The 144,179-nt window shown below is 46.3% G+C and overlaps 5 protein-coding genes across 9 annotated transcripts in view; 3 read left to right on the top strand and 2 right to left on the bottom strand.

The window, feature by feature from the left end:
- The window catches only part of PSMD8 (proteasome 26S subunit, non-ATPase 8), a 9,409-nt gene extending 9,189 nt beyond the window's left edge, over positions 1-220 (bottom strand). Inside the window, exons 1-2 of the mRNA XM_083159877.1 lie at positions 167-220; positions 1-62 (exon numbers count right to left, since the gene is read on the bottom strand). The exon at positions 1-62 is cut by the window's left edge and continues 88 nt beyond it. Of these exons, the coding sequence (XP_083016003.1) occupies positions 1-62; positions 167-205 (101 nt within the window). The 5' untranslated portion in view covers positions 206-220. The remainder of the gene's footprint in view (positions 63-166) is intronic.
- Positions 221-40,215: 39,995 nt separating this feature from the next.
- Positions 40,216-74,881, top strand: LOC146036088 (sprouty-related, EVH1 domain-containing protein 2-like). Of its 4 annotated transcripts, none has more exons than XM_083159874.1 (6): positions 40,216-40,624; positions 57,413-57,584; positions 60,264-60,432; positions 62,042-62,121; positions 62,265-62,429; positions 64,523-74,881. In XM_083159874.1, the coding sequence occupies exons 1-6, from the start codon at positions 40,614-40,616 to the stop codon at positions 65,195-65,197; spliced, it is 1,272 nt and encodes a 423-aa protein (XP_083016000.1). In that variant the 5' UTR covers positions 40,216-40,613; the 3' UTR covers positions 65,198-74,881. The 4 variants fall into 4 exon arrangements, with proteins under 4 accessions (XP_083016000.1, XP_083015999.1, XP_083016001.1 ...); XM_083159873.1 differs by having other exon boundaries at positions 64,517-74,881; XM_083159875.1 differs by lacking the exon at positions 40,216-40,624 and adding an exon at positions 53,249-53,394 and having other exon boundaries at positions 64,517-74,881.
- A 16,109-nt stretch (positions 74,882-90,990) lies between these two features.
- LOC146036086 (E3 SUMO-protein ligase ZBED1-like) lies at positions 90,991-95,718 on the bottom strand. 2 transcript variants are annotated; one of them, XM_083159871.1, is made up of 2 exons: positions 95,593-95,718; positions 90,991-92,983 (listed from the first exon to the last, which is right to left on the bottom strand). In XM_083159871.1, the coding sequence occupies exon 2, from the start codon at positions 92,976-92,978 to the stop codon at positions 91,014-91,016; it is 1,965 nt and encodes a 654-aa protein (XP_083015997.1). In that variant the 5' UTR covers positions 92,979-92,983; positions 95,593-95,718; the 3' UTR covers positions 90,991-91,013. The 2 variants fall into 2 exon arrangements, with proteins under 2 accessions (XP_083015997.1, XP_083015996.1); XM_083159870.1 differs by having other exon boundaries at positions 90,991-92,979; positions 95,593-95,717.
- A 48-nt stretch (positions 95,719-95,766) lies between these two features.
- NAPA (NSF attachment protein alpha) lies at positions 95,767-107,023 on the top strand. The gene is made up of 11 exons (XM_083159872.1): positions 95,767-96,077; positions 98,886-98,965; positions 100,174-100,290; positions 100,680-100,726; positions 102,149-102,226; positions 102,798-102,853; positions 103,661-103,745; positions 103,875-103,979; positions 104,056-104,124; positions 105,560-105,610; positions 105,694-107,023. Exons 1-11 carry the CDS (start codon positions 95,980-95,982, stop codon positions 105,793-105,795), a joined length of 888 nt encoding a protein of 295 aa, XP_083015998.1. The 5' UTR covers positions 95,767-95,979; the 3' UTR covers positions 105,796-107,023.
- A 3,412-nt stretch (positions 107,024-110,435) lies between these two features.
- On the top strand, positions 110,436-140,409 carry KPTN (kaptin, actin binding protein). The gene is made up of 12 exons (XM_083159869.1): positions 110,436-110,701; positions 113,078-113,160; positions 113,304-113,388; positions 118,360-118,414; positions 118,986-119,061; positions 120,457-120,530; positions 120,679-120,788; positions 130,144-130,251; positions 130,331-130,409; positions 131,389-131,524; positions 134,649-134,819; positions 140,126-140,409. Exons 1-12 carry the CDS (start codon positions 110,485-110,487, stop codon positions 140,288-140,290), a joined length of 1,359 nt encoding a protein of 452 aa, XP_083015995.1. The 5' UTR covers positions 110,436-110,484; the 3' UTR covers positions 140,291-140,409.
- Positions 140,410-144,179: the final 3,770 nt, after the last annotated feature.

The raw sequence follows: 144,179 nt of genomic DNA, 5'->3' as shown, positions 1-144,179 counted from the left end.
ACTTGTCTCAGCCCAGCAGCGTCCGCCCCGTTCACCGCCATCTCTTCACAATGAATCGGCAACTGCAAGACACAACACATGCCGCACGTTACGTCACCACGCACAGCGCACACGTCTAACGTAGCGTCCTGGAGGGGCTCAGTGCCGCCATCTTGGAAAATGTCACCTGAGGAAAGTGAGCTGCTGGTTGGGTTAACCTGTTCATAGGGCAATAACAGCGAATGTAGAGTTGGGCACAGCAGCTGCCTTTTGTCGAAGAGCTTTCCTGTCGTTGTTAGTTCTTCAATACGTTACTACCGATTCTTCTTGCCCTCAGTAAACATGGCGGACATAGAAAATGGACAAAAAGTAAACATTTCCCAATAAATGGCAGCTGGCATTGTCTCATACTTGCCTACCTGACCCCCTCCAGGGAGAAAATGCTCTGCTCCTGGACTTCCCTGGTAATGTATGATTACCATCACCTGTGGTGAGCTAGGTAATTGATAAGAAAGGTGTTTCACCACAGGTGCTGGCAATCATACATCACCAGGGACAAGTCCAGGAACAGAGCATTTTCTCCCTGAAGTAGACAACCATGCTTTTATGGTTCTTAAGAGCCTAACTCAACAAATCCTACATGTAATAGACTTACATGCAATGCCATGTTATGTATTTAGTACTTTTACCAATTAACAGTAATCATGTCAGCGTTGGCGGCTGATATTACTGGTTACCAACCTGACCCTCTGACCCCTCACAATATGATCACATTTGAATTAAACTTTAACGAAGATAATTATATTAGAGCAACTACGTCCTTAAATTTCAGAAAAGAAAACTTTGGTAAGTTTGAGCAGTCCTTAACCCCTTCCCGCCGCAGCCTGTTTTTGCCTTCCTGACAGAGCCCTTTTTTTCAAATCTGACAGGTATCACTTAAGTGGGGATAACTTTTTTTTGCTTTTACTTATCCCAGTGATTTTGAGATTGTTTTCTCGTGACACATTGTACTTCAAGTTAGTGGTAAATTTGGGTTGATACAGTCTGTGTTTTTTTGTGAAAAATACCAAAATGTCGCAAAAAAATGGAAAATTTAGCAATTTTCAAAATGTTAAATTTTCTGCTTGTGAGACAAATAATCATACCACTCAAAATAGTTAATAACTAACATAGACCATATGTCTACTTTATGTTTCCATCATTATTTCAACATCCTTTTAATTTTTTTGGACACTAGGAGGCTTAAAATATGAATAGCAAATTCTCAAATTTTCAAGAAAATTTCAAACACTGATTTTTTTAGGGACCAGTTCAGTTCTGATGTGACTTTGAGGGACTTGTATGTGAGACACCCCCATAAATGATGCCATTTCAAAAACTGCACCCCTCACAGTATTCAAAACAGCATTTTGGAAGTTTGTTAACCCTTTAGGTGTTTCACAGGAATTAAAACAAAGTGTAGGTGTAATTTCAAAATTTCATTTTTTTTGCAGATTTGCAATTTTAATACATTTTTCTAAGGAACACAGTAGATTTTACTAGAGAAATGTGACTAAAAATTGATTCCCCCAATTCTTTTGTTTTCGTAAATATCCTATATGTGGCCCTAGTGTGCACGTTGACCAAACCACAGGCTTCATAATAGAAGGAGCACCTACTTGATTTTGGAGCCTCCTTTTTATGAGATTATTTTTTAGGCACCATGTAGGTTTCTAGGCACCATAAGATGCTAAAAGTTAGGAACCCCCCCACAAGTGACCCCATTTTGCAAACTACACCCCTCAGGGAATTCATCTAGGGGTATACTGTACATTTCAAACCCCCAGGGGTTTCACCAATTGTGGTACAACTGGGCAGTGAAAATGAAAAATTAATTTTTTTACACAAAAATGCAGTTCTGGCTCCAAATTTTTCATTTTCACAAGGAATGAAGGAGACAAAGCACCCCAAAATCTGTGCCCCAATTTCTCCCGAGTACGGCAATGCCTCACATGTGACCAAAAAATACCATTTGGGTGCATGGCAGGACTCAGAAGGGAAGGAGTGATTTTTGGATTTTGCAGCTCAGATTCTGGTGGAATGTTGGTGGGTGCTATGTCGCATTAGCAAGACCACCGAAGCACCAATACAGTGGAACCCCCCCACAAGTGACCCCATTTTGCAGACTACACCCCTCAGGGAATTCATCTAGGGGTATAGTGTACATTTCAAACCCCCAGGGGTTTCACCAATTTTGATACAACTGGGCTGTGCAAATGAAAAATTAAATTTTTTACACAAAAATGCAGTTCTGGCTCCAAATTTGTCATTTTTACAAGGAATGAAGGAGACAAAGCACCCCAAAATCTGTGCCCCAATTTCTCCCGAGTACGGCAATGCCTCACATGTGACCAAAAAATACCATTTGGGTGCATGGCAGGACTCAGAAGGGAAGGAGTGATTTTTGGATTTTGCAGCTCAGATTCTGGTGGAATGTTGGTGGGTGCTATGTCGCATTAGCAAGACCCCCGAAGCACCAATACAGTGGAACCCCCCCACAAGTGACCCCATTTTGCAAACTACACCCCTCAGGGAATTCATCTAGGGGTATAGTGTACATTTCAAACCCCCAGGGGTTTCACCAATTTTGATACAACTGGGCTGTGCAAATGAAAAATTAAATTTTTTACACAAAAATGCAGTTCTGGCTCCAAATTTGTCATTTTCACAAGGAATGAAGGAGACAAAGCACCCCAAAATCTGTGCCCTAATTTCTCCCGAGTACGGCAATGCCTCACATGTGACCAAAAAATACCATTTGGGTGCATGGCAGGACTCAGAAGGGAAGGAGTGATTTTTGGATTTTGCAGCTCAGATTCTGGTGGAATGTTGGTGGGTGCTATGTCGCATTAGCAAGACCCCCGAAGCACCAATACAGTGGAACCCCCCCACAAGTGACCCCATTTTGCAAACTACACCCCTCAGGGAATTCATCTAGGGGTATAGTGTACATTTCAAACCCCCAGGGGTTTCACCAATTTTGATACAACTGAGCTGTGCAAATGAAAAATTACATTTTTTACACAAAAATGCAGTTCTGGCTCAAAATTTTTCATTTTCACAAGGAATGAAGGAGACAAAGCACCCCAAAATCTGTGCCCCAATTTCTTCCGAGTACGACAATGCCTCATGTGTGACCAAAAAATGGCAGGACTCAGAAGGGAAGGAGTGATATTTGGATTTTGCAGCACAGATTCTGGTGGAATGTTGGTGGGTGCTATGTCGCATTAGCAAGACCCCCGAAGCACCAATACAGTGGAACCCCCCACAAGTGACCCCATTTTGCAAACTACACCCCTCAGGGAATTCATCTAGGGGTATAGTGTACATTTCAAACCCCCAGGGGTTTCACCAATTTTGATACAACTGGGCTGTGCAAATGAAAAATTACATTTTTTACACAAAAATGCAGTTCTGGCTCCAAATTTGTCATTTTCACAAGGAATGAAGGAGACAAAGCACCCCAAAATCTGTGCCCCAATTTCTCCCGAGTACGGCAATGCCTCACATGTGACCAAAAAATACCATTTGGGTGCATGGCAGGACTCAGAAGGGAAGGAGTGATTTTTGGATTTTGCAGCTCAGATTCTGGTGGAATGTTGGTGGGTGCTATGTCGCATTAGCAAGACCCCCGAAGCACCAATACAGTGGAACCCCCCCACAAGTGACCCCATTTTGCAAACTACACCCCTCAGGGAATTTATCTAGGGGTATAGTGTACATTTCAAACCGCCAGGGGTTTCACCAATTTTGATACAACTGGGCTGTGCAAATGAAAAATTAAATTTTTTACACAAAAATGCAGTTCTGGCTCCAAATTTGTCATTTTCACAAGAAATGAAGGAGACAAAGCACCCCAAAATCTGTGCCCCAATTTCTCCCGAGTACGGCAATGCCTCACATGTGACCAAAAAATACCATTTGGGTGCATGGCAGGACTCAGAAGGGAAGGAGTGATTTTGGGATTTTGCAGCTCAGATTCTGGTGGAATGTTGGTGGGTGCTATGTCGCATTAGCAAGACCCCCGAAGCACCAATACAGTGGAACCCCCCCACAAGTGAACCCATTTTGCAAACTACACCCCTCAGGGAATTCATCTAGGGGTATAGTGTACATTTCAAACCCCCAGGGGTTTCACCAATTTTGATACAACTGAGCTGTGCAAATGAAAAATTACATTTTTTACACAAAAATGCAGTTCTGGCTCAAAATTTTTAATTTTCACAAGGAATGAAGGAGACAAAGCACCACAAAATCTGTGCCCCAATTTCTCCCGAGTACGACAATGCCTCATGTGTGACCAAAAAATGGCAGGACTCAGAAGGGAAGGAGTGATATTTGGATTTTGCAGCACAGATTCTGGTGGAATGTTGGTGGGTGCTATGTCGCATTAGCAAGACCCCCGAAGCACCAATACAGTGGAACCCCCCACAAGTGACCCCATTTTGCAAACTACACCCCTCAGGGAATTCATCTAGGGGTATAGTGTACATTTCAAACCCCCAGGGGTTTCACCAATTTTGATACAACTGGGCTGTGCAAATGAAAAATTAAATTTTTTACACAAAAATGCAGTTCTGGCTCCAAATTTGTCATTTTCACAAGGAATGAAGGAGACAAAGCACCCCAAAATCTGTGCCCCAATTTCTCCCGAGTACGGCAATGCCTCACATTTGACCAAAAAATACCATTTGGGTGCATGGCAGGACTCAGAAGGGAAGGAGTGATTTTTGGATTTTGCAGCTCAGATTCTGGTGGAATGTTGGTGGGTGCTATGTCGCATTAGCAAGACCCCCGAAGCACCAATACAGTGGAACCCCCCCACAAGTGACCCCATTTTGCAAACTACACCCCTCAGGGAATTCATCTAGGGGTATAGTGTACATTTCAAACCCCCAGGGGTTTCACCAATTTTGATACAACTGGGCTGTGCAAATGAAAAATTACATTTTTTACACAAAAATGCAGTTCTGGCTCCAAATTTGTCATTTTCACAAGGAATGAAGGAGACAAAGCACCCCAAAATCTGTGCCCCAATTTCTCCCGAGTACGGCAATGCCTCACATGTGACCAAAAAATACCATTTGGGTGCATGGCAGGACTCAGAAGGGAAGGAGTGATTTTTGGATTTTGCAGCTCAGATTCTGGTGGAATGTTGGTGGGTGCTATGTCGCATTAGCAAGACCCCCGAAGCACCAATACAGTGGAACCCCCCCACAAGTGACCCCATTTTGCAAACTACACCCCTCAGGGAATTTATCTAGGGGTATAGTGTACATTTCAAACCGCCAGGGGTTTCACCAATTTTGATACAACTGGGCTGTGCAAATGAAAAATTAAATTTTTTACACAAAAATGCAGTTCTGGCTCCAAATTTTCACAAGGAATGAAGGAGACAAAGCACCCCAAAATCTGTGCCCCAATTTCTCCCGAGTACGGCAATGCCTCACATGTGACCAAAAAATACCATTTGGGTGCATGGCAGGACTCAGAAGGGAAGGAGTGATTTTGGGATTTTGCAGCTCAGATTCTGGTGGAATGTTGGTGGGTGCTATGTCGCATTAGCAAGACCCCCGAAGCACCAATACAGTGGAACCCCCCCACAAGTGAACCCATTTTGCAAACTACACCCCTCAGGGAATTCATCTAGGGGTATAGTGTACATTTCAAACCCCCAGGGGTTTCACCAATTTTGATACAACTGAGCTGTGCAAATGAAAAATTACATTTTTTACACAAAAATGCAGTTCTGGCTCAAAATTTTTAATTTTCACAAGGAATGAAGGAGACAAAGCACCACAAAATCTGTGCCCCAATTTCTCCCGAGTACGACAATGCCTCATGTGTGACCAAAAAATGGCAGGACTCAGAAGGGAAGGAGTGATATTTGGATTTTGCAGCACAGATTCTGGTGGAATGTTGGTGGGTGCTATGTCGCATTAGCAAGACCCCCGAAGCACCAATACAGTGGAACCCCCCACAAGTGACCCCATTTTGCAAACTACACCCCTCAGGGAATTCATCTAGGGGTATAGTGTACATTTCAAACCCCCAGGGGTTTCACCAATTTTGATACAACTGGGCTGTGCAAATGAAAAATTACATTTTTTACACAAAAATGCAGTTCTGGCTCCAAATTTGTCATTTTCACAAGGAATGAAGGAGACAAAGCACCCCAAAATCTGTGCCCCAATTTCTCCCGAGTATGGCAATGCCTCATATGTGACCAAAAAATACCAGTTGGGTGCATGGCAGGACTCAGAAGGGAAGGAGTGATTTTTGGATTTTGCAGCTCAGATTCTGGTGGAATGAATGGTGGGTGCTATGTGGCATTAGCAAGACCCCCGAAGCACGGTGAAATGATGAACCTAATAATCCATAGATGTGTGGTATATTTTAAAACACTCCTTTATACATAGGCCGGGTTTGTCGGGGCAAGTTTCACAGTGGAAAATAGTATCCTTTCTTATTCCCTTTTTATAGCAAACTTTGCACCTTTTTTGTGTCCTGCCCTTTCTTGCAGTGGAGGGGATTTCGTTAGGAAAATGCTGCCCTGGTACAATACGGGGGCCAGTACTAGAAGTACTGGGGCCCTCTGCCTGCTGGTTCCCAAATATTAGGCTCTTTATGACTTCCTCTTGAAAGTGCATAAATGTCCCCCTCTGGCTGGTAGAATGGAATAGCACGTAAGCGTTATACAGTGCCATCTGGATGATATACACGGCCAGCTTCTTGTACCAGATTTTTGTTTTCCGCAGGGGACTGTACGGCTTCAGTACCTGATCTGAAAGATCCACTCCGCCCATGTACTTATTGTAATCTAGGATACAATTAGGTTTTGAGGTGTGGGTACTAGTACCTCGTACAGGGATGGAGGTGGTACTGTCTCCATGAATTGTTGTCAGTATAAGGACATCCCTCTTGTCCTTATATTTGACCAACAACATATTTTCGGTGGATTGTGCCCTGCTTTCACCCCTTCTCAGTACTTGGGCAATGTGCGTTTTTGGGAGGCCTCTTTGGTTCTTGCGCACAGTACCGCAAGCTGCTGTACCTCTTGAACCAAGGGCCTTAAACAGGGGGATGCTAGTGTAAAAGTTATCCACATAGAGGTGATAACCTTTATCCAGGAAGGGGTGCACTAAATCCCAGACAATTTTTCCACTAACACCTACGAGGGAGGGGGGGCATTCTGGCGGTTCAATTCTTGAATCCTTCCCTTCATATACCCTAAACCTGTGGGTGTACCCTGAGGTGCTTTCACACAGTTTATACATTTTTATGCCATACCTTGCCCTCTTACTGGGAAGGTACTGGCAGAATTTAACCCTTCCTTTAAAATGTATAAGGGATTCGTCGATACAAATAAATTTTTCAGGGATGTACATCTCTGCAAATTTGGCACTGAAATGATCAATGACCGGCCTGACTTTGAATAGCCGGTCAAAGGTGGGATCATCTCTGGGTGGGCACTGTGCATTATCGGTGTAATGTAAAAATTTAAGGATTATCTCAAAACGAGTCAGAGTCATGGCCATACGGTAAAGTGGGGTGCTGTACAGAACATCTGTACTCCAATATTGCCTAATTTCTGGCTTTTTTACTATGCCCATATGTAACACCAGACCCCAAAACGTCATCATCTCTACTGCATCTACAGGGGTCCACCTAGCAAATGATGACGTGGGGTTTTGAGCAATAAACTGCTGGGCATATAAATTACTTTGGTCCACCATTAAATTTATAAAATCATCAGAGAAAAATAATTTGAAAAAGTCAATTTCTCTGAGACCTGTTGAATCAAATTGGATTCCTGGGATGGCCAAAAACTCAGGAACCTGGGGCTCAAAATTGTCTGGTGGTGGGGTCCATACGGGATCAATCATTTGGGGGGGGGTCTTAGCTGCTCTACGGGGGCGTCTTTGAGGGGGTCCCTCATCACTAGAGGAGGAAGAGGAGCTTAAGACGAATCCTTCAAATTCCCCGCTTGCATCACTGGCTGTGTCAGAGTCAGAGGCAAGCATGGCATATGCCTCCTCCGCTGAATACATTCTTCTGGATGACTGGGATGACATTTGGGATGACATTTGGGATGCCATTTTTATTTTTGTGTTTCTGTAAGTGTAATGTTTCAACACGTGTATAGTGTTGGGGGGGGTACAAACTTTATTTCAACACGGGGGGTATGTAGTGTGTATGTAGTGCAGAAAAAAAAATACTTTATACAGGAATTTGATCCCAATAAAAAAAAAAAAAATTGAAGGGGTTAAAAAAAAAAAAAAAAGTCCTGCGCCAAAAATTGAGCACAGATGTTGGTCAGTAACGTCCGTCACTGAACAGCGCTCAAAGGCAACAGGTGTAAAAACAATTAAAGAAAAAAAAATACCACAGCACTCTCCAAAAAAAAACAATTTAAAAAAACTGCAGAAAAAAAATGATATCAACCCTGTGCCAAAAATGCTGTTCAGTGATGTACGTCACTGATCAGCGGCCACAGGACACCCACAAAAGCAACGTGGGTGTAATAAACCACAGCACTCTCCAAAAAAAAAAAACAATTTAAAAAAACTGCAGAAAAAAAATGATATCAGCCCTGTGCCAAAAATGCTGTTCAGTGATGTACGTCACTGATCAGCGGCCACAGGACACCCACAAAAGCAACGTGGGTGTAATAAACCACAGCACTCTCCAAAAAAAAAACAATTTAAAACAACTGCAGAAAAAAAATGATATCAGCCCTGTGCCAAAAATGCTGTTCAGTGATGTACGTCACTGATCAGCGGCCACAGGACACCCACAAAAGCACCCACAAAAGCAACGTGGGTGTAAAAACAAAACCCCACTGCAATCCCCCCCCCCAAAAAAAAAAAAAAACTGCAGATCAGTGATGCAGTGATGCGACACTAATTAGCAGTGAGGGGCAGCAGGCAGACAACTGTGGGTGCAACCTGATAGGGTATATATAAAAAAAAAAAAACCTGGACCCCCAAAAAGTTGCTGATCAGTTAATTAATTTAAACTGATCAGCACAAAAGGGGGGGCAGCAGTCAGTTGCAAAGGCAGCACAACCTTTGGTGCAACTGACAGGTATATATATATAAAAAAAAAAAAGTTGCTGATCAGCACAGATATACTGATCAGCACAAAAGGGGTGCAGCAGACACAAAATATAGCACTCTCTATCACTCTCTATCACTCTCTATCACTCTCTGTCACTCTCTGTCACTATCTCTCACTATCTCTCACGATCTGTGACTCTATGACACTGCAGCAGCAGGACACAGGAAGTCACAAGATCCAGGAAGCATCCAACTGCTGGCAGTGATCAGCGGTGATCAGGTAAGTATCAGGCAAGGTTCAGGTATGTATATCACGACAGAGTGGCCAGTGACCGCTCTGCACGCAATTCCAGACCGGAATGGCGTCTGCAGCGCAGTCACCGTTAGTTTAAATGGCGCGCCTTGGCTGTGATTGGTCCGTCGGTCCGACGGACCAATCACAGCCTTGGGGGCAGGTGGGGTGAGGCGTCGTCGTCACCGATGACCCCCTCATGCCCCCTCACACCCGGCGGTGATTGACACCTGTGTTACCGAGCGTCTGAATCGCCGGTAACACAGGAAAACGCTGCGAATGGCTGTTCACATTGAACAGCCAATCACAGCGATCGCCGACGGGGGGCGGCATCGCCGCCCCCCCTGGGCATGCAGGGACATGTCTGCTGTCAGGGACAGCAGACATCGTCCCTCTGTCACTGCGTCTCTAGACGCAGTGGCACTTTGAAGTCATGACGTATATATACGTCATGTGTCGGGAAGTACATCCCGGCCATGACGTATATATACGTCAAATGTCGGGAAGGGGTTAAAGGATCTAGGGCCAGATGCACTAAGCTTCAAAAGTGATAAAATGAAAAAGGGATAAAAAGCCAGCCAATCAGCTCCTACCTGCTATGTCACAGACTCTGTTTGAAAAATACATACAGATAGTGGTAGATGCTCAAATTAGTTCAGTAAAACTTTTCAGGTGCATGCAAGGGAGGGGTTAATACTTAGTAAGTAACAAGACATTGGTTCCCCCGGCACACTGAATAGTTTTAGCAACCAATCTTGAACACTACATGATAATAGAATTCAGAGATATTGGTTACATATACCTGCGCAGGTGTATGATATGCCCCCAAGCCACGTCAAGGTTTCTCTGTATATTGGGGGTCCCTAGCGCTATATCTAGGTGCAGGGTGTGGCACCCCAAAAACTATCATAAGCTAGGAGGCCCAGTGCGGCATGCCAGTGAGATACTAAGTGTTAATAATTAGTGATACCTTTGATAAAGCTGCAGTTGGCAGTGAAACGCGTCAGGCAGATCTCCGGTTCTTCACTCCAAGTGTGGGATACTGTACCCACATTGAATCTCCCACTGGCACACTTTAATCCACGGATTCACCTGTTCAAAATACCCTGCTCATCACCCCAGTCTTTCCATTGTGTTTGGTGGCTACGGTCTCTCCTGGAACACCCAGCGGCATAATTCCAGCTTGCCATCTCCAAAAAGGAGGACATTGCTTCATCCACCTATACCATCCTTCCGAGTTTTTCCTGTCGATTCTCTGGCGGACACCGCTCATTGAAAAAGTGTTGGGGTATTCTATCCCCCTCCCCCCCCAAAATACCATCAAAAATCTACAGGGGGTTACATCGTTAGCGGAAGCCAAACGACAGCACTCTCCAAAAATCATCACCTACCCGGGTGAGGATTCTAACTACCACCCGTGGTCACAATACAGATCGTCCATCAAATGGTAATGTGCACTTACCTGTAATCAATTTTCACTCCCTTTCCCATTTCTATATTATCATCTGATATACTCCCCTGTCCTACACTGGACTCAATATAGTCATATTCACCCCAGCTTGTGATGTGAAGAATCGTTTTTTATGGTACCTATATTGTTTTTACTGTGTATTTTTGTATTTTTGTATTGTACTTTATTATATGTTTTTTAATATTATCAAGTAAAGCATTACTACATTGCAGCTTGGTGTGTGTCACCTTATTTAGCGCTGCTCACACGCTTTGGCGTGATTGGTTTTCTGCTGTCAGGGACAGCAGACATCGTCCCTCTGTCACTGCGTCTCTAGACGCAGTGGCACTTTGAAGTCATGACGTATATATACGTCATGTGTCGGGAAGTACATCCCGGCCATGACGTATATATACGTCAAATGTCGGGAAGGGGTTAAAGGATCTAGGGCCAGATGCACTAAGCTTCAAAAGTGATAAAATGAAAAAGGGATAAAAAGCCAGCCAATCAGCTCCTACCTGCTATGTCACAGACTCTGTTTGAAAAATACATACAGATAGTGGTAGATGCTCAAATTAGTTCAGTAAAACTTTTCAGGTGCATGCAAGGGAGGGGTTAATACTTAGTAAGTAACAAGACATTGGTTCCCCCCGCACACTGAATAGTTTTAGCAACCAATCTTGAACACTACATGATAATAGAATTCAGAGATATTGGTTACATATACCTGCGCAGGTGTATGATATGCCCCCAAGCCACGTCAAGGTTTCTCTGTATATTGGGGGTCCCTAGCGCTATATCTAGGTGCAGGGTGTGGCACCCCAAAAACTATCATAAGCTAGGAGGCCCAGTGCGGCATGCCAGTGAGATACTAAGTGTTAATAATTAGTGATACCTTTGATAAAGCTGCAGTTGGCAGTGAAACGCGTCAGGCAGATCTCCGGTTCTTCACTCCAAGTGTGGGATACTGTACCCACATTGAATCTCCCACTGGCACACTTTAATCCACGGATTCACCTGTTCAAAATACCCTGCTCATCACCCCAGTCTTTCCATTGTGTTTGGTGGCTACGGTCTCTCCTGGAACACCCAGCGGCATAATTCCAGCTTGCCATCTCCAAAAAGGAGGACATTGCTTCATCCACCTATACCATCCTTCCGAGTTTTTCCTGTCGATTCTCTGGCGGACACCGCTCATTGAAAAAGTGTTGGGGTATTCTATCCCCCTCCCCCCCCAAAATACCATCAAAAATCTACAGGGGGTTACATCGTTAGCGGAAGCCAAACGACAGCACTCTCCAAAAATCATCACCTACCCGGGTGAGGATTCTAACTACCACCCGTGGTCACAATACAGATCGTCCATCAAATGGTAATGTGCACTTACCTGTAATCAATTTTCACTCCCTTTCCCATTTCTATATTATCATCTGATATACTCCCCTGTCCTACACTGGACTCAATATAGTCATATTCACCCCAGCTTGTGATGTGAAGAATCGTTTTTTATGGTACCTATATTGTTTTTACTGTGTATTTTTGTATTTTTGTATTGTACTTTATTATATGTTTTTTAATATTATCAAGTAAAGCATTACTACATTGCAGCTTGGTGTGTGTCACCTTATTTAGCGCTGCTCACACGCTTTGGCGTGATTGGTTTTCTGCTGTCAGGGACAGCAGACATCGTCCCTCTGTCACTGCGTCTCTAGACGCAGTGGCACTTTGAAGTCATGACGTATATATACGTCATGTGTCGGGAAGTACATCCCGGCCATGACGTATATATACGTCAAATGTCGGGAAGGGGTTAAAGGATCTAGGGCCAGATGCACTAAGCTTCAAAAGTGATAAAATGAAAAAGGGATAAAAAGCCAGCCAATCAGCTCCTACCTGCTATGTCACAGACTCTGTTTGAAAAATACATACAGATAGTGGTAGATGCTCAAATTAGTTCAGTAAAACTTTTCAGGTGCATGCAAGGGAGGGGTTAATACTTAGTAAGTAACAAGACATTGGTTCCCCCCGCACACTGAATAGTTTTAGCAACCAATCTTGAACACTACATGATAATAGAATTCAGAGATATTGGTTACATATACCTGCGCAGGTGTATGATATACCCCCAAGCCGCGTCAAGGCTTCTCTGTATATTGGGGGTCCCTAGCGCTATATCTAGGTGCAGGGTGTGGCACCCCAAAAACTATCATAAGCTAGGAGGCCCAGTGCGGCATGCCAGTGAGATACTAAGTGTTAATAATTAGTGATAGGAAGCCGAAGCTATACATAAAGGGAGAGATAAATGAAATGTAATTAAAACAAGAGAGAGAGAGTGTTAGTGAGGGAAAAGTGTTAATAGAATGTAAGGGCATGCCGCACTAAAGCCACCCAGCCCAACCAGTCCAGGGGCACCACACCCCACACCACTGTTACCCTAAATTGGGTTTACAATTAGTCAGCAAGGAGCCACATGATAATGGCTCCTTACTTGGTATATCTGAACTAAGAGCTACCTACCTTGGAGCAACCCCAGACTACTCCATGTGGCATATCAGGACCTGCATCTCCGCCTAATGCAAGCTCCTCTCTGCCTCTCACAACATACATACAGATAGTGGTAGATGCTCAAATTAGTTCAGTAAAACTTTTCAGGTGCATGCAAGGGAGGGGTTAATACTGAGTAAGTAACAAGACATTGGTTCACCCGGCACACTGAATAGTTTTAGCAACCAATCTTGAACACTACATGATAATAGAATTCAGAGATATTGGTTACATATACCTGCGCAGGTGTATGATATGCCCCCAAGCCACGTCAAGGCTTCTCTGTATAAAATGTCAGACAGGAGCCGATTGGTTGGTTGTTTATCACTCTCCATTTTATCACTTTTAAAGCTTAGTGCATCTGGCCTATAAACTGGAAGGAATTATTGTAGCCGCAGATAGCAAATCTAATCCCCAAAAATTATACAGTTATATAAACGGGAAATGGTTAAGGAAGGAAAATATTGGCACACTAAAAAATAAGCAGGGTGTCACGACCACCATGGCTGCTACCCAGTTCCCCTGTGCTGTGCCTAGCCCTAACACTTATATCAGCGTGTCTCCTGCCACAACGCTCACCTCCGCTCCTGTTTCTTATGCTGGTGGGGTGCATACTCTCGCACTGTCACCACCAGGTGACAGTGGTGGCGTGTACTCTGGTGCCATGCAGGGTCTGGGTGGCGTGAGATATGAGCCGCCATGACAGGTCTGTGTTTGGTTTGGTCTCTGGCTGGAATCGCCGGCAGCAGCTCATGTGCGCACAATCCCCTCCGGCTAGTTCCTGATGCCTCCGCTGGCGGAGGCCATGTTTTGGGATCCATCAGCCTATACTGCGTGGCTCCACCTAGTGTTGTCAAACAGCCATCCAATCGCCGCACAGCTCACACTTCAAGTACTGACTTGCCGGGCAAGACCGGCAGTCAGTACAATGATGCCCATCCCTATACATCATTGTTCACTCCTGGCTGTCTGTAGCATTCACTACAGTTCCTGCGCCTCCGGGGAAGTCATCCTCTACTCCAGCTGATCGTCTCACTGCTATACCTGTGTACCACGGAACCTGCTGCCGCCTAAACGGACTGGATAAGGTTAGCCCCCCAAAGGGGTATTATCTTTCTCCTCACTCCTGACGGTTATTCTCCATGGTTACTCCTGGTTCTGCAGCCACGATCCGATTCAGCAAGGTCATTCGGACTTCATCATCATATCCTCATTCAATTCTCCAATTCTTTACTCTTTACCATCCAATCTTCATCCAACCATCCAATTATTCTTCCAATCATCCAATCTTCATCCAACCATCCAATCTTCATTCAACCATCCAATTATTATTACAATCATCCAATCCTCATCCAATCATTCAAGTCTTCATCTAATCATCCAATTCTTCATCCAATCATCCAACTTTAAACCCGATCATCCAATTCTTCAACAATCCTTCAATACTTCTTTCAATTGCCAAGCATCTTCAACTTCTTCAATAAAGTATTGTATATTATTGACTTTTATCATACCAGAAACTACAGTATTATTATTGTGCCATTATTTACAACATGTACCGCAGTATCTTCATTAAATAAGGTTTTACTTCATCTCATTGCTTCACTCCCTTTTGTCGTTAAAGCAACAACCTTATATTAAAGCACCCAGCCTCCGTTACACTCCAGCTGGTGCTTCACGAAACGTGACACAGGGTACCCTGTTAATAGAAGGAAAGGAGAAAACTGATTTTTTCAATTAATTTTTTGCTTCAGTATTTACAAGGGAAGAATCTTCAGAAGATCTCCCACAGATTAAATGCTCAGCTCTTGATTGCTCCCAAACTGTATGTTTGAGTGAGGAAATAGTCAAAAATAGATTACAGAACCTAAATAGTAACAAATCTCCTGGCCCAGATGAAATACACCCTAAGATACTAAAAGAATTGAGTTCTGTCATAGCACTACCATTATTTCTGATATTCGAGGAATCAATAAACTCGGGGATGGTACCAAGGGACTAGTGCATAGCTTATGTAGTACCAATATGGAAGAAATGTAGCAAAACTAACCCTGAAAAGTATAGATTGGTCAGCCTTACATCCATTGTAGGGGAAATAATAAGAGACAGTATCCAAAATTTCTTAAATCAGGAGGTGATAAGTAAGGCTCAGCATGGGTTCATCAAAAAAAGATCATGTCAGACTAATTTAATTAGCTTCTATGAGGAAGTCAGTAGGGGGATGACTTAGGGAAATCTGTTGATGTAATACTGCTTGATTTCCCTTAAGCTTTTGACACAGTGCCTCATAAAAGGTTATTAATGAAACTAGGTAATTTAGGGTTAGGAGATAAAATTTGCAATTGGATTAAAAACTGGTTGCACAATCGGGGACAGAGAGTGGTGGTAAATGGCATGCATTCCAGCTGGGGTAAGGTCCAAAGTGGAGTCCCGCAAGGTTCAATATTGGGACCCACCTTGTTTAATATATTCATTAATGATATAGGAAGTGACATAGTGAGTAAAATTGCAGGAGAGGATGTGGATACACTACAAAGTTACTTAATTAAACTGGAAAGGTGGGCGGAAAGGTGGAAAATGCAGTTTAACTTTGATAAATGTAAAGTAATTCATTAGGGGGCATCACGGTCCGTGTAATGGTTAGAATTACTGCCTCACAGCGCTGAGATCATGGGTTTGATACCCACCATGGCTCTAACTGTGCGGAGTTTGTATATTCTCCCCGTGTTTGCGTATGTTTACTTCGGTTTACTTCCACAATCTAAAATTATACTGGTAGGTCAATTGGCTTCCAACAAAATTAACCCTAGAATGTCTGTGTGTGCATGTACATGTGGTAGGGAATATACTGTAGATTGTAAGCTCCACTGAGACAGGGACTGATAAGAATGTTCAACTATACTCTGTAAAGTGCTGCGGAATATGTGTGCGATATATAAGAAACTGTTAAGAAATAAATAAATAAAAATAAATAAACTATGGGAACAAAAATAAACAAGCTACTTATAGGCTAAGTTGAGTTATTATAGGAAATTCTGCTGTAGAGAAGCACTTGGGGGTCATCATAGATAAAAAATTGGGTAACAGTGCACACTGCTCAAGTGCAGCAGCAAAAGCAAACCAGACACTGGCATGCATTAAACCAGGTATGGATTCAAGGGATGCCAATGTGATAGTGCCTCTACAAGGCATTGGTGAGACCACACTTGGAATACTCTGTTCAGTTCCGTGCCTTAAAAATGACATAAATGAATTGGAACAGGTACAGAGAAGGGCGACTAAGCTAGTAAAAGGTCTCGAATCACTAGAATACAAAGATAGGTTAACCAGGCTGAATATATTTTCACTGGAGAAATGGAGGTTGGGAGGTGATATGATTAGTACTTTATGTTTAAATACAGGATTAGGAATCAAATGGAACTGGGAGATGATTGGTCACTAACAGGCCTATACGTAGGGCATGTACTGAGGCTCGAGGAAAATAAATTGTACTGGAGTAAGAAGAGGATTCTTCACCATTACAGCAGTAACATTCTGGAACTCATTGCCGGTGGGGGTGATTACAGCAACTACTGTTAATGAATTTACATCAACACTGGATACATTTTTGGCCACTAACGGAATCCTATAGATATGACTTTCTCACGTCAGTAGTTACACATCAGATAGGTCAAACTCTATGGACTAACAAAGTCTTTTATCAGCCTTAATAACCATGGCCCTTATTCTGGTTGGTGCATATATTTCCGATTTATTTCGGAGAGGTCCGCACGCCACGCTGTGCGGACATCGTACGAAAAAACGCCCACCGGTCCTCCACATTCGGACGGTCTCACTCTTTAAGAAGAGGGTGTGTTTACGGACGACATCCAAACCTTTGCGTGTGCGGTGGACACACACATATTCTGCACGGTCCTACAGCGTATGCACGGTCTTACAGCGTATGCACGGTCTTACCGCGCCAGAACAGACGGGAACCTGCCCGTACGCACCGATGCGGTGTATTTACGCACAATTCACCACTATTATCTGAACACCGAAATCTGTAACATGACCCACTTATGCAATTAGGCAACCTCATTAAAAAGGGATTGTTTTTAATGGTCATCTATTATTTCTCAAATTGATAATTAAACACTTTACTACCACTTTAGATTAACCCTTACATCATGCAAAGTTCACCACATTCTTTCTTGCCCCTTTACGCCCATGTGTTATGTATGCATATTACATCATCAATTATTCTTCACATGCAAACACACACATACACATCAACACACTATGTACATCTTTACATTACCCTTCACTTTCAACCACTTGTATGCACTAAACCCATCTATATACTGTATATACCTTTTGCACCTTACATAAATAAACACCACTATTTATACTTATATACTTATATTTATACTTATACTGTAAAATAATACAATAACACACAGACCACTTCTAACTTTTATCACAAAAATTTATTAACATACAAAATAACCAAAAAATGAAATGCTTCAGAGCAGGAGGTCGCAGAGGTCCTGCACATCTGCAGCCATGACGACCAGGTGCTGGCGCAGCCTTAGGAGGGCCCCTCTCACACCCTCGCCTTGTTCCCTCTGGTCATCTGTGGGCATGTTAAAGGGGGTTCAACATTAATTATGCTATTCAGGTAGACCTTGTACAGTCAATCCTAAGTACCTACAGCATGATAAATCATACATACAAACAATTACATAGGCAATAGTGTTTCTAATGAAAAAAAAAAAAAGATGGTGAGACACACACACACACACACACACACACAGTGGGTTACACTACAGAATATGTGACTGATAAAATTGCCAATGTATGTATCAAAATCACAACAACACTTGAGCCTCACTCACACTGCCAAAACACTCACCAATTTACTAGAAAGCTACATCCACTACAACATGCCACATGTTGCCATACATATATACCTGCATGTCACTGCTTAATAGCTAAACTGCATAATAGATAGATACATAGATAGATAGATAGATAGATAGATAGATAGATAGATACCACATTAAAAGGCTAGCCTAGTCCCTCTACCCCTTACTTCCTGAATCATTGTCACATTGCCAGATAGGTGAAAGTGCAGCACTAATCCGCTTCCATACACCAAACAATTTCTAAGGTAAATCCATCCTACATAATACCTTTCAAAAATACATGGCAACAACACGGGCCCACTGGCTATAGGGGGGCCCAGGGGAACTGCCCACTTGTGACTCCATTATAAATCACGCCTGACCATAATCCATTGATGTTTTATTTGTGCTTGTATAGAAAGACCCTCCATAAATAAACACTCATCACCTACGTGAGCCTCCAGATTCCACGTTTGCAGCTTGGCCCTATAACCCCAAAGTGTGTCTGTTGTAACCCACTTTTGTTTATTAATTAGTAATATAGTAAAACACACTAGATTCAGCAGTGGTACATAACAAATAGTAGTACCAACAATTATTAATGATGCCTTATGTTTACCTACCACTTTCTTCCAGCTCCACCACCTCGCAGGCCTCCTCCTCGGCCACCACCTCCTCGGCCAGCTCCTCCTGGCCCAGCTCCTCCTCGGCCAGCTCCTCCTGGCCCAGCTCCTCCTCGGCCAGCTCCTCCTGGCCCAGCTCCTCCTCGGCCAGCTCCTCCTGGCCCAGCTCCTCCTCAGCCAGCTCCTCCTGGGCCTGCTCCTCTTGGGCCTGCTCCTCCTGGCCCTGCTCCTCCTGGCCCTGCTCACGGGCCTGTCTTGCACGTTCACGTGCTGTAAAAAAAATTCAAAATGCAGAGTGTTAAATAAGGCACATGATTTGTTCATTCATCATTCACCAAAAACAATGACATATTATACCCACATTACAGCATGTCAAACAGGAAGTTACACATATATAGTGATTGATTTTTCAATTCATTAACAGCCATTTACCCACATTTACATAAAGAATCTATTTTAAACATTCACTGGTAAATATGTAATATTAGCATATAAACTCACATCTTGCGATCTGCTGCCTTAGGCGTTGCAAAAGCTCTGGCTGGCGGCGGCGTAGATCCGACCAGCGATGCTCCAATTGGGCGACGGATCTCCGCACCTGTGTGCGTGCGAAGATCCGTCTGCGTGCTGCCCGATAGGCATGACGCTTTTGGGCATTAGTTATAAAGGGCCCTGCACGCCCTAGCCTGGTCTCCATTACAGAGACCAGGGCCCTTAGTTCGGCATCACTGAACGCCGCAGCACGTTGGGAGGTCGCCATTTTCCCAATGGGCCAACACAAACAATCATGCAATGTAATTGGTTGTTAAGATTGTTATTTGGTATTAACTTTATTGTTCATTTTTTCATGCACAGTGTGTATGCGCTACAATAATTGGCTAAAGCAACGCACCGCCAAGCAACGCGTGCTATAGCTTGGCATCGCATAGCTGGACTTCGCATTACTTAATATATGCATTAATGTGTATGCGTACATTTATTTTAAAAAAACACATACACATACGTGCAGTTCTCCTGACTACACCATTATATTGGACACATTATACACCTACGCTGGCTGGCTGCCTGCCTGCCTGCCTGCCTGCCTGGCTCCTACTTCAAAAATATTTAAACCATAAAAAAAACACAAAAAATTATATTTATATATATATATATATATATATATATATATATATAAAATAAATAATATACAAATGACATAATCACCAACACATACCAAACATACATGGTGAAAAAAGTATGAAAATCAATCTACTCACCAGACATGGATGATATCCTCAGCTACAATATTGGAAACATAAAAAACATTTTAAAATCTATGAACAAGGTATAACTGTGACCTGCAATATTGGTCTAAAACCAATACACCTCAAACATAATACGTAGTGCAATTGATATTGGCATTAAGAGGCCATGGTGCATAATTATTAATTGCGAGTACACAAAACTAACATAATTTTCCACCTTGATGGGAGAAATTGGTCACAAATTTGGTTGGTCTGTGCAACATTCAAAAATGTACCTGAAGAATCTTTGGGCCACAGAGTCCCGCAGCTGGTATCCCCTTCGGCTTTCCGGGGAGCGGGATGGGCGCAGGGGAGGATCTTGCGGCTCAGATGGAACCTCCCACTCATCAAAGGGTATCTCACGCCGCACAGCTATATTGTGAAAGAATGCACACAAGCCCACAATCCTCGACACCATTTCAGGCGCATACTGTAAGTCACCACCAGTCCGGTGGAGCACTCTAAATCGACCCTTTAACAGGCCAATTGAGTGCTCCACCACTTGCCTGGTGGCAACATGCGCCCTATTGAATGCTCCTGTGGGCCTGGTGCTGGGGAGCTGTACGGCGTAAGTCACCCAGAACCCACGCATCACGGCCTTCAAGCTCTTGGAGTCTCTGCCAAATCCTGGTTTGTCGGATAACATGAGAGTCATGGGCACTTCCGGGAAACTTCGAGTTGAAGGCGAGAATTTCCATGGATGGTCCACATACCACCATCACGTTGAGTGAGTGGAACAATTTTCGGTTCCTATAGATCTTCTCACTTCGTGATGGAGGCACAAATGGTACATGGGTGCCATCCACAGCCCCTATCACATTCGGGAAGCCAGCAATTTGATGGAATGCCTGCTGGCTTCTGTGAAGGGTCTCTTGGGCAAAAGACATGGCCATGAAGTGCCCCTTGCGCCTAAACATGGCTGACGTCACACGCCTCAGGATTCTGCTGAAAGCCGGCTAAGATATTCCAGCAAGTACTGCCACTACTTGTTGGAATGATCCTGAGGCGCAGAAATGCAAGACCGCCAGCAGCTGAGTGTGAGGCGGAATTGCCGTCAGGAGCCCGTGAAGAGGTTCTAGATCACTCTCAATTAAAGAGAGTATATCTAGAATGACATGTGTGGGTAACCGGTACCTAGTAAGTACCTCATCATCGGGCATCCCAAAGAGTGTCACCCGCGTGCGAAAGATTCTTGCACGTCCTGGCCTCCTTGGGCGACGAGTGTGTTGAGCCGCAAGTGCCCTTAGCCCATTAGCCACAAAGTCCATCATTGCTTTAGCAACCTACAATGAAATGATCAAATAAAATGGAACACCTACGCAAAGAATGCTCATCCCAAAACAATAGTCGAACTATATGAATCCATACGTACAATAGACGGACGCCCAGTGAAGTCCCGAATATCCATAATGATCTACAATGATGTAACAATAATATTACCTCACCACACAACTTTGTAAACACAAATATTTCCAATACATTTAACACCTAAACACTAATTAAGTATTATATGTAAGAACAATTGATCATGAAATCATGTAGTCTGACACATGTATGACAAATTGAAAGAATATGTTGGGTGAAAATGCATGGCACAGCAAAGTGTGCGCCTTCTGATGGTGTGAAAGTTAATGTTGTAACATGAATAACCTCCATTGTGAACTGTAACAGTTTTTCACATTGAAGTATGACACATTTCAACTATTGATGGGACATGTAGTTCACCAATATATGGTGGCACACAGGTTTAACACCTGTGTGTTAAATGGTGGCCAGGTAACATGATTCATTAATGCTAACAAGCCTTTACTGAACAAAAAATCTGTAATATGTGAACCAATGGTACATTATTACCCTTACATTGTTGATGTATATCATCTCTACAATGACCATGGGAGAGCTTACCTTAGACCCGGCCACAATACAGATCTGGAGACAAATGAATCTAGCAGCAAACCACTATTTATAGGCCTATCACATGTGTTGTGCATGACATCAGTGATGACTATTGCATGACTTGTGGGGTGGATTTACAAATGGATTGGGTTACTTAAATTTTTTGGACATTCACAACAATAGCACAGTACTAATGAACATTCACAGATAGCATTTATGATTTCATAACGTTGGAGGTGGCCATGATAGTAAATCTTACAACATTTCACCTAAATTAGACTTTGAAGGTACACCAGGTTTTGTAAATTGGAATTGCCGCTACTATGGGCGTGGCCTATGCGCCGCACAAACAGCACGGCGTACGCTGCCGTACGGAACGCTGCCGTACGGAACGCTGCCATACAGAACGCTGCCGCAAAAAACCAGGGTGGGGCTGAAGTACGCCACTGACACAAATAAAGGTGAGCTAGAACCACAAAATGGTGTTGCAAACATGGCTGGCTCTCATTCTGAGGGAGAGCAAGAGATCCATAGCCTCATGGAACGCCTGGACTCCAGCACCTCCTATGTGCCCCTCCACCAACAGGCATTTGGAGGAGAGCAGGCAGCTGGCCCATCTTCTGCCTCAGCAGAATCATTGGGAACACAGCAGGTGGCTTCCCAAGATAATAGCATGGCCAGCACTTCAGGTACAGCGACAGGTGGCCGTGGCCGTGGCCGTGGTCGTGGTCAAAAGAGCCCAACAGAGGATCCAGACACCAGGAACATGGCATTAAAACCGCAGGAGCTTGCCATTCTGGTACCCCGTGCAAGGGATTGGATAGAGTGTCCACAGGAGAAGCTGACACACACCAGGAAATGGAAGATTTGGGAGGACATAACCGCGGAGATTAATGTGGTAGCTCCACAAGTTCGGGAGAGGGAGCATGTGAAGAAGAGGCAAGTTAAAGTGTGCTACATTTGTGCAGAAGTAGACCAGTAATGTTTGTATTATATGTTAGATGGAGTTGGTGAATGGTCGGTGATGTTGCTAGGAGCAACAGACATGATTGACATGTCTCTTCTTTATTTATTGGAGGCTGAGTGGGAATGTTTGTTCTAAGTGTTGTGTTCATAGTTTTACATAATGTAAGTTATGTAGAATGAAGCACACGTTGACATCGGTAGCAGATTACAATGCATGCATCAAACGTCAGGGGTGACATGTATTAATATGAGAACTTTGCATGCAGGTGGCACGACTTCAAAACCAACCTGAAGAAGAAGCTGACCAAACGGCGGGAACACAGCCAAACCTCTGGTGCTGGCCCCATGCCAGCAAAATTGAAGCTCACCCCCCCTGGAAGAGATGGCAGTTGGCTGCATAGCCATAGAGGAGATCCGGGGGGTGAGCAACATGGATAGCGAGGCCCCAGCGGAAGTCTTTGCTGCTTTTGTTGAAGGTAATTATTTGGCATGGCATAAGTAGTTGGTACTAATTTTCTTGGAATGTGTTGTAATTGTAATTTTCTCTTTCACCAGCATCCCCGCCGTTTGGTCAGGCAAGTCTTCAGGAGGTGGAGGAGTCTGTGCCACCTGCCACCACTGCCAGACATGTGCAGCAGCAGCCACCGGCCACACAGGATGTGGACAGGTGGGAGGAGATGCTTGGGCAGATTCACCAGCAGGGAGAGATAGCATCAGAGCGGATGCGTAGGACGGAGGAGGTCATGATGGGTCTTGTCAGCACCCAGCAGTCCATAGCTGCCAGCCTGCGGGTGCTGGCAGATCAATCCTGCCGGATGAATGACCTCCTCCAAGACCGAGCTACCACCAATCGGGCCTTATTAGCAGCCGTCTCTGGTGCTTTCCCACCACCAACACTCCCTGCTGGCAGAAGGGGAAGAGCATCATCCCCTTCGCCATCATCTGCCCCACCTGCCCCACCATCCCAACGTGGGCGAGGAGCTGCTGCTGCACGTGGCAAGGGCCCTTCCAAGGCGAAAAAGCCCTGCACATGAACTTGTGTCCACATTAATCTCCACCCTTATGTCTTCCCAAATCTTTCATTTTGCTGTGTGTGTGTCAGCCTCCTGTGTTCAAACCAATCCTGTGCACAGGGTACCCACTTTTGCCCTCGGTTCGAATGCTGTGTTTGGTTCCTCTGTTGGCCTCTTTTGGCTGCCATTACTGTCTGCTGTACTTGAAGTGTTGGTCCTATACTTTTGTTGTGAAGCCACCTGATGTGTTCCTAATGATTCTGCTGTGGCTATGTATGTAAATAATACCTTGTTATATATATATATATATATTTTTTCTACATTCCTGGTATGGTACCTTTAATTTGTTGCATGTGTCCTAAAACATGCTTTTTCCATTTTGTGTTTGACGTTGGTGTAATAAATTTATATTTTGATCCCCAAATGTGTTGTTTTATTGGTAAATGTGTCTATTTATATTAGTGATAGGAAGTTCTGTCCATTGCTTGCAGTGTAAATGTGTGTCACAAATGCAGCCGTGCTTTGAGCATATATTTGTGTGTTTAGTAATGGTCCATTTAAGCTACAAGGTTTCCAATTGAAGCAATGAGAAGAGTGTAATTAATAAATAATGAGTAAAGGAGTGGATTGTATTGTGTTCAGCTGAAATGGTTGAGGTGCGCCCGTACTGATTGGGTGTTCCGAATGCCTAGCGCGTGACCGAGTGGTGTCCGCAAAGCAATACTTGCTTATGAAGACCGCATGTTTCCTGCCTTTTTGTTCGCATGCATTCGGTGTGCTGTCCGAATGTACTGCGTACCATAATTAGTGCACTCCCTCGTGTACGCCCATGTTTACGCCCAGTTTAGCCCACTTTGAAACTACGCCTCTGTGTAGTTCCGAATGACGCCCATAATACGCCCATATTTCCCGAGTGAATGCGGTGCTATTTCTGTACGGTATTAGTGAGAACAAGTACGGAGACCTTGCGTGGCACATGCGCATAGCATTGCCCACGCATGCGCAGACGGCTAAAAAACGCCATCCGAAAGAGTGCGGGAAAGTACGCACAGACCAGAATAAGGCCCAATGTTACTATGGGGGTTATTCTAATTCACTAGAAAAGGCACAATCACTTTCTAATGGACAAAACCATATCCACTGCAGGTGGGGCAGATGTAACATGTTCAGATAGAGTTAGATTTGGGTGTTTTATTGTTTCTGTGCAGGGTAAATACTGGCTGATTTATTTTTACAATATTGATATCAGTTTGAAGTACAAACCTCACTCAAATCTAAATCTCTCTGCACAAGTTACATCAGCCCCACCTGCAGTGCACATGATTTTGTCCATCTGAGAGTGATTGTGCCTTTCCGGGTGAATCAGAATAACCCCATATTTAAGAGCCTGGTGCTGGTTTTTTAAATGGGGGGGGGGGGGGGGGTACCCAGTTAATCTTTATCCTGTATGTCTGAAACCAGGACTGACTCAAGGAGCCTGGGTCTGGTTAACCGGAAAAAAAAAGTACTGTACACTCTTGCACCTTTACTAAATATATTGCACATTCCCGTTACAAAAAAAAATTGCTGTGATTTCTGCGAAAAAATCACACCCTATTCTATGTGCTATTTGGTGCTATTTTTTAGTACACTAAAAAATCGCACCCTATTACAGTACATTTCAATCCTTGTGTATATTGACCATTGTCAACTATTTGTACCTGTTGACCTTAATCACTTTCAATCTTTTGTACCTGTTGACTTAATGCATGAAGATCATTTGGTGTGTCGACCTAATGACTGTAGACTATAATATTGTCGATCTATTGATCCACACCCATCTGTCTATTCCCAGTAAAGGACCACTGGTTCACCTGTAAGTGGACGTGGAATCGATGGCTGTGTGCAGCAGGCTCCAGTGTAGAACGTGGAAGATCTTCATTCTATCACCATTGAATACCACCATTGAATACTGTTTCCCTCAAGCTTCTTGCTCTTTTTACCACGGTATCCAACCCTTGGTTTCTGCCACTTTGTTGGTTATTTGAGTGCTATGAGCATGGATGTACAATGTTTATATACCATGTGCTTGTCTTGCATTATTTTTGACTGTAACGCAGCTCTTTTCCTGTTCTGCTCATTTGTTTATGTGTTTTGTTAGGTGCTACGGAACCCTTGTGGATAAATAAAGAAATAAAGAATAATAATAGTCATGTAATTTACAGATGGTAATGTGAGATCTCTCATACCCCTTTTGCACCACCACAAAAACCTGGCTTTTTGACCAAGGTCGGTGGTGGTGTAGATGGGGTACCTGAAAAAATCCCAGGAATCCTATTGAGGTCCTGACCAGGGTGGAACCCAGGGAGAACCCAAATGGTGGGACAGTGTAAACGGGTATCCCCGGTCAGGAGACCCGGGGCCCGTTTACACCAATGGGGGAGCCTAACATCCCAACTGCAGCATCCGGCGGTCAGTATGGAGGTTGGGTGGGGGTGCACACAGCCTCCACTGCTGTTGCCAGACACCCCACCTGCCACACATCACCTCCCTGCTGCCAGACACCCCACCTGCCACACATCACCTCCCTGCTGCCAGACACTCCTCCTGCCACACCCCACCTCCCTGCTGCCAGACACCCCTCCTGCCACACACCACCTCCCTGCTGCCAGACACCCCATCTACCACACACCACCTCCTTGCTGCCAGACACCCCACCTGCCACACACACTGTCTCCCTGTTGCCAGACACCCCACCTGCCACACACCACCTCCCTGCTGCCAGACACCCCTCCTGCCACACACTACACCTCCCTGCTGCCAGACACCCTGCCTGCACACACCACCTCTCTGCTGCCAGGCACCCGCCTGCCACACACCCCTTCCCTGCTGCCAGACACCGCCTGCCATTCACCACCTCCCTACTGCCAGACACCTTGCCTGCCACACACCACACCTCCCTGCTGCCGGACACCCCCTCCTGAGCATAACCAGCCCCGGTCTCAAAGAACCAGTCCTGATTTTAGAAATTAAGGGGTCAAAAAACATAGGGGATCCCCAGGATTTCTAAAACCAGCACCAGGCTCAAGGGCTGGTCCTGGTTCCCAAAATACAGGGAACAAAATGAGCAGGGGGTCCCCCGTATTGTGGAATCCAGCACCGGGCCCAAACCGCCAACAGGGTAATGCCATAGCCGGGGGGAACATTTATGCAAAAGCATTCATCCCCATGGCCGGCCAAAGCATTCATCCCCATGGCTGGTCAGCCCCGGGCAGAGACCCTGGAGGAGTGGAGACCCCCCAATAAAGGAGGGTGCTGGTTTTAGAAATCCTGGGGATCCCCTATGTTTTTTGACCCCTTCATTTCTAAAACAAGGATTGGTTCTTTGAGCCCGGAGCCGGTTTTGCTCATGAGGGCGGACCCCACGCAGGTTTCTGAAAAAAAAATAATTCATGACTAAAAATCGCACTTTATCTCATCACATTGCATTTTTCATGCCTCAATTCGCATACCATTAAGAAGTCGATTTCTTTAAAAAAAATTGATTTGAAAACATGGGATATGGGTCCTTATTCTGATCTGTTCGCTTGGACCCGTATTTGTATGCATAGCGTTTCTTAGCTTATTGTGTATGCTTAACACCCGCAAAGCACATGTGCATGTTATGGCTGCCGTAGAGCCCGGAGTGCAAATACAGGGAAACGGGGAATGGGGGTTAGGCGTGAGCCCACAGCCGGGACCGCCGGTCAGGACGGCCACGGCGAAACCTACGCTGACTCTGTTGAGAACCCCGGGCAGATGACAAATCCCTGCGGGAACTAGGCTTCACCTGTGGCCGCCGCGTTCGAAGGAGCGAGTTATGCCCGCTCCAACCCCGATGCAGCTAGGTCTATGTGAGGACAAGGGAAAAGCGATCGTCAGGGGTAACTCAAAAGGAAAGACTAACTACTGGGCCTAACTGAAAACAAACCCCTGTCTGCCGACACCAGGCCAATAACGGGAATGCGACCCAGTCGCAGACACAAGGAGGACTGACGGGGAAAAAACCACAGATAACAATACCAAGCGAATCCCCAAAACCCCCAAGCAGGGATAGAGAAAAAGGGAAGTACAAGGAAGGGAGTATATGACCTAAAGAAAGGTGGTAGCATAAGCCCACGGCGGGGCAGGTCCAATACTCCAGCAGGGGGGCTGGAGGGAGAGCAGCCCAGCCTGATAACAAAAAGGAACTCGGCGGCTCCACAGACAAGTACCAGGCTCCAGAGGAGCACTTACGTGACCCTGGGGACACAGAGACAGCTGATCGGGTCCCTGGAGACAGCAGGGGAATCAGCATACACCTGGACAGATAGGCAAGGAGACCAGGAACCAGCAGGAGAAGATCCAAGAGGCAAAAGGCACTGGGATGTGCTAGGGACCGGGAACGCGCTGGGAGACGCTATAACCGGCGTCTGTGCCCAGCAGACGCCGGCTATTTATTCAAATAACGCGCCGCCTGGATGACGTGCGCGTGTAGTGTGGCCGGGCGGAAGTCGGGAGCGTTGCCTAGCAACGCCCCGACTCTCTGCCTCAGAAGGAGGCTTGTAACGCGGCTGACGTGTGTCAGCTGCGCTGCTGTCCTTCGCCGCGTTGTGGCCGGGCGGAAGTCGGGGACGTTGCCTAGCAACGCCCCGACGCCTGGCCTCGGAAGGAGGCTTGGGACGCGGCTGACTCGCGTCAGCCGCGCTGTTACCGCCCACACTACTCGCCGTCCGTCCGGGCACTGGAAGCACCGGACGGCGGCGCGCAACAGTACCCCCCCTTGAGGAAGGGTTAACAACCCTTTACCACCGGGTTTACTAGGAAATCCTCTAAAGAACATCCTTTTGAGGTTGGGCGCGTGAAGATCTTTGTCAGGAACCCATGACCTCTCTTCGGGACCAAACCCTTTCCAGTGAACCAAAAACTGCAAAGAACCTCTCATGAACTTGGAGTCCAGAATCTTTTCTACCGGGAACTCCTGTTGTCCCTGTACCATTACTGAGGAAGATCCCGTGTCCCTTCTGCGAGGGAACTTTTGAGAAAAGAAGACTGGTTTAAGCAGGGAGGCATGAAAGGTATTGGCAATCCTGAGGGATTTGGGTAAGGACAAGCGAAACGCGACTGAATTTATCTTCTTAATGATCCGAAAGGGACCAATGAATCGCGGACCCAACCTTGCTGACGGTTGGTGAAGCTTGATATTGCGGGTCGATAACCAGACCCAATCCCCGACTTCGAAAAGACAGGGACGTCTGCCCTTGTCTGCTGACACCTTTTCCCTAAGTGCCGCCTCTTTAAGAGCAACGTGAACACTCCTCCAAATGACTCTGAGTCGAGAAGCCGAAGGGGAGGTGGAGCTGGAAGCTTCAGGACCCAAGGAGTTTGCTCGGGGATGAAATCCGTATACAGCGAAGAACGGGGAAGTCCTGGAAGCAGAATGGTGTGCGTTGTTATATGCGAATTCGGCAAGCGGTAAGAAACTTGCCCAATCATTCTGCCATTTGGACACAAAGCATCTCAAATATTGTTTGAGTGACTGGTTCAATCGCTCCGTTTGTCCATTGGACTGAGGGTGAAAGGCCGAGGTCAGGCTGGTCTTAACCTTTAAAGCAGCACAGAAGAGTCTCCAAAACTGTGCTACAAATTGTGGACCGCGATCAGACACAATATCTGACGGTAGCCCATGCAGTCTGAAAATATGCTGCAAAAACAGAGTTACCAACTCCTTGGCTGATGGTAATTGCCTCAAGGCTACAAAGTGTGCCATTTTAGAAAACCTGTCAATCACGACCCACACTACTTGGCAGTGGGCGGACATTGGTAACCCGACAATAAAATCCATTGCCAGATGCGACCAGGGTCTGACAGGAATGGACAACGGAATAAGTTCCCCCATGGGCCGAGACCTCGGAACTTTATGCCGGGCACAGTCCGGACAAGACAAAACAAATTCTCTGGTATCTCGTGCCATACCAGGCCACCAAACAGTACGAGAAAGAAGTTTCCCCGTTTTGATGACTCCCGGATGACCGGCCAGTTTAGAATCGTGGAACTCCATAAGCACCCTACGTCTAAGAGATGGGGGAACAAATAACTTGTTGATGGGGGTCTGGGCTGGTGCTTGACTCTGAGCCTGACGTATGAGGGCCTCCAGAGTCTGCTGAGCTCCGACCAGAATACAAGATGTTGGCACTATCGAACTCTTAGTGGTCTTGTCGTCATGCCGAGGCAAAAAACACCGAGACAGGGCATCAGCTCGAATGTTTTTTGAGCCTGGTCTATAAGAGATGACAAAATTAAAGCGCATAAAAAATAATGCCCAACGAGCCTGTCGAGCATTAAGCCTTTTAGCAGACTCAATATATTGCAGGTTTTTGTGATCCGTGAGGACAAGGATCTGATGCACTGCTCCTTCCAACCAGTGGCGCCACTCATCAAAGGCCCACTTGATGGCCAGCAATTCTCTATTACCAACGTCATAATTGGCTTCTGCTTGTGAGAATTTCCGAGACATATAAGCACAGGGATGTAACTCAAGTGACTCAGGATCTCTTTGGGATAACACTGCTCCCGCCCCTACTTCGGAAGCATCTACCTCCACAACAAAGGGAAGGTCTGGATCCGGATGTCTCAGAACAGGAGCCGAGACAAATGCCTGTTTTAACAATTCAAAGGACCGCTCCACCTGTGGAGACCACTGAGATGGATCAGCACCCTTCTTGGTTAACGCCACCAACGGTGCGACAATGGAGGAAAACGAATGGATAAAGCGTCTATAATAATTGGCAAAGCCAAGAAAACGCTGGACAGCCTTCAAGCTGGTAGGACGGGCCCAGTCCACCACCGCTTGAAGCTTCTTGGGATCCATTTGAAACCCATGAGAGGAAATAATGTACCCTAAAAAAGAAACCTGTGTGACCTCGAACTCACACTTTTCTAATTTAGCAAATAATTGATTTTCTCTCAATCTTTGCAAGACCTGTCGAACCTGAGTTCTATGTATATTCACGTCTTGTGAAAAAATCAAAATGTCGTCCAGGTACACGACTACAAAATGGCCTAAAAAATCACGAAGGACATCATTGATAAAGTCCTGGAACACGGCAGGAGCATTAGAGAGACCAAAGGGCATGACCAAGTACTCATAATGCCCCGTCTGAGTACTAAAAGCCGTCTTCCACTCATCGCCTTCCTTGATCCTGATGAGATTATAAGCGCCTCTCAAATCAATTTTGGAAAATATTGTTGCAGACCGCAACTGATCAAAAAGCACCGTGATCAAAGGAAGGGGATAGGTATTTTTTACCGTGATTTTATTTAAGGCCCGGAAATCAATACACGGCCTCAAGGAACCATCCTTCTTGGCCACAAAGAAAAACCCCGCACTGAGAGGGGACTTAGACGGGCGGATGAACCCTTTCTTGAGACTCTCCTGTACATATTCATCCATTGCCTTAGTCTCTGGGATGGATAAGGCATACAATCTGCCCTTGGGCAAGGGAGCACTGGGGATAATCTGAATGGCACAATCGTATGGGCGATGGGGCGGAAGGCTGTCTGCTTTCCCTTTGGAAAACACATCCGCAAAGTCTTTGTAAGGGGGAGGTATCCCACAGAGGGAGACAGACGCCACTAAGACCGAGGAATTGAGACAGTGCTGTGTACAGTAAGAGCTCCAACGGGCAATCTGCGCCGCGCTCCAGTCGATACTGGGATTATGTTTAACTAACCAAGGATACCCCAAAACTATGGGAACGAGGGGACAAGACGTCAGAAAAAAGGAAAGTTGCTCTTTATGAAATAATCCTACAGTCATAAGGACTGGGGGAGTCTGAAAAGAAATAGCCCCATTGGACAGGATATTACCATCCAAACCCCGAAGCGTGACGAGGCCCCGGAGCTTCAACTGAGGAATACCCAGTCTCTGGGCCAAACCGATATCAAGGAAGTTTCCGGCCGCGCCACTGTCAATAAATGCCGTGCTGGAAAATTCATTCTCTTGAAAGGAAATACTACACGGGACTAATACCGAATCACGAGAGGAAAACAATTGTAGGCCTAAGTGAACCCTCTCTTCGTTCACTTGGCCAAGGCTTTTACTGGCCTATTGGGACAGTTCTTAAGGATGTGACCCTTGTTACCGCAGTATAAACAGAGACCAGAACTAAACCTACGAGTTCTCTCCTCTGGTGAGATACGGGTTGCCCCGATCTGCATGGGTTCGTCAATCTCGTCTGGACCCAGAGAAACATAAGGAAGAGCCCGGGCTTGAACGCCCCGTTCTGACCTTCGCTCCCGGAGACGACGGTCAATCTTGATAGCTAATTCCATAAGTTTATCGAGGGAACTGGGAACAGGGTACTGGATTAAACTATCTTTGATGATGTCAGATAGACCACACCGGAACTGACTACGTAAGGCAGAATAATTCCACCCACAATCATTCGACCATCGGCGGAACTCAGTACAGTATACTTCTGCGGGATCTTTCCCTTGTTTAAGGGCTCGAAGATGAGTCTCCGCAGAGGCTTCTCGATCGGGGTCATCATACAAAAGCCCTAACGAGCTGAAAAAGTTGTCAACCGAGGACAGCACCGGACTATCGGAGGGAAGGCCAAATGCCCACGTCTGGGGGTCCCCCTGTAATAAAGACATGATTAGGCCTACCCGTTGAGACTCTGATCCGGAAGACCGGGGTCGAAGTCGGAAATACAATTTACAACTTTCCCTAAAGTTGAAAAAAGCCCTTCGATCTCCAGCAAATCGATCAGGCAAGTTTACTTTGGGCTCTACCACTACAGGATCAGAAGGACGCCCCCTCTGTTCTTGGGATGCCACTTTCAAGGACAGATCTCGGACCATTTGGGTTAATCCCTGGAGCTGGTCCGAGAAGGACTGGGAAGAGGGATTCATAATACAAAAAAAAAACCACGGCAACTCTAAGCAAAAAGGTTGGTTATATAAAGACCTCTTTATATGACCCGTTTGGGCCGGTTATAATGTTATGGCTGCCGTAGAGCCCGGAGTGCAAATACAGGGAAACGGGGAATGGGGGTTAGGCGTGAGCCCACAGCCGGGACCGCCGGTCAGGACGGCCACGGCGAAACCTACGCTGACTCTGTTGAGAACCCCGGGCAGATGACAAATCCCTGCGGGAACTAGGCTTCACCTGTGGCCGCCGCGTTCGAAGGAGCGAGTTATGCCCGCTCCAACCCCGATGCAGCTAGGTCTATGTGAGGACAAGGGAAAAGCGATCGTCAGGGGTAACTCAAAAGGAAAGACTAACTACTGGGCCTAACTGAAAACAAACCCCTGTCTGCCGACACCAGGCCAATAACGGGAATGCGACCCAGTTGCAGACACAAGGAGGACTGACGGGGAAACACCACAGATAACAATACCAAGCGAATCCCCAAAACCCCCAAGCAGGGATAGAGAAAAAGGGAAGTACAAGGAAGGGAGTATATGACCTAAAGAAAGGTGGTAGCATAAGCCTACGGCGGGGCAGGTCCAATACTCCAGCAGGGGGGCTGGAGGGAGAGCAGCCCAGCCTGATAACAAAAAGGAACTCGGCGGCTCCACAGACAAGTACCAGGCTCCAGAGGAGCACTTACGTGACCCTGGGGACACAGAGACAGCTGATCGGGTCCCTGGAGACAGCAGGGGAATCAGCATACACCTGGACAGATAGGCAAGGAGACCAGGAACCAGCAGGAGAAGATCCAAGAGGCAAAAGGCACTGGGATGTGCTAGGGACCGGGAACGCGCTGGGAGACGCTATAACCGGCGTCTGTGCCCAGCAGACGCCGGCTATTTATTCAAATAACGCGCCGCCTGGATGACGTGCGCGTGTAGTGTGGCCGGGCGGAAGTCGGGAGCGTTGCCTAGCAACGCCCCGACTCTCTGCCTCAGAAGGAGGCTTGTAACGCGGCTGACGTGTGTCAGCTGCGCTGCTGTCCTTCGCCGCGTTGTGGCCGGGCAGAAGTCGGGGACGTTGCCTAGCAACGCCCCGACGCCTGGCCTCGGAAGGAGGCTTGGGACGCGGCTGACTCGCGTCAGCCGCGCTGTTACCGCCCACACTACTCGCCGTCCGTCCGGGCACTGGAAGCACCGGACGGCGGCGCGCAACAGTGCAGGCTTTGTAAGCCATGCATGTGCGTCGCTTACCACTGTTTAAGACGGCCATGGTGAACCCTACACTGCCTCTGTTGTCTTCTCAAAAAAGTGGCTGGCACCTGCAGAACTAAGTGTTCACCTTTAATAGCCACGTTTGGAGGGGCAAATTAGGTCCGTCTCAAATCTGGTGCCACCAGGTCTTAAGTGGGATAAAGTGCCAGAGATCTTAATGAAAATGGCAAAAGGAGAACTAACTAAGGGAAACTAACTAAAACTGAAAGTAGTAACTCTTGGTAACTGTTCGTGTAAACACTAAAAAGCTAACTAATGGAATACGCAACACAGTTGCAACAACCTGAGGCGACCTAGTTGCAAACATAGCATAACACCACACTTAAAGAACACCACACAAAAAGCACTGAGCAACGCCGGTTAGGGTACACTTCAGTCGACCTTCAGTATGTTGAGTCGATCCTATGACCCATACTCCTTGCTCATAGTATACATCTTCATCGCACGACCCCTCTAAATTGTACGTTCAGGAACAATTTCAGGAACCTGCTAAACCAATGGTAGTCCTGCCTCTGCCCAGAGAGAAAGCTTTATTGTTTAATAAGAGAACCATGGGTCTGGGAAAGGGAGTCTATATAAATTGTACATTCCACCCTATTGCAAATTTTATTGGGCAATGTTGTGATGGATACAGCAGAGAAGAGACATTGGGAGGGTAAATTTACTAAGATGGTAGTTCTATTCGAGATGGGTTGTTGCCCAAAGCAACCAATTAGATTCTATCTAGACAATAATGCAGGTTTCAATATATCAGTGAGATAGAAACTTTGGGGGTGATTCAATTGTTTGCTTTGGGAGTCTTAACAAATGGACAACCAATAGAGCAATTCAATTGTTACTCCTATCGTGTGCCCATTAGCTGCAACATTTTTTCTTGCAGCCTCCTGTGATCGGGAGTTTGGATGACCAAAGAAGAACTTTACATGGGTTTAACCATTTTACGTAGCTAAACTGTGTCTGTTTGGACAAGACATGCACAATATTCATGGTTGCCCAAAAACAACTGAAGCCTGTCTTTTGTTTGGGCATCTAAACAGCCTGTGTAGACTAAAAAGATAGATGGACAAAACAATTGAATTGCCCCTAAAGACAGTTTTTTGAGGGGCTGATTTTGTATCCATAGTACTCAAGTTTTTAAAGCAAAGAGGAAATAGATTTGGTTGATTTAGAGTTTCTCAGTATTACAATATCTAAATATTGGGGGATATTCAGACTGGCCACACGGCTGCGATTTCACAAACCAGGTGATTATCGATAGACTGCTCATACGTACGGATCTTAGTGACCATGGATGAGGCTGCCCTGCTATAAAATCCTGCACATTTTTTTAATCGCTAGTTGTATGCAAGTTGATAGAGAGAAAGCCAAAGTTTGTGGTTGGTAACCGGCCACTTTCGGGGCGTGGCAGGGAAAATGCCCACGTGTCCAGTCATTTGAAGGAAAGGGGTGTGACGTCAGATCCGGCCCAGATCAATCACAGCCACCAAGTTAGTCCTGTGCTACGCACACAGGCCCTCATTCTGCTTGACCGTCAGGGGTTAAAGTGAGGGGGAACTGGGGGGAACTGAGTTCCACCACCTCTAATGGTAGGGGCAACTAGTTCCACCTCCACTGCAGACCTGAACAGGAAAGACTGTCCCAGCAACTTTCTTTTCTGGCACAGCATATAAGATTTCAAGCTGTCACAAGGTACTACTGCTGTGGGCATTATGTGTAAGGGGCTGTACTACTATAGGCATTGTGTATAAGCAATGCTGCTGTGTTGCATACATGTATACGGAGTACTACTGTGTAGGGTAACATGAAAAAGTGAGTAAGGGGCACTACATGTGGTGTAATGTGAGTAAGGGGCACTACATGTGGTATAATGTGAGTAAGATGCACTACATGTGGTGTAAGGTGAATGAGATTGTGCTACTGTGTGAAATAATTTAAATTGGGGGTTGAATTGTATGACCACTGTCCCTTTTTTTTTTCAATTACATTTTTTTTTGAGAATTTCAATACAGTAGAAATGCTTTAATTACAGTAAACAGTAAATATATTATAAAACATAAGGGGAAGGTGGAACAAATTAGGGGGGGGGGGGGGAACACTCTAAGCAGTTACAATCGATGGTTACATGTGTAGAGAGAGGCAACCCATATCTATTCATGTGCTTGCAGAGAAAACAGATTACACAGGAGGGTTCACCGAACAAAAGGGATCTCGGATGTTGGGGCATATTATACGGAACTTGAATCTGTTAACTTCCAAAACTATTGGACAGGTCTCGAGGTTGTATCGGTGGATGCTGGGGGCTAGAGGAGGATGCAGGTATCCGGGATAGCCAATGTTCAGTCCAGCTAAACCATTTGATCAGGGGGTTCGAGGCTGATGGAGAGTAGGTAGTCCCAGCTATCTCAAATTCGCAATGTAATTGTACACTCGATTCAACCATATCTAGAGTTGGTACATATGGGGTACGCCAGTGTCGTGCTATAAGGAGTTTCGAGGCCACCAAAATGTGGCCCATTACATAGCGGTCATTGGCTGACATGTTACCACGGTAGACATGGAATATAGCTAATAATGGGTTTGGGGTGTTTGGTGTTACCGTTATTCTAGATATACCAGAATATATGCAGTAGTGTTCCTGCATGGCCACAGTTGCGCCAGCATAAATTAGAGGTGGAGGGCCAAATGGAGTGAAGCAGCACAGGTGTCAAATACAGTCGGTGAAGGAGTTTATAAAAGTGTTCTGAGTGGGATATACATCTGGACAAGCTGAAGTATGTCCGGAAGACCAAGTTCCATTCATCCTCAGATAGTGAACATACTAGATCAGATTCCCATTTAGTTGTGGAGGGTAATTTATTAGGCATACTGGGACTGATCAATACAGTATACCACCACGTTATGTTCCCCTTACTGTCAGAGGCGGTCAGTTTGTCTCGTAGGTATCTGGGCAAAGGTGACATCCTGTGGGGGGGGGGGGGGTGGAGTGTTGCTATAGAGCCAATGTCTCAGTTGAAGAAATTTATAAAAGTCTTTATGAGGGAGGGAGTAGAGGTCTTGGAGTTGGGAATAGGACATCAAAAGGCCGTTAGATATGATTCTGTCTAGACCACTGTCCCTTTATAAAGTATGGGAGGTAAGGCATAAACTTATAGTTTGCAGGGAGGTGCAAAAAACCCCAGCACTGGCCCAGGTTCGCCTAATGAAGGGGGATGGGGGGGGGGGGGTCGATGGCAGGGGAAATTAGTTCCACCACCTCTCCATGACCACTTTAAGCCCTGTCGACCGCAAAGCAAAATGTGCAGCTTTGCCGGTCATCTAAACGCCACTCACTGTCCGCACAAAGGTAAGCCCGCCGCACGCACCGCAAATCTCCCCGCGCTAATGCGAATGGAGGTTTGCTATAAATATCCATTTGCAGATTGCACCGACCAAAGAATGATTTATCAAGCATCTGAATTTCACAAGCAGTGACATCCGCTGCCCACCCCCAGCAGCTGCGCCACCTGCGCATTTTCATGTGAACGCACAGCATTTTCATGGGACCTCCCATGATACACTGGGCGTTTCCATGGGGAGAAACCCATGTTCAACACCCCCCATCCACACTGCTGCATGTGAGCGGGCCGGCGAATAATCAATTTGCTGCACCCATTCGCACAAAGCAGCTACACATGTGCATAAAAGTTTATGCGCATGCGCAGTTGAACTACATCGCTCCCCTGTATGAATGCGCATGAGAGCGAAGTGACCAGAATGAGGGCCACAGTGTAAAAAACATTAGATGGTGAGCGGCTTGCGAATGGATTTGCTACTAATCGCTGATCGCCATAATTTTCGCAGCCTTGCACTTCGATGTGCAGGCTTGCACAGGGGGCGAAATGCCGCTCAGTTATATGACTGAGCGGCATATAACGGATCACAGGACTGAAATTTAGCCGAGGAGCGATCAGGTCTGAATAACCCCCATTGTACAGTTCTGTTTTGTGTCGTGACCTTGCACACCCCCCTCCCCGATACCTGCTAGGGGTTCAATAAACAAAGTAAATATAAGTAGAAAACTAAATGTAACATAATATATTATGGGGTATCCCTAACTCGGGGCCCAATTCAGACATTTTCGTAAAGCACAATTTTTCTCAAATGGACAAAGCCATGTGCTCTGCAGCAGGCCGGTTGAGAGGTACGCCGGGCCCCGGTAAAATGTAGGGGGCGTGGCCTAGTTGAGGGAGGCATGGTCACGCCCCTTAGCGGAATAAAAGTTAAACCCATTTAGCATCCCCCCTGTGAAAAACCTCATGTCGAACTTTTGACTGTCGAACTTCCCCATGTCGACCTAATGACATGTTGACCTACACCCAAGTCGACCTAGACCCATGTTGAACTTTCTGCATGTCGGCCTAATGGTGTCGACCCAATACATGTCGAACTAACTGCTGGAGACCTAATGATCCATACCCTTGGCAAGCCGACCCAATAACTGCGTAGTGTGTGCCACCTGTTGACCTCACTTATCACTTCCTCCCATAATACAAAACCTTATTACCCTTCCTAGTAATCCAAATAATAGCGCTGATCACCCACTTCATATTACAACTCCACATGGACAATGTTTTAGCCTGGCTGGACCAAATAACACTCCTCCAGCCACTTACTGTGCTAAGCATTGCCCATTGGCCAGATTCAGCTCTGTTATTAATTTACCACAAAATCGAGATTTTTGCAAAACAGCCGGGTGTCGCGGGGTCTGCGCTACAATGGGCTACCAACACATCTCAGAATGGCGGTAGCCCATGGAATCGAAGCGATGTTGCCCGATGTTGATTCATTGTGCAGCTTTGCATCCCTCATAGTAACCTATGGTGATACTTAATATTTGCCGCTAACTCCCGAAAACTGGTGTTTTCGGGGATTTAGCGGCGAATATTAAAAGATAAATGGGCCCCTATCTGTGGTTGCATTGTGATAAATGTGACTGCGGTCTAAAGGTGCCCATACACTAGTAAGATTTATCTTCAGATCTGGCTGGATGGAACAAAAACATGGTTATGGATGAGTGACAGTTTGTCAGTTTTCCAGCATTTCCAAGCAAATGGTCAACTGTCATTTGCTCTCATCCATAACCATGTTTTTTTTCCAACCAGCCAGATCTGAAGATAAATCTGCGTGTGTATGGCCACCTTAAGACACGACAAGGGGGCAGCGCCGGGGCGTCATCAATGCAGCAATGCAGCGTTTTGGGGGCGTGGTCCGGATCTTTTGGCTGGGGGTTGCTTGTGAGGTCACACTGTGCCCCAAAATATGGCGGATAGGCTGCACAGCCAGGGGACTACTGGGGTTGTGTGAGCGCTTTGCTGTGTGTGTTGCAAAGCAATGCAAATGCACCATTTTGTATTTGCATCACGGGGTGGGACCGATCATGTGGGGTGAACTTCCCCTGAGCTCCCCCCCACCCCCCTCAGGCTATTGCGAGCAGTTGTAATTTAACCAAAATTTGCCGAACCACAAGTGATGCTGAATAAGGCCCCAAATTCGTATGAACAACCTGGGAAAGTAGAGTAGGTACATTACATCTTAGATATATGGACAATGGACCAATCAGAACGGTAACTCCTACAGGATGTGTGAGAAACATAGGACATTATTGTGCAGTACCAGAGCAGAACTGTGGGGGGCAGTGTGCTCAATTTACCCTCAGCACCCTTTCATTGCCACTTTCCTGAATGTCTAGAAGCTACTTCAAATATGACCCCCCCCCCCCAAAAAAAAAAATTTAACCCACTGACCCCTCTCCTAATATAATCATCCTGTTTATATATATATAAAATATAATAAATAGCCTAAAACAAACTAGGCATTGCAGAAATGCCTGCTGCTGTATCACCCAGGAGGATGCTACACTATCCATCTTATAAAGAAACAGGTGCATCACTGCGCCTGCCTAGCGCTAGGACCGTGCAGACTCCTTCCTTCCCTAGTCCCCCCCCCCCCCCTCCTCCATGCACCCCCACCATTCCCTGTAGCACCCCACTGCCTCCCGGGCCCCAGCTCTCCATCCCCGGCACTGGAAGCAGCCAGTCCCGCTGATCACCGCAGCTCGGCAGCCTCCAGGTGCAGCACACAGCACAGACACAACCCAGGAGGCAGAGAGGAGGAGGAGGGGAGGAGGAGGGAGGGATGGGGGTGATCTGAGATGTTGTTACCTGGAAGATGGCTGCTCCTCCAACAGCCACATCATGATGCCCAGGAAAAAATGCAGAAAGAGAGAAAAAAACAGGGGAGATGAGAAATAAACCCTTCTGCCAGGAATTGCATTTATCCACCATACACATTACACTGGCAAGACAGGACCACAGGACACAAGAGACATCCATTTCTTGGATTCCCAAGCAACTATGGACAGAGAGTGAGTTTTGCCTTTTTTATCTATCATTGCACACTTGCCTGGAACCCCATAGACTGCTGTGATATAGCATAGGGAGAACACAGTGCACAGAGATCCATGCATTAATCTCAGCAGCATCCTGTTCCCCTCATCCCCAGCATCTGACTGTCATTCTGCATGGCTGCTATTTGCATCAATCTGGCAGATCCCTCTTATTCTGTATTGTGTCCTGATATTGCTGCTGCAATAGGTGTGTACTCGGGAAATGCATGGGAAGGGGTGCTGGGGGGGCAATTCCCATTCAAGGTGGGGAAGAGGAAGGGGCAGATTTTTGTGAATCAACCCTATTTGCATCTGGATTCATTCATAAAAAAAAGGGCTGTGATCAGTTTGAGGTACCATGATAGCTGCTTCTCCTCCCCACCCTCCTCCCCTCCCTCTTGCTGTGTGTGTATGTATATGCATGCATGTCTGTCTGTCTGTCTGTATGTATGTGTGTGTGTGCTTGCTTGCATGTGTGTGTGTGTGTGTGTGTGTGTGTGTGTGTCTCTGCAGATGTGATCCCCAGGCCATAGCCAGCACACAGGTCTCCAGGCCAGCAGCAGCACCAGAAGCAGCAGCAGCAGCAGGGATTTAGGGACCCCTGTCACACTCTCACCTGCCAGCACAAAGAACCTCTGGTCATGTGACCAGCCATTCACAAAAAAAAAATCTCCATTCAGAGATGCTTCATGTTCTCATCTAAGGGAATCAGCTGCTCTCAGCCCCTAGCTGGTCCCTGAATGGCAAGCACCAGGGCTACATAAAGCACAGCCACATGCAAGATATTTATTGCATTTTGTATCAAGACAGGAAAAGGAACATAGCAGGATGTTACAATGTACCATTAACCCCGTCTCTGCTGCACTGGGCTCAGCAAATGCCCATATGCCCCCTAGTTATCTGCTTGCACTGGGAGTAATGGAGTCTGGGAATGTAAAGGGGGGTTTTAGGGTCCAACGGTGCTGCCCTGCACTGCTAATGTCCGGCCTGTCCTGTTTGGTGCATGTAGTACCATATATATGCCTGTATCTATTGCACTGTTACAGTATGTTAGATAATATCAGTTATCCACCCCTAGGAGCCTCGCTTCAGTAATATCATGGGTGATTCATTCAGGAGTTACATTTTTGTATGTCATTTTGTCATAATGCTCGGGAAATCTGTCATTGGTTACATATCATGGGAACATGGCTTTGCAGAAAATAATAATACTGATAATAATATTATTTCAACACTTATACAGGTTAATAGGGATACGCAGTACTATTTTTCTGGAAAAATAGGTCCAGGACCTCCGGGTCTGGTGGTGGGTCCATGAAAAATAATTAAATAAAGAGAGAGAGAGAGAGAGAGATGTATATATTGTATTTAGAAGCACAGGGGACTTTAAAATAAAACTTATGGACATTTTGGTCCAGAACAGGTTCAGGATCCCGTTTCCTGATGATGTCATATATAATAAGAGGTTCAGGAACTGAGTTCCTGCTGGTTCCTGCTGAAAAATAGCACTGGAGACCTGGTCATTAAGCATTGGGTTGACACCATTAGGTCGACATGGGTCTAGGTCGTGATGGGTCTAGGTCGACATGTCATTAGGTCAACACAAGCATTAGGTCGACATGGACACGGTCGACAGACAAAAGTTTGAAATTTAGTTTTTTAACTGTTTTTTTGAGCCGACATGTGCTGACAGGCGGTATATCATGCCCTACCATCCACTAGAGCGTGGTGGGAGAAGCAAGCACAGCTAGCAATGTTACAGGAAGCGGTGCTAGATTTCAGTGTCCATGTCGACTGTGTCGACATTCGGGTAAAAAAAAGTGAAAAACCCCATGGTGACCTTTTGACTATCGACTTTGCCCATGTCAGCCTCATGACATGTCAACCTTTCTGAATGTCGACCTAACTGCTAGAGACCTAATGATCCATACCCGGGTAATATTACGGTAAAGAGTAGTTCACTTATGTACATAATTCACAATTGAAAAGGTTCCAACGATTAACACGTTGGGCAGTATTCAATGCCGCCGACGAGGTGGTTTCTGCAGCGAGGGTGGCTTGTTTTCGGCAAGGATCGCCGAAAACAAACCATCGTCGCCATCTGACCCCCTCGCCGGCCCCTCCCTTATTCTGTGTTCCAGGGGAATCCTCACCGTCCTCTGACATTGAGGATTCCACTGAACAGCGAGGGACACCGCTAATGCAGCGAGCCCACTGCATATGGCGGCGACCCTCGCCATTTTGACAGTCGCACTCGCTGTTTCCACCTTGCTGGAAAAACCCAGCGAGGTGGAAACGGCGAGTGCAGGGGGGCGAGTTGAATACTTACAGAGAGCTATGACGGCGAGCGATAGGCACTACTCGCCATCACAGCTCGCCATGGGGCATTGACTATACCCCTTTGTATTACCTCAATACCATTGCAAGATGTGGCTTATCCGATAGCAATATTTATTGTCACAACTGTGATTACATGTTCTTACATTGTGTATAAGTTATTTAATGGATCTGACAAAATAGGACTATTTCCTGATACTAATGACCGGTCAGGAGATCTCTGTATAGGTGCGTACACACGTACAGATTTTCTGTCTGATCTATCTGGGGGGAACATAAACCTGGCAATGTATGGGAGCAACTGACAATCAAAAATTGTTCCCAAACACTTGAAAACAGACAGTGATCAGTCAGACAAATCGTTTAATCGTTCTGATATAACACATTTATCAAAGCATAGATTTTTTTCTCTGTTTTCCTGCATTTGGGTGGAAATTTTTGATTGTCATTTGCTCCCATACATTTCCAGGTTTATGTTCCCACCAGATAGATCAGACAGAAAATCTGTACGTGTGTACGCACCTTATATTAGATACAGCTGCCTGATCCTGTCCTGATAATAATGACCAATCAGGAGATCCTAATGCTGCCTGATCCTGTCCTGATAATAATGACCAATCAGGAGATCTCTCTATAGCTGTGTACACATGCTTAGATTTTTCCCTGTTTTCGATTCGATTTTGCTTATAAAAGCAAAATCGAATCGAATGGTTTTTAGGACACTTTCGATGTGCATTCGATTTGATGCGCGCTCCCGTTTTCTCAAAATGGAATAGAAAAATCTACTGTGCAGCCAAGGAAATCTCGAATTCCATCCAGTAAATCGAATGAGTACATTGTGCCTACATTGTGAAATCGAATCGAATGCAAAAGTACAGATCTAATGCCAAATCGAATGGGATGATCTAATGCCAGATCTAATAGAAAATCGAATCTAACATCAAATCTAAAGCAAATCTAAAGCCCTGTACACACGCTTAGATTTGCTTTAGATTTGATGTTAGATTCCCCTCCACCCCACACACACACAGCTAGAACCAGCTCAAAGAACCGGTCCTGGTTTTAGAAATTGCGGGACCAAAAATGTTGGGGTTCCCCAGGATTTCTAAAACCAACACCAGGCTCAAAGGCCAGTCCTGGTTCCTAAAATACGGGGGACAAAATGAATAGGGGTCTCCCGTATTTTGACAACCAGCACCGGTCCCAAACAGCCAACAGGGTAATGCCACAGTCAGGGGAAAATTTTTACGCAAGTTCCCCTGGCCAAAGCATTGATCCCTGGGGCTGGTCAGGCCGGGCAGGAACCCTGGGGTAGTGGGGACCCCCCATGAAGGAGTCCCCCCTCCAGGATACCACCTGCCCGGCCTGAAGCCCGGGGCTGTCCCCGGTGCCCCAGGGCGGTGTCACTGGGCTGATTATAGTGTTAAAAATATAATATACTATACTATATATACAAGTCCCAGCATGCAGAGCAATAAGGGGCCAGCTGGTACTTGTAGTTCTACAACAATGCAAATAGTTAAAAAACACACACATAATAAAAATAGAACTTTATTACACACGCTATTCTTACCTATAGGTCCACCGCTGGTCAGTCCTCTTGTCCAGTAGAATCCTCCAGGAGAGCTGCCGCTGTACCTGTTATGCTGGAGGAAAAGGAGCAGGCAGCAGAGTCCACTTGTATTCCTGCAGGGGCTCTTAGTGGCCGGCTCCAGACGTTGTCAGAGTGGTGCGCCTGGGTCCCGCTGCTGGCAGCGCCGCTTATCTGACAGGGGCAGCGGCTGGGCAGGGCATCAGCAGCACTCATCCCCGGGGACCATCAACTGTCCGCCGCCGGGAAACTTCACCTGGCCGCCGCTGCCGGGAACCTTCACCTGGCCGCCGCTGCCGGGAACCTTCACCTGGCCGCCACTGCCGGGAATCTTAACTTAATGACCAGACAGGAGATCTCTCTATATTAGATACAGAGACCCGGCGCTGTCAGATCCCGTCCTGATAATAATGACCGATCAGGAGATCTCTCTATATTTGATACAGAGACCCGGGGCTGCCTGATACCGTCCTGATAATAATAATCGGTCAGGAGATCTCTCTATATTAGATACAGAGACCCGGCACTGCCTGATCCCATCCTGATAATAATGACCGGTCAGGAGATCTCTCTAAATTAGATACAGAGACCCGGCACTGCCTGATCCCGTCCTGATAATAATGACCGGTCGGGAGATCCCAATGCTGCCTGATCCCATCCTGATAATAATGACCGGTCAGGAGATCTCTCTATATTAGATACAGAGACCCGGCACTGCCTGATCCCGTCCTGATAATAATGACCGGTCGGGAGATCCCGGCGCTGCCTGATCCCGTCCCGATAATAATGACCGGTCAGGAGATCTCTCTATATTAGATACAGAGACCCGGCACTGCCTGATCCCGTCCTGATAATAATGACCGGTCGGGAGATCCCAATGCTGCCTGATCCCATCCTGATAATAATGACCGGTCAGGAGATCTCTCTATATTAGATACAGAGACCCGGCACTGCCTGATCCCGTCCTGATAATAATGACCGGTCGGGAGATCCCGGCGCTGCCTGATCCCGTCCCGATAATAATGACCGGTCAGGAGATCTCTCTATATTAGATACAGAGACCCGGCACTGCCTGATCCCGTCCTGATAATAATGACCGGTCAGGAGATCTCTCTATATTAGATACAGAGACCCGGCACTGCCTGATCCCGTCCTGATAATAATGACCGGTCAGGAGATCTCTCTATATTAGATACAGAGACCCGGTGCTGCCTGATCCGGACCTGATAATAGTGACCAGTCAGGAGATCTCTCTATATTAGATACAGAGATCAGGAAATGTCTGATCCCATCCTGATAATAATGACCGGTCAGGAGATCTCTCTATTAGATACAGGGACGATTAATGCGATTTTAACTTTAAAACTCATTTAACACTGTTCTCTATGGGAAAATCGCGTTGATCGCGTCGGTTGCATGGCGTGCCATTATAATGGGCCGCGATGGACGCGATCAACACGATTTTCTCTTTACCGGCAATTAAAGCTGGTAATTGACAGAAAATCACGTCGATCGCATGCCTTAAGTACCTTAACTTAAGGCATGCGATCAACCCCGACGGGCGCCGTGCTAGGAAACAAGTACCGATCTTAAGCATACTTAATACCCATGAGGGGGCATATACAATGAGAAATTGGCCATATTGGCCCATTTCCCATTGTTCCCTATGTAAAATCGTGTTGATCGCGTCAATCGATTGACACGATTAATGCGATTTTAACTTTAAAACTCATTTAACACTGTTCTCTATGGGAAAATCGCGTTGATCGCGTCGGTTGCATGGCGTGCCATTATAATGGGCCGCGATGGACGCGATCAACACGATTTTCTCTTTACCGGCAATTAAAGCTGGTAATTGACAGAAAATCACGTCGATCGCATGCCTTAAGTACCTTAACTTAAGGCATGCGATCAACCCCGACGGGCGCCGTGCTAGGAAACAAGTACCGATCTCTCTATATTAGATACAGAGAACCGGCACTGCCTGATCCCGTCTCGATAATAATGACCGGTCAGGAGATCCCTCTATTCTAGATTCAGAGACCCGGCGCTGCCTGATCCCGTCCTGATAATAATGACCAGACAGGAGATCTCTCTATATTAGATACAGAGCCGGCGCTGCCTGATCCCGTCTCGATAATAATGACCAGACAGGAGATCTCTCTATATTAGATACAGAGACCCGGCACTGCCTGATCCCATCCTGATAATAATGAACGGTCAGGAGATCTCTCTATATTAGATACAGAGACCCGACGCTGCCTGATCCTGTCCTGATAATAATGACCGGTCAGGAGATCTCTCTAAATTAGATACAGAGACCCGGCGCTGCCTGATCCCGTCCTGATAATAATGACCGGTCGGGAGATCCCAATGCTGCCTGATCCCTTCCTGATAATAATGACCGGTCAGGAGATCCCTCTATATCAGATACAGAGACCCGGCGCTGCCTGATCCCATCCTGATAATATTGACCGGTCAGGAGATCTCTCTATATTAGATACAGAGACCCGGCACTGCCTGATCCCGTCCTGATAATAATGATTGGTCAGGAGATCTCTCTATATTAGATACAGAGACCCGGTGCTGCCTGATCCCGTCCTGATAATAATGATTGGTCAGGAGATCTCTCTATATTAGATACAGAGACCCAGCACTGCCTGATCCCGTCCTGATAATAATGACCGGTCAGGAGATCTCTCTATATTAGATACAGAGACCCGGTGCTGCCTGATCCGGACCTGATAATAATGACCAGTCAGGAGATCCCAACGCTGCCTGATCCCTTCCTGATAATAATGACCAGTCAGGAGATCTCTCTATATTTGATACAGAGATCAGGAAATGTCTGATCCCATCCTGATAATAATGACCGGTCAGGAGATCTCTCTATATTAGATACAGGGACCCGGCGCTGTCAGATCCCGTCCTGATAATAATGACCGGTCAGGAGATCTCTCTATATTAGATACAGAGACCCGGGGCTGCCTGATCCCGTCCTGATAATAATGAATGGTCAGGAGATCCCTCTATATTAGATACAGAGACCCGGCGCTGCCTGATCCTGTCCTGATAATAATGACAGGTCAGGAGATCCCTCTATATTAGATACAGAGCCGGCGCTGCCTGATCCCGTCTCGATAATAATGACCAGACAGGAGATCTCTCTATATTAGATACAGAGACCCGGCACTGCCTGATCCCATCCTGATAATAATGAACGGTCAGGAGATCTCTCTATATTAGATACAGAGACCCGACGCTGCCTGATCCTGTCCTGATAATAATGACCGGTCAGGAGATCTCTCTAAATTAGATACAGAGACCCGGTGCTGCCTGATCCCTTCCTGATAATAATGACCGGTCAGGAGATCCCTCTATATCAGATACAGAGACCCGGCGCTGCCTGATCCCATCCTGATAATAATGACCGGTCGGGAGATCTCTCTATATTAGATACAGAGACCCGGCGCTGCCTGATCCCTTCCTGATAATAATGACCGGTCAGGAGATCTCTCTATATTAGATACAGAGACCCAACGTTGCCTTATCCCGTCCTGATAATAATGACCGGTCAGGAGATCTCTCTATATTAGATACAGAGACCCGGTGCTGCCTGATCCCATCCTGATAATAGTGACCGGTCAGGAGATCTCTCTATATTAGATACAGAGACCCGACGTTGCCTGATCCCGTCCTGATAATATTGACCGGTCAGGAGATCTCTCTATATTAGATACAGAGACCCGGCACTGCCTGATCCCGTCCTGATAATAATGATTGGTCAGGAGATCTCTCTATATTAGATACAGAGACCCGGCGCTGCCTGATCCCGTCCTGATAATAATGACCGGTCAGGAGATCTCTCTATATTAGATACAGAGACCCGGTGCTGCCTGATCCGGACCTGATAATAGTGACCGGTCAGGAGATCTCTCTATATTTGATACAGAGATCAGGAAATGTCTGATCCCGTCCTGATAATAATGAATGGTCAGGAGATCCCTCTATATTAGATACAGAGACCCGGCGCTGCCTGATCCTGTCCTGATAATAATGACAGGTCAGGAGATCCCTCTATATTAGATACAGAGACCCGGTGCTGCCTGATCCCGTCCTGATAATAATGACCGGTCGGGAGATCCCAACGCTGCCTGATCCCTTCCTGATAATAATGACCGGTCAGGTGATCTCTCTATATTAGATACAGAGCCGGCGCTGCCTGATCCTGTCATGATAATAATGACCGGTCAGGAGATTTCTCTATATTAGATACAGAGACCCGGCACTGACTGATCCCATCCTGATAATAATGACCGGTCAGGAGATTTCTCTATATTAGATACAGAGCCGGCGCTGCCTGATCCCGTCATGATAATAATGACAGGTCAGGAGATCTCTCTATACTAGATACAGAGACCCGGCGCTGCCTGATAACATCCTGATAATAATGACCGGTCAGATCTCTCTACTATACAGTATATCATACTAAAGGCCCATACACACGGGGCGACATGAGCCCCGCGTGCTGAGCGATGTGCTTAAGCACGGATTGCTTAGTACACATTGCTGGCACACATGCTAGGCACATGTGATGTGTACTGAGCAATCTGTGCTGAGCAATCTCTGGGGAGAACACTGGCCATATGCATGCAGTCAAACTCTAGCCAAGCGCATCGTCGTTGCTGGGTGGTATACATTCGGCATGATCCATGCTTAGTTTCTAAGTGATCTAGTCAGATAGCTTAGCAATAGCCTGGAATCACCCCCTGTGTATGGGCCTTTATCTGCTTTCTTTGTGTCCTCTCTGGAAAAAGCCCGGAGAAAAGATGCAGCATGTCAGTTTGGATGGCAGGGCCAAACTGTCTCCAGTCCCTGCCCCCAAAATGGGCACAAATTGCTGCTTTACAGGCCCTATATTTTATCCCCACTTCCTTTGCAAGTTTTCTCTGCTTCATTCATCATCCTACCTGCTTTAAAGGGAAGGATATCTCTTATCTCAAAATATCTTCCAACCTGACCTCTACGCTCCTCACAAGATCTGTGTCTGTCATCCACACTTATTACTCCCCCCCCCCATTCCCAATTGCGGGACTTTCTTTGAACTGCTTTCACTATGTGGAATTCCCTCCCAAGCACAATAAGACTCTCCCCCAGTCTCCAAACCTATAAGCGTTCCCTGAAAACTCACCTCTTCAGACAGGCTTATCAAATTCCAGAATCATCCACTTAACCTTCATATACCGTTCCCATCCAATCACATCCCCACTGTACAGTCCACACATATCCACTCTTTCTTTTTCACATTTTCCATTCACCTGACCCCTGGCCAAACTGCTGTGTCACCGTATCTTACAGCACACCAGCAACCTTTGCATTCTGGTGGAATTAATGCAATAAGATTACAGTATCTGTCCTTATGTATCAATGCCTATTTCCCTATAGATTGTAAGCTTGCGAGCAAGGCCCTCCTACCTTTTGACTGTCTGTAAATACCCTGTTTGTTGTATCACTGTCTCCTTTTGTAAAGCACAATGGAATATGCTGCACTATATAAGAAACTGTTAATAAATACAATAAATAAATAAATGTGGGAGAGTCACTTACCCATCCAAGGCAGCAGATGGCTACTCTAGAAATCAGAAGCCTCCCGCAGCTTCCAGTACGCTCTATGTAAGATATAAAGACCTAGCACTGACTGATCCCATTTTTCTAATAATGTCCAATCAGGATATCTCTCTCTAATATATATAAGAAAAGCATTGAACAATTCTGACCTGATGCTAATGTCCAGTCAGATGATTTCTGTATGTGGCCTATTCATGATCACCAAGACCTGTTTTTAGGAATGAGACCATTGGCTAGTGGTCCAGCCAGCGGGAGATATGAATATTGCATAGCAGCACATGGGACATGCGCAATCTAATCCCGAAATCCCGGGATTGGAAACTCCAATCCTGGGATTGAAATCCCGGCGTTTTGGGGGCCAAATCCCGGGATCCCACCGATCCCGATCCCGGGATTGGCCACCCTAGATAGAACCGATGAATAGACAGCAGTGCAGGTTACCGGAATTGAACCGATGAGAAGAGCACAGGAGTGCAGGTTACCAGGATTGAACCAGTGAGCGGATAGCAGTGCAGGTTACGGAAATGAGCCGATGAACAGAGCACAGCAGCGCAGGTTACCGGGATTGAACCAATGAGCAAACAGCAGTGCAGGTTACTGGGACTGAACCAATGAGCAAACAGTAGTGCAGGTTAACGGGATTGAACCAATGAGCAGAGTGATCGTGATTGAAGCGTTGAGTAGACAGAAGTGCAGTTTACCGGGATTAAACCAATGAGCAGAGCACTGCAGGACAGCTACCTGGTTTACAATGACAGCAACGGTGCAGCTACTCAGGAGGTGCTATAGATGTCAATTACTCAGTGCTGGAGGACTGGCTTTATACCCCTGGCTGCATGGTGATTGGCCATGAGTATCAGCTGTCCATAGAGTGTGTGGTCACTGGGTCCAGATTTGCCAGCTGACTCAGACTGTCTAGGCTTGGAGGGAAACTCCAGCACTGTAGGACCAAATGGAGATTGTAATGGCCGCAGAGCCAGCGGATGCTGTAAACACGCTTGAATACATGAATAGACACATGAAGCTGTGAACGTGGCACCTAGAAGCGTGGGTGTGTACTGCTACATCTGAGAGGAATCTTCTAAAATGACTTATATCCAAATGTAGATGAGCCCCAAAGCAGTTAGTAAGAGATACTATACTTGGTAAAGTGCTGGGAAATGGCGCTAATGATTTAATGTAAATGTATCTGTCTCTCAATCCTTTTTCCCAAAAAAATGTAACAGTGTAATGTGGGCTGGGTGACATGAGGGAGATTGCTAGACTAATGAGGGAGAGAGGGAGATTGCTGTTATGTCAGGGAGTCTCCTGCAGAATGCAGGGGGGGGGTAACTATGGTGTAACAGTGTAATGTGGGCTAGGTGACATGAGGGAGATTGCTAGACTAATGAGGGAGAGAGGGAGATTACTGCTATGTCAGGGAGTCTCCTGCAGAATGCAGGAGGGGAGGTAACTATGATGTAACAGTGTAATGTGGGCTAGGTGACATGAGGGAGATTGCTAGACTAATGAGGGAGATTGCTGCTATATCAGGGAGTCTCCTGCAGAATGCAGGAGGGGAGGTAACTATGATGTAACAGTGTAATGTGGGAGATTGCTAGACTAATGAGGGAGATTGCTAGACTAATGAGGGAGAGAGGGAGATTGCTGCTATGTCAGGGAGTCTCCTGCAGAATGCAGGAGGGGAGGTAACTATGATGTAACAGTGTAATGTGGGCTAGGTGACATGAGGGAGATTGCTAGACTAATGAGGGAGAGAGGGAGATTGCTGCTATATCAGGGAGTCTCCTGCAGAATGCAGGAGGGGAGGTAACTATGCTTCAGAGGTTGATGGTCTCTGCAGTTATTTCCAGCTGCTTGTTATTGATTTAATCCTACAAGCGCCAGGTTTAAGTGCTTCTTCTGAGCAGATAAGGCAGTGGTTCCCAAACTGTGTGCCTAGGCACCCTGGGGTGCCTCAGGACACTTGCAGGGGTGCCTTGGGTTGGTGGACCAGGATCAATTCATATTATTTATGGTCAATGTACCAGGCAAAACCAGTGCTAGTGGCTGCCAATCATAATATATGTGGACAAACAGAAGCAAATCCTGTCCCCCACCAGATAACTGTGACACAATGCACTTAATTTAATATTTTTTTTCTGAATTTCTTGATAAGAAGCATTTGGCCTCGGGGTGCCTTGAAAATATTTTGATGCTCTTGTGTGCTGTGATTCAAAAAAGTTTGGGAACCGCTGAGATAAGGGATTGCCTGGCAGGGCAGCACTACCAAACCCTGTTTTGTGACAAATGTAGGACAACATCCATGGTGCTTGGTCAGCAGGAGGTTTGGTAAGGAGCTCTCTGAGCTCAGTCTAAAGGCCCCATACACTAGTCCGACTTGTCCTAAGGGGGACTGAGCCAGGCAGCGCGCCAGCGGCGGGAGCAGTGGAGCACTTTAAAAAAGAGCCCATACAAATGATTGGGCAGCCACTGATTGGCTGAGAGAGGTCTCAGCCACTCAAAGGCTGCCTATTCATTTGTATGGGCTTTTTTTATTAAGTGATCCATTGCTCCTGCCGCTGGAGTTGGCACGCTGCCCCTGCCCGACTCCATGGTTCCCTGCACCCTCCCCCCCCCCCTGCTCCCTCCGCCCGGTAAAACACAATTTACTATTTTGCCTTCTGCTTTGTTTAATTACTTATTAACAAATTCCATTGATTTGTGTGTTTTTTGCAAGTTCTAAGGTTATATTCAGTAGAAATGGTTGTAATCTCTATTAATTAACTCATTAGAGTGAATAAAAAGTGAACTGTGGATAATATATGCGGCCTGCGTATATTTATCTGCCTAGAGAGCAGGTAAACGCAGTGACTCTGCGCATGCTCAGATCCCCACCGCCGGGGACATGGACAAATTCGGACCTGTGCGATTAGGTCTGAATTGCCCCTATAATTATCTACAGGAAATATCATTTATTAACCATGTACATATGTAGCCCCGCTCATCTATCTCCGATTGCCATGGCTCGTTCCCGTCTGTTGCTCAAAATGTGCACCCGCGGCTCGGAAAGCCAAGCTGTAATAACGTCTCTCAATGCGTTTCTATAAGCCGCAGGAGCTAAGTAGAGGCACGTGCATGGTGGCGGGAATTGTGCCAGCCGTCAGGGAGTCGCACGTGGTGATTGGTGTGGGAAGGATGCGCACAGCTACGGGTATGGTGCCTCACTCCGCTACTGCTGCGCTTGTCATTGACTATTACTAGTCACAGTCCACGAGCATGGTAACGTGTGAACCTGTTGACCTTTGTACATGTCGACATATAATACTGCCTACCTTTGACTTGTCAACCTATTGACCCAGTGGAACTATTACCTGTCGGCAGTATTGTGTTTCCACTTATTGTCTGTAGACCAAATTTATGCCAACCTACTGTACCACATCGTACATACCCCAGAGCTGGGCATATGCAAATACGAGCACTGGTGGCTCATATAGGCATATAGGCTAATTTGAGGGATGGTGTGGCAGGCTACAGAGAGGGGTCTGTACTAGAGATGTGCAGGTTCCGATTTACTCGGATTTATCTGGATTTACTTATTGGCTATCAGCTATTGACTCCAAATTTTGTGACAGCCGATAGCCTATAAGATCCCGTTTTGAGTTCCGGGTAAATCCGAGTAAATCCGAACCTGCACATCTCTAGTCTGTACGTGTTATTACGCCTGTTTTCAGACACTTCAGGGTTTATTTACTAAGATGGGAGTTCTATTGAAGTTGGGATGTTGCTACGGGCAACCAATCAGGTTCTATCTATTATCTTCTAGTAGCTGCTAAATAAATAAGTAGATTCTGATTGGTTGCTATGGGCAACATCCCATTTTGAAATTAACTCCCATTTACCCCTTCTTTTGCAGCAAACATAGGGCCTTATTCTGGTTCACTCTCAGAGGCAAATTCCTTCTCAAATGGACAAAACCATGTGCACTGCAGGGGGGCAGATGTAACATGTGCAAAGATAATTAGATTTGGGTGAGTTATTTTGTTTCTGTGCAGGGAAAATACTGACTGCTTTATTTTTACACTAAAATATAGATCTCACTTTGAAGGAAAACTCCACCCAAATCTAATTCTCTCTTCACAAGTAACATCTGCCCCACCTGCAGTGCACATGGTTTTGTCCATCTAAGAAGGATTTTGTCAGAAAGAGTGAACTAGAATAAGGCCCATAGTGCTGATGCAAATGCACACTGATAATGATGACAAATATGGACCAAGCGTATGAGTGGTGGTGGTCCTGTCACAGAGATGCGCCGGCTCCCTTAACAGCATTGAAGGCAAGAGGCAAAGTAATGCATTTGGTCCCCTAGACATCCATACGCCTTTAAAAATGTCATAGCATGCCCCTTTCTTCGGGCCTGCACCGCCTCTCTACTGTACATGCTTCCATACAGCGAATGGCTTTAAGTATTCTGATAGGTTGATAGCCATCCACCAATCAGCATGCTGAAAGCCATTCCCTCTCTGGCTGCAGGCTCAGAGGCTGGTAGAGAATGCTGCACTCTGATTGGGAGATAGCTCCAGCCATGCACCAATCAGCATGCTGAAAGCCATTCACTGTCTAGCTGTAGGCAGAGAGGCAGGTAGAGAACACTGCTAGACCACACTTTGGGCGAAATGTAATAGGGTGCGATTTTTGAGACTAAAAAAAAATCGCACCAAATCGCACCTTTAAAAATCGCATTTTTTGCCGCGAATTCGCATATGTAATGAGATGCGAATTTGCGGCAAAAAATTGCGATTTGCCGCGATTTCGGGCGATTTTTAGTCATGAAAATGTGCGCATTTTCAGTCATGAAAATGTGCGCATTTTCATAAATGCGATTTTGTGCTAAAAAAAAAAAGTTTAAAAAAAAACGGCGTGGGGTCCCCCCTCCTAAGCATAACCAGCCCCGGGCTCATTGATCCGGACCTGGTTCCAAAAATACGGGGGACAAAAAATCTGGGGGTCCCCCGTATTTTGAAACCAGCACCGGGCTCCAACAGCCCGCGGTGTCATGCCACAGCCGGGGGACACTTTTTATACAAGGTCCCCCGGCCAAAACATGAGCACCGTGGCTGGTCAGCCTTGGACGGGGTACCTGGAGGAGTGGGGACCCCCCCAATAAAGGAGTCCCCCCCCCCCCAGGCTTCACCCGTCCAGGGCTGAAGCCCGGGGCTGTCACCGGCGTCCGTGGCCAGTGGACGCCGGCCTGATAGGGTTAAATCGATCATACGTTACATTGCTTTATACTGGAGAACTACAAGTGCCAGCAGACCTCCCCCGCATGCTGGGACTTGGAGAACCACAAGTCCCAGCATGCGGGGCATTAACGGGCCCGCTGGGACTTGTAGTCCACCTGTAAAAAGAATGTTTATAAAAAACACACACACAGAGAAGTAAAAGTTTATTACACACACACCTCACTTTTACACCAGCGTTACTTACCATTCCTGGATCCAGCGCTGGTCTGGCTGCTTCACAGCCGGCTCCCCCCGCACTGACAGGCAGCGGGGAGAACCGGCTTTCTCCGTTGCCTCTAACAGCTTCTGTAGCGCTGTCCCAGTGCTACAGAGGCTGAGAGCGCGATTGGCTGAGCTATGCGTCTCCATGGAGACGCATAGCTCAGCCAATCAGGACTGAGCTATGCGTCTCCATGGAGACGTATCGGCCAATCGCGCTCTCAGACTCTGTAGCACTGGGACAGCGCTACAGAAGCTGTTAGAGGCAACGGAGAAATCCGGTTCTCCCCGCTGCCTGTCAGTGCGGGGGGAGCCGGCTGTGAAGCAGCCAGACCAGCGCTGGATCCAGGAATGGTAAGTAACGCTGGTGTAAAAGTGAGGTGTGTGTGTGTAATAAACTTTTACTTCTCTGTGTGTGTGTTTTTTATAAACATTCTTTTTACAGGTGGACTACAAGTCCCAGCGGGCCCATTAATGCCCCGCATGCTGGGACTTGTGGTTCTCCAAGTCCCAGCATGCGGGGGAGGTCTGCTGGCACTTGTAGTTCTCCGGTATAAAGCAATGTAACGTATGATCGATTTAACCCTATCAGGCCGGCGTCCACTGGCCACGGACGCCGGTGACAGCCCCGGGCTTCAGCCCTGGACGGGTGAAGCCTGGGGGGGGGACCCCTTTATTGGGGGGGTCCCCACTCCTCCAGGTACCCCGTCCAAGGCTGACCAGCCACGGTGCTCATGTTTTGGCCGGGGGACCTTGTATAAAAAGTGTCCCCCGGCTGTGGCATGACACCGCGGGCTGTTGGAGCCCAGTGCTGGTTTCAAAATACGGGGGACCCCCAGATTTTTTGTCCCCCGTATTTTTGGAACCAGGACCGGTCCAAGAGTCCGGGGCTGGTTTCAGAAATACGGGGGACCCTATGCTTTTTGTCCCCCCGTATTTTTGGAACCAGGTCCGGCTCAATGAGCCCGGGGCTGGTTATGCTTAGGAGGGGGGACCCCACGCCGTTTTTTTTTTAATAAAAACACTTTTACACATTTTTATTAACAGGACCATGCACAGATCTCAATGATCTGTGCATGGTTCTGTCAAAGTCGCCTGTCAGAACCTGGTCTATTTTTTTTGTGATTTTTGGTAACATTTACCAAAAATCGCACCCTATTACATTTGCGAGTTGTATACTTTATAATGGGAAAACATCTGGATGCGATTTGAAATGTGTCTAAAAAATCGCACTTCTAAAAGTGCGATTTCGCGGTAAAAAGTGCGATTTTTTACCGCGATTTGCAACCTATTAAATGTGCGATTTTCGGAAAATGTGCGATTTCGGCCGTTTTTGAACAAAAATCGCACATGTCTAAAAAATCGCACCCTATTACATTTCGCCCTTTGGGTCTGATTCAGACCTGTTCTCTAGCGAACAGGTAAACGCCGCCCAACCGAACCTCGCAAGTGGCCGAACAGGGGAGAAATTATTCAATGGTCTGAAAAGTAAGTCAATACTTACTATTCAGATGGCTGCTGATCTCCGAATTCGGGGCGGCGATGATGTCATGTGATGTCAGCCACCCACCCCAAGTAGGCATCTGCATACCTGAGTCCGCAGGGGTATGCCCAGCGTTTTTGTGGGAACGCCCATAAAATGCTGGGCGTTCCCCCTGCCTGCCCCCTTCCCGCCTGCTATGTATATTCCCTGTACCAATAAGGCTTTTGCTTTGTTCTTTGCTGTTTTAGTTACATCGTGAGGGTCCGAGCAGTGGTGATGTCCAGAGACGACTCTAGCGGTGGCTGGGTGCCTATGGGAGGAGGAGGTCTAAGTCACGTAATGATCTGCAAGGTGCGAAGACCGGACACCTCCCACCAACGAGACTACCTTATTCGCGGGGAAAGGCTGAGAGATCAGACCGTACGTATCACTGTCATATGGAATGTATAGGTATCAGAAGACGTTGCCCCACCATATTATCCCTCATCATCACATTCAACCTCATAATTACCTTTATTTCCACGTGAACCCTCTTGTATAGTCACTGGGACCAGGAATAATGGGGGATGTTCAGGTTTACTTGTCAACTTTGCACACTACACGTCTTTTTACAATTATAACCCCCATCATCATCATCATCATCATCATCAATTGTGCATGAAAACATTTTTGTTGGGGAAAAAATGAAATTTTTTGCCCAATGGATTGTTGGGGGTAATTCCGTTGAAGCCAGTTTTTCTGTCTGGAAAAAAAAAAAATCCAGGAACCAGTATAAGTTTCTGGACCTGTTCGCTTTTGAAAAAATGGCACTTATCGGGGATTTTGTTTTTCAGGACCTCAGGGGGTCGCTAAAACATCCCCGATAAGTGCCAGCATCGAGGCTAAATGACTGCTGATAATTGAATTCCTCCCTTTATTTCTCGCCAAGGCTTAATACGTTGACCCCGATATCACAAATACACAAGCTAGTTACAACTAGTGACATTATTGCGATCAAAATAGGAAATGGAGGTATAATTCCAAAAAATTTTAATGGGAACGGGATACGGTCATTGGGTCTACAGCAAGTTGGTCGACAATCATTAGGTTGACACCGTTAGGTCGACATGGGTATAGGTCAACATGATTCTAGGTCGACATGGCTCTAGGTCAACGTGGGTTTTGGTCGACAGGTTAGGTCGACACAAGCATTAAGTCGACAGTCAAAAGGTGGACATGGGGTGTTTCACTGATTTTTCAGCCGACATGTGCCGACAGGCGGTATTTCATGCCCTACCATCAACTAGGGCGTGGTGAGAGAATAAAATAGTGTGCCCGAAGCATGGTGAGCAATGCGAGGGGATGAGGTGCACTGGAAACTGTGTCCATGTCGACTGTGTCGACATTCGGGTCAAAAACAGTGAAAAACCCCATGTCGACCTCTTGTCTGTCCACCTAATGATTGTGTTGACCTATTGACCTGTCGACCTAAACCCATGTCAACCTAGACCCATGTCGACTTTGTCCCATGTCGACCTAGACCCATGTTGACCTAATGGTGTCGACCTAATGACTGTCAACCAACTTGCTGTAGACCAAATGATCCACGCCCATGGGAACTTACATCAGCGGTGTAATGGTGCATTTCCCTGTTCTCCCGATGCTTGGGTCTGAGATTATCAAAACCCAACATGGTTGGCCAATTATGTGCCAATTACGACTCCAAAATTATCAGAATCGGTGGGGTAAATGTACTAAGATGGGAGTTCTATTGAAGATGGGATGTTGCCCATAGCAACCAATCAGATTCTATCTATTATCTTCTAGAAGGTGATAAATAACTAAAAAGTATAATCTTATTGGTTGCTTTGGACAACATCCCATCTTCACTAGAACTCCCATCTTAGTCAATGTACCCTGATGAGTCAGGGATTTGTAACAAGCTGGATATTGCTGATTCCCCGATAATTCGACAATCATTGGCTCACCGATCAGTGGATTGGATCGGCATGGGGGTATCGGCCAGTAGATGTATGGTCCACATTACTCGCATGTCACCTGAAACAAGTCAATTTCTCCACATTGACCACAGGGCTTCGGTCCTGTGCACATAGCGTAACAAATACTCCTGAGGGAACGTATGACTTGCCTTGCGGGACCCCAAAAAAGTGACAACTGAGGTAGAAGGACCATAGAGATTATTAAAAGGTGTTAAATGGTCATTCTTTTTTTTTTTTTTAAATAAACGATAAAAAACAAAAATTCGTAGGAACGAAGAAAATGAAAACATGCAAAGAAAGAGTAGAAAAAAGGTAATTTGATGTACTTCATTAATTAATAAAAAATAAATAAAAAAAAGGAATTATTGTTTGTTTAAATAAATACTCTTATTAAATTTGATATATAAATATATATTTAAATTAAACATTTAAAAAGTTGAGTTTGGGCAAATAGGCCATTTTCTTTTTCACCACAAATAATTATAACCATAATTATTGGCCCAGCTAAACTAATTGGAAACTTCCAGTTGCCGGTACTTATGTATTATCTGGGCTCCCATGTTAAATGCACCCCATTTTTTCATACCCCCTACTATCCAACTACGCATAGAGTTGATTTTATATAGTGTGGAGAGCGCGGCGAGCCACCGTGCCTGAAGCGTGGCAAGTGCAGCGAGCCCTGCGAGGGGACGCGGTCTCATAAGAAAAACGGGAACCCAGATATTACATAAGTACCGCGAGTTCACCTTGAGAATGGCTCTTGGAACCCAACTCACGCATAATTGAATAGCCGTAATATGAAGGAATTTGGGAAGAAAGGAGCTAAGCGATATCGTTTGTAAAATTGATTAGTGTGTACGCTCAATATCTGCCAGTCCATATATACTGCATATACAAGTCAGCTATGCAGATTGTAGGTGGGAAGGCAGAGATCCAGGTGTCCTTGTATAAAGGGTCTCATCTGTACCCTGGTTCTCAGTGTTGAACCAAGTGTTCTCCTCTCAACAATACAATAAAAATTACAGCATGGGTGGTTCATTACCACTTCCATCCACCAGGTGGCACTGCAGTTACTGTAGAGTACTGGTGGGTAAGTAGTGTCTTCATGTCTTCTCCACAGACTATCCTAGAATGTGTCCTGAAAAAGGGTCTAGTGTACAATAAAGCCAACCCCATCTTCCACCACTGGAAAGTCGAGGAGAACAAGTTTGGGCTGACCTTCCAGAGTCCGGCAGACGCAGTGACGTTTGAGAAGAGTGTGCAGGCTGCTATGGAAGAACTGGTGGAAGGTTCGCAATGACACTTATTGTGCTATGTTACAGTATGCCGTATATATACTGAAAGGTTATAACCTGCCACCACAGAGGCTTGGCAACCATTGGAGAGTACACGTACTTGCTGGAGCAGGTAACTGACCCTCTAATAGATACAAGTGCACAGTCTGGAACCTGACATTAGAGGTGGGGTTGGTGCATCAGAGGCCCATCAGAGATTTCTCCAGGGGGCCCGTAGAGCCCAAGGGCCCGATTCAGACCTGATCGCTGGGCTTCAAGTGTTAAGAGCCCAGCAATCAGGTAAACGCTGACATCTTGCCCATGTGCACGGCTGCAAATACAATCGTAGCTGTGCCAAGAGGGGGACATTCATTCAAACATCGTGTGCAGCGCCGCGGAAGCTGAGACTTATTCGGTGCTGCAATGGCTGTGGGGAGATCAGGACTGCTGATGATGTCAGCGCCCCTCCCTCCCAAAGGCTGGGGGAGGGGCCTGCATTTTCTGAAGCACTCCCAGAACACACTGGCGTTATGCCCCCAAACGTCTGGCACCTGTCAATCAACTTGTGAATGGCCTCGCTGGCTGTGATCGCAAAGGATGGCTCGCGTAGCATGCCATTATTATAACTGATCCTGAATCAGGCCCTATGTGCGAACAAAATGAGGACACTTCTGGTGTGGCTCATGCGCAGCAGAAAACACATCGGGTATCACTAATACAGGGGTTCACCTGTTATAAACGCTGTCCGCTGTTCGTTGTGATCCGATGTGATGGATCATGAGGGGAAATGGGTCCTTCTTACTACGTGTGGATTATTAGATAGACCGGGGAAATTTACTGAAATGGGATTTCTAATTCAGATGGGCTGTTGCTATGGGCAACCAATCAGATACTATCTATTATCTTCTAAGGTGCCAAATAAATGATTAGAATCTGATCGGTTGCTATGGGCAACATCCCATCTTCAATAGAACTCCCATCTTAGTAAATTTACCCCGCAGTGTCTAGATAGACAGTCAATAGGTCTACCCCAGAAAGATCATCACGCAATAAGTCGACAGGGTCAAAGGGTAGTCACACGAAAAAAGGTCGACATGAGTTAAAAAAAAAAATTGGGTGTAAAAAAACCATGAAAAACTTATGTCGACCTTATCATGTGTCTACCTTTTTTGTGTCGTCATTTTGACTGTGAAGACCTATTGCATGGCAATGTTTTCATGTCCATCTTTTCACCTTGCTGACCTTTTTTAACCTGTTGACCTATTGCATGTCAACTTTTTGGGGTAGACCCATTGGCGGTCTATCTAGACACTGTGGGCCAGATTTATCAAGCTTCAAAAGTGATAAAATGGAGAGTGATAAACAGCCAGCCAATCAGCTCCTGCCTGATATTTTTCAAACACAGTCTGTGACATGACAGGTAGGAGCTGATTGGCTGGCTGTTTATCACTCTCTATTCTATCACTTTTGAAGCTTGATACATCTGGCCCTACAGATCTATAACCGGAACCGCTTCTTCCTTCGGTGGAATCCTTGTACAAATGATTATCTGAATATCTGGTTACAGGGGTCCTGATCTCCCGCCAGGTTATAATCGGATTGCTCAATTATTTTCCCTTTACAGGGTCTTTGTCACATTCAACATCCTCTTCATCCTCCTCTTCCTCTCGGGAACAAGCGCGGGCATTGGAAGATGACATACCAGTAAGTTTATCCGTGACTCCATTATTATTCCACTAATCCCGGTTTGGCTGGCAATCAGTGGCCAGATCATTCTGTACTGATCACATGACCCCGGTCATGTGATTTATATGTATATATTGCTGACTGACCCTTTCCTCTCCCAGCTTCCCACCACAGACAGCGAATCATCTTCTAACAGCCAGAAGGAAATGTTACCAAAACACATCACCATCGTCACCAGCGAGTCATCCTCCAGCTGCTATGTGCGTTCCCCTGTTTCCGAAGAGTTTGGGTTCAGCACTGGTCCATCCGTCAGTCCAACAGCACAGGTACCCCTCTCTGGAGACCTACCACCAGTCCATGATCTATCTGTAGCACTATACACAGATGTGTCCTCAGAGACTGTGGCTGTGGTCCCAGCAACTTATTCGCAACTGGGGAAGACAAAACTACGTTGGTAGCTTGGGCTGATCAGTTTCATGCGGTGCGATACTTGTTTGTCTGTGTATGAATAAGTGTGTGCACCTATATAGGAAGTGCTGTGATGCAGGGGCTGCCTCTCACGCTAGGGGCTTGATTCAGTTAGGGTTGTTGGCGGAAGGTTGCAGGAGGGGGGGGGGGTTGCACCTAGCACAGGGCAAGGTGAGCGCTGTAGTACACGGCCTCGGCACATGTGCAGATGACTTATTCTGGCTCCCGGGGGACCGACACAGCACATATATTACATGCATGATAACATATATACAGCCGCTGCTAATGACGCTGAGTGTTTCCACAGCTTTTAACCCTTTGAGTGCCAAGGTTCTGTGAGAGATGTGCAAAATAGCCACACAAAAAAAATGCCAGTGTCGCTCACATTTGTTATATAAATTCAAATAAAAAATGTTGTGTAAAATTTTTTCATATTTCCTATATACTGTAAGGTAAACATTACAGGTCATTATGATGAATAAAAATTGACAAATTGGTACTCTTTACCTAGAAGGGCGCCCACGATTTTCATCGTGGGCATCGTTAGTAAAAAAAAAAATCGCGTCGGTCGCATCGCATGCGACCAAAAAATCGGATGCGATGCGACCGTCGCGATGCCCGCGATTTCCCATAGGGAACAATGTTAAATGTCCCAATTGACCCGATTTTCCTATTCAATGTCTCAATTGACCCGATTTTCCATAGGAAACAATGTTAAATGGCCCACAGAGGCCAAATAGGCACCCTGAAGTGTGAAATGGCCCCCACAATTGTTAACGCCACCCCACGATCAACGTGAACCCGAAGCGTGGCGAGCGGCGGCGGTACGCGTCCTACGACCTTTTCATACCCCCACTATCCACGTCGGCGTGGAGTTGAGAATAGAAAGTGTGGCGAGCGCAGTGAGCCACCGAGCCCGAAGCGTGGCGAGCGCAGCGAGTCCCCTAAGGGGACGCGGACAGCTGTGAAGCCCGCGAGGGGACGCGTATACCTGTGAAGGTGTCCACGTCCCCTCGCGGGGCTCGCCGACGTGGATAGTGGGGGTATGAAAAAGTCGTAGGACGCGTACCGCCGCCGCTCGCCACGCTTCGGGTTGACGTTGATCGTGGAGTGGCGTTAACAATTGTGGGGGCCATTTCACACTTCAGGGTGCCTATTTGGCCTCTGTGGGCCATTTAACATTGTTTCCTATGGAAAATCGGGTCAATTGAGACATTGAACAGGAAAATCGGGTCAATTGGGACATTTAACATTGTTCCCTATGGGAAATCGCGGGCATCGCGTCGGTCGCATCGCATGCGATTTTTTAGTGCATGCGATGGCCGCCCTTCTAGGTAAAGAGTACCGACAAATTCACTTGGTACTCAAAGGGTTATTGACAGTCACAGTTGCCCTTAATCACACTGTAGCCTGCCTCCACCTCTCCATACGGTGCCCGAACCACAAGGGAGGGGCTTTCATCAAGTCCAAAACTCGGGTGATCCCGCGCCAGGAGGATAATGTTTTTGCTTCAATCTCATATCTGTGCCTGGAAGGAAATACTAAAAGCTGGGCTCGGTAGTCCCTGGAAATGGGAAGTTTGGGTGGTTTTGGTTTCCAAGGGAACTGAACCACTCATCTGTAATATATACGGTAGATAATAAACCTTAATGAAAAAAGATGGAAATACCTTTAATAAACTCCAGATTTCTTTGCGCTTCATTAATCTTTATGAACCAGCCAATCAGCTCCTACCTGTCATTTTTCAAACCCAGACTGTAACACGACAGGTAGCAGCTGATTGGCTGGCTGTTTATCAGTCTCCATTTTATCACTTTTTGAAGCTTGATACATCTGGCCCTATGTACACAGCACATGAATAAGTCATTTCTAATGAAGGCGAATGCCTGGAAAAGTCCTTACAGAGAAGTTTTGTTGGCTAATGTGAGTTTCCATCTTCTCCCAGTCACAGCCTTTGCAGCGCCTGTCTTTCCATGATGAAGAAGAACTCGAGAGCATTAATCCTTGCAAAGATCTATGGGTGTCGAAGGGATATGAAGACTACCGCCGTGCAGCTCTACAGCGGCCAGACCAGCCCAAGTCGGACCTGCGAGTCCACTTCCAAAAAGCCACCGGGAGCAAAGCCAAGGACAGGCATTTTCCAGGAGCTGTGAGCACAACGACTACAGAAAGTGAGGGGCCGTTAAAGGACCCCAGGGCCTCCCCTTCTTGTAGGATTCATGGCACCCCTTCTCCGAAGTCTAAGGAGCACTCTCATATGGCGGCGGGGGAGGACGACTCCGCCACTGCCCGCTGTGTATATTGCAGGGACGTCTTTGTCAGTGAAGAGAATGGCAGGGGGCAGTGCCAGGATGCTCCAGACCCTATAGGGCGCTGTGTCTACCAGCTTTCCTGCATGTGGTGTGCTGAGAGCTTACTATACCACTGCATGTCAGACTCAGAGGGCGAATACTCGGACCCCTGCTCCTGTGACCCAGGGCACCCCCACTTCTGCATACGCTGGGCTGCCCTGGTGGCGTTGTCTCTTGTGGTTCCCTGCATGTGCTGCTACCTCCCGCTGCGGGCGTGCCACTGGTGCGGGGAACACTGTGGCTGCTGCGGGGGCAAGCATAAAGCTGTGCGGTGAGAGGAGGCGAAACACGCGTGGATGGAGGAAAAGTGTAATGTTCCTGAAAGCCACAACCTATTTATATGGCAGGAGTTGCGCCATTGTTTGTAAGTGTGCAGGTCACATGACTGACCCGGAGATATGTGTATGATGCAATCGCAAGGCAGTGACCTACCAAACAAGAAGGCAGTAGGGAATGCTGATAGAAACATATGCTTCTGATAACACTTTATTACAGGGTGGGGGTTAAATTCCACAGAAGACCAAACTAAGATACAGTCAGCCTGGATCTAGTGTCATCTAGAATCCAAGTACTGTACATTTTCTAGGGTTGACATTGCTATTGTATTAATCAGCGACAAATCAGTACAAGCTATGAATACATCAATCGTTGGTGTCTACAAAAATTATCCTTAGAGTCCATACTCTTCTCAAACAAACACATAATAATAATCAGAAATATATTTAAAGATTAAACAGGTACAAATGATGTTAGCAATACCGTGTAATTGGTGTAACACAGAATTAAATGGCAGGTTAATGCAGGTGAGAAAAAGAGGGTTGTTTGCAGGTATACGGGCACCACTGCGGCTCTACAAGAGTCAGTTACAGTAGTCGGTCTCTCCTGGGGAAATCTCATTTACTGAGAGAGTCTGGAAGTACTAGAGATGTATAGAAAACATTATCAGCTAATCAATGAGAATACTAATTGCTTCTAATTTCCAGAGCAGTAGAAAATAAAAAGGTATTTCGTGAAGTGGCATAAAAGTATGAAGGATACATCTAGTATATACCACATGTAAGGATCGTTAACTAGATTAAACTCGACGAGGTTAAAAAAGTAGACACCAAACAGCTGGGCCATTCTTAGAACTCTTATTAAATATAAATTGTACATTGATTCACAATATATAGAGAATGCTGCCTATTCTGAGCTTGGTCTTTTGTGGAATTTCACATCATGGCCGGCTGGTGGTCAAAGCTTGGTACTACAGGCATGAGACATAAGGGTGGCAAAAGTACTGTGTATGATGTGGGAGAATATCCCAATACCATATGTTATTATGGCATCTGTGTCTAAACAGTAATGCTGCGGTCCACTTCTCAAACCCAGGAGATCGCTGCTTGATGCTTCAGTCCATGGTGGCAGCAGGCCTATAGCTGAGGCTGAACCATGACTGAATTTCCTCTGCTCTTTCAGTGGTGTCCTTACAGCTGGACTTCTTCTTGCCGTTTTTCCCTTTTAAATCCACATTTATTATAATGACTAATGAAAGCAGCTTTAATGGATAAAACAAATCAAATGTAAGCTATACAAAGGCACACGCGTATTCAAAGGAATACAAACCAAAAGCAGTCACTTTGTGTAGCCGAGTGCCTCAAAGTGAGGCTCGGGGGAAGGCGGGGGGTGTCCTGTGCCAAGTTTTATTCTAGTCATTATGGTAGTATATGGAAAAAGGCGTCAATAATTGCAATGTAAATGGTGAAATCATGCTAGTATTGCCATAACCTCCAACATCTGAAGAGCAAACAAAGGTGCACATTTGGAAAGGGGCGTGATCATGGGTAAAGGGTGTATAGCCACGCCCCCTTTCCTATACTTACAATGGGCAGTTGGAGGCCCCCCAAAAAGGTACAGGTCATAGAAAACGGTACTGTAACTGCCAAAAAGGTACAATTGAAAGGTATGGTGTTATACTATGGCTAGACCGAAGAGTCTTCTTACGTTAGAGGCTAGACCGAAGAGTCTTCTTACGTTAGAGGCTAGACCGAAGAGTCTTCTTACGTCAATGGCTTTCTGTACAGTAGGCCTCTTCCCCTGGGGGAAAAAAACAAAGGTTTTAATTTACTTATTTATTCTTCCTAAACTTTAGTTTTGATATGTAATTATTGATGCCTACAGAGACCTAGACACTCAAAGCTGATGTTGCCTAAGACCATTTTGTTGTGGACTGCAAATTGCCAGAATAACTCATGGTATGTGAAATCGGACTGCTGCTTAGACCTCTGTAACGGCCAGATGTACTATGCGTCAAAGAGGTTATTTACTAAGATGGGGAGTTCTATTAAAGATCGGAATCTACTTCCTATTTATTTAACACCTTCTAGAATACAATAGATAGAATTTGATTGGTTGCCCATAGCAACATTCTCTTTTCAATATGGGACGGTTGCCCATAGCAACCAACCAGATTCCACTTATTTATTTAGCACATTCTAGAAGATTCTAGATAGGATCTGATTGGTTGCTGTGGGATTGATAACCTACCAGCCAATCAGCTCTTAACTGCCATGCTACTGGCTGTGTTTGAAAAAATGACTGGAGCTGGTTGGCTCGAGTCGTTTCAATTTATTTCTTTTTGAAGCTTAGTACATCTTAAAAACACGCTGCTACTGACATTTGAAAGTTAGGGTGGAAATAACTGTTCTTCAGTGACATCTGTAATAATGTGATCTGGCTGTTTCCATGGTTTCAGATATTATCAAGGAAGGTCCGTTATTCACAATTGTTTTTTTAAATGTCAGCATTAAAGAGTGTTTTCAACAGGCGATTTCAGGCAGAAATTCTATGTCACATATCAGGAGTTTTTCAGTAACCCTTAGAGGTCAGAATAATGTTACCCTTTAAATACCTGCAATGGTCAGGGAGGCAACACACATTGGGGCAGATGTATTAAGCCTGGTGTAGAGATAAAGTGGAGATAAATTGGAAGGAGGTAACGCACCAACCAATCAGCTGTGTTTGAAAATGACAGTTGGGAGTTGATTGGCTGGTGCACTTTTTTCTCCACTTTATCTCTTCACCAGGCTCAATACATCTGCCCCCTTGAAACAAAGCCGTTCAATTTGCATTTTTATTTATTAGAAAAAAAAGACCCACAAAATATTTATTTCTTGTTTTTAATGATATTTCACTATTGAAAAGCAGACAATCATTGTGAGTGAGACCAGTTGTCATGAGTGGGACCATGTTCTAAGTGAGCAATGATGAATGATGCGTGGAGCAAACTAACGTCACAATGTCACAGATGACTGCAAACAGCATGGGCCTGGAACCTAGTTGTGCCTTCCAGAAACTGTTTGGGCACCTGTGTGTTTAGATCTGTACATTACTGAGGGCACACCTTCCATATTATCTCCTAATTGACCAAGCAACCTATAAGAAAGTACATTTAAAGATAACTTTATATGATTCCTTGCAGTGTCAGTGCGAAAGCGGCCATTGCAATCTCGATAAAGTCTCCATTTGAAAAATGAAAATATTCCGAGGAGAATAAGTCCCTGATTAATGTAAAGTTGTATTCATTTGTCTTCAAAAGGATAGGGCTGCCTTCCAGCTGGGGAAATGGGCCCATCGCCGTTCACGCCGCCATGAGAACACTTACTCCATCTCATGAGTGACACCACCGTTATCTTTAAAATTGAGACAGATCAAAAAACACAACTGAGATGGAACTTATACAGAGACACAGGGGGAAATGAACTAAAGCTTAAAAAAATGGTGATGTTGCTCTTAGCAACCAATCAGATTCTGGGGCCAATTCAGAACTGATCACTCAGGTCCCTGTCCACGAAGGTTGGGGGTTGCGCATGCGCTTTTATGCGAATGGCTTTGGTTCGTTTCACACTCATCTCGCCATTCACTCCAGAGGGGGGGAAATGGGGCGGAGCAGTGGAATGTCCAGCGTTTTATCGGTGTTCCCCTTTTCGGTCGAAAGTGTAATAATGGGTTGCTATGGGCAACATCACCAATTTTCATTTTTTAGAAGCTTTACTCGATTTACCCCACAACATCGTCACTTCACATAGATCCACGCAGGGAAATGAGCGAGTGTGAGGTCCTGATGCAAATTGTATCTGTCCCATAGAATGAAGGGAAGACCTTTTAGTGCATCAGCATTGACTGTAAATGGGTAGTGCCGCTAGTTAGGGTAGACCACAGGCTTAGTAGTGGTGTGCTCATACCGTGGGTGGCACTCTGTAGGAGTGCCACCACTAGGCAGGTCTAGGCATTTGCCTAGGGCGCCGGCCCCTGGTGAGCCCCAGTGTGCATCAGGGAGCAGAGAGGTGAGTGGCCTCCTATACCCCCCCGCCACCCCCCACCCTGGGTAATGACACGGCGGCCTGCCGCCGCATCACACCGAGCATCACCCTCTCCCTGGAACACCGCGGCGGGCTGCCGCCGCAATGACCGGCACCCCCCATCCTGTACAGCGGCCGGGGGCGGGTGAGCACCGGAGCGCCCCCCCCCCCCCCCCCCCCCCCCAGGGGCGCTCCGGTGCCTTGCACCAGCACTGGGAGTAAGGTTACCTTCTTTTTGCTTGTACTGTCCCACAATAAGTTTAGGTTGCGCACAGACCTGTTACTATATTAATGGGGGACAGACATGGCCTTCTGTATAATGGTGCTAATTCCTAATAGGTGGATAATCTACCGTTCTTGGAAATGCCACCTGTTATGGACATGATCTTCCATTTATTGTAGTATCGTTCTACTTGTATAGGGGTGACCTGCTCCTCTCTTAGGGCCAGGTGTATCAAGCTTCAAAAAGTGACAAAATGGAGAGTGATAAACAACCAGCCAATCAGCTCCTACCTTTAATTTTTCAAATCCAGCCTCTAACATGGCAGGTAGGAGCTGATTGGCTGGCTGTTTATCACTTTTCCAAGCATGAGACAGTTGGCCCTTAATCATGGTGCCACAGTAGCCAATATTACTCTGGGCACAGTCACTGATCTATGGGTATTATCTGAGCTGGTTGAGGTGGTATAAATGGCAGAAGACAATATACAGTTTGTGGTGGAAGCTCGGGCAAAGGTTGATATTAAGAAGCATTATCATCAGCCATAGCACCGGATAAGTAATAGAACCACACTAGGGGATAGATGTACGAAGTGGAGAGTGATTTAGTACCGGCCAATCAGCCCCTAGCTGCCATGCTACAATCTGGGTTTGAAAAATGGCAGTTTGGAGCTGGCTGGTTGGTCCTTTGTCATTGTCCATGTTATCACTTTCCAAAAGCTGAGTACATTTGACCCTGTGTGAAGTTGTCTTCTGAGAAGATGGTCTAACTCGTTAGGAGCTCGTTAGACACCAGCCTCACACAGTCCGAAGGGGCCTGTTTACATTTGGTTTGCACTATAAAGTAGAAAAAACCCATGTGTTTATTCCATAAGTGATGAATGCAGAAACCCATAGCAACCAGTCAGATAATACTGTCCGACTACAGTAGCCTGTAAAAAGGCATTATTACATTGGTTACTATGGTTGGGTATGGATCGTTTAGGTCAACAGTGTCTAGGTCAACAGTCAAAAGGTCGACCACTATTTGTCAACAGTCAAAAGGTTGACACATTCAAAAACATTCAAAAGGTTGACACAGGAAAAGGTCAGCATGAGTTTAAAAAAAAAAACATTAAAAGGTCAACCCTTTACCATGTCGACCTTTTGCTTGTGTCAACCGTTTGACCATGTCGACCTAATGCATGTTGACCGCTTTCAGGTGTTGACCTTTTGACTGTCGACCTAATGATGCATACCCTCTGGTTTACAGCATTTCCTCCATTTTATTAGATTAGTCCAGTTGTGTGGTTTTACTACACATAGCTCATAGCTGGGCCGGGCCGGGTGGTTTTTGTGCATTCAAGTACCAAATGCATAATGACGACACCAGCCGCGGAGCTACGGGATCACACAGGTGATTTACATATCGGAACCGATTGGCTGCTGCGTTATCACCTTGCACATAAAATGTATAAAGCTCTTTATGGGGAGAGATACAACTTCTCCAAGCTCCATACATTTACCCCTGCGTCCTTATCGCCCCCACTGCAAGGCTGCTTGCCAAAACTTTGAGATGTTCCCGTTCCCCCCCTCCCCCCCCCCCCCCTTATTGGCAGGACAGTCTGGCTGATGGGGGTCAGTGGTCTCGCTGGAAGGTGGTCTCACTTACTGTAAGTTATTTTCACAAGGGATAGCACCTACCTTTGAGAATGTAAACGATTGGGTATAGTCTCACAAACTATGTTCTGTCCTTAACTCTATGAGTTTGATTTACCTTGTAGACACCTACGTGAAGCCGAGTGGCCAAGCTAGTTTCTGTGAATTTACCCGGCCACTTCGTGTACAGGGTGGCTTATACCTATCCTACATGTTCCCTTCGCCCAGGAACGTGTCCGGACCGTTTCTCCGGTCACCACATGCTGTACAGTGCAGCCCATCCCCATGGAAGAGGCGCTGTGTAATGCCCCGTTTTAATGGGGGATAACGGAAATCTTTTTGTGAATACAGCCCCAAATGCATTATGGGTATCCAGATGATATATGGACAATGTCTAGCTCTACAGCCAATAGGTGGACACCATATCGTCGACAGGTACAAAAGCTCGACAGGTTGAAGCACATAGCGCTTGGGGTGGACACAAATGGCCCACGCTGTAGATGTGTCATGTCGACTTTTTGAACCTGTCATGGTTTTGTACCTGTCACTCTTACCCGATGTCGACTTTTTCTCTGTTGACCATTTGCGCCTGTTGTCCATCTGGTGTCCACTTATTGACGGTCGGCCAACGTAGTGTAGATGTTCCTCAGCAGACCCTGTTGTATGATGAGGCTGGGTGCACCTCTAGAACGGGTAAGGGTCATTAGTTTGACCCATATCAGGTCGACATGCCTTGGGTTGACCACTGGAGGTCGACATGGCTCAGGTTGATACATGAAATAGGTCGACATGGCTAAGGTTGAAAGGGTTGGAAGATCGACACAAACCTTAGGTCAAAAATGGCAATGTTGACAGTCAAAAAGGTCAACATGAGTTTTTCACAGTTTTTTGTCCCGGTTTTACGACTTAGTTGACACGGACACTTTGAAAGTGTAGCGCGTCCCCTAGCATGGCTCTCTGCACTTACCATGCTTTGGGCGTGGCGCCTCACTAAGCTTGGCACACTGTTCTATTCTCCCTCCACGGCCTAGTGGAGGGTAGGGCGTGAAATAACGCGTGTCGGCACACAAAAAAGTGAAAAACTCATGTCACCTTTTGACTGTCGACCTTGCTATTGTCTACCTAATCCTTGTGTTGATTTTCCAACCCTGTCAACCTTAGCCATAATCGACCAAATATGGGTCAACCTTATGAATGTATACCATCTAGAACAGCGGTGAAGAACCTCCGGCCCGCGGGCTCTGCAGCGAGTCAAGTACAGGGGAAATCTCGCGAGAGCTACCGACCTCTCGTGAGATTTCCCCTGTATCGGACTCCCTGCACAGCCGCCGGACCACGCAGACTGGCGACTCGTAAACTGCGGCAGCCGCCGGAGCGTGAGATGATTTGTACGTTTTTTTTTTCTTTTTAAATGGCATTATGCCTCAATGCAAATGGACCTTGGACCCCCAAAAGGTTCCCCACCCCTGTTCTAGAACCTTACGTACAGTATGGAGAGTTTCATATCTACTGTAGCTTAACAAACTTTCATGTGGACTTCTAGGGCTCAGACACACAGGCTTTGTAGAACTCCCTCATATAGGACATAGACAGAACTCATGGGAGCACTAGAAGGGTATAGCAAGCTTTCCCGCAGCATTAATTACCATTATCTATGTAGAACACCATTATACTGTTTGGGGTGATAGCACCTGTAAATGCTGCAAGCAATGACCAAACTGAAGCAAAGCAGTGCTAGTCCAATGGGGTCTGATTCAGCCCTGTTTGCATACATGTTCCTTAGACTATCACTGTTAAAGCGCACTTACTGTAGTAGGCTTTAAGACCGCACGCTAAATGCTTGCAAATGCCACTTGTGTGTTTGAGCCCTTCTTGTGTCCCTGTTGGAAGCCATTTGGGCCTATTACAGAGTTGTTCCACAGCCAACAGCTAAACAGTAGGGGATACACTTACTAAAGGTTCTAAACATGAAAGAGGTATCGTTGCCCATAGCAACCAATCAGATTGTGCCTAAAAAATGATAGACAGAATTTGAGGTCCGTGACGTCACCTCTTTACATTTTAGAAGCTTAAGTAAAATTACCTCTAAGACCTTAGCATTGCCTAAATCGGATATTCAACGTGTGGCCCTACAGCTGCTGTGGAACCACAAATGTTATGCTGCTGCGGCATGCTGGGAAGCGTAGTTCCGCAGCAACTGGAGGGCTGAATGTTGGAAACCCCTTATTTAAAAAAAGATGACGTTTTCCCATTTGTTGGAAATTGTTCCCCACCTTGGGCTCGATTCAGACCTGATTACACGGCGGGGGAGTAACCATACTTTGCACATGTGCCCAGTTCGCAGTACGCATGCACTGGGTCATCCTGCCGCGAAATCCTGCAACTCTTTCTATACGATGACTTGTGCCCAGTGGAAAAATCCTTAGATGGGCAGCCTGTGGGTTTTGGCCATTGGCACGGCTGCGAAATGATTTGTATTTGTCCACGTCCATTTGCACAACAAACAAGGTGGGATTTCACTCTAGCGGTGGCATTTTAACTAAACGCTGGCTGCTGCAAATTCGCGGTTGTTGCGATCAGGTCGTGAATCGGTCCCCTCGTCCACACTGGTACTATCAGAGGCATATCGCACAATCTATTTCCATTTATATTCCTGGCAGCCTCACAAATAACAAGGCTTAAAAAAGGGGCTCCCACCTGTAGATCCCTTCAATCTGTTGTTGGTAGACACCCCCGTGCAACTTTTACTATACACGTTGCATTGTCTCCCTTCTGTACCCCAATGCCGAACACAGCAAATACATGGATACGTATAGTAAAAGCTGTGACATCGGGCCAACTTGACCTTGACGTGGGACAACCCTTTCCATCAAAAGCCACAGCTGGAGAAATAGCGAATCACTGAGAGTTAGGGATTTTTCCATATAAACTTGAAGGTCATCAGGAGTCAAAGGTCAGTCACTGTCATGTCCAGACACTGCTGCGCTGCGCAGATAGGTGCAAATGAGTCTCGCACACAACTCACACCCACACAAGCCTGTAAAGTTTGCACTAGCTGTGCAGTGTTCTGTATCTTGCTGGAATGTTTTATTGCTATTTTGTATCAAACTTTTAAAAAAAAAAGTTGCTATTAAATAATTTTTTTTTTGTGGTTGGAGGTAATATTTTTTTTTTTTTCTTATGAGATTATTGTTTTTCTACGGTTATTTTGTACAGAAAGATGGAAGATAAATAGTTAGCTCTTCTCGTTACTTTGTCTTTGTTTGCTTAGAGGCTGACCTGTAGCTTACCCACAGTGAAGGCAGCATTTTGTGGGCTGAACTAGGGCCAACCGTCTCTGGCATCAGAAACTCTGTACCTCGTGCCTCACTGCTGTTGCTAGTTCCTTGTGAATAATGGTTTGGCCCACACGTTGGCTTATTTCACTGTGTGCGGACTACAGGTGACCTTTAAAGAAAAAAAAAAAACAATATTTTAAAATGTTGAGTATATTTACATTTTTATTAAACGTTGCAATTCATCTCAGTATAAAAGAAATTACCTAGTTTTTAAAAATGTGTTTGATATTTTGCCCTGATGCTCTTCCTTCTTACTGGAATAAATTGCAAGGTTGAAATATATTTAATTTTACATATTAAAAATGGTATCTTGATTATAGTCCTCCTCTAAGTTGACTTACTGTAATAAATCCCTTCATTCCTTCTTATAGTTAAGTGTTTGAAAATATGATTTAATCATTAAATATGTTTATTTTTTAATGAACGAACAATCATCTTACCTTGTTACAGTCACTAGTGTGGTGTTCGTGCTGGGATTCGTGTGCGAAACGCGTGGATGGGTAAAGTTGGCATCTCTGTGTGGCCGAGTGATTGGGTCGGATGTGTCAGCTGATGTGACAAAACGTTAAAGGGGCTTATTTAATAATAACGTGGCATAAAATTCATAACTGGTTGCAACAGTTCAGATTACAGTATAAAATACATTTTTAGCGCCTTCAGAACATAAAAGCAAATTTGACGGGTTGTTATGGGTTACAAAAGCTTAATTTATGACAGAAATTAAATGAATACATTAATTTGCCTCTATATCATTCTTACTGACTCTTTGTTGCTGCCCAATTGGATCTGGGTGACCAGTTTACTCTCCTGGGAGACCTCAGAGGCAGTTGTATGGCGGGCAGGGGCGGAACCCGCTGTATAATGTGATTGTGCAGCGTAAGGAGGAGCTATGATGGGGTAGAGGATGAGATCTGGGTGGCTAGTTTACTCTCCTGAGAGAACTAAGGAAGTATGCGGAGGAGAAAATGGCCCAGTCAGTGGGTAAAAAGGGGAAAACTTTTTTTAGGTATATAAGTGAAAGGAGAAAAACAAAAAGTAGAGTGATAAGTGTTATGAAGGGCGTGTACCAGCCCTCCGTTGTGGACCCCTAGCTGTCCTGATTGAATCCTGCGAACTAGGCTTCACCAATAACAGCCACGTCCAAAGGGGTAGATTAGTTCAGCCCCAACCCCGGTGCCGCCTGGTCTTACGGATGACAATGTGAAGGATAGAACTGGGAACAATATTTAATCAATAATATGACATTTATTTATATTTGTCTCCAATAAAAAGGTACAATATCCTAATATCACATAAAATATACAATATATAAATTGACAGTATAAAAACAAAAAAACACAACCGGTTGTGACCACATATAAGGCTTAAAAAAACATAATACTTAAAATAGGCATGCAGAATGGATTACTTGGACATGCTCTGTACCTAATTATGGATTAGTAAATAAGCAGAGTGGATTTTGGATACTTCTGTGCTGCTCTATAGGCAGTGCTATTTTTCAGCAGGCTCCAGCAGGAACTGAGGGCCTTATTCTAGTTCACTCTGACAAAATCCTTCTTAGATGGACAAAACCATATGCACTGCAGGTGGGGCAGGTGTTACTTGTGCAGAGATAATTAGATTTGGGTGGGGTTTTACTTCAAAGTGAGATCTATATTGCAGTGTAAAAATAAAGCAGCCAGTATTTACCCTGCACAGAAACAAAATGACTCACCCAAATCTAATTCTCTCTGCACATTTTAAATCTGCCCCCCTGCAGTGGACATGGTTTTGTCCATCTAAGAAGGATTTTGTCAGAAAGAGTGAACTAGAATAATGCCCTCAGTTCCTGCTGAAAAATATCACTGTCTATAGGTATATCTGTTTGTATTTATCAATGGATTTTTTAAAATTTTTATTTCTTTGTAAAGTTTTTTAAGTATTATTTTTATTGTATTTTTTAATAAAAATTAGGTCTGTTTTCTAATTAAAAATTATATACAGTACTTATGTATTAGCAGGGTGCCCATTACGTAGTTTGCGTAGTGTATTGAGAATACCAATACACCACTATGCTGGCTACGTAAACTACATAATTTACGCAAATTGCGTAATTTACGTAAACTGTGTAATTTACGTAACTGGAGCTGTGCTAATACATAATAAATCATATCCCCACTATCCACGTCATACCCCCATTATCCATGTGGGCGTGGAGTTAATTTTATAAAGTGTGGTGAGCGCAGTGAGCCACCGAGCCTGAAGCACGGCGAGCCCAGCGAGGGGACGCGGATGTGTGTGCGCTCGCCACACTTTATTAAATTAACTCTACACCCACGTGGATAATGGGTGTGATGTGATATGATGTGTTGTGTGTGTGTGGCGATTTATACTTACATGTCCCCAGCGTCAACGTTGCGCTCCCCCTCCTGTGTGTGTGCCTATACAAGAACCCCGCTGCCTGATGTACGCGATTAGCGTAGTGCTGCTGGGGGAGCAGGGAAACCATGTGATGCTCCCCCAGCGGCAGTACGCTGAATTACGTACACCGGAGTGATGTGCCGCCCGCCCTTCACCGTCGGACTGATGCAGACTAATGTGCAGCTGCGGCCCACCGACCGCCCTTCAGGGCCCCGCCGGCCACCCAGTAAGTAAAAAGGCAGTATTAGCAGGGCGCCTGGCTACGCTACACTGACAACGTAGCCTAAGCTACGTTGTCAGCGTAGCATAGCCGGGCGCCTGGCTAATACATAATTACCTTATATACTCTCCATTTCTTTGAAGAGATATATGTCTCTATATTTGAGAAGCAGTTGTATAAAATAGTAAATAGCTGGTATTTAAGTGAGTGGTATTAGGTATGTAATAAAAACCATGCATAAGGGCAACTCTATATTCCTTTCCTTTACTAAAAAATGGGCGCTGGACTTCGAGATGTATATATGGCCGAATGTTGAATTGATAAACCACTGCCCATCAATACTAAAAGGAAGCGCGGCCTAGCGCACGTATAGGAAACAGCAAATACATAGCTGGAACGCAAAAGAATGAAGTTCCGGGACATTGTGACACGCAAAACCAGAAACGGATATGCGTCAGCGGAAGTTGCAACAAAGCTGGAAACGGGAGCGCGGCAGTGGCGTTTGCCATGCATGCTATCTACATACAGGTATTTATACTGAAACAGATGCAGCAAGCTCTTCTTGCCATTTTTTCTCCTTGAAGAAGCCGCTGATACTGTAAGAGAGGCGGGGAAACGCGTTGGAGGTTATTAAATCAGCAAAGTGCACTGGAGGGATACCTTCATTGTTACAGCAACTACGTCACATTTCTCAAAGTTTACTCTGGATAAAGTTGTTTCAAGGGCTAATGAACACCAAAGACTGGGAGGCTTGAGAAGACATTTTGTAAGGTACCCCTGTTGATTTCTGGCCAGACATAAAAAAGGGGATAAATTCAAATGTATCACATGCATACCAAAAATTATAATTGAAAACACCATAAAGCTAAACCGGTGATATTTATCAATACTAACTATATATGGTGTCCTATTTGTGACACAGAATTGCTTACTAACAAACTGCCAAAATGAGCAAAATCCACTCTGCTTATTTACTAATCCATAATTATAGGTACAGAGCATGTCCAAGTAATCCATTCTGCATGCCTATTTTAAGTATTATGTTTTTTTAAGCATTATACTGTATGTGGTCACAACCGGTTGTGTTTTTATTTTATTTTATACTGTCGATTGATATATTGTATATTTTATGTGATATTAGAATATTGTACCATTTATTGGAGACAATTATAAATAAATGTCATATTATTGATTAAATATTGTTCCCGGGATTCCGAAGTTTTATCCTTCACAAGGTTTCTTTTCGTTTTTTGTGCGACATTGAGCCATCCCAAAATAGAACAGCTGCAATTAATAGGGGAGTTGGTATTGTTTAACCAAGTATGGTCATGTTGTACTATTTTTTATAATCAGTCGTTTTATTGTGTGACGCAGGACTCTATTTGCTTTTTAAGGATGACAAGGCTGCTACAGGAGGTAAGGTACCGCAAGGGTAACTGGCAAAAGAACACGCACCTTCAATACTCAAAAAGCAATGCAACAATGCAGGAAGATGATACTGGTAAATGTAGTTATAGAATGTAACAATACACAAGGTGGAACCTTAGTTATATAAAATAACAAGATAATAACTGCAACAATGCAAGAGAGATGACACCAGAAATATAATAATAAACAAGGACTGGCAACCCCAGACTTATTTTGGGAGATGGAGAATGGAGACCAATACAGGAGTTGCTTCTGCAGATTGAAAAGCAGGCTGGGACACTGCACAGAGAACCAGGAACACGCTGACAGAGGCCATTATTAAGGAAAAGCCAGTTTAAATAATAAACTCCCCACCCCAGATGCCGGGCGGAAGTTCAGGCGTAGCCTGGCAACGACCCGACGCCAGCCTGCCGTCAATCATGAGAAGGAAGTTCGGGCCTTGCGAGGCAACGTCCCCGGGACCTCACCGCTGCCTCCTCTGACTGCCGATGACCGCTGCCAGATCCTGTGCCTGAGCCTCCTGTATGAGCAGCAGAAGGAGCGCTCGGATGCAAAAGGTAGGCAGCCACGGCGCCTAACAATAAGACTAAAGACAGAGAGTGGAAGTCTTCTTGAAAGGGACAACGTAATAGCAAATCAAATTAATAATAATTCTGGTCAGTATTCACTGCTGAAAGAGAGGGGAAGGGGCCACAGTTAAGTTGCAAGTATAGTCAGAAAAATAAGGGAGAAACAAGTACAGTACATTTACAGAGAAGAAAATCCGAACTGATTTCTCAAAACTAAAAGTGGATAAATCAATGGGGCCAGATGGGATACATCCAAGGGGGATGCAGTCATAATCCCGACAGTCGGAATCCCGGCGTTCAAAATCCCGATGCCGGAATCCCGATACTTTATCCCTCTATGGGTGTCCATGGTAAGGGGACAGATGTGTATTACATGATAGGTGTATAATAGGAAGTGCTGGTATTATGGAGGAATAGAAACATCAAACATCACTAGAGATTATTTTGAGCGTTTCTCCTTTAAGGACTGTAGAACACAAATGAGTTTGTGCTGTAATGTCATAATGGTGACTGCCTACTATATACCAATGCTTTGCTGTTGCTTCCTCTCTCACCTACCAAGGACATGGACACAGTATAACCATTGCTGTCTATTCAATGCTAGCTGTTTTTTTTCCGGCAGGTCAAAATGTTTCGACCTGCCGAAAACCAGGTGGATTGATGGAATAGCCGCTAATCCACCTATTTTTAACGGAAACACAGCTAAAACCAAAATATTTTGGTTGTGTTCCCGTCAATCTCAATCCGACATAAAAAAGATGCCATATTGAGGCTGGAGGACGGTGCCGAGTGAGCAGCAGCAGCTTACACAGCGCCATCCTTCTGTCCGCCACCTTCCATACCCACCCGCCACTGGACCAGGTGAGAGCAGCTCGCCCGGCACCGCCCAACCTCCATCCCAGCTCCCTCCAGCTGCCGCGCTCACCCAGTCCTCACAAGTATCAATTAGCGGCCAAATCCGATGTCGGATTTGGCCGCTGCATTGAATTATGGATGCCAGATCCATTCCGGCAAAAGAATTTCGGAATGGATCCGGCTTCAATTGAATATATACCCATGTTTTATAAGGAGAAAAGGGCTTTGTCTTTTTTTTTAATGCAATCTGTTTTTATTGAAATATAAGCCACAGATATAATCAAAAGGATAAAAAAAAAAACATTAAATGTTTCCATACAATGGAACAATAATAGGCACACATTGAGAAATCTGCATATACTTATTAAATAGAAACACATAAAGAAAATGGGAAAATCAAACCATTGGATATAATCAGAGATTTTGTAATCATACAATTCTATTAAACAAAAGAGTGGTAACGCATAAATTAAATTCACCAGAAGAGTAAGAGAAATGGAAAAGTAAATAAAGGGGGGGGGGGGGGGGGGGGGGACACAAAGAAATATTAGTAAAAATAGATATAAGAGAAGAAGGGAGGGGGAATACCAAGGAAACACACAAATTCCGGCATCTCAAACCAGATTATAATATTCTATACATTATGAGCTGAAATAAGAAAAGGTAAAGAGGGGATTCCTTGAATCTCACCCAAGGCAGCCGTTTGTGAAATTCAAAGTCTTACCCGTAACAAAAGAAAAAGTCATCCATGTCCAATAAAGTTTTCTAAACCAGTCTTTTATAGTGGGGTTGTTATTGATCTCCATAAAACCAAGAAAATTGCTCTTGCCGCACTGTTGTCCAAGAAGAGTGTGTTTATATGAACGGACGTTAAATTCAGCAACCAGAAGCCCGGGTCTTTTGGTACCTCACCTTCTAATATATATTCTGAAATTTGAAATACTTTAGACCAGAAGGTAGACATCACTGAACACTGCCACCAGATATGAAGGAAGTCCAACACTGATTGGACAATGTGGGATATATTTTGTAAAGTATAGTGGGGATTCTAAACCATCGGGAGAGGATCTTATACAAATTTACCAAGGTAGATAAATTAAGAGAGCTTGCATGTGTGTTTTTATAAACCACTTCCTAATTAATATGGGGAACTATGCCCTGTAGATCCCTCTCCCAGGACTTCTGAAATGAGGGAGGGTGAGGAAACCGGTCCTCTATCAGTAGGGAGTAAATTTGGGACATAGCGTTCCGAAGGTCAGTATACCGACATCGGAATCTATATTCAATTTACATGTAGAGTAAGGAGGTACTTTTTAATTGAAAAAAAATATATATATATTTTTGTGTGCCTACCTTATGCAACCCCTTTCCTTCTGTCTTTTTGATAGAATATGAAATAAGCGGTTTCAATAAGTCAAAATATTTGTGGAACACTCAATATATACTGCCTCACAGCACTGAGGTCATGGGTTCAATTCCCACCATGGCTCTAACTGTGCGGAGTTTGTATATTCTTGCGTGGGTTTCCTCCGGGTACTCCGGTTTCCTCCCACAATCCAAAAATATACTGGTAGGTCAATTGGCTTCCAACAAAATTAACCATAGAATGTCTGTGTACATATGGTAGGGAATATAGATTGTAAGCTCCACTGGGGCAGGGACTGATGTGAATGTTCAAATATTCTCTGTAAAGCGTTGCAGAATATGCAGGGCCAGATTAACAATGGGCCTGATGGAGCTACAGCTCCAGGCCCACTCTCCAAATAGGCCCATTTTGTAGCTGAGGGTCAGGGCTTTCTAACTAGCACAGCCCCACGTCACTAGCCCTCCGGAAACTGGAGATACTGCCAGGCAAACCTGGAACGTTTTCCCCTTAGGATAACATGGGAACCGCTAATTACGACCTCCACCCAGTTCGAACGGCTGCCAGTTCCCCGTCCAGCATCACAGAAGCTCGAGGTTGATCTCAGTCGAACTCAAATCGCTGGGCCTTCAATCTGATACCTGGTCCATATGGGTTCATTGGTTCTAGAGATATTGCGGGTAAACCAATTTTTTTTCATTTCTGAAATGTAATTTCATGGCTGTTCATGTTGTTTGAGGACAGATTTCTCTGGAACCAAACGGCGCGGATTCACGGGACCAAAATCATTCGAAGCCTACATATAAATGGGTCAGTTGGTTCCGAAGATATAGCTGGTTGTTTAAAGGGGGGCGGGGGTGGTTTTCTCTCCCCCCTCACACCAGAAAATGCAGGGACTAGGCTGGTGTAAAAGGGGCCAGTCCGGGAATGTCCCTGCATGATCCTGGGACCATATTCCCGGGTAGATCCCTGCATTGTCTGGCGTGAAAGGGGTATTATTTCAAATAGCAGTGTTCTGAATACAGCCGGGCAGCCCCCTGCTCTCTGCCCGGCTGTCAATGGCTGTCATTTCTGCCTGGTGAGGCTGTCCCCCAGTTACCACAAGCATGTATTTCCCCCTTGGCAATGAGCATGTAATCCCACATGGCAATGAGCATGGAACCCCTGGCAATGAACATGTAGGTAAGCAACACTTATGTAGCATAAATTTTAATAGGCATTATGGTGTTCGGCATAATACGTAATGGAGATTATGGTGTGTGGCTTAACATGTAATGGGCATTATGGTGTAATTTTTTAATGCGCGCCAATGCCCCTATTTATGAAGCATAGTGTGCATTATTAACCAATCTGTTTGGTATAGTGCAGGCATGTCCAAACTCAAGGCATGCTGGGTTTCACAACAGCTGGAGGGCCACTGTTTGGATATGCCTGGTGTAGTGTTTATTTTAGCTCAATCCATGTGGCACAATGTGAATGTTGCCTTAATCTGTGTGGCATAACGTGAACTGTGACTCAATCTGTGTACCATAGTGTGAATTTTGGCTCATTCCATGTGGCATAATGTAATGGAGGCAAGTACAGTATAAGGGGGTTACTATTGTGTTGCATGATTTGTATAAGGGGTATATGGTGTGGTAAACTTAGGTGACCACATAAAAGGTGCTGAAATGTTGTCTACCAAGTTTCGGCTTTCAGTATTTTTTTTTTATGACTGCAGTGCCACCTCACCCCGCAAGTATCTTAGGACATTGACGTCCTGCGGGTGCACCTTTTGGAGGGCACCCGCCAATATATCTCCCTGCATTTTTCTTTTCCAGACATATACTGTATAATTAGTTGAAAGTATTTACACAAATAGAGACACACCCATGAGCAGACCACCCAAACAGGACACTGGTCACGCCTCCCACATTATTAGGTGCTGGCCACAACCCCTATTATTACACATAATAGGCCCTTGATCATTCAGCTCCAGGCCCATTTAGACCTTAATCTGGCTCTGAGAATATGTGTGCGCTATATAAATAACTGGTAATTATGTTCTATGTACAGCGCTGCGGAATATGTGTGCGCTATATAAGAAACTGTTAATAAATAAATTTAATGGTGATAGAGAAAATAAATGAACATAGAAATCGGAGTTACATAGAAACTGATTTGCTTAACAATCATCTATATATAGGTCTAGTGTTGATTTGTGTGTCTCCGAAACACTACCATCTGTTGGCAGCGAGTGAAACTACATCTCTTTCTCTCTCACACATGCACAAACACAAAGGCAATCACAAGGTAGCAGACTAGCATTCAAAGAATTTGCTTCGAGCGGGCTTACTTGTAATATATATGTTAGTTATATAGTGTTTCCGAAACTGCATAAAACATTCCTAAAACTATTAAGAACTGATGATGCCATATAAAACGCATGTGTGCTCTCCTAGGGATGTGTAAAAGGTGCCTAAGGAGGAAATTTACTAAAATGGGAGTTCCATTTCAGATAAGATGTTGCTATGGGCAACCAATCAGATACCAGCTATTATCTTCCAGAAGGCACTAAATAAATAAGTAGATTCTGATAATAGTCCATAATAGCCATCCCCCTATGGCCTTACTGTTGGGGTATATGCTCCGCCTCCTGTCTAGTCCCACACTGGATTCTTGGTCCATGGACTTTAGAGACCCTTGTTCAGTGGTTACATCCCAGTGGTATGCTGGTCCGTCATTTTAAGAGGCAGCTCCATACTGCATCAGTAGTCATGATAATAAAATAAGCAGTAGAGCGGCAGTACCCAAGGGTTAGGTGACATTGTAGACCTATAGAAATTGGATGCGATATTTTGCAGCTGCTAAAAAGCATGATTATTGATAGTGCACATGCACGAGGCAGTCCTGAGATGAAAGCATGCACATTTTTCTATTTGCATGCCACATGCAAGATGACTGACCGGAAGTAGGCGTATGGGGGTGGGAACCAGCCATTTCGTGAGGGTGCTAAGAAAACGGCTAGGAGTGTCCAGGAAAATGCTAAGCGTGCCCTATCATTTTAGGGGAGGTGGTGTCAGCTCCAGCCTGGATATGCCTTTTTCCAACGCACCACCGAGCAAGTCCAAGGCTAATGTAAAAATCATTCAATGGTGAGCCTGTTACAATGGCTTTTGGACATATTTGCATAGCTGTGAATGGAGGTGCCGCCATACACATACATCACCAGGTGAGATTCCACTCTAGTGGGGCAGCGGCTTAACTGAATACTCGGCTGTGTGATCAGGTCTGAATTACCCATAAGTTAATAGGAGCTGTGAGGTGATGGGGAAAATACTGGTCCATGTTGTACCTGTGACCGGACACAAGATGGCAGCAGTGAGTATGACACTTTTCGTATTAGCTTTAGAAGAGAGCTTAAACCCCTGTGGCCTGCAGTAGGGTACAAATCAGTGTTCTCCCCAGAATTTTTTTGTAGCCAGGTGGCACCAAGAAGTAGCCGGGTGAGGGTCTTCTCAATAAAAAAAAAAAAGTGGGGTGGTGCACTGTCAGAGGGGCATGTTTAGCACCACCTATTGCAGAGAGGGAGCCCAGGCCAAGTGAAATGGGAGACACCACACGGGAGAGAAGCAGCCCCGGCTCTGAGAGGTAGCCAGGCAGAACGGCGGACATCACCTGGCAGGTCAGCGGCTATTTCAAAACTTGTCCACCCAGTGGCGTAACTAGAAATTTTGCTCCACCCTGCCCAAAAAAGTTTGGCACCCCCCAACCGCAAGTTTGTTGCAGCGAGTGATAAAAAAAAAAAAATTATATATATTTATTGCGCAGCAACAGTTGAGGCAGACTGCACCCAGTGCTCCCTACCAGGGGAATGCCAGATGGCAGGGTGCTCCTTGCCGGGCCAAGCTGCCAAAAAAACTACACTGACTGGCCAATTCAGAACTTGAGGACAGGACTTAACAGCTATCCCTTCCACTTTGGGGGGGGGGGGGGGGGGGGGATAAAAAATATTCAGTTATGCTGTGCCATCGATGGAGGGGAACCATTTGTTTCTCCCCCTTGATGGCAAAACTATTCTAATATTTAATTAATAATTATGAATCATCGATTGTTGATTGCCACGGGGAAGCAGCACAGGTTGGATCAGGTGAGCAGCATGGAGGAGGTGACCAGAGGGCGGATATAGGCAACATAGGTTAGAGGGGAGTGCTGCATACGGTGATATGAGTGGAGAGATATATATCTATCTCATATGGAAATCCACCCCACCCCCCTGCAAATTCTGCATCTGTCAATGCCGTTGCCCGGGCATCACAACTTCTGCCAATAGAGTAAGAGCCTATTCTGCTTCTAAGATAGTACATAAGAGATACTACATGTATAAGGGCCACTGCTGTGTGATGTAATGTGTATAAGGGACACCACTATGTGACAGAATACAAACCGGGGGTCTACATGCAGTGCAATGTGAATAAGATTGTGCTACTGTGTGGTTTAATTTGAATTGGATGTACTATTGTTTGGCCACACCCCTTAATTAAGGGGGGGGGGGGGGAGAAGAGAGTGGCAAATATTACTTTTTTTTTGGGGGGGGGGGGGGGGGGAGGGAGAGGAGCTGAACACTTTAGGGGCCGTGGTGTGACATATATGTATGTTAAAGTTTTCCATGTGTAACATAAAAGATAGTGTATAAAAGTTTCTGAATATAAAGATCATGGATGGTCTTCAATGTATTCTGCGCAGGGGTTTGTAGAGTGAGGATGGCTTTTCCTCGCTGAAAACAAGCCATACTTGCAGTCATACCCCCTCGCCGTATTCAATGTACGGCCCAAATCCTTGCCACGAGAGCACGGCGAGGAACCCTTTAAACGGCGAGGTTCGCTGCAAATGCGAGCACATTTTGTGGTGAGCCCCGCCGATTTAATGGCCACATTCGCCGTTTCTACCTTGCCTCAGAACAGACGAGGTGGAAACAGCGAGTGAATGGGAGGGAGCTGAATACTGTAACTTCTCGCTGTCATAGCTCGGCATCAGGGAATTGACTATACCCCATAACTCAGGGGTCCTCAAACAATTTTCCTCTGGGACCTCATCAGACAATAAAAATAAGTACAGGACCCCAGCAGGTTACTGCAGATGGTCATCATGTCACATGTGTAATCAGCAGACAGCACATACATGGCAGCATTGTGGAGGCAGAGTGATGGGAGGAGTCTAATATACCATAACCCATCACACATGTAGTCCGCAGACAGCACATACATGGCAGCATTGTGGAGGCACAGAGTGATGGGAGGAGTCTACTATACCATAACCCATCACATGTGTAGTCAGCAGACAGCACATACATGGCAGCATTGTGGGGGCACAGAGTGATGGGAGGAGTCTGATATACCATAACCCATCACATGTGTAGTCAGCAGACAGCACATACATGGCAGCATTGTGGAGGCACAGAGTGATGGGAGGAGTCTACTATACCATAACACATCACACCTGTAGTCAGCAGACAGCACATACATGGCAGCATTGTGGGGGCACAGAGTGATGAGAGGAGTCTACTATACCATAACCCATCACATGTGTAGTCAGCAGACAGCACATACATGGCAGCATTGTGGAGGCACAGAGTGATGGGAGGAGTCTAATATACCATAACCCATCACATGTGTAGTCAGCAGAGAGCACATACATGGCAGCATTGTGGAGGCACAGAGTGATGGGAGGAGTCTAATATACCATAACCCATCACATCACATGTGTAGTCAGCAGACAGCACATACATGGCAGCATTGTGGGGGCACAGAGTGATGGGAGGAGTCTGATATACCATAACCCATCACACATGTAGTCAGCACATATATGGCAGCATTGTGGAGGCACACAATGATGGGAGGAGTCTAAAATAACAGACACTTCAACAGATTGTTCAGACTCTTTGAACCAATGACTGAGATTAGAAAAGTCATCAGCCTGGTCAGCAACATGGAGTCGCGACCCCATGCTGAGAAGGTCGGGACCCACAGTTTAAGAACCGCTGCCATAACTTATGCAATTTATAATCATGTTTTAGCAGTATAGAAGTTGAAATATTTCTCCATACACACTCTCATACATTTATCGCAGCCTCAGAGCCACACAGATTTGCACAGACAGAAAAGCCCTTTCAATGAATCAGGCATTGCATATGGATTTAAGAGTGGGTGTCAATTCGCGATCCATTTGCAATTCTCTCACAATTTAGCATGGGGTGTTTCGCCTTTCTGTCTGGGCAGTGACTTTCTCCGCACAGAAAACTGCAACTTCTCAGATAAGCGATCCAAGCTGAATTACTCCCATTGCCACAAGTTAAAACTGGCAGTTTTGGTTTTAGTATTGCGCTCTACCCTAGAGGTTGCGTATTGGTGCAGCAAATCTGGGTCTTGTCCAAAGACCTGGTAACATGTATATTACAAGGAGACTTGTGTAGTGCTGGGTGGGTGCAGGAATGGCGTCCTGAGGTCCTACGCGTTTCGGCACCACGTGCCTTGCTCAAGGATTTGCATATCTGTATGTGCAGGCCGCCTTTTATGGGTCAGGTGACATCATCGGGGGAGTGGTCTCTGTAGCAGTGCTGCCGTATTGGTTGTCCTAATGTGGATGATTTGGGACATGTGTGATCGTCAGGCTCAGCTGTGTAGTGAGTCTGATAGGATCTTCTATGGCACCTCATAGTGATATACGCTGTGGTTGTTGACACACTGTTGTGTCGACCATGTCCTGGTATACGTATTTTTGGCTCCTTAAGTCAGTGGAGATGCTTGTAAAAGTGTCATGTGCGATTAGTTTACATTGGCACCTCATAATGAATGTATGCTGTGGGTGTTGACACTCTGTTGTGTCGACCATGTACTGGTGTAAGCATTCTTGACTCTATACGTCCGTGGAGATGCCTGTAACAGTATGGGGATGGTTCCCCTCAGTACTTTATGACATCTGTGGGGCTGTCAGTATAAGGGTTCTTTTACATGGGGAATGTATAACTGGGGTGGGTTGACTAGTGCAGAGGATGGCTGTGCATTGGCATCTGTGTGCCTAATCTGCGGGCAGGATGTTATCCAGGTGGCTAAACTATTTCACTGATGTTGAATTCTACATTATGTCCTTTCGGTTGCATTGTCTGAAGCATGTATGTCCATTTCAGCTCTTCATTGTTTATTTTTTTGTTGTAGTCCCCCCCTCTCCAATTGGGCTGAACATGGGCGATAGCTGTAAATGACATGAGTGCCGGGTTGCTCCCGTGTGACTCTCTGAAATGTTTGGATAGGCTGTGTATTTCTAGTCCTATCCTAATGTTGCGTATGTGTTCATACATTCTGATCTTTACTGGCCTGGTGGTTCTCCCAACGTACGGTTTTCCACATGGGCATGATATGACATAGACTACCCCTTTAGTGTGACATGTGATTTCTTCTTTGATTTTGTAAGTGTGCCCAGTCGTGTGTGATGTTATTTCTGTGATTTTCTTCTTTCCTTGTCTATTTGTGGTTTTGCAGCCCACACATGTGCCGCAGTAATGAAAGCCTGGTGTTTTTGTGGTTCCGTCTAGAACCCTTATGCTGACAGCCCCACAGATGTCATAAAGTACTGAGGGGAACCATCCCCATACTGTTACAGGCATCTCCACGGACTTATAGAGTCAAGAATGCTTACACCAGTACATGGTCGACACAACAGAGTGTCAACACCCACAGCATACATTCATTATGAGGTGCCAATGTAAACTAATCGCACATGACACTGTTACAAGCATCTCCACTGACTTAAGGAGCCAAAAATACGTATACCAGGACATGGTGGACACAAGTGTGTCAACAACCACAGCGTATATCATAGTTACATATAGTTACATAGTAGGTAAGGCTGAAAAAAGACTTGCGTCCATCTAGTTCAACCTGGTATAGATATCCATTGCTGATTTGGTAGGTTCTGGTATTTTACAGACAAATTATATTTCTTATTTGTACCCATGGATGTTTTTCTCCAGTAAATGTTTCACTATGAGGTGCCATAGAAGATCCTATCAGACTCACTACACAGCTAAGCCTGACGATCACACATGCCCCAAATCATCCACATTAGGACAACCAATACGGCAGCACTGCTACAGAGACCACTCCCCGATGACGTCACCTGACCAATACAAGGTAGCCATAAAAGGAGGCCTGCACATACAGATATGCAAATCCTTGAGAAAGGCACGTGGTGCCGAAACGCGTAGGACCTCAGGACGCCAGTCCTGCACCCACCCAGCACTACACAAGTCTCCTCCAGGAGGAGTTGAGCGCACACCGCTCCAGCCGCCCTAACACCCCGGGTGACGCAAGCCAGCCGAACCCGGAAGTGGAAGGAACGACTGTAGCAGCGGTGTGGACCTGCTGCCGGCAGCACCGCGGGAAGTGCGGACGCCGGTAAAGACTGAAGAGGACGCGAGGCAGAGATCATCTTCGCCGCAGCAACTGCCGGGTATCGGGTAAGTGTCCAGGTGCACCACCGGAGGGTTAGGGACGCCAGCCCCCGGTACCACCCAGTACTTTCCTTGACCACCAGGAACTTGTACACCTGCACGGACTGAGACTCCAGCCGGTGAACCCCCAGTTCAAGCGCCCCACCCCACACCCACAAGTGTTCATCACAGACTTACCCCTACCCCCCACCAGCGGGATCCCGGTGCCCCCACCCGCACAGAGTCCCCACTGGTCCCCCAGCCCACCCAGGTAGACACAGGGAGGCCGACACACAGAGCCTGTGGAAGACACAACAGTGAGATCCACAGTGCACCTCTGGCCCCAGTGACGCCCACCCCCAGGTTGACCACCCCCATTCCACCCTTCATGGAGAGACATTTTATCATAATTGTACCAGTGATCATAAAGAATATTTGTTTCACTACATCAGTCTCACAGTACATTTAGACTCTGTTACAAACGGTAACCACACATCAGAAGCCACAGAGTGCGCATTTCTACCCCCAATACAATATACAAGTTAAAACTGGCGCTGGAAGAGCACTTTAACCCTTTAAGTGCCAAGTGAATTTGTCGAAATAGGTGTGAAAATTGGCAGGCAAACATTTGTATTCATCAGAATGACTTGTAATGTTTACCTTATAAAGGAAATATGAATCTTTTCTAACACAACATATTTTATTTGAATTTATATAACAAATGTGAGCAACGCTGGCATATTTAGCAGATATTTTGAACATTTCAGATGTTGGCACTCAAACGGTTGATCTAAAAATACATGTAATACATGGAACATGTCCTTTATAACAAGATGACAAAGGGACAGAGTGTTCAGTAACAAATTTACTTTATTAGAAAACATAAAAAACTTGCGCTCCACCAATAATTTACGTGGATTTTTTTTTTTTGCACTCTAAATTTTATACAAAAACACACAAAACAAAATAGCAAAAAGGTAGATTATTTACAAGCTACTACATGTTTACAGGTTTTAGTTAAAAGCAGTAACAGTTATTAGATGTTATATAGTGCTCATGAAGGAAGGAAGTTGTGCAGAGTCATTTAGGAGGAGTGAGTACCTGGTGTGGTAATAAGGGAGTGGAAACACTGTATTGTATACGTAGCCATTGTAAGAGGACCTTGTAATCCGTGAAATCGCCATTTAGACCATATAGTGATATTACTGCACAATGCAAAGACCAAAATAATAATTAATGCTGCCTTTAAGAGCATCACTCGCTTGCTTTCGTACCCTTTACTAGTAAGCCTTTATTCTGGTGTAAAAAAAGGATTTGGTCCATGTGTTTTGTGTCTAGAGCAGCTCGACGCTTTGTCAATGGGCCTAGCTTTGGGTTGAAGGCATGAGCAGGCTTTGCGACAGTGACCGGTATGGCCAGATATTGGCAGGCTAAAAGTGCTAATGTTGGAAAGCGGTGCTGGTTACTCTTCCACCACCCCAGGGGGTCAGTGGTACGTTTGCAGATCGGTTCCAGTATGTAGTTCTCCAGCTGAAGATGTGCCTCAGGCATGCTCTCCGTTGGATCCTTCCCCAGGAGTATGTCATACACATTTTCAGTTCCAACAGTGGGACCTCTGTCCTTCTGAGTAGACAGCTCAGAAGTCTCTGTGCCACCTCCAACTTCACAACTCTGGGACCAGGGTTGGTTAGTGGAAGATGGCTCACACATCTGCAAAAGCATATTTCTCACTATCATGTGTAGTTCTCCCCTCGCCCAAGGCTTAAGGAACCGAAGATCTTTGAAACGAGGGTCCAAAAATGAGGCTATTGCAGTTGGGTTGGCTATTAACTTCCCTTCGTCCAACATGTCCCAATTTCTACAGATCTCAGCACGTATTTCACTTGCGGCTGCTTTAATGACGCTGTTGCTGCCTTCAGAACTTTGCCCAACCACATTCAGGATACCATGGACACATGGCATCAGTGAAGAGATGGAGGCATTTTGTTCTTCCTGCAAGAACTCTGTAGCTATCCAGATGGTCTTCAACAAGGGCACCAAGTCTTGCAGCAACTTCCAATGTTGTTCAGAAAGGTTCTGAACAGTCTGGTCCTCCAAAATGGAAAGGATTGCCCACTTCAAGTCTACCAAATTTTGGCACATGTCTAAAGTACTAATCCAGTACATCTGAGAGTCCAACAACAGTCTGGGTTTGTTCATAGCCTCCAATTTGGCATTGAGGTAACAGCTGGCTTTATAGTCGTCTTGGAAATAGTGAACCAACTCTCTTGCTGCGCACAATGCGTCACCCACTTCTTGAACTTTTAGCCCAGCTTGGACACAAAGCTGCAAGACATGGGAAGTGCAACAGAGGCTAGTCCAACCGTAGGTATCCTTCAGAGAGTCCGCATGAGCCGACAATGATGCCAACTGATCATGTACAATGCTGGATATGAGGGTCCCGGATAATCCAAACTCTTCCAGTACAGAACACAGTCTCTTTGCCAGATGTTTTTCAGTTTTGCTTTGGAGAACATGCGTTTCCAGTAAGTATCTGCATAACCTCCAATCATTATCAATAATATTCGCTGTAATAGCGAGGCAGGACATTTTTGAGTGATTGGTCCAAGTCTCAATAGAAAGAACGATTGAGTGGGCAGCTTGAAGACAACACTTGAGTTGCTGTTTGACAATGGTGTACTTGTGCCACAACATGCCAGCTAGTTGTGTTGGGCAGGGGAGAACAACATTAGGGTCCAAATATCCAAAGAGAAGGGAAAACCCCTCATCATCCACCACAGAAAGAGGATGGAGGTCAAGGTAGATCATTTCCAACAGTAGGTTAGCTGCCACTTGTGCTCGTGATTCAGATTCAGATGGGCACAGACCGGGTACAGGTAGAGTTTGCCTCAGTCTCTTGGCCGCCCCCTCCTGGTCAGGAGTGTCCAGTTCTAGCTGTTCCTTAGCATGAGGGATGGAAAAACTGTAGAAGCTATGCCTTCTTACAAGATGGTCTCTCAGAAGTTCGGTATTGTTATGGTAGGAGAGCTGCTTCTTGCAAACTTTACATTCTACGTAGGAATCTCCAAGCTTCGTGTAATAGTTCCACAACTTGGTCTTATAGAGATCCACAGAAAGGTCAGAGGCCGTTACATCAAGACCAGCAACCTTTTCTCTTTTCCTTCGTGTTGCGGTAGCCAAAGCAGATGCCATCTTAGAATGGTGATTAACCATAGACATTCTGTCTGGGGGGACAAGAGAAAACTGGATCTAAAATGTTGCGTAATCACACAGCAGCACGATTTATATAAACTACAAGGGGCCCAGCAAGGACCTTAAGCAGTTGCATTTGTTTCGTGTTAATCTATTTTTCATTTTTAGAGAACACATTTGTGTTGTAGATCAGTGGTTCCCAACCCTGGTCCTCAAGTAGCCCCAACAGTGCACGTTTTCCAGGTCACCCGGCAGGTGCACTCATTATTCAGACACATTTTAAAAGATCCACAGGTGGAGCTAATTATAGCACTTGTGATTCTTTGTGGAGACCTGCAAAACATGCACTGTTGGGGGTACTTGAGGACCAGGGTTGGGAACCACTGTCCTAGAACATCGGGAGATTAGTCCACTAGATGAAAATATCAAAGCAGTCCTTGTCTCACAGGACTTCTGCCATGAAATAAAGTCAGTAACTTAAAATAAATGTGTAGCAACATGGTCATACTAGTTACCAGCCCCCCAAAATGACAGATCAGAAACAGTAATGTCAATGCCAGCAGCTGTGTGCGCCCAAACAGAAGAACACTTGAATTGCTCTGCCAGGCACCATCTAGTGTCCACCAGCATGCAAAACACTTGAATTCCCCACATAGAGGCAAAGAGCAGTGCTAATGTAAATTGTAAGTAGTAAGCGCTCAAGGTATGGTTTTCGTGGGTCCTATGTGTATGTCTACCCAGAGGTAGAGCTGGAATGTAAAGGGAGCTGCAGTGTATCGGGTGGCTCCTGGTCACCCTGTTAAGTACAGTAATTGAAAAAAGAGATGGATAGATTGCGCTCACCTGTGATGCAATAAAGGTATGTGTGAGTATATAGAAATTTAAAGATAGGAGTGAATGAGTAAGTAAATCACAATGAAAAGACGGTCAAGTAAAATTCAAAGGGAATTTAATGAAGGTTATATTATGTTAAAGAAATGTACGGAGTCCTGATAAATGCAGGAATAGGCCAGCGGGGTATCACTCCACAAGGCCTTATCTGAAGTATAAGTATGACCTATGTAGGTCCCTTAGTAGGAACCTATGTACCTTAGTGGGTGACCGCAGCGGTCGTCAGGGCAAGGGGATGAGGGAATGAGGGAATGCACTTGGCAATGTTCAATGTTCAAGCCCCGTGGAGCACAATATAGTGATAGCAAAAAGTCTCGTATAGAAAGTGCTATGACAAATGTCCAATGAGGTGTAATGCCGGCGTGGAGGGCAGTGAGCGGCGTCCCGCTATGCGCTCTTACCGGATCGTCGCTGGAAGGTTCTGCCGCCTTGCTGAGGTTGGTGGTTTGTTTGGCTCGGGTGAGTGCACAGCCGTGCGGCAACACCTGGCTCCACGGTCACTGTCTCCCGTGACTTCCGGATTCCGCTATCGCGAGATCGCGGTTCCCTAAGCAACGCTTGACAGCGTAATGCGGGCTCGTACTCCCGGCTGGGAGGAGGCTGTTGCAGGGGGCGGATGATGGTGGAAGCTGGATTGTAGAATAGGAATGAATGAAATGGCCCAACGCGTTTCAGCCACTAGCCACTTACACCACTTATCCTTGACAAAGGCCCTAGTGGCTGAAACGCGTTGGGACATTTCATTCATTCCTATTCTACAATCCAGCTTCCACCATCATCCACCCCCTGCAACAGCCTCCTCCCAGCCGGGAGTACGAGCCCGCATTACGCTGTCAAGCGTTGCTTAGGGAACCGCGATCTCGTGATAGCGGAACCCGGAAGTCACGGGAGACAGTGACCGTGGAGCCGAGTGTTGCCGCACGGCTGTGCACTCACCCGAGCCAAACAAACTACCAACCTCAGCAAGGCAGCAGAACCTTCCAGCGACGATTCGGTAAGAGCGCATAGCAGGACGCCGCTCACTGCCCTCCACGCCGGCATTACACCTCATTGGACATTTGTCATAGCACTTTCTATACGAGACTTTTTGCTATCACTATATTGTGCTCCACGGGGCTTGAACATTGCCAAGTGCATTCCCTCATCCCCTTGCCCTGACAGACCGCTGCGGTCACCCACTAAGGTACATAGGTTCCTACTAAGGGACCTATGGACTAAAGGGACCTACATAGGTCATACTTATACTTCAGATAAGGCCTTGTGGAGTGATACCCCGCTGGCCTATTCCTGCATTTATCAGGACTCCGTACATTTCTTTAACATAATATAACCTTCATTAAATTCCCTTTGAATTTTACTTGACCGTCTTTTCATCGTGATTTACTTACTCATTCAATCCTATCTTTAAATTTCTATATACTTACACATACCTTTATTGCATCACAGGTGAGCGCAATCTATCCATCTCTTTTTTCAAAGAGCAGTGCTAGCATTTAATTATAAAGGATGTTGTGATTAACTTAATTATATCATCACTAGAATACGCAATTACAGTCAAAGTAAGGCATGTAATCAGCAGACACACCTGTATAATTAGCTAAACAACTACGTATGGTTGAAATGAGACATTCACTGCTAGAAAGACCTTCTATGCACATGGAAACCCCAAACTCATTAATGTCCCATGCAGCAGCCTATGCTCATTGTGCAATTGGTACACGTAAGCATGATAGAACTAATGCCCCTTTACCAGCAGTGGTGCACCACCAGCACTCAATCTCTCCGCCCGCTGCTCTGTTGCCAGACAGCTGCTGGCCGGCGGCTACAGTTTTAAATCGCTCACGTGACGTGCGGGTCAGCTGAGACAAGCTGTGGGCGGAAGTGAAGTGCTGGCGCGGTCACATGCTTAGTGTGGGCGGAAGTGAGATACTGGCGTGGTCACATGCTCTGTGTGGGCGGAAGTGGTGCTGTTTGTGTCAGCGCCGGCTCATCCCGATATTTCCTCCCCCTCGCCGAGGCCAAGCTGTCAGTAGGAGTCAGAGACCACCCCGCAGGCCCCTTCTTCGGTATTGGCCCTCGTTATAGCCCCATAATTACCCCTGGTACCCGGTGAGAGCTGCGTCCTGCCATCCCCGCCATGGATAACACCGGGAAGGAGAAGGAGGCGATGCAGCTCCTGGCTGAGGCCGACAAGAAAATCAAATCCTCCCAGTCCTTCTTCTCCGGGCTCTTCGGGTGAGCGGGTGACAGTTCAGATGGAGGGAAGGGGATTATGGTGCCCAGGATGGTGGGAATGGAATGGGGGAGGTGGTCAGTATAGGGGATATTTGTCATTATCCTATTTCAGGTGCAGAGCACAATCCATATGGTTCTGTATGGTCACTATGTGCTTCCCCCCAGCTTCTGTACAATTACATGTTATTATCTATGGAAGGTGGGTATGTGTTACACACTATAGCAATGCACAATGGATGCCTGTGTGCGGCATCCATTCACCTCCCGGACGACGGCTGGGGGGGTGCACGAGGGCTGGGGGCAGCCCAGCAGATTACCTTTGTGCAGGGCTCGCCCCCAGCGCAGTGGTCCGGGTCCTGGTGGCGGCGCTTGGAGATGACGTCATCTCCAAGCGGCGGCTGGGGATGCGGCGGTGTAAAAGGGAGCAAGCGCCGGCACCCGGCTTGAAGCGGGTTTTAAAAACCCGGTTGCGACCCAACGTTTTTGGGGTAACTTACATACCGGCCATATTATTATTATTGTTTCTTATAGCGCACACATATTCCGCAGCTTTTACAGAGAATATTTGAACATTCACATCAGTCCCTGCCTCAGTGGACCTTACAATCTATATTCCCTACCACATGTACATGCACACACAGACAATCTAGGGTTACATTTTTTGGGGAGCCAATTAACCTACCAGTATATTTTTGGATTGTGGGAGGAAACCGGAGTACCCAGAGGAAACTCACGGGGAGAATATACAAACTCCGCAGTTAGGGCCATGGTGGGACTCAAACCCATGACCTCAGCTCTGTGAGACAGTATGCAACTTGTTACACCCCAGGGGTCTGCGTGTGTGGCCACATATCGACCCGTGTCTGTCTTATGTCTGAAAGGGGCTTTCTAGGTCCTGTTACCCTTCAGTCAACTAGTGTTAACTCTGGTCAGTGGCTGGGCTTCTGTCTGAAAGGCAGGACCCAGGTGTAGTTGAGCTGGTTTATGGCTAAAAGAAATTAATTGGCTAAAGACAGTATTGTCTCCAATCGCCCACTGAAAACCTGAGTCATTGGAAGACCAGGGTCTGGTGGGGAGCTTGGAGTGACCTGGGTTGTCACCCATTAGTGGAAGGGGTAACACCAGTTTCAGCCAATATCTTTGAGGGTTTTCCCCCACTACACCCCAAAAACACACTGGTGGGTTGTTTGGATTCTGACAGAATGAGCCCCAGTTTTTGTGTGTACACACACATTTGATTCATAGGGAATTTAGACCAAAAGCACCAATGGGGCAGGGACTGTCCAGAATGACCTATAATGTCTGTACAGTTCAGCAGGAAAGTGATCTGGGAAATTATTTTTAGATACTAGTAAAAAGGATGATGATTACAGAAATATGGAACCAAATAAGTTGGGTGAATGGGAGGTCAGGTAACGGTGCTGAAATGAACACAGGTAAGTAATGAGTATGATCCAGTGCTTGGGGCTAAACTATATCACATGGGCAGATTCCCTGGGAGATGTCTGGGGGGGGGGATGTTATGTTATGGACATAAAGAAGTTCTAGTGTCTTCCATCTAAACACTCCTATTTGCCCATCTCTGGCTAACTCCATTACAAAACAAAACCTAATATTGCATTTTCTTTATTGTGGCATCGAGGCACTCTTTAATTAATTAATAAAAAAAACGATACATATAGTTGATTTGGCTAATCACAGTTGATGAGAGGATTAAATGACCGGAGATCACTTCCTAAACATTCACAGTTAGTGATACAGCCTGGAAAACAAGCAGTCTGTTGGCAGTAATCCTATAGTGATGGATCGCTGTAGAGTAAACATTAAACCTGATTTGTCATCCTGGGCTCCAGTACTTACTGCTGGCATCTGCGGATGTGCAGGCTACTAGAAGATCTCATGGGGAACCTGTCCATCATTTCTGAAGCTGTACTTACATGAAATCCACATACGCAGCCTTCCAGATTCATTAATACTGTTTGTGTTTATCTGAGCCCCCAACCATTCTCCTTAGAAAGTGTGGCTGGCTTTCAAGAACTTATGCATTGATTCATATGTTTAAAAACTTCTATGTTGCATATTACTATAATATTATTATTGTTATCAATAATGTCTTGTGAAGTTCTTATTGTATCTAATACCACTTTCACACTGCCTAAACGTTTAAAAAAAACCTGTATTTTGAACCGGTATTTAAAACAGGTGTAGTGTTCCCGCTAGGCTGTTTTAGCGGGGCGCTGCGCCCTGCCCGGTTTTTAAAGTGAAAAATGCGCCCTGCCCCTCTGGCAGCACCCCGCTAAACCAGCCTGCCTTTGTCCCCGCTGTTTTGACCGGGGAAGCCCGGCACTTCCCTGGCAGTGTACAGCCTTCCGGGTGGCCGGGTCAGCCCCCTGTGCATGACGCCGCCAGCCGCGCCCACCCCTTTGCGTGACGCCGCCGGCTGTGCCCACTCCTCTGCGTGATTCCGCCGGCCTGGCACGTCCCTTTTCGTCACGGCCCAGGCACTCCCCTTTTGTGACATTGGCGGCCCGGGCACGCCCAAAATAGTGACGTCGGTGTGCCCGGTCCGACCCTCCCCCCCCCCTGCCCTGCCCCCCTTACTTCCTAGAAGGAATACTAAGGTCTGAGGCTTCACATTGTAGAAGATTACTGTTTTAAATACCATTCACATCAGTCAACCCGTTTAATCCCCTGAACACGTTTCAAGGTAGCCAGCCTATCACAGGTATGTAGTCTGTCGTTTTTACTAATCCCCCTTGCCCATTTGGCCCATGATTGAGTACCTGTTATTTACACCATCTTTTTCAGGGGCTCCTCCAAGGTGGAAGAAGCATGTGAGCTCTATGCCCGGGCAGCCAACATGTTCAAAATAGTGAAAAATTGGAGCGGTAGGTGGCACAATTATATGCCAGGAACAGTTGTTTGGGTACATGGCTGGCAATGCCAGTGAATGCAGAAATCCCCCTTATGACCGGCCTATAAGAGTGATGGTGGCCTTGCATTTGTAACCTGGTGTAGTTATGATGCAGAGTTTATTTTTGTCCTAATACAAAAATGAGCAGTTTCCGTGGTAAAACTAAAGCATCATATGGGTGATTGGATTGATCTTTTCATAAAAAGGTATTCAAGTATGCCTGATTAAAAATGGTAATTTTATACAATAATAAATAACACTTTAAAGCTGCAATTAGTGACCCCAAAAAAAGTATGTCCGTTCCCATAATGCCCCTAATCAATGTACAGTTAGTGTTCATTCTAGCACCCTGCACCTTTAAAAACCAGTGCAGTTCCTCTTTAGTGTTCATTCTAGCACCCGCCATCTTTGAAAACCCATGCAGTTCCTTTTCCCTGCCTCAGGTGTGGCTGTCTGCTGTGGTGTTTCTAGCACAGGTCTGGTTTGCATATCAGTGCTGATATGCAGACCACACTGTGCTAGAATCACTACAACAGATAGTGACACCTCAGGCAGGGAAGAGGAATTGCATGGGTTTTCAAAGATGGCGGGTGCTAGAAAGAACACTACCTCTTCCTTGCCTGGGGTGTCTCTCTGCTCTGATACCACATTGTGGTCTGTATCTCAATGCATAACAGACTGTACTAGAGGCACCAGAGCAGACAGTGACACCCCAGGCAGGGAAGAGGAACTGCAAGAGTTTTGAAAGGTGCAGGGTGCTAAAATGATCACTAGTTACAGAGTGGCATACTGCAGCCAGTAGTAGCTGAATAAATGATCACATGAGAAATAAAGACCAGTCCACCGTTAAAAAATAAGGTGATCCATTTGGACAGAGCCTCAGAGGATGTGGTGCACATCAGCTGGTTTGATGTATGCTTTAGCCAGTTCCCCCCTATAGAGATTGATCAGTCACTTAGTCCTCAGTAGTTATGGTGTGGGCAAATGTCTCATGTTATTAGGCAAACTGGCCAAAGGCAAAGTAGGGACCAGGGCTGGTTCTGACACTTGGAAAACTGGGGTTGGAGCTGTGTCAGTGCAACTGGAATGGGCTGGTGCGTTTGGCTGCGTCTAAGAATGCTGTCTAAAGTGGTGGCTCCTGCAGAGCATAGACTGTATGTAACGCTTTACCTTCTCTTCTAGCTGCTGGGAATGCTTTCTGCCAGGCTGCCCAACTGCACCTACAGGTTCAGAGCAAACATGATGCAGCCACTAACTTTGTGGATGCCGGAAACGCCTTTAAGAAGTCTGACCCTCAAGGTAAGAGGAAACCCGGTGTCTGGGATTACTGAGGGGTAAATGTATGAAGCAGTTATAAGGGAAGAGAAGTGGCCCATGTCAACCAATCAGCACTGGAGTAACATCTGTAATTTGCATAAAATAAATTATACATAGCTGCTGATTGGTTGCCGATATAAGTAGTGCAGCTCTGCCACTTATTCTTGTGGCCAAGCAACACAAATAAGTATAACAGGAGGTAGATACTACTGTACTATATAACGCAGTGATCGAGCTTTAGACCTTTGCTAGAGGAGTTGTATTTTTGTATGTTACTGATCGTCAGGGAAGTAGGTGGAGAATATATCTGATTGCTGTTATCAGGACGTAGCTGATGCTTCCTGTCACATTGTAAATATCTTGTATTGCAGAGGCCATCAACTGTCTTCTCCGAGCCATAGAGATCTACACCGACATGGTGAGTCATCCATCATTGCTCGTGACCTACTACTGTTGATGTTCGTCTATGCTATAAGCATCCATTATCCCCATTGAGATCTTTGTCCATCATTATAGGAGTTCTATTGTGAAATTGCTACAAGTGCACTCAGCAAATGGTAACATGGTTGCAATAAGTCATGGCGCGAAATCGGCCGCAAATATCATACTAAAATTCGGATTTTCCATGATTTTCTGCCGATTTGCATGCTATTCCATCCTTGCACACCCCCACTATCCAAGTCAGCCCAAAGCGTGGTGAGCGGAATGTGGTACACGTCCTCACAACCTGTTCCTACCCCCACTAAACACGTCGGCGTGGAGTTGATTTTATAAAGCGTGGCGAGCCACCGAGCCCGAAGCGTGGCGAGCGGACGCGGAAAACAATCCCGTGGCGAGCGCAGCGAGGGGACACTGATTACTTGACATGTATTCCGCGTCCCCTCGCGGAGCTCGCTGCGCTCACCACGCTTCGGGATCGTTTTCCGCGTCCCCTCGCGGGGCTCGCCACGCTTCGGGCTCGGTGACTCGCTCCATATCTCCACACTGGGTGGATAATGCTCCCCTATTCCAGCGGCAGATGGATATATAGATGGAGCTACGCCATTCCCTGAGAATGGGACGCGTGTGAGGCGCTCACGCGCCCCATTGCTGCAAATGGGCGCGTCTCATTCTCTGCGAACAGCGAGCCGAGGCAGTGCGCTGCAGCGTGAAGGGAGGATAGATGAGAGCGTCTCCATCTGTACAGTGTCCAGCAGTATTGGAGCAAACTCAGAGGTGGGTGGCGCCGCGGCTGCTTCTATTGGCGGTTGCCTGTCTTCGACTTTATGCTAGAGCAGCTACATAGATCTTTCCTGGTGTCAAGAACTGAGACGCTCACTGTCAGCGTCCCGCAGGCACAGAGATATTGATCCGCACCACAACCTATGGCAGATGCAGGTTCTTTGTGGCCATCTGTGTGAGCAGGGATGAGCGTTTGTCTGATCGCCAACACTACCATAACATGCCCATAAGAGGGACGATCTCCATGCGTGCACCAAGTCACGTCCAGGAGTGACCACTACTTTGCCCCTAATTTATATTTGCCAGCTTTAAACCGGGTCCTAACGCCCAGGTCTTTTCCAATACATCTCTGATACTGTCCGTCTTGACCTCCAACAGCACCTTTGTGCCTAAACTCATTGTACCACTTGTGCTGTAGGAGTTTCTAGGAATGAGGGATGGTAGGCTTGCATGAACACTTGAGTCTTAAGGGCATACTTAAAGTCTGGGGGCCAGTGTAGTTGGGCATGTGAGGGCAGTGCAGGAGAGGAAATGTCCGTCATCTGCAGAAGGATGGGTGCGTGGAAATTTGATGGGTTTTGTTTAAAAAAAAAAAATGCATTGTTTCTTTGTTGTACAGGGAAGATTCACCATCGCAGCCAAGCATCACATATCTATAGCGGAGATCTACGAGTCTGAGCTGGTGGACATAGAGAAGGTGTGTTGTCTGGCTTCATGCTAAGTGCCCTTTTTTTTTTTTTTTTTTTTTTTAAAGATTGAATTAAACTTGTGACAGTGGGGGAATTCTGGTTCACTCCTTCTTAGAAGGACAAAACCATGTGCACTGCAGGGGGGGGGGGGGCAGTGAAATGTGCAGAGAGAATTAGATTTGGGTGAGTTCTTTTGTTTCTGTGCAGGGAAAATACTGACTGCTTTATTTTTACACTGCAATATAGATCTCACTTTGAAGTAAAACCCCACCCAAATCTTAATCTCTCTGCATGTTACATCTGCCCCACCTGCAGTGCACATGGTTTAGTCCTTCCAAGAAGGAATTTGTCAGGAGGAGTGAACCAAAATAACCCCCAATGTTCTGACATCCCAAAAGCACTTTGCAGACCTGAACCCCTTCCTTTGTGTTTGACATCACAGTAACAGCACCCGGCTGTCTGACAACCATTGTTCTATATTGTGTGTTGTGCAATGATGATGGAGGTTCCATGGGATAGATAATAATTGTTTATGGCATATAGTTTCTTTACTGTTCTGTTTCTATGTTTTTCCCACAGGCGATAGCCCACTACGAGCAAGCAGCAGATTACTACAAGGGGGAGGAGTCCAACAGGTACATGCCTGGGATGTACTTTGTATTATGCCTGGTTAGGTAGTCATGCTGCCCTTACACTAGGGCGATAATGCATACAATCCTTCGATTTCGACCGCATCTGTGCGATAAATCGAAGGATTGTATACGCGTCGAATGGGTCCCCCCGACGCCATGCGCGGGCCCGCTGGTTGCATGTCACGTTGAAAAATATTATGTGTTGCACATATTATTTATCGAATTGTATGAGCGATGGCATGTGGTTTTTAACCACATGCCATCAGTGGCGAGAGCTGGTGGCAAGTTTGGGTAGCAGGGAGAAGAGCACTGGCATCAGGTTCGGGGGGCAGTGGTGGAGCGCAGTGCTGTGAAGGAGCGCCGCTGGAGGGTGGTGGGGCTCATCAGCGGTGGCGGCAAGATTTGAAAAAAAAAACAAAAAACTATTTAAAACACTGGGCTGCCCTATGATTTGCTGAGAAAGAGCTCTCTCAGCCGATCAGCGGCCACCTGAATGTGAGGCCTATGGATTTTCCTAAATTGTTTTTTTTACCAGAGAACAGTGTGGTGCATTTTATCTAGTGATAGCATGAGGAAGGCAAGTCCTATACTTGGTTGTGTAGGGAGAGTAATAACGCTGTTGTATAGGACATTAGTGCACTCTCCTCTAGAGTACTGTGTTCAGTTCTTGAAGCCTTGTTTCCAGAAGGATCTAAAGGCATAAGATATTGTACAAAGAAGAGCTATTGAATGGTGCATGGACTAAAACTTAACGCGGAAAGACAATTAATCAGTGATATATAATCAGCACTTCCTCTGTTTCTTTTCTAGTTCTGCCAACAAATGTCTGCTGAAGGTGGCCACCTATACGGCACAGCTGGAGCAGTATGCGAAAGCTGTAGAAATCTACGAGCAGGTAGAGCCCTGAGCCTGCATGGGTGGGAGGGGCTCCAGATTCTGGGGTTTTCCAGGGTGGGGTACCGGGACTACATAACAATGCCTCTTACCTGTGTGCTCAGTGTGTCCTCCTGTATATATCTGTTAGGTTGGTACCAATGCAATGGACAGTCCCCTGCTCAAGTATAGTGCCAAAGAGTATTTCTTCAAAGCTGCCCTCTGCCACTTCTGCATCGACATGTACAATGCCAAGGTAAACTGCACGGGCAGACGTTACATCGCATATAAAGGGACCTTCCGAAGTACTGATTTGTGTAATTCTATCACAGCTGGCAGTCCAGAAGTATGAGGAGATGTTTCCAGCTTTCTCTGAGTCCCGGGAGTGTAAACTAGTGAAGGTAATACATGTTTTCTCTGTGGGACGTCCATCCACACGATAAGCATAAGATACAAGGTAGCCGCTGTGATGTAAATGCTGCAGGAGGTGTCTGTAAGAGAGGATCTGGGTGCTGCGTCTCTGAGGGATGCAGTTTAAATCCCGGCGGTCGGGATCCCGGCGTTCAAAATCCCGACCGCCGAAATCCCGACAGTTTCTCTCTCCGTGGGTGTCCACGACACCCCTGGAGGGAGAATAAATTAGCGTGCCGAGCGTAGCGAGGCACCGGGCCCGCTGCGTGGCGAGCGCAGCGATCCACGTCCCCCCCCTTGTCGGGATTCCGGCGTCGGGATTTTGAACGCCGGGATCCCGTCTCTGATCATCATTGTGCCCATGGGTTTAGGCATTCGTCAGCCTGCTGAAGCTTACTCGGCCAGGCTGTCTGCTCTGAATACCCTGTTCCGGTAAGTATATGTCCAACGGCGCAGGACTTGGACCCGTCATACCTTAAAAACGGGGAGACCCCACTTGTTTTGAGGTAGAGTGCTGGGTGCCATCTACACACTGCCCCCCCCCCCCCCAAATCATGCTGTGGCTAACGGTGCTGCAAGCGATATCACACGACACGCTCTGCACATACGCAAAACGGGTCTTGCCTCTGAGCAGCCCCACAACCATCGGATTTATACGGAAATCAGCGGGTTTATGTACAAATCTGAATTAGACCCTTGGAACCTGGGTCATATTTAGCAAATTTAAAAGTAGGAGCAATTTGCTCCTGAATCAACCCATGCTCCGTATACAAGGGATGCAAATGCAATGATTTAATTTGTTTTTGCATGCAGAGAAAATACTGTCTGCGTTTAAATGCAGCAAGTAAATACTGAGTAGCTTTGTTTTTATAGTGACCTTTATATATAAACTAGGCCATCCCTCTTCCCAGTATATGTCCCTTGTATCTGCCCCTCCTGCAGTGCAGCACAGTTTAATCTCCAAATTTACATGTCCTTAAGAGCTTTCAACTGTTTTGATATCCTATTCATTTAACAATAGTATTAATTAAGTTGCTGCTGATACTACTTACTTTTAGTAGGGAGGCTGCCCCTGTATCTGTGCCTAGCAGAGGCTACATCCAGCCACAGGTTCTGGGACCTGGCAAGTGCCAGGACCAGTACTTTCACAGATTCCTTGGCTTCTATGGACTGCATTGGCATCATAGAAGATTATAGGGAAAGCAATCAAGCAAGAACAATGGGGATGAAACCTATCAAAATTAAAGGAGAGGAGGATCAATGATATTGATCAGCTGCACCCTTCTTATGTGTACTTGCATGGCAGCATAAATACGGGCATCTCTTAAGCGCACAGTCAGAGTCAATTTTGTGGCACCCAATAAGATGTTTTTAGTTGCCATTTGTTATTTTTAACCTGCCCGATGCTCTCTTACCTCCTGACAGAAACTTCTCGATGCTCATGAAGAACAGAATGTGGACAACTTCACGGACGCAGTAAGTTGCTTTGTCTGTTGGGAGGGAGGGGGGGGGAGGGTTACCTGGAGTCACAAAGAATAACCTGTCCTCTCGCCCAACAGGTAAAAGAGTATGACTCCATCTCGCGCCTGGACCAATGGCTGACCACAATGCTGCTACGTGTCAAGAAGACCATCAAAGGAGAAGAGGAAGACTTACGCTAATGGTCATGTCCTGTTACCCCCTTCTCCGCCGGCCAAAGTCCGCCTCAGAAAGTTTTGAGGAGAGGGATGGGGGAACAGTTTTGCCCATTTTCATTATTGACATAAAATTCTAACTTACCACAAGAACCTTTATTATTATTATTATTATTTTTTGTGTTGAAAGTGCGCCTGCTGATTACACACAGCGGTGGTGGCCACTTCATGTAAGAATGCGGCCTATCCATTTCTTCGGTACCTGTGACATGGCTGAGGCTGCATTGAGCGATTGGTTATGCACACAAAATGGCTGCCGCCACCACCGGGTGTAGTCATGGGGATGACTTTTAAAGTATTTAGTGACCTGAGGGAGTTCTTGTGATATTACAGATTAGGTATACAATACTGCAGTGGGCGCCATGACTTTCTTGCACGTTTTTAGCTAGCATAGGGAACCTCGAGGTATGAGGTGCAGTCCCACCTCTGTCACAGCTCAGACAGTATCTTCGTGCAATCCCCGCTCTTTGGGACGACTGGGTCAGCCGTTTTACCGCCATTTGCATGGATTTTGGGAGCATGGTCGGGGGGGGGGATAAAAAAAGGGGGGGGGGGTCTTTAACCCTAATTACCTTACTATATATGACTTTTAGGGCTATCTCTACCTGCAGCTTGACCAAATTTGGGAGTTCTGTATTTAGTTTTGACAGATTAGCTGCCAGAGCTGTCTGTGGTTGGAGGTCACTGCAGCAGTGACTGTACTTTTTATTACTATATGCCTTTATGGAGTATATTAAGAATAATATTAATTAAACAATGAGCTATTTATCCAGAGATGCTAGAAACACATCTGATCTATACAATTGTGGTACATGCTGCACACACAGTTGATTCGGCACAATTGTCGAGCATCAGGGTCCAGGAAAAAAAGACATGTCGTGTGGGGTTTACACTATGATGTAGAGCTGATGTGACTTGTGCTCCTCATGTGTGGGAGATGCCTCCAGCTAATAAATGAAGGTTCCACTAAGAGATGAAGGGCTGAGAAGGAGGGAAAGCAGATTGGTCCGCCAGCTGACTCCAGTACGCAGTACGTCATTGTTCTTCCTTTATCTTGCATTAAACAGTTGATGTGCTTATTTATCTGCATTTGATGTCAAAGGCAAATTCTTTTCTTTGTTTCGTGTATCGTCTCGTGAGCCATCTCGTAAGAAACGCAGTTGGGCCGTGTTAAATAAAGCAAGTAGGGATAAGATCTGTCTGTGGCTTCTGTTCTTTCTGGATTTTTATTTTCTTCTATAAACCGAAAGGTTACACCTGTACCTTACAGGGGAAACGGTCGACACGGGTCTAGGTCATGAGGTCGAGATGGGTTTTTATCACTGTTTTTTGAGCCGACAGGTGGTATTTTTAGCCCTACCATCCACTAACCCCATGCCGACCTTCTGACTGTCGACCTAATGCTTGCGTCGAACTCATGACCTGTTAACCTAGACCTCGGGTGTCAAACGCAAGGCCCGCGGGCCGGCCCGCCAGACCTCGTCATGTGGCCCGCGCGAGGAGATAGCACGCAGGAGTGCTGCGAGCCGCGTCCACGTCTGCCTTACCTGTTCCTCCACTGTCGGCGGCCATGTTCCTGTAGGCACATATGTATGCGGTAACAGAAACATGGCCGCCGGCCTCCACGGCTACGTGGAGGAGGGCCCGGCCGCCTGTTCCCTCTGATGCCCGGCAGTGACAGACACTGGGTGGGGACGTCATGACGATGACGCCGCCCGCCCACGCGTCTATCCAGAGTAGTGATTTCAGAGTTGCAGACAAGGGTTAACCCTTGTCTGCAACTCTGAAATCACTACTCTGGATACCCGCCAATTACCCCCTTGGACCAGCTACCATTTTGTTCCCCACGGACTCAGCAAATTGCCAGTATTCCTAACCTGGATGTACAAATCGGGACTCAACACCTGCTAATTCCTGGAGCCTCTTATCTGAGCAGTGAGGTATATACATCTTGCCCACCAGTGGAAATTGAAACCAAGGCCTCCAGCAGGATAAACTGACCCCTACCAGTACAAGCTGAATCCGGACCCCCATTCCCCCAGCCCCATCCTGCCCCATTCCCACTTTGGGGACCACAAAATCCCAACAAGAAGGTAGCAGTACTTGGAACAAGCGGGACTCACTTAAGTATCCAATACAAACTTTATTTTTTGACAAGTGGTTTACTGTTTGCCAGATCTCTCATAAGTGCATTAACGAAGTTTTAGTCATAAATTCATGTGCATTTACATAGAATATGTTTTTAATCGATATGACAATTAAATGTATTTTTACTTTGTGATACCCAATTGATCAAATGTATTCATTTATTTAGGCTTATTTAAGTTTAGTGTAATCAATTATTTTGGCGCTCTACACAATTCTTGTCTTAAAACCCATAGTATAGTTGTGAAGGGATGGTGGCACAGGCTTAACGCACCTAATGGTGAAGTCATTTGATCTGCGCTAGCCGGCCCGGTTCTGTGTCTCGTTTCCGGAGTAGGCATTCACGTGTTTTTTTAATTTTATATTTGACCTGATGAAAATGCCACAAATATACTACAATCGCAGAGCACTGGGCATGCCCTCACAGCGGCAGAAAAATGGGGGAGTGGCTTGCCGGAGTGCCACCGTTAAGCCACACCTATTTGTGTGATGCCATGCCCCCTTTTGGCATGCAAATCCATACTACAAGAGTAGTTGAATCTGGAACCATCCATTAGTATATTTCTAGATTCGCCAGTGGAGATTACATATCATGGCAGCAGATTAGCCCCCTTTCCTATACTTACATGCGGCCCCCCCCCCATGAAGGTCCACTGTATAATGGGCATGATGAGGCCCCTACTATAGCTTCAGCATGACCAATATTCTTGGGTTGACCCACCAGAGGTCTACATGCATTAGGTCGACACTTGTGTCTATTCACTGAGGACAGGGGGGACTCCCAACTGCCCCCCCCCCCCCCCACCACAGGACACTGCCGGCCCCAGGAGGGACGTGAGAACGTCCTAAAAAATTAGACATTCCCACAAAAAAGGGACAGTTGGGAGGTATGTAATGCTATAGAAGAGAATGAACACAAACTAGGCCTTGTGTGTAGAAAGGTAGTTCTCCGGTTGTATAAAGATAACAGCCATGGCCAGACACCCATTCTTTCTGCTTGTCACAAACTAATTGTTGTGTCTGGAACCTGCAATCTCAATTTACTGCCACTGGGGGCAGTGCTGAGTAAGGCAGGTTGGACACCTTCGTGGATGCTTCTTATGACCTGGCTGTTGGATCGTAACAAGTTAGGTGCCTGAGCAATAGAACAGATGTAGCTGCATAATAAACTGTCAGGCAGTATTTAAGGACATCTCACCAAGGTTTTGTGTTGGTGGCCTAGTCGTGGTCAGAAAGGAAAATGTTTCAGTGGTTCCTAATGGGGCAAAGGGGAGTTTTGGTTTGCATGTACAGTACATGGTCTGCTTCCTATTATATTATTTTTGAATGCCCAGAATTTAGAAATGTCTGTCACTAGCCTGCCTTCTACTCGACCTCCAGGTAGGATGTTCTCATCCTCCTCTATTCATCTACTTCAGGCCTGACCAACCTCTCCAGCTGTTGTGAAAAAGCTGTGTCAAGGCATGCTGGGAAGTGTAGTTTCACAACAGTTAGAGAGCCACAGGTTGACCAGGCCTGTTATACTTCCTTCACCTCCCTCCTGAAGCCTGATATCATGGTGCACTTCTATTCAGCCTGTCCCTCTAATCTACTCTGTTTCGGTTCCCAACTCCTTCAAACACAACCCTGTCCATTCCCAGGAAACCATTAATTGACCCCAAGTATCTTACTACCACCATAACATTGTCTATCCATACTCCTTGAAAGTATTTTCAGTCAGTGTCCTCATTCCTATCCTCCTATACCATTTTTCATCCTCTTCAATATGGTTTCAGCTGTCTCCACTTCACTTAAACTACCCCTTAGCAAGGTCACCAGAAATGTCCTCACCACTAAATCCAGGGGTAATGTCTCTCTACTCATCCACATTGACCTGTCGGATACTGTGTAATACCATCTCTTACTTCAAACCTTCCACTCTAACTGTTTTGTCCTCTAATGTCCTACCTCTAATTGCTCATTCTCTGTCTCTGCTTTACATTTTCTCACTCTACATTTTGTAGTTCCTTAATGGTCTGTTCTTGATCATTTTCTCTTCTGGCTTTATATTATTTCCCTTGGTAATCAACTCCTCATTGCTTTCCCCTACCAGGTTCTTTCCACCTTTCCCCTCTTTCTCATTCAATGAATATTACTACCACCCATGCTAACATTGTGGATACCATTCTATCTATTTGCATGTAGACTACATTCCCAAGAACTATGCAAAATGTTCTGAGTGGTTTCTGAAATGATTTGTGAAGCTCCCTTAGATATGTCACTGCATATAATTTGTAAATAGCAGGGGGAAAAAAGGAGGTAAAACAAGGGAATATTGAGGGTGGAAAATGCTAGCAAGTCTGGAACCCTGATATTTTTATGCTTAGTTCTCTTCATTCTAGTTACAACCAATAGCGGCACTCAGCCACCTGGTGGCAATGTATTTGGAGGACGGCCGTATTAGCTACGGGCAGGTGTCAGTCGGCCATCTTACTAGCTGGCAACTGGCTGCCGGCGGCGTCACTTCCGGCAATGTCTGGCGCCTGTTGTCCCTTCACAGAAGATACATTCAGCCGCTTCCCATCACAGAGCAATGTGTACGGCTTGTCCGTCTTACCCTGCGCCGGAGGCGCCGGACACGAGCTCCTGGCCGCTACCCTGAAGGGTAAAGTAACCAGCTTCAAGTACCAGGACCTGCGGGACAAGCTGCGGGCCGGCGCCCGGGAGCTCCAGTTCACCTATATACCAGGTGCAGGGGGAGGGCGTGACGTTAGATGTGTGACTGAGCATGAGTGGGCGTGACCACTGAGGAAACATGTGCAGCAATGAGCGTGGCTTAACGCAGAGATGGCAATGGGGCGTGGCTTTGGGAAGGATCAGGGTGAGGTAGGCTGTTGTGTAGAGGGGGCATGCAATGAGCAGGTAGGAGGTACTATAGGGCATGCAATGAGCAGGTAGGAGGTACTATAGCCATAGAAGGGAATGGCTGTGAATGCTGGGAGATGCTATGTTGGCAGGCTGGTGTGTAGACAGCATATTACAGGTGTGAGGAGGGGGTGTGGCCTTATGCTATAGGTGTGAGGAGGGGGTGGGGCCTTATGCTATAGGTGTGAGCAGGGGACAGGTACGAGGACAGGTTATGTAAAGGAATTAGTAGACAGGTGTGAAGAAAGGGTGGGGCTTAATAGACAGGCGAGAAGAGGGTGCAGCCTTAGCAAAAAATGTACGAGGCCTAGATGCCTAAATGGCTGGGGTTGATGGGAGGGAATGGGTTAGTGGGCAGTTCAGGTGTGTAAAAACTACCTTTATTTGAAGAGAGAATTGGCGCAGCTTGCTAAATCTGTTCTGAGGATGTCCATTGTGTGAAAAAATGGGAAGGGTGGGGGGGCATGACCTGGGCAGTCAAGATCTGTGACCTTGGCAGTCAAGTGGGGAGGGGCAACAGATTAAAGCAGAGGCTATGGCAGGTGGTCTCTTCTTAATTAATGACCATTTGAGGAGATTATATATATGCCCTACAATGGGGTTCCATAACTGGGACCACTCTGCCCCAACAGTGCCGTTCATTCTCACCACTTGTACTGCAGCTGGAGGACTGAGAATGCCCAGTATACTGTCCTGTTCACCAGTGCAGTCTGCTGTGCCCGCCTCCACCATGCCGCAACCGGAATGCCCAGTAGTTTGGACAACAAATGGTCTCTTCCCAGCACACATGCTTGTGTCTCAAGATGTATTTTAAAACCTTGTTGGGCTTATGGTCTAATTTCACCAGTGCCCTTGTCCCTGCTCCTCTCAAGATGCTGCAACTAAAGTGCCTGAATAACCAAGACACAATCCATCGGGTGCCGAATGACTCCCCGGCAGTCGGGATTCCAATGGTAGTCTCTGACAACAGAATCCCGACTGTCAGGAACCCACCTATTCCATTCTCCCTCTATGGGGGTCGTGGACCCCAACGGAGGAAAATAGTCTGTGTAAGTTGGCATTCCGACTGTCTGGCTCCTGATAGTCGGTATTCTGATGTCGGAGAAACTACCATCGAAATCCGACTGTTGGTGAGTCATCCGGCACCTGGATTGTTTCATGGTTATTCCGGCCCTGTAGATGCAGCGCATTGAGATCAAGGACAAGGCCACTGGTGAGCCAGAAACTAACCTTGTAACAGTGTAACAGTAACCGTTAGCTGGTCGGATAGGTGCGAGGGGGAAGGGGGACAGGAGTACAGAGATGGATGTGTATGTAGTGACGATGAGGGGATGCTAGGAGCAGTGTCAGATCCCATAGCATGGCAGTCCCATCAGATTGCGAGACAGTTCTGATGGGATGCAGTTAGATATGAATGCTACTGGAGGTTGTGTGGGGTTTCTGGAATATGATAAGCTTGCCTGGAGCGGTGAGTTTTCAGGGAACGCTTGAAAGCTAGAGGAGACTCTTAAAGTTGGTTGAAAATTACTCAGTAAGGGTCAAACACCTGTAGAGGCATGATTTAGCTATTAGAAAATCCATGTTCTGTTACCAAGCGTCTCAGTGGCAGTTGGTGCTGCTATTAGAACTAAGCCACACGGTAGTATTGCTTTTTACTATCATCTATCCAATGTTAATTTAAAAAAAAATCAGACATTTAAACATTTTAAGAAGCTGTCTAAAGACAGTAGACCGCCTCTAGATGAACAGTAACGGATGTTAGACACCAGCGTTAGAGTGATGGGAGCGTGGTCGACATGAGTTTTTCACGTTTATTTTGCCAAATGTCACAGGGGTCCATGTGCCCGCTGCCCTCGCCTGCTTTGGGCATGGTGCCTTGCTACACTCGGCACACTATTATATTCTCACTGTACAGTATGTCAACTTGGATAGTAAAGTCGACCTGTGACATTCAGCACCAAAAAAAACATGAAAAACTCATGTCGACCATGTGACCGTCGGCCACGCTCCCGTCCCCCTAACGTTGGCCTCTATCTTCTGTTACTGTCCATCTAGAGGCGGTCCACTGTCTTTAGACATTGTAGATCCGTCAACCGGAGACGGCCTACCGTGCACACCGATGGTGTGCTTTACAAACCATGATAATTCAGTGGCAAATCTATCTGTACCTAATTAAGCTGTATTTTGTTTTACCTTCTAGTGGACGCTGAGATCGTCTCTATCGATTCCTTCAGCAAGTCGCCTCCGAAGCGCGGGCTGGTAGTCGGAATAACGTTTATTAAGGTGCGGTCAGATGCTAAGTACGTACTTGGTGTCAGCCTGCAGAATGCATGGCCTCTTCCTGTGTTCTCCTATAGTGGGGTGAGGCCGGGTGGGCTGACTATTAACATGTGATTTATTTATATTTTCCTTTCTTTCTACTTTAGGATTCCGGGGACAAAGCAAGCCCTTTCCTAAATATATACTGCGACTATGAGCCTGGATCCGAATATAACCTGGATTCTATTGCCCGTAAGCTCCACACCGGCATTTAGTCGCAATATAGACTGGTCTTGGGTACACAAAAAAACCTATATTCTGTTTGCTGCGAATGACTGGTTCTATTGCACCCACTAGTTAATACCCCACCGGACTCCCATGATGAAGACTGCGGCGCCTTTTTTTGGAGTTCTGCCTATGCCCAGTGGAGTCTGAGCCCTCTAGTGTTCAGTGTGCACTAGTGCGGCCCTGTGGTGGCGGTCGGAAGAGAGGATGGGACCCGAACGGGGACGGCTGCACACGGGCCTCCTCCTCTCTTAACCCTTTGAGTGCCAATATATCTGTGAGAGATGGTCAAAAAAATTAGTGCCAACATCCTTGTGACAAATAAGCAAAATGTTGGCTTAAAATGCTATCGTCGCTCACATTTGTTATATTAATTCAAATGAAAAAAAGATTATACTTTCTATATTAGGTAACATAACAGGCCATTTTGATGAATAAAAATGTTTGGTTGGCAATTTTCATACCAAATTTGACAAATTTACTTGGCACTCAAATGGTTAAAGCGCCTCTGGCTTATAAACTACGGTTCACTCCATGAGTAAAGGCGACACATACACTACCGTTCTCTCCATGAGTGAAGGCGGCACATACACTACCGTTCTCTCCTTGAGTAAAGGCGGCACATACACTACCGTTCTCTCCTTGAGTAAAGACAGCACATACACTACCGTTCTCTCCATGAGTAAAGGCGGCACATACACTACCGTTCTCTCCTTGAGTAAAGACAGCACATACACTACCGTTCTCTCCTTGAGTAAAGGCGGCACATACACTACCACTCTCTCCATGAGTAAAGGCGGCACATTCACTACCGTTCTCTCCATGAGTAAAGGCGGCACATACACTACCATTCTCTCCATGAGTAAAGGCGGCACATACACTACCGTTCTCTCCTTGAGTAAAGAGAGCACATACACTACCGTTCTCTCCATGAGTAAAGGCGGCACATACACTACCGTTCTCTCCATGAGTAAAGGCGGCACATACACTACCGTTCTCTCCTTGAGTAAAGGCGGCACATACACTACCGTTCTCTCCATGAGTGAAGGCGGCACATACACTACCGTTCTCTCCATGAGTGAAGGCGGCACATACACTACCGTTCTCTCCATGAGTGAAGGCGGCACATACACTACCGTTCTCTCCTTGAGTAAAGGCGGCACATACACTACCGTTCTCTCCATGAGTGAAGGCGGCACATACACTACCGTTCTCTCCATGAGTGAAGGCGGCACATACACTACCGTTCTCTCCATGAGTAAAGGACATACACTACCGTTCTCTCCTTGAGTGAAGGCGGCACATACACTACCATTCTCTCCATAAACTACCTTTATTTGAAGAGAGAATTGGCGCAGCTTGCTAAATCTGTTCTGAGGATGTCCATTGTGTGAAAAAATGGGAAGGGTGGGGGGTGGGGGGGGGGGGGGGGGGCATGACCTGGGCAGTCAAGATCTGTGACCTTGGCAGTCAAGTGGGGAGGGGCAACAGATTAAAGCAGAGGCTATGGCAGGTGGTCTCTTCTTAATTAATGACCATTTGAGGAGATTATATATTCGCCCTACAATGGGGTTCCATAACTGGGACCACTCTGCCCCAACAGTGCCGTTCATTCTCACCACTTGTACTGCAGCTGGAGGACTGAGCATGCCCAGTATACTGTCCTGTTCACCAGTGCAATCTGCTGTGCCCGCCTCCACCATGCCGCAACCGGAATGCCCAGTAGTTTGGACACCTCCCAACAAATGGTCTCTTCCCAGCACACATGCTTGTGTCTCAAGATGTATTTTAAAACCTTGTTGGGCTCATGGTCTAATTTCACCAGTGCCCTTGTCCCTGCTCCTCTCAAGATGCTGCAACTAAAGGGCCTGAATAACCAAGACACAATCCATCGGGTGCCGGATGACTCACCGGCAGTCGGGATTCCAATGGTAGTCTCTGACAACAGAATCCCGACTGTCAGGAACCCACCTATTCCATTCTCCCTCTATGGGGGTCGTGGACCCCAACGGAGGAAAATAGTCTGTGTAAGTTGGCATTCCGACTACCGTTCTCTCCATGAGTAAAGGCGGCACATACACTACCGTTCTCTCCTTGAGTAAAGGCGGCACATACACTACCGTTCTTTCCATGAGTGAAGGCGGCACATACACTACCGTTCTCTCCATGAGTGAAGGCGGCACATACACTACCGTTCTCTCCTTGAGTAAAGGCGGCACATACACTACCGTTCTCTCCATGAGTGAAGGCGGCACATACACTACCGTTCTCTCCATGAGTGAAGGCGGCACATACACTACCGTTCTCTCCATGAGTGAAGGCGGCACATACACTACCGTTCTCTCCATGAGTAAAGGACATACACTACCGTTCTCTCCTTGAGTGAAGGCGGCACATACACTACCATTCTCTCCATGAGTGAAGGCGGCACATACACTACCGTTCTCTCCATGAGTAAAGGCGGCACATACACTACCGTTCTCTCCATGAGTGAAGGCGGCACATACACTACCGTTCTCTCCATGAGTGAAGGCGGCACATACACTACCGTTCTCTCCATGAGTGAAGGCGGCACATACACTACCGTTCTCTCCATGAGTAAAGGACATACACTACCGTTCTCTCCATGAGTGAAGGCGGCACATACACTACCGTTCTCTCCATGAGTAAAGGACATACACTACCGTTCTCTCCTTGAGTGAAGGCGGCACATACACTACCATTCTCTCCATGAGTGAAGGCGGCACATACACTACCGTTCTCTCCATGAGTGAAGGCGGCACATACACTACCGTTCTCTCCATGAGTAAAGGCGGCACATACACTACCGTTCTCTCCATGAGTAAAGGCGGCACATACACTACCGTTCTCTCCATGAGTAAAGGCGGCACATACACTACCGTTCTCTCCATGAGTAAAGGCGGCACATACACTACCGTTCTCTCCATGAGTAAAGGCGGCACATACACTACCGTTCTCTCCATGAGTAAAGGCGGCACATACACTACCGTTATCTCCATGAGTAAAGGCGGCACATACACTACCGTTCTCTCCATGAGTGAAGGCGGCACATACACTACCGTTCTCTCCATGAGTGAAGGCGGCACATACACTACCGTTCTCTCCATGAGTGAAGGCGGCACATACACTACCGTTCTCTCCTTGAGTGAAGGCGGCACATACACTACCGTTCTCTCCATGAGTGAAGGCGGCACATACACTACCGTTCTCTCCATGAGTGAAGGCGGCACATACACTACCGTTCTCTCCATGAGTGAAGGCGGCACATACACTACCGTTCTCTCCATGAGTAAAGGCGGCACATACACTACCGTTCTCTCCATGAGTAAAGGCGGCACATACACTACCGTTCTCTCCATGAGTAAAGGCGGCACATACACTACCGTTCTCTCCATGAGTAAAGGCGGCACATACACTACCGTTCTCTCCATGAGTAAAGGCGGCACATACACTACCTTTCTCTCCATGAGTAAAGGCGGAACATACACTACCGTTCTCTCCATGAGTAAAGGCGGCACATACACTACCTTTCTCTCCATGAGTAATAAAGGCGGCACATACACTACCTTTCTCTCCATGAGTAATAAAGGCGGCACATACACTACCTTTCTCTCCATGAGTAAAGGCGGCACATACACTACCGTTCTCTCCATGAGTAAAGGCGGCACATACACTACCTTTCTCTCCATGAGTAAAGGCGGCACAAACCGCTTTTACTCAAGGGGAACAAACGGATGTCATAGTGCTCCAGTCAGACAATGTCTCCTGCCCATACGCTTGTGCGATGGATGCGATATCGTAGTGTGATGTCGCATCGCATCCGCTCGCATGCCACCTGCTATGCCACATTGGGGGCTGGTAGAGGGCTGGCGGTGAGTTTCAGTGTAGTGGAGCGGGCGGCTGGAGGGTGGCAGAATTTGAAAAAAACATTTAAAAACACTGGGCATCCCTATGATTGCCTGAGGGAACTCTCAGCCAATCAGAGGACTCACATTCAGGCGCCTGCTGATTGGCTGAGAGAGAGGTCTCTCAGCCAATCAGAAGGCCGCCCAGTGTTTTTTTCTAATTCTGCCGCCCGCCGCTGACTACCGATACACGCCAGCCCTCCTGCTGCCCGCTCCGCTGCAGAGACGCCCGCACCAGCGCTCCTGAAGATCGCATTGCGAGTGATCATATGTGGTTAAAAATCACATGTGATTGCTCATGCAATTCAGTAAATATTATGTGCAGCAAATAATATCTATCGTATTTCGACCGGCCGGCCCACTCATCAGGTCGCATGGTACATAAAATGGACATACAATAATTTGTCGAACACGTGGTCAAAATCGAAGGATTGTATACAATATCTCATAAGTGTATGGGCTACATTACAACCGATGTTGGGGAAACTGTGGGGCAGATGTATTATGCCTGGAGAAGAGATAAATGGAAGGCGATAATACACCATATAACCAGCAAATGTAATTTTCCAAACACAGCCTGTAACTTGACATTTAGGAGCTTATTGACTGCTGCATTTTCTCCTCCTCCTGGCTTAATACTTCTGATATGATGCAAAGTGTAAAGCCCCATACAGACTAGGGCTTTCTGAGTGATATTGTGCACAATATTTCCTAGTGTGTACACTCCCTTCGCTAACAATGCGCACTCCCGTGCGTCATTTAACGACCCCCTCACTTTTCCAGCATGTCTGAACAAGGAATGTCCTAGTTAATGACAGCCTCCAGCCCCCCCCCCCCCCCTGTTACTTATTGAACCACCCTTGTATATTATATACTCTGTTGTAATGTATGAATGGGTTGTATATAGGCGTCATACAATTTAGTGATGATAAAGTTGGTATCTTCTACTAAAGCCTGCACAACGGTGATACATTTACAGCGGCCAGTAACAGTCTGCTTTTTATCCCCGTAGAGAGCTGCTTAAACTTGGAGCTGAAGTTCACCCCCTTCCAGTTGAGTCATGCAGAGTGAGTATCCAGCTCCGAGGAGAGAGGAGCGATGTCAGGACCACACGTTATATAACACACATGTGGGAGAGGCCTCTGTCCGCTGTATGGGACAATGCACCAGCCAATCGGCTCGTAACTGTCAATTTACATAATGGAGCTGATTGGCTGGTGCGTTATCACCTTGCCCATAACGTTCTTTATGGGGATAGATAAAGTACCACTTCTCCAAGCTTCATACATTCACCCCACAATGAGGCACATTGGTGCAACATGAAGAAATATTTAAGGGAGACTTCTTAAATAAACCAGGCATGTTCCCATAGAAGGCTTTCAGAATTATTGCGCATCTGCTATAAGTTTGTCGTGCTCCCCCCCCCCCCCCATCTACCATTTGTCTGACCCTATTTATTTCTTTCATTATGAAGTAGCCACACATAGCACAGACCATTGTAACGCTACAAATGCATAAAACACTGCTGCACATATCAGGTTGCTTACTTGTATGATCAGGCAGATGCTTTATTGCTGAGTACCATCTGTGAAGGCCTCTGCCACCTGCAAACCTCTAATACCCATGTGTCTCGCACAGGGTGCAGGACGGAGGCCAGCAGGAGACCGTGTTTTTACTAGGAGGCAACGACCAGTATATTCACCTGTACAAGGAGGTGAGTGATTCCTGTAGAGTTCTAGAGCACACTGCAGCATTCCCCCACCTGCCCCCGGCTCCCCCTCATCACCTCTTACCCTGTTCCCGAGCCCTTTCCAGGCCACATCCTGTCCTGTCAGCCGATGCAGTGAGAGCCATAGGAGGAGAGGCGTTCCCACTGACCATCATGGATTATTATATCGTTTCCATATTGTAGTCCCATTTATTTGCCAGTACTCTTATGCTTGATGCATGGTTTTATCTCTCCAAGTCCCTTCAATGATCTTTAGTCATATTTTTATATTTTTATTGCCCTGGGTAAAAAATGAAATGACCATCCAGTAGTACAAGAATGTAGGAACATGGCTGAACGTTATAGACCATAAAGATCAGTGTACTGGTAAAAGCCTGATTATCAGATGGCATACAGTCCCATTAACCCCTTTGGTGGGACGCCTGGAAATCTACCGGAGCCAGCGGACCTGATGTCACTGGCCACCCCAGAACATTTTCAGGTTGTGTCTATAGCCCCCAGGGACCGGCAGTTGTGCAAACCCAGCACGGCGCCCGGAAATCAGCATAAACTACTAGTGTTAACCCCGCCCACTGGACTACTATTAGCCGGAGGGAGGGGGACTTACCTATGTAATGGTTTATGCTGATTCCCACGTGCCACAAGTGGCCCAGGAATCATTGCTGGCGATCCCTGGGCATTTTTCGGGGGAAACGTTCATCTGTCAGACCACACTTAGGTCGACAGTCATTAGGTCGACTAGCTCCAAGGTCGACAGGGTTACAGGTCGACATGGGCCAAGGTCGACATGGGTTAAGGTCAACAGTCATTAGGTTGACATGAGTTTTTCACTGTTTTTTGAGCCGACATGTGCCAACAGGCGGTATTTCATGCCCAACCATGCACTAGGGCGTTGTGGGAGAATAAAATAGTGCCCGAAGCATAGCGAGGGCTGCGGTTCAACTCCAACTGTGTCCATGTCGACTGGGTCGACATTCGGGTAAAAAAAAACAGTGAAAACTCATGTCGACCTTGACCCATGTCGACCTTGACCCATGTCGACCTTTGACCCATGTCGACCTTGGGGCCAGTCGACCTTCCGGGTCGACCTAATGACTGTAGACCTAAGTCTGGTCTGACAGATGTACCGATTCCTTTTTCAGGATATTGATTACCCAAAAAATGCAGTCCCCTGCATTGTTCTTTTTTTTCTAAAACACACCCTAGAAGGTGAGCATAAAACAACATTAACCCACCACTGAAGGGGTTAATGTGACTAGTTGGGTGAGAACAAAGAGGGAATGTTAGTGGGAGAATGACCGCCATAAGTGTAGTAGCAGGTGTTTATTGCCATACCCACTCTGGACATAATATAAAGTGACGGCAATAATCTGATGACAGAATGAAGGTCTGCACCAGTTTGAAGAACAGCCAGTGGAAAACCTGTTCCCAGAGTTGAGAGATCTTCCGAGCAAGTAAGTATATCTGCCTATTCCAGCAAACGTCTTAGTATTCCAATGACCGTGTTGCTGCTGCTTGTTTGAATTATTAGGTAACTTTCACTTGGGTATTACAGTACATTCCTTGAAAATATCTTTTATCAGCAACAAATTGTTTTTTCAGCGTTACCTGGCTAAGTGTTCACAACATCCCGGATACACAGAGGCGCATTACAGCGTATGGATGTCAGAGCGGATATTTCTCGGTCTCTCATGTGGATCAAGGAAAGAGAGGTACTAACAAGAAGGGACACCTTTGCAGATACTGGTATATAGATTCTAGTATGGATCAAACACTAGAGACAGATGACTGACGGTTACCTCAACGGCGGTGTCTTACAGCGTAGTTCTGTGGATCTCACAGAAAGTTGGAGTGGTTACACTCAGACAGCAGGACGACACTAGACCACGCCCCTTGTGTGCTAGGGGCGTGGCCTAGCGTCGTCCTGCTGTCTGAGTGTAACCACTCCAACTTTCTGCCTGTGTTGGACTTCTTCTCCTGGGTCATTCCCAGGTTTATTCTGGAATGGACCTATGGCTTCAATCTTTCCTGCGACGCCATGCTCCAGGCCTTTAACACCTCCCATAAGAATCTGTCGGCAGCTCAGTACCAGGAAATGTGTATATGTATATATATATATATATATATGTAACTAGGTGATTCATCGCGCCCTACGGGCGCTCTTCACACCGTCGGAAGGGGCTGCGCCCCCTTAATTTGTGAACGTTTGTATTGTGAGAAATATGGTTAGAATTGTATGAAAGATGTCTGTATTGCAGCTTGAGTTATAGGTGAAATGTGTTAAATAGAGAGCATATGATGTGGAAGGGGGGGTGTATTGTTTCGTTTAATTAAAAAGCGGTTACAGAGAAAGATGTACATTGATAGTGTGGATGGTACAGTGACATTTGTGGGTGTGGGGGGGCTGTGTGTTGTTTAGGTGTGTGTGCAATAGTATAGTAGGGTGTTTTTGAGTCAGCGGTCACCACTGGCGGAGGTCACGATACAGGAAAACAGGAGGCTGGGTAGTGATAGGGGTGGGTGGGCATAAAGAGGACTAAAGAGGAGGGTGGGGGACACTGTGCAGCTTCTGCCAGTGGGTGAGGGTCCAGCGTGGCAGTACAGGATGGTGGCCCTGAGTCAGTGTCTCCTCCTACTGGGTGGGAGTTAGGGTGCATGAGAGCAGGAGGCTGAGCTATGAGGCATGATAGGGGCATGTGGGCAACACAGCGTCAGCGACTCCCCAGTGATGGAAGTTACGGTTCAGGAGAGCAGGAAGCTGGGTAGTGATAGGGGTGTGTGAGTATACGGGGGACTAAAGAGGGGCTTAGGGGTGCCATGAATTGCGGGAGGGGCACGGGGGGGTGCCGTAAATCAAGGGAGGGAGGGGGTGCAGGTGTCCGCAAATCGCAGGAGAGGGCAGGGGTCCGCAAAGCACGGGAGGGGGCGTGAATCGCTCGAGGGGGGGTTAGGAATTGCGGGAGGGGGGTGCGCGGGGGTGACGTGAATCGCGGGAGGGGGGTGCACGGGGTCCGCGATTTGCGGGAGGGGGGGCACGGGGCGCAATGAATCAACCTAGTTGGTTATATATTCTTGTAGAAGGATGGTAGCTGTCATTCAGATGCATTTACATAAACAGTAATAGTAGCAGTAAAAGATCTGACTTAAAGCACCTACAGTAAAACAGAACAGGTGTTATATATTATACAAAGAATTGGTTGATGATGTCTAGGTTGACGTGCACATAGTTGTCACTGGAAAAAAATTGCCACAAGTAAAAATCAACACAGAAAGGTCAACACATGTAAATGTTGACATAAGTGTGACACCTCATTGGTGTCCATGTCGACACATGAGAATGAATATGAAAACATTCAAAAAAAGAAAAATAAATCTTCAAAAACTCATGTCAACCTTTTTCATTGTCGACCATAGCCGTGTCAGTGTTTTGCATGTGCCATTTAATCCTGGGGTTGCCGTGAATCACGCGCGGGGGGGGGGGGAGAGGGAGGAGGTGAGGGGTGTCCGCGAATCATGGGAGGGGGGGCCCGGGGGGTTGGCGCAAATCGTGGGAGGGGGGTCGCAGGGTGCGGTGAATCGCAGGAGGGGGGGTGTCACGGGGTGGGGCCGCGAATCGCGGGAGTCGCTGGGGGTGCCGCGAATTGTGGGGGGTGTGCTGCGAATCGCGGGAGGGTGCCGCAAATCGCCACAAGAAAAAATCAACACAGAAAGTCAACACATGTAAATGTTGACATAAGTGTGGCACTTCATTGGTGTCCATGTCGACACATGAGAATGAATATGAAAACATTCAAAAAGTGAAAAATAAATCTTCAAAAGCTCATGTCAACCTTTTTCATTGTCGACCATAGCTATGTCAGTATTTTGCATGTGCCATTTAATCGTGGGGTTGCCGTGAGTGGGGGTTGGGGGGGTGGGGGTGTCTGCGAATTGCGCGGGGGGTGCCGCGAATTGCGGGAGGGGGGGTCGTGGGGGGTGGGTGACGCGAATTGCGGGAGGGGGGTCGCGTGGGGGGGTGTACCGCGAATCACAGGAGGGGGTCGCTGGGGTGCCGCAAATCGCCACAAGAAAAAATCAACACAGAAAGGTCAACACATTAAATGTTGACATAAGTGTGGCACTTCATTGGTGACCATGTCGACACATGAGAATGAATATGAAAACATTCTTAAAATGAAAAATAAATCTTCAAAAACTTGTGTCAACCTTTTTCATCGTCGACCATAGCTGTGTCAGTGTTTTGCATGTGCCATTTGATCCTGGGGTTGCTGTGAATCGCGGCGGCTGGGGGGGGGGGGGGTGTGCCATGAATTGGGGGGGAGGGGGGGTCGCGGGGGTGGGTGCTGCGAATTGCAGGAGGGGTGGGCGCGGGGGTTGCAGCGAATCGCGGGAGGGGGGGTTGCGGGGCTGAGGGGTTTGCCGCGAATCACGGGAGGGGGGGTCAGGGGGGGTGCCGCGAATCACGGGAGGGTCGCGGGGGGTGCAGGGGGGGGATGGGCGCGGGGGGTTGCAGTGAATCGCAGAAGGGGGGGGACGCGGGGGGTGGGGTGCCCCGAATCGCCGGAGGGGGGGTCGTGGGGGCTGGGGTTGCCGCAAATCGTGGGGGGGGGGGGTGTCGCGAATTGCGGTAGGGGGGGCTCGCGAGGGGGGCGCAAATCGTGGGAGGGGCCCCGCGAATCGCGGGAGGGGGGGGCGGCGGGGGGTGCTCACCTGGTGTGTCTGGTGAGTAGCTGTGTCTTTGCTGGGTAACATGGGGAGGCAGAGGGTGTCTGGCACTGTGCATACCTCCCAACATGACCCATGCCAGGAGGGACACAATGCTCTGCCGCTGGACTTTCTTCCTAATGTATGATTACCTCCATCTGTGTTGAACAGGTTAATTAATAGGAAAGGTGCTTCAACACAGGTGATGGCAATCATACATTAAAAGGAAAGTGCAGGAGCAGAGCAATGTGTCCCTCCTATGACTGTGGGCTCACTGGGCTGGTTCTCTGTGAGTCAGAGGCTCCACCCAGCGTTAGAGGGTCAGACACACTTTGAGTGACAGATGTAGCCAAATATATAAGAGATTGCATAGGTGCGGCACTCCAAGAAATGCAACTGCTTGTGCAGTGTCAGTCGGGTGCCCGCTCAGATGCACCAGACCGGACCGGCAGGTGTAATGTATAACTTGGTAAACGGCGGCACTCACAGACGATGAAATGAATCAGACAGGAAACCTGGCTTGTGACCAACGTTTCAAGCCTCCGTGGGCTTTTTATCAAGGTGCATTAGACAATCAACATGCAATCAAACACATACCTTGGTACTTATGTAGTATCTGGGCTGCCGATTTTTTGATTGTATGCCTTAAGTTAAGGCATACAATCAGATGCGATGCGATATCGCATCGCATCGCATCCGATATCGGATGCGATGACCCGATTTTTCCATAGGAATCAATGTTAAAATGATTCCTATGGAAAAATGGGTCCTTTTCATACCCCTACTATCCAAGTGGGCATGGAGTTGGATATAAACCTGTGGCGAGCGTAGCGAGCCACCGAGCCCGAAGCGTGGCGAGCGAAGCGAGCCCCGCGAGGGGACGGTATTCGTCCCCTCGCGGGGCTCGCTTCGCTCGCCACGCTTCGGGCTCGGTGGCTCGCTACGCTCGCCACAGGTTTATATCCAACTCCATGCCCACTTGGATAGTAGGGGTATGAAAAGGACCCATTTTTCCCATTGAATTCCATGTTAAAATGGACTCAGTCCATTTTAACATTGATTCCTATGGAAAAATCGGGTCATCGCATCGCATCGAATCGCATGGTCGCATGCGATGCGATGCGATCTCCCGATCCGACCCGATTTAGAAATCGGCAGCCCAGTTACTACATAAGTACCCATACCTTTATACTGATCAGGTCCGTTCATCTCTCCCGCGGTGTCCGTCCTGGCGCATGCAAATGACGTCACCCGGTGCGGGTCGCCGACGGGATCATGAAGAGACAGCCATTACTGCCCGTAAAATTACACTACAGGAAAAAACACATACAATATATCAAAAACGGGAATACAATGTGGATACATCAATGTTACAATTAATAAGAGGTACCAATCAACGTACCATATAGATTGTGTGCATATAATGATATAAAAAAGTTGAAATATAAAAAAAACGTGATATTAAGAGGAAAAAGAGATTTAAAACATCGCACATGGGATATAAGATATATAATGGGATATATAATGTGCATATTCTAGGTGCGCTACAAACAAGATTTTATATATACTGGTAACTAAGCTGAATTACGGTTACTCTAAAAATGTGAACAGTTTCTGTATACTAATAAGCACTTTATAAAAAATGTGACAGTCCGGCCTGTTCGTTGAGGCCCCGTGACGAGTCGATGGATTTTCAGGCTGGACACGTTGGCTCCACGGGGCCTCAACAAACAGGCCGGACTGTCACATTTTTTATAAAGTGCTTATTAGTATACAGAAACTGTCACATTTTTAGAGTAACCGTAATTCAGCTTAGTTACCAGTATATATAAAATCTTGTAGCCCACCTAGAATATGCACATTCTCTACAGGGGTGCACTGTACAATCATTTATGTTGGGGGCATTAGCATTAGAACGCTGCCGCTTAATGTTGCCAATTATATACACTTGGCATATATCCCATGTGCGATGTTTTTAAATCTCTTTTTCCTCTTAATATCACGTTTTTTTTATATTTCAACTTTTTTATATCATTATATGCACACAATCTATATGGTACGTTGATTGGTACCTCTTATTAATTGTAACATTGATGTATCCACATTGTATTCACGTTTTTGATATACTGTATGTGTTTTTTCCTGAAGTGTAATTTTACGGGCAGTATTGGCTGTCTCTTCTTGAACCCGTCGGCGACCCGCACCGGGTGACGTCATTTGCATGCGCCAGGACGGACGCCGCGGGAGAGATGAACGGACCTGATCAGTATAAAGGTATGTGTTTGATTGCATGTTGTTTGTCTAATGCACCTTGATAAAAAGCCCACGGAGGCTTGAAACGTTGGTCACAAGCCATGTTTCCTGTCTGATTAGGGTATGTCCCCATCCCACACGTTGGAAATAAGACGCTATGGGGTGGCCAAGCTCTTCTCACATGTGTCTGGCTACATATTAGGGAATAAGACCTAGAGAATCTGGTCAATGACTTTTGAATAGTGAATGGGAAATGTTTAGCCTTGTTCCTAAAGGTCAAAGGATGATTAAGGATTGTAAGAGCTTACTCTCGATTATAGGCAGGAAAGGGATTAATTTAGTGCAGATTTACATGCACGGAGCAGAAACGTGTAGGGCGGTCCTGGCCAGTGATTGGGCGGTAATAGCATAAATAGACACCACACAGTGTTGCATCTGAGTAGTGTTTTGCTAAAAGCCATGGCATTCATAACTGCAGGAACGGTCACATAGGAGGTGGAGAAACTGTACCTGCCATGGTGTCCATGGTGCAACGATGATGTGTCTAACGAGGCACAGGACGGTATTGCAGTGAGGGTGTCTTTTCACATGAAGTCATATTGATGAACACCAGGGATTGGTCTTGTATCGGTATTAGAATAGGAATGGGGGTTACTGTCCAGCAGAACCCCACTAGCACAGTCTGGGCTCTGAGAGGCCACCCGTAGCGAATGTGGTGATACTTCTTCCCTCACAGACAGGACCACATACTTGGCGGGGGCATCAGACTCTGAATGTTCCTCAGGGATGGCCAGGTGCCTGAGGATTCTTCAACCTCTAGCAAAGGCAGATTACTTTGTATGCTATGCACTAAATATTAAATATACCAAAGCTTCTGATGATCCAGACACTTTATTGTTGAAGAGAACAATATATTTGTTTCCCCCCTTCATTGGAAGCATGAAGACAAACTCTCCTCTTCTCCAGCAAGATGTCCTATTCCAAGATGGATGCCACCACAGTGCAGCTATCCATCACCACCAACATCCTTGTTGCTAATGCTTCAGTGCATTTACATATTGGCTTCGGCCTCTGTATCACACCCATCTTAGCTTCTGGTTGTGTTAGCAGAGAGAGGTGGTCAGAGCAGCTTATGGGGGACTTGCTGTTTAGAAAACCGGGTGTGCTTCTTTTCCTTGACTTTTGGGTTATTTACAGCTCATTTGCCTGTGTGAAAGGAGTTGTAGTTGGCCATACAGAATATTGGGGCAGATGTATTAAGCCTTAACAAGAGATAAATGCAAGGGTGATAAGGAGAGATAAACCTGCTAACTGCCATGTTACAGGCTGTGTTTGAAAAAGTCAGTAAGGATCTGATTGGTTGGACGTTTATCTCTCCTTATCACCCTTGCATTTATCTCTTGTTAAGGCTTAATACTTCTGCCCCGTAATGAGGTATGTCTTGAAGTCTCCAGCCAAATTGGACAACAGGACTCCATTCCTGCCTTGATTTCCCCAGTGGTAGCCATGATTCTTTTCATTATAGGGCAGGGGTTCCCAATCTTTTTCTAATCACGGCACCCTAGAGTATCAGAATTTTTCCACGGCACCCCTAGGCCCCAAAAAATATATATCAAATTAAGTAGATTGTGTTTATATGTGCTTCTTAGGTTCAGTTATGTGGAAAAGGGCCGGATTTGGTTCTGATTGTACACATTTTATGATTGGCAGACACCAGCACTGGTTTTGTCCAGAATAATTGATCATAAAGATTTTGAATTGATCCTGGACAACCAACCCGAGGCACCCCTGCAAGTGTCCGGCGGCACCCCAGGGAGCCACGGCACACAGTTTGGGAACCACTGTTATAGGGACTAGGAAAGTCTTTGTAAGATTACATAGAGACTTGTTACATGGAAGACGTTCATGGTTCTCGAGTTTTCACTTACGGAACTTCTAGATCAAATACCTTCCGAACTGGTCGCTCTGTCTTCCGACTAGTCCATTCATCAGAATTGCTCCTATTGTGCATCGGTTGCTCCTCTGATGCCTCGGGTGGACACCTCAACAGGCTTGGACCCTTCACCATTTGGTGCAGGATCCTTTGACTGAGAGGCCTGCAGTGCCGCTCTGAGGATCACCAGAGAATGCACTTTGTACTATTTCACCATGAGAAGAAAAACAGCTGAATATCACAGCAGAATGGAATGTGTCTGTTCATCAGAAATTGGGAAGTAGGCATGCATTGCACAGCGCTGTGGTAGAATTATTCCACCCAGCTGTCCAACAGGTTGTGGTATCTCTTTTGTACCACAAGGTGGAGCACTTCTACCTAAAACATGGCATCTGAACATGACGGTATTCAATGTTGCTGGCAAGGAGGTTTGGCTTGTTTTCGTCGAGGATCGCTAAAAACAAGCCATCCTTGCCGTCATACAGCCGCTCACTGTATTCAATGATCTGGAAAAAACCTCGCATTCGTGAGGATTCACCTAAACAGCGAGGTTCGCGCAAATGCAGCGAGCCTGCTGCATTTTGTGGAGAGCCCCTCCGTTTTGATGGCCGCACTCGCCCTTTTGACCTCGCTTAAAAGAACCAGCGAGGCGGAAACGGCGAGTGAACGGGGGGGCAGTGGAATACTCTGACGCAGGGCCGGATTATAATGGGGGCACAAGGGGTCAGTGCCCCTGGGCCCCCTCTAGCTAGGGGCCCCCTGTGGTTGGCATGTATTTAAAAAAAATATATATATATATATATATATATATATATATTTATATATATATATTTTTCAGCTAAAGGTTTTGTGCATGGGAGTGGGGTAGTGCTGCAGCTTCACCTATCTGCCAATGTGACAATGATTAATGGTGCTGAGCATTGGGAGCCAAGTGTGCAGTGCATTACTGGGAGTTGACTAAGTCCCATGACACTTTGCACCAGAGGGCAGATGCTGAGACGTTTGTGCTTCGCTCTGATTGGTGGAGCTCATTACATGCTTCTCAGGCCCATGGATAACGTGTGTGTGTCTCTATCTATCTATCTATCTATCTATCTATCTATCTATCTATCTATCTAGCTATCTATCCCCTGAAGTTACCCATTGACCAAGTTTATACTGCCTTTACTCTGTGTTTTGACAGTGTAATATTCACCCATGCAGTTTGCGGCCAGTAATGACAAGTGCAAGGGGGCCCCCCTGTCTAAAGTGCCCTGGGCCCCCCCGAAGGCTTAATTTGGCACTGCTCTGACGGCAAGCTATCGGCACTGCTCCCCATCATAGCTCACCTTTAATGGCATTGAATATACCCCTATGTCTATCGCTTTGAGACTTTACATTACCTGTCCCCTCATATCCCTGGTAGCAATGTGTCTATACGTCCTAAAGATGGAAAGGGGGCCTTCAGGTTTTCCTTCTGGCTCCAGACTGGCCAGTACATGCAGGATTCTCCACAATGCAGTGGGCTCATCGCGATTTGTAGTGTAAGCAAGACCAAGGTTTGATGCAAAAAAATTTTGAGCGATACTTAGGGCTAAGAGGATGTATGGTGGATATTATCTTTGATGGCCCCCATACACTAGTGCGATTTCGGCTGGATCGAACCAAGAAATTGTGTGAAATCGGCCAAAGCAGCATGTGCTTGAAATCCCATCCGATCCAATGCGCAGCTCGGAGGGTTTCGGAGCCAGCGTGATAAAATGTAACAGCAGGTGTGCAGCCGAAGTTGCAGGACTTTGTGCGACACTACCTCTATATTTAAAGTTGTGAAAGCGAAACCTACCTGGTAAATGACTGCCGCTTGTAAATAATTGCTGCTTTAAAAATATGGGCATTCTCGCAGAAAGTCCCACACCTCCTGCTTCTCACAGGTAATTACATTTACCCCCGAGACCTTTATCTTCTATGAATCCATATCTGTACGCTCATGCAGAGGGGGCTGTTTTTCAGCCTTCGTTCCTATATTTATACCCGTTCCTATATTTATACCTCTCTGACCTATATCTCTGGTCCAGTGCAGTCCAGTGTGATCTCCTATGGTGTGCACCATGTGGCTGAGGTGTACCTTGCTGCCGCGAGTTAGTGATGAAGATGGAGGTACCCGGGTGTGTGACTGACCTCTCTTTCCCTCTGCGCAGAGATCCTTCAAAGCTGGTCTCTTCAGCAGGATGGTCCTCTGTCCAAGGTGCTTGTCTTCAGCATGCCCAGCATCCATGGAGCAGGGGAAGAGGTGTGCTCATGTGACGGTAAGGTTGCTGTCTACACTTATCAACTGAGGACAGTCTTCTACTGTATGTTGTTGTTAATTGGGATCTCTACCCCTAGATGGCGGTGGAGGACTTACCTTTCAGGAGGAGTACAGTGTACTGGTGACCAGTACCATAGAGCTGTCTGCCGTTTATAGGTGAGTCATTTGCACATTTAGTAGATACTTAATATGCAGTTATAAGGCCTACGTTTGTTCCTTACTTCTGTGGGTGACACTGGCAGAAGAGTGATGAGATTAGAAGTCTGCCCCTCCCACTACAGGGTGGAGAGGGCTCATCAGTGGCAAACGCAGGGCTTTTAGAGGGGGGTTTCCAAATGTAATCCAAAACCTCCTACTGGAGTAAGTCCGGGAGTCTGGGGGAGCGGGAACAGCCCCAGAAATTAGACTTTTTATACACTAGATACCGCATGGAATACAGTATTGATATTGAACAGTACAGATGGTCTATAGCAGTGGTTCCCAATCCTAGTCCTCAAGTACCCCCAACAGTGCACGTTTTCCAGGTCACCCAGCAGGTGCACTCATTATTCAGACACATTTTAAAAGATTCACAGGTGGAGCTAATTATTTCACTTGTGATCCTGTGTGGAGACCTGGAAAACGTGCACTGTTGGGGGTACTTGAGGACCAGGGTTGGGAACCACTGGTCTATAGTATAGGCTGTTTCAAACATTTAAATAAGATAAGTGGTCAGGAAAGGGTAAACATATAATAAATACACAAACATAACAGAACCAGTACTGCACTTTCTAAGCTCACAATCTCCCACTTCATGGTAAGGTTCCTGTCTCTTCCTCCTCGCAGCTGCTCTCTGATCCATTGCGATGTTTGAGGGCTCAGATCCACACATACAGAAATTGTGGTAGTAGAAGCTGGTACACCGGGCGTGTGCAGCAGCTCCGCCATGTCCCATACACTGCATGATGTGGTGGCAGCTTTATTGATCATATTATACACCAGTGCTATTGTTGTCACAATTTAAGGCACTTGCCAATAGGGGGGTTTTCCACGCAACCAGAAACCCCCCTGCGTTTGCCTATGCTCATACTAACAAATATTGTACAATTGTATACATGCTTCCTTTGATACATTGTCCCGCTCTTTTTTACCTCAGAAACATCTTGCAAAATGGACTCCGAGAGCAGCTTCTTTTGCCAGATAGTGACCAGTTTGACAGTGTACTCTGTGCCGTAACCGCCGATGTGGATTTCGATGGAGAACCAGAGATTTTACTGGGCACTTATGGACAGGTAAGACCCAAAATTTACAGGCACTAAGTGGCATTGAACAGGATTGTAATAAATCATCTCTGTAACCAGGCTCCTACGTCGCCGCCACGTGGCTGGTCTGTTGTACAACCTGTCACTGGGTGTTTGTATTCATTTTGGGACAATGTCATAAATAAACAGGATGTGGTTACGATTGGTATGCCGGTGGTCGAAAAACCGACTCCAGAATCCTGCAATCAAGTGGAGATGCTAACAACAGCCAGGAACACTATTGTCAGTTTGCTGGGGCATTGTAGTCTTCGGCCTAGGGGAAGAGGGGGGGGGGGGGGTTAGGTTTAGACACTGGGGGAAACTTAGTATTAGGCTTCAGGGATGGAGAGTTAGGGTTAGGTACCAAAAGGGGTAGGGGGCATTATGGTGGGAGGGTAAGGCCCTACCAGGGAGGGTTAGGTGGTAGGGAGGGGTAGGGGGTATGGGCATAAGGTAAGTATACTTACCCAGCCTCTGGCAGTATTCTGTTCAGCAGGCATGCCGTGGTTGGTCTTTTGCCCGCCAGCATCCCACCCATCAGCCACGCATACCGAATCCAAATAAACACTATTTCATTAATGTTTTCTTAATACTGCAAAAGATCCTAGGAGTATTTCTGTTGCCCTATATCAGTGCTGGGCAATTGCGGCCCTCCAGATGTTGATGTACTACACATCCCAGCATGCCTTGCATCAGTTTCATGGCCACATAGCAAAACTAATGCAAAGCATCCTGGGATGTATAGTTCATTAACATCTGGAGGGCCGCAATTGCCCAGCACCTACCCTATATTATACATGCTGACCCCATGTAACACTGAGAACAGGGCTGCCTAAGCTCACCGCACACTGCTGAAGCAGAAGCACACGTCTTCCCCCCCGGAAACAGCGCTGCACAGGAGGGGTGAGCTGAAGTGTAACAACTCTACATTAATTAGATTACCGCCCACTGACACATGTCGGTTGTATGGGTGGGTGAAACTGGCAGGGAAGGTGTAAACAATGAATCTAATTAAATAAGTGCAGCCTGTGAGCCCGCTATTCTTCCTGCGGCTCCCTGACGTGAGATCTCCCACGTAAAAGCAGACGCGAGTCGTTACGAGGTGCGATTGTCACTCTCCGCCGTAGCTGATTTTTTTTTTTGTTATTCACAAACCTGCATTGGTGTCAGTGTGAGCAGTGACGCGGTGCGTGAGGCCACGTTTACATCGCAGCTTCAGCTACTTTTTGGGCCTCATTCAGGTTAATTTGTATCGGGGACCGATGTTTTTGCTCTGCGCATGCGTATATTGTCATGCGCATGTGCAGGGCCGCTCTACGGATGCCTTCGGTGACTCACACAGTTGCCAAGGCAACTGACCTCTGACCTACATTGTGATGCCATACAGTAACTGGGCATGTGATTGATACTGGGTACAGATATCCTGGGCATGTTTGCTGAATGCATGATCACAATGGTTCTTAAACTGGCTGCCATGGGGCCCTGGGGTACCATAGGGCCACTTGCATCGGTGCCACGGGTTGGTGGTCCAGGATAAAATCTAATTATAGGCAAAACCAGAGCTGGTGGCTGCCAGTCACAGAACGGGTGTGGGTTGTTAGGTCTACAACAACTAGGTCGACAAGCATTGGGTCGACATGGGTCAAGGTCAACATGTGTCTAGGTCAACAGGACATTAGGTCGACACAAGCATTAGGTCAACAGTCAAAAGGTCGACATGGGGTTTTTCACAGTTTTTTTACCCGAAGGTTGACATGGACACAGTTTGAAGTGCACAGCATCCACTCGCATCACTCGCCATGCTTCGGGCACACTATTACTACACCCTAGTGCAGGCTTGTCCAACCTGCGGCCCTCCAGATGTGCTAAAACTACACATCCCAGCATGCCTTGCCACAATTTGGCTATTAGGGAATGCTAGAATGATGGCAATGCATGCTGGGATGTGTAGTTTTAGCACATCTGGAGGGCCGCAGGTTGGACATGCCTGCCCTAGTAGATGGTAGGGCATGAAATACTGCACGTCAGCTCAAAAACAGTGAAAAACCCAATGTCGACATTTTGCCTGCCGACCTAATGCTTGTGTCGACCTAATGCTTTTGTCGACCTAGACCCATGTCGACCTTGACTCATGTCGACCTTGTTGCCTGTCAACCTACTGGTGTCAATCCAATGTTTGTCGACCTAGTTGCTGTAGACCTAATGACCGTATCCCCACACAACATGTATGGGTCGACAACCTGAAATATGTCGACATGGCTAAGGTCGACAAGGTTGGAAGGTCAACCTGGCTAAGGTCGAAAGGGTTGCAAGGTCGACATGGCTAAGGTCGATACAAGCTTCAGGTCGACAGTCAACATGAGTTTTGCAGTTTTTTTTGTCCTGAATGTCGACATGGGCACCATCCGTGTACCGCTGCGCACACTATTCTGCTAGGATATCAAATGTAGGCTAAAATAAAGCGTGAAAAACTCATTGTCAACCTTCCAACACTGTCCTGGGTCGCCTAATGACTGTATCCGGTGACAAAGGAAATCGCAGCCCTATCCACGGCCACATGACCCTAAGGATGGCCCTTCAGCATCATTTACTTAATTGAATTATTTGTTTTTTTATTTAATACGATACTTTTGGCTTCTTGGTTCTGTAAAAAGAAAAACAGCTGATACTCTCGGGCGCCATGTTTCAAAAAAGTTTGAAACCTGCAAGTTGCAAGTTGCAAACATGCAAGTTGTCCCCAAACTTTTTTTTTCTTAAGAAGGTTCTATCAACAGTTAATATTCCTAAAAGGAACCAGGTGTAACCGTGAACATACCAGGTAGACACGCTTGTCTTTAGTGAATACATTTATTTATTTATTTATTTATTTATTTTTATTTATTGTTTTATTCTACAATAATTTTTTGATCTATAAAAAAGAAACGTAGCACCGCGTCCCCTCGCATGGCTCGCTGTGCTCGGCCTAACCCCACGTCGACCGTCAGTAATATCGACTTTCATGCATGTCAACCTAGTGGTGACGATCTAATGCTTGTTTACCTAGCCGGAGTACTCAGGAATGCGGGGTCACTCTCATTGGTTCTCGCTTCCCATCCCTCTCTCTCCCCGATCTCAGGAGCTGCTGTGTTACAAGTACACGACAAGGCCTGGTCCGGAGGGGCATTACCAGCGGCTGTGGCAGAGGAGCTTCCCCAGTCCCCTGCTGTGCATGGCTCATGTGGATCTGACGTGGGATGGGCTGTGCGAGCTGGCTATTGTGTGCCTGAAAGGGCTGCACATACTACAGGTGAGGACCCTTCATCAGAACGTATTGCCGTGTGCCTGTCCGAGCACTGCTGGAATCCTGTTACCACCACACCGATCAATGTGACTGATGCAGTATGAATATGACAGTAATGGTGGTTTCTCCTCTGCGATGTCTTGTGGTGCGTATTATTGTTGCCATAAAATATTGGGAGGGAACTGTCACAATCCGAGCGCGCGCTCACGGTAATGACTGCGGATTTGTTGTAAAGCTCAGTGTTGATTGCATGGGATGCCCACAGATACGAGCGTGTCGGTGCGTAGTCACCAGGCTGAGCAACAGCTGCGTTCCAGGTACAAAGGGCCTGATTCAGACCTGCAAGCTAGGCTGCTGATGTTCGCCATGCCTTCAGGATTTCTGTCTGCAGAAGCAGATGGAATGATTGCTGACTCAACAAAATAGATTACACGTGCATGATTAAAGAAATCCAGAAAACATGACTTGTTAGAGATACTTTAATGGACAATAGTTGAGAACCGCTGATCTAGATGGGATGTAGTCAGGATGTCGACAATCACAATGTTGACACCCAACATGTTGACAGATGAAATTGAGACCCAGTCAAGATTTCGACAATTGAGAAATTAGGGCTAGGCTTATAATCAACAAATCTGTTGTCGACATTATGTACCATTTTGTCTGTCGACGCGATGTACCAGTCAACCTAATGTAGGGTAGATAATGACTAAAACATACCAAAACCATCTAGACGCCTGTTTTTCCTAGCCACCTGATTGCCGGGCTGCCAGTGTTTAAGAACTGGGGTGCTGACCAGAGATCCCAAAAACTGTGGGCAATTATTGGGAGTGTTGAGGCCAGGGTCTGCGCAGCTGATGTAGGAGCTGCCTCCACCTCTGGATCAGGACGATAGACCGTCCTCGCAGCCGTTACCGCTGCTGGGTTTTTAAAATCAGCTAAAGCGATGTTAGATCCAAACAATAAATCTGATTAAAATTATGTATTAAAGTATTAGTAATATGCATGTCGTATGGGGAGGGCATGCCAGGTCAGCATTATCTCCTTATTAATGCCGCAGTAATAATTCTGTAAACAAAGGTTTGGAGGGTACTTGTGGAGTATCACGGCTCTCACGACCTTCATCGTATGCTGATTGTATGCTAAAAATCGCATCGCATGCGATGCGATCGCACCCGATTTTGCATTGAAATGCATCAGAATGCATTGAAATGTGTATTAAACTTGTGAAATGCCCCCAAATGCCATTTTTCATAGTGCACCACCCCCACTATCAACGTCAACCCGAAGCGTGGCGAGCGCAGCGAGCGGCCGCGGATACCTTCACAGCTATACGCGTCCCCTCGCGGGCTTCACAGGTGTCCGCGTCCCCTCGCAGGGCTCGCTGCGCTCGCCACGCTTCGGGCTCGGTGGCTCGCTGCGCTCGCCACACTATTCTATTCTCAACTCCACGCCGACGTGGATAGTGGGGGTATGAAAAGGTCGTAGGACGCGTACCGCAGCCCCTCGCGGGCTCGCTGCACTCGCCACGCTTCGGGTTGACGTTGATATTGGGGGTGGTGCACTATGAAAAATGGCATTTGGGGGCATTTCACTAGTTTAATACACATTTCAATGCATTCTGATGCATTTCAGTGCAAAATCGGGTGCCATCGCATCGGATGCCATCGTATGGCATCCGATGCGATCGCATACGATTTTTGAGCAAAAATGCTCAAAAATCGGTAAAAATCGTATTGCATCGTATGCCACTACATATGGCATACGATGGGGATACGATGGCATACGATTTTTGAGCAAAAATCGGTAAAAATCGTATCGCATCTTATGCCATCGTATGCCACTACATATGGCATATGATGGGAGCCGTGATACTCCACAAGTACCGTTTGGAGAGTACTTTAGAATATTAAATAAGACAGAATGCAAATTGATTGTTAATGGTATAACAATGGGAACCGCAAATTACCAAAAAAAAATCATTTGGAAAAACCTCATGCAACCAATTAATGATCTCACCCCTGGGACTTGTAATCCACTCTGCGGTTTGAGAATTCTGATTCTGTGCCATCTCTCACCCTCACAGACACTCGTCATACTGAATATCATTATAATGCTTTTTTGGGTGTTAGCCGCAAATACCTAGTATTTCCCGAATGTATCTTGGAGGGACCACAGCAGGAATCTCTGATCCCGGCTGCGATCTCTCCTTCCCTGCTGGCAGCTGCATCCGATGTATCAATATCGGGCAGCATCTCATCAGGACCTGGGGCTACCGCCATTATTAGGTGGCGGTAGCCCATTGTAGCCTATTTGCTACAGACCACACTGTCAGCGGGGCAATGCGGTCAGCACGGGTCAGTGCTAACCTCATATGCGCAGACCCCCAGCAAAGCAGATTACAGCGACGGACTCCTTTCCCTGTCCCTGCATCTGCAGAGACATACGTTTGTCCGAAATATCCCGCCCATATCGCATTGCATACAGTATGTGATCCTTTAGTAAATGGCCCAGTAAATCTTCAACACTTCACAACATTTACTTACTGGGGGTGGGAATTCAAATGCTGGCGAAGGGTTTGAATTGCCCTCGCAGCAGAGTTTTACCAGCACACGATCTCGCGCTCTGCGTCTGGCCGGACAAGTGCGTGATTTGCACAAAACTGCTCACTATGGGTTAGTGAACGCTTATGTTCTAGATCCTGTAAAGTGCGGTGGATGATGCGCAGATTCGGCCTCGCAAAGGATTCACCAGCCGTTGAATTTCCCCATTATACTTATTAGCCTGGATATTGCCAAGTCTACCCGGGTTGTGTTATCAGGTAATCTGACCCTCAATCCTGGCACTGACCAGATTCAATCAGGGTCACAGTAAAAGCCTACAGAGAGAGTGTATTGGGCAGTGGGATATGGTCATTGGGTCACCAGCAAGTTGTTAGACAGTCATTAGGTCGACTTGTGTCTAGGTCGACAGGGTCATTAGGTCAACATGGGTTAGGTTGACAGTCAAAAAGTCGACGGGCGGTATTTCATGCCCTACCATCCAGCCCGCCCGAATAAAATAGTGTGTCCGAAGCATCCCGAGCGCAGCAAGCCATGCGAGGGGACGTGGTGCATTTTAACCTGTGTCCATGTCGACTGTGTCGACATCCAGGTCAAAAAAAAAGAAGAAAAAACCATGTCGTCCTTTTGACTGTCGGCCTAACCCATGTTGACCTAATGACCCACATTGACCTAATGACCCTGTCAGCCTAGGCACATGTCGACCTTATGACTGTCTAACAACTTGCTGGTGACCAGCCGATCCACACCCCTGCACAGTTGGCGGATTGCTGCTCCGTTACAGTCTGCAATGAAATAAAACCCACCGCTGCTGTGTGTAGTTTGTACGTGCACCTGGGCAGTATACCGCGGCTATAGAAGGGCTTGGGACTATTTGTCCCCCTCATCCGTACCCCTTTATGCCAGAGAAGGATAGGGGAGTACGCACATCGCTGAGCTGTGCAGATTACATTTTTGGTTACCTAGGTGATGTAATAATGTTTGGAGCATTCTTGTGCCAGGGAAACCATCGTATCCTTCCCCAAGTACAGTGCTGCCACCGCTGCTCGCTTCCCTTATTCATTAGCAGGAATGAGTGACTTAATAAAGCTCAGCTGTATGACTGTACCGTGGCCGCCAGCATGGGTGAATAAACACTCGCACGTATAATTACTACCACTGGTGCTGCTGCTGTTTGTCTCTGATTAATAGGAATGAATCACAGAGTGTAAGACATCTGGTTGAGGATAAGAAGTGCGTTGACTTTCACGGCCGGTGCGCAGGATACCTCCAGAAGGTGGCGCTGTGCCTATTCCTGTACATTTACCAACCTTAGGAGTATCTCGGACAAACGTGATAGGTTCGCACATACGCAGTAAGGCTTGTCCAGGCTTTATCTCTCACTGGGTAATAGGGTCGGGACAAATGCACCAATAATAATGATGGGAGGGACCATAAGATATTGGGAATTCATGACTGTGTTGCTCCAGGAGAAGGAAGGTCCGTGTTGATACATAAAACTGCCCCAGCCATACAGTCCTCTAATAGCCACGCGTGCGCCCATCTCCTGACATAGGGGCTACTTCAGCTGCGAATTCACAGCCTGAACCATTATCCAATGCCAGCGAATGCGCACGGAACGCTGTACCCAGTCGTGACGGCGTTTACCCGATCGCTGGGCTCCGAATGTGTATGGGTTATTGTGTCGGTTTATAGTAGGTTGACATGCATCGGGTCGACTGCCAAAGGTGGACATGGCTTAGTTCGACACACAAAATAGGTTGACAGGGTTGGACGGCCGACACAATCATTAGGTCGACAGTCCAATGGTCGACATGAGTTGTTCATGGGTTTTTTCATCCCAAATGTCGACATAGTCAACATGGACACGTCAGAGTGTGAGGCGCTCGGCACACTCGTCGATTCTCCGTACACGCCCTAGCGGATGGTAGAGCGTGTACGGTTGACAGGGTTGGAAGGTCGACAGACAAAAGGTCGACATGAGGCGATCACATTTTTTATTTTTGTCCCCAATGTTGACATAGTCAACACGGAAATGTCAAAGTATACGGCGCTCGGCACACCATTCAATTCTACATACACACCCTAGCGGATGGTAGGGCATGAAATACCGCCTGTCGGCACACGTCGGCTCCCAAAAAAATGTGAGGAACTTATGTCGACCTTTTGACTGTCGACCTTGCCATTGTTGACCAAATGCTTGCGTTGACCTTCCAACCCTGTCGACCGAATGCATGTCGATGTAATGACCGGAACACTCCGAACACTCGCATCCCAGCGATCATGCCTGAATCGGGCCCATAGTAACAGTAGTGTATCGCCTTGTACATATAACTGTTTCCTACACTGCAGAGACCAGGCTGCAGCCCCCACTTAGCACCTGCTGTATCTCCGCTATTAGCTTGATTGATAATTGGCTCGTATCTCCTAATTAGATGGCGGATGGCTGTTGCCGTTCCGTGCACATTTGCATAACACAATAGATAGCAGGTGCTAAGCTTCTTGTTGTTGTTCTGTGACACCAGTTGCTCACAGATTTGATCTTTTATCACATTTCTACAGATCTCGTCGTAGTTCCGGGTTCCGTTGAACCTCTTTGCAGCTATATATAGACAAACTGCGACATACAATGACTCACTCGGTGAGAGCCGCTAGAAGAGAATTACAGTTATATATAAAGATTGTCACTGGTGTTTAAGTTTATGATGTACTGATCGCTGACTGCACCTCTCGCCTCCTCTCCCTGAACAGCACAGTCTGAAAAAGACGTCCCAGTGCCTCCTGGAAAGGCTGCGAGAGCAAGCGGAGCGCGCCAAAGCGTCGGACGCATCGCACGCACAGAAGGAAGCCAAGCCTGAGCAGTCGCTGGACACTGCACCGGACCAGTCGCCGGACGCCGACAGCGAGGTGAAATAGGAGACCCCCTTTCACATGTGTTCTTATTTTTGGGAATAATATTGGGTCCTGTACCGGACGTGAGAATTGTAATCGCTCCGAAACATTGGGGCAAATGTACAGTAAATGTATCGTTTTCAGACCATGCTTCGTGTATTGTTTTTTGGGCTATAAAAAAGAGGAGCGCCGTATGGGGACACAATATATTTTAGAATCCAAGCGATGTCTACTGTGAGAGGAGAGGCCCAGAATTGCCATATTTTGGGTTATGGGGAATAACAATTTTGGTGTCCTAAATGTTGACCGGTCTCTAATTCTGGAAATGATTGACAAAGGATAATGGGCAACTGGAATAAATACCCGACAGATCTGGTAGGATCATATTGATTTAAGGCAGTGGTTCCCAAACTTGTTTGAATCACGGCACCTATAAAAAAATCCACGTACCCCTAGAAAAAAATCTGAATGAAAGAAATTGTGTTTATTAAATCATCTTTAGGGTTAATTATGCGGTGAGGCACAGAATTAGCTTCTGTTTGTCCACATAGTTTATGATTGGCAGCCATAAGTACTTGTTTTGCTTTTTTATATTTACCGTAATTAATTTGAATTTGTCCTGAACTATCAACCGAAGGTACCCCTGCAGGAGCCCCAAGGCACCCCTGGGTGCCACGGCATACAGTTTGGGAACCACTGATTTAAGGCACTAAGGGGTAATTTTGGTTCACTCTTTCTGACAAATTCCTTCTTAGATGGACAAAAACATGTGCACTGCAGGTGGGGCAGATGTTACTTGTGCAGAGAGAATTAGATTTGGGTGAGATATTTTGTTTCTGTGCAGGGAAAATAGTGACTGCTTTATTTCTACACTGCAATATAGATCTCACTTTAAAGTAAAAACCCACCCAAATCTAATTCTCTCTGCACATGTTACATCTGCCCCACCTGCAGTGCACATGGTTTTGTCCATCCAAAGCCCCATACACACGGGGGAGATATATTGCTCAGTTTCTATTTTTCATCAGCGACCAGAGACGGTCGCTGATGAAAGGGAACCTCTGTCGGCGGGGCCGCAGAGGTAATTAGCTGGTCGCAGGAGCAAGCTCCTGCGACCAGCGATTAGAACGGGGCTGAAAACGGGAGCGCGCATCCGGCGATTTATCGCTGGGGCACACTCCCATCACTGGCAATATGGTCGCCTGCGACCATATTTCCAGCGATTTCAGCCCCTATCGCCCCCGTGTGTACACAGCTTAAGAAGTAATTTGTCAGAAAGAGTGAACCAAAATAACCCTGTGATAAACTAGCCACTAATAGTAGAAGCTGCCACTCTGGATACTTGCCATGTCTATAGTGTGAAAGTAGGCTCCCAGAAATAAGCTTTGGTGTATATATACCCGGGAATGCTTCCTTTGTGTTCTTGGCTAGCAGCACCTTATTCCGTTCAGGGGAATTACATGCAAAAACGATGAAGAAGAGATTCTCAGCGGTGACAGTAGCTGCGGGAGAACAGAAGCATTAAAGCAGGGAACACATCTTATTCCTTTATTGTTTTTCCTATATGAAAAGTGTCAGGTTGCAAAATAAATGTGACGGGTATAATATTCTCCTGCCCCGTTATTTCCCCGAGATACGGGATGTAGGCCGTGATACAGGAACGGGACCTTGCATACTCCATGCGATCTGGTCGGGATCTTATGCGATCACAACAAGCTGATGTATCAATCAGCATACGTAGGAACAAGGGCACCGAAGGAGCCTGTCCATATGATGACTGGTGGGCTGTTGAGCAGCCAGTTAGACCGCACTGCACAGGGAGCGTTCTTGGGGAACTTTCCATACTACAAACATGCTACAATGAAACAATGAAATTAAATTGTGTGTGTGTATATATATATGCAATAAAAGAAAAATAAGTGCGCAATCAGTTGAGAAACCTGAAGGCTGTGGGTTATTATTCCACACAATAAGGACAGATGTATAAAGTCCCAAAATTTCCAGTTTCTTTGCACCAAAGGAATCTCTATTGTCCTGGCAGCTCCCAAGCACCTGAATTTCACAGGTGTAGAAATCACTAAAAGAAGAGAGGAGAGCGCTCCATAGTGCAAAATCGTAAAATTTTTTATTTTAAAGAACAAAATTTTTCTTCAAGCAAAGGCTGGTATTAAATAACGTACCACAGAGAGCGGTAAATACCGCAGAATATTCGCATAAAAGTGTTATACTCAACACAAGTGTAACCTCTCCTACATTTGTGTTGAGTATAACACTTTTATGCGAATATTCTGCGGTATTTACCGCTCTCTGTGGTACGTTATTTAATACCAGCCTTTGCTTGAAGAAAAATTTTGTTCTTTAAAATAAAAATTTTTACGATTTTGCACTATGGAGCGCTCTCCTCTCTTCTTTTAGTGATATATATATATATATATATATATATATATAATATATATATATATATATATATATATATAGTTACCAGCCCATAAAAATGACAGAACAACATAACTTTAATAGCAGCATCGAAGGCTGTGTGGGTTTGAACAGTGCAACACATGAATTTCTCAGTTGGGCGCCCTCTAGTGCCCATTGTACGAGAGACCCTTGAATTCCCACTGTAGAGTTAAGGAGCAGCGTTGTATCACGTAGGCCAGGCATGTCCAAACTATGGCCCTCCAGCTGTTATGAGACTACAAGTCCCATCATGCCTTGCCACAGTTTTGCTATTAGGGAATGCTAAAACTATGGCAAGGCATGCTGGGATGTGTAGTTTCACAATGGCAGGAGGGCCACAGTTTAGACATGCCTGACGTAGGCTGTAGGAACACCATACTATCCCTTTAAACAGGGTCCCTCATTGACTACATAGGCTCTGTGACTGATTAAAACCAGCCGAAATGTAGGCTTGAGTGTCGCCATTTAAAGGGACAGTGGTAAGCTTATATATAAATGTTTACATGTATGTTCAGTACATTTCACACATTGTATGTTGTGACTTATGGGCTTATTCAGTAAGGATTTCAAAAGCAAAATCTTTCTCTAATGGACAAAACAATGTGCACTGCAGGTGGGGCAGATGTAACGTGCAGAGCGAGTTCAATTTGGTTGAGATGTGTTCAAACTGAAATCTAAATTGCAGTGTAAAAATAAAGCAGCCAGTATTTACCCTGCACAGAAACAAAATAACTCACCCAAATGTAACTCTCTCTGGACATGTTACATCTGCCCCACCTGTAGTGCAGCATGGTTATGTCTATTATGGAATGATTTTCCTTTTGAGATCCTTACTGAATAACTGCCTTAGTCCATTTGTGTGACACAGATATATTTGTGAGTACAATGAAAGTTAGAAACAACATATGATTTACATGCTAAGTGGGTGATGCTCAAAATAGCACTAATTAGCAATAAGACTCAGCAATGTGTGTGTAAAGGTGTATACACACTGTACAATTTTTTTGACCAATTTCGTTGAAAGACATTTCCCTTGAACCCAGTGTCCCAGACGAAAGATGTTGATGAAAGATATTGACGAAAGATCTAGCTACAGTTTATAGGCTTTTTTTTAAAGATATCCAAATTGAGCTGCATGCACAGTTGATGAACAATCTTGATGAACAACTGGCGGGTATGCGCATCGTCATTTGTCGCAAACATACTGAAAGATAATTTGACAAATTTCGTTCAGAATGACCGAAATGAACAAAATTGGTCAAAAAGGTTGGTCAAAAAAATTGTACAGTGTGTATGCACCTTAAGTTTCAGGAGCTTATAATGGTTAAAGGTACTAGTCCTAAAGGTGCCCATACACGTTGCGATAAGCAACATGCAATGAGGCGCGATGTAATGCTCACTCCCGCGGGCATCGCATCGCACAGTACAAAAAGTATGTGCTGCACATACTTTTTGT

This window comes from Crinia signifera, chromosome 9 (assembly GCF_055691185.1).
Source record: "Crinia signifera chromosome 9, ASM5569118v1, whole genome shotgun sequence".
NCBI classification, from domain to species: Eukaryota; Metazoa; Chordata; class Amphibia; order Anura; family Myobatrachidae; genus Crinia; species Crinia signifera.
This window is presented reverse-complemented; position numbering and strand designations above follow the sequence as displayed.

Coding starts and splice junctions, on each gene's coding strand:
- LOC146036088 (XM_083159873.1), top strand. Junction 60,433..62,041: donor TATGGAAGAACTGGTGGAAG/GTTCGCAATGAC, acceptor TTCCCTTTACAG/GGTCTTTGTCACATTCAACA. Junction 62,430..64,516: donor CCGTCAGTCCAACAGCACAG/GTACCCCTCTCT, acceptor ATCTTCTCCCAG/TCACAGCCTTTGCAGCGCCT.
- LOC146036086 (XM_083159871.1), bottom strand. CDS start 92,978: ATGTCTATGGTTAATCACCATTCTAAGATGGCATCTGCTTTGGCTACC.
- NAPA (XM_083159872.1), top strand. CDS start 95,980: ATGGATAACACCGGGAAGGAGAAGGAGGCGATGCAGCTCCTGGCTGAG. Junction 98,966..100,173: donor AATAGTGAAAAATTGGAGCG/GTAGGTGGCACA, acceptor CTTCTCTTCTAG/CTGCTGGGAATGCTTTCTGC. Junction 103,746..103,874: donor CTGTAGAAATCTACGAGCAG/GTAGAGCCCTGA, acceptor TATATCTGTTAG/GTTGGTACCAATGCAATGGA.
- KPTN (XM_083159869.1), top strand. CDS start 110,485: ATGTCTGGCGCCTGTTGTCCCTTCACAGAAGATACATTCAGCCGCTTC. Junction 118,415..118,985: donor TTCCAGTTGAGTCATGCAGA/GTGAGTATCCAG, acceptor TGTCTCGCACAG/GGTGCAGGACGGAGGCCAGC. Junction 120,531..120,678: donor TTGAGAGATCTTCCGAGCAA/GTAAGTATATCT, acceptor TTGTTTTTTCAG/CGTTACCTGGCTAAGTGTTC.